This window comes from Entelurus aequoreus, linkage group LG19 (genome assembly GCF_033978785.1).
Source record: "Entelurus aequoreus isolate RoL-2023_Sb linkage group LG19, RoL_Eaeq_v1.1, whole genome shotgun sequence".
NCBI classification, from domain to species: domain Eukaryota; kingdom Metazoa; phylum Chordata; class Actinopteri; order Syngnathiformes; family Syngnathidae; genus Entelurus; species Entelurus aequoreus.
This window is the reverse complement of record NC_084749.1, coordinates 14,175,004-14,299,047: the sequence shown is the minus strand read 5'-3', so window position 1 is coordinate 14,299,047 and position 124,044 is coordinate 14,175,004. Positions and strand designations below refer to the sequence as shown.

The 124,044-nt window shown below is 37.3% G+C and overlaps 6 protein-coding genes across 13 annotated transcripts in view; 3 read left to right on the top strand and 3 right to left on the bottom strand.

Moving 5' to 3' along the window:
• Positions 1-6,246: 6,246 nt before the first annotated feature.
• On the top strand, positions 6,247-39,787 carry rhpn1 (rhophilin, Rho GTPase binding protein 1). Its single transcript, XM_062027952.1, has 16 exons — positions 6,247-6,458; positions 6,725-6,794; positions 17,792-17,907; positions 19,549-19,677; positions 22,121-22,196; positions 22,460-22,537; positions 23,845-23,969; positions 28,760-28,926; positions 30,354-30,541; positions 30,610-30,766; positions 31,022-31,147; positions 33,647-33,841; positions 33,919-33,995; positions 34,062-34,208; positions 36,908-37,060; positions 37,141-39,787. Exons 1-16 carry the CDS (start codon positions 6,439-6,441, stop codon positions 37,348-37,350), a joined length of 2,034 nt encoding a protein of 677 aa, XP_061883936.1. The 5' UTR covers positions 6,247-6,438; the 3' UTR covers positions 37,351-39,787.
• Positions 30,081-58,181, bottom strand: atpaf1 (ATP synthase mitochondrial F1 complex assembly factor 1). 2 transcript variants are annotated; one of them, XR_009822019.1, is made up of 11 exons: positions 57,939-58,181; positions 55,189-55,297; positions 52,696-52,758; positions 52,575-52,637; positions 48,714-48,764; positions 48,223-48,270; positions 45,668-45,763; positions 43,892-43,996; positions 41,597-41,828; positions 30,808-30,939; positions 30,081-30,750 (listed from the first exon to the last, which is right to left on the bottom strand). XR_009822019.1 is itself a non-coding variant. In XM_062027953.1 (10 exons), exons 1-9 carry the CDS (start codon positions 58,154-58,156, stop codon positions 41,646-41,648), a joined length of 936 nt encoding a protein of 311 aa, XP_061883937.1. In that variant the 5' UTR covers positions 58,157-58,181; the 3' UTR covers positions 36,859-37,244; positions 41,597-41,645. The 2 variants fall into 2 exon arrangements, 1 of the variants encoding a protein (XP_061883937.1); XM_062027953.1 differs by lacking the exons at positions 30,081-30,750; positions 30,808-30,939 and adding an exon at positions 36,859-37,244.
• On the top strand, positions 58,089-67,269 carry gpx7 (glutathione peroxidase 7). Its single transcript, XM_062027955.1, has 4 exons — positions 58,089-58,211; positions 60,603-60,806; positions 64,008-64,269; positions 67,000-67,269. The coding sequence occupies exons 2-4, from the start codon at positions 60,672-60,674 to the stop codon at positions 67,161-67,163; spliced, it is 561 nt and encodes a 186-aa protein (XP_061883939.1). The 5' UTR covers positions 58,089-58,211; positions 60,603-60,671; the 3' UTR covers positions 67,164-67,269.
• A 2,708-nt stretch (positions 67,270-69,977) lies between these two features.
• nek1 (NIMA-related kinase 1) lies at positions 69,978-101,011 on the bottom strand. Of its 5 annotated transcripts, XM_062027946.1 has the most exons (37): positions 100,901-100,973; positions 99,809-99,897; positions 99,274-99,421; positions 99,096-99,192; positions 98,884-98,981; positions 98,689-98,772; positions 97,433-97,500; positions 97,272-97,358; positions 95,134-95,188; positions 93,718-93,918; positions 93,579-93,651; positions 93,226-93,374; positions 93,083-93,130; positions 91,770-91,832; positions 91,637-91,684; positions 91,484-91,561; positions 89,818-89,957; positions 89,617-89,739; positions 89,454-89,535; positions 88,383-88,469; positions 87,525-87,608; positions 87,381-87,458; positions 85,878-85,973; positions 85,612-85,791; positions 85,478-85,525; positions 83,180-83,414; positions 82,951-83,079; positions 82,454-82,630; positions 79,234-79,431; positions 79,050-79,152; positions 75,842-75,894; positions 75,528-75,745; positions 74,925-75,079; positions 74,418-74,797; positions 72,689-72,822; positions 72,467-72,599; positions 69,978-70,550 (listed from the first exon to the last, which is right to left on the bottom strand). In XM_062027946.1, exons 3-37 carry the CDS (start codon positions 99,388-99,390, stop codon positions 70,507-70,509), a joined length of 4,143 nt encoding a protein of 1,380 aa, XP_061883930.1. In that variant the 5' UTR covers positions 99,391-99,421; positions 99,809-99,897; positions 100,901-100,973; the 3' UTR covers positions 69,978-70,506. The 5 variants fall into 5 exon arrangements, with proteins under 5 accessions (XP_061883930.1, XP_061883928.1, XP_061883932.1 ...); XM_062027944.1 differs by lacking the exon at positions 99,809-99,897 and having other exon boundaries at positions 100,901-101,011; XM_062027948.1 differs by lacking the exon at positions 99,809-99,897 and having other exon boundaries at positions 82,951-83,076; positions 100,901-101,011.
• A 2,995-nt stretch (positions 101,012-104,006) lies between these two features.
• On the bottom strand, positions 104,007-105,575 carry LOC133635461 (interferon-induced protein with tetratricopeptide repeats 1-like). The gene is made up of 2 exons (XM_062028677.1): positions 105,552-105,575; positions 104,007-105,431 (listed from the first exon to the last, which is right to left on the bottom strand). Exons 1-2 carry the CDS (start codon positions 105,573-105,575, stop codon positions 104,007-104,009), a joined length of 1,449 nt encoding a protein of 482 aa, XP_061884661.1.
• A 7,163-nt stretch (positions 105,576-112,738) lies between these two features.
• pomgnt1 (protein O-linked mannose N-acetylglucosaminyltransferase 1 (beta 1,2-)) overlaps positions 112,739-124,044 on the top strand; it is a 30,335-nt gene continuing 19,029 nt past the window's right edge. For 2 of the 3 annotated variants that reach the window (XM_062027942.1, XM_062027941.1), the window contains exons 1-9: positions 112,740-113,190; positions 115,194-115,296; positions 116,880-116,995; positions 117,092-117,157; positions 117,785-117,898; positions 119,494-119,611; positions 121,313-121,411; positions 121,583-121,710; positions 123,553-123,623. In XM_062027942.1, the coding sequence (XP_061883926.1) occupies positions 113,071-113,190; positions 115,194-115,296; positions 116,880-116,995; positions 117,092-117,157; positions 117,785-117,898; positions 119,494-119,611; positions 121,313-121,411; positions 121,583-121,710; positions 123,553-123,623 (935 nt within the window). In that variant the 5' untranslated portion in view covers positions 112,740-113,070. Of the gene's footprint in view, positions 113,191-115,193; positions 115,297-116,879; positions 116,996-117,091; positions 117,158-117,784; positions 117,899-119,493; positions 119,612-121,312; positions 121,412-121,582; positions 121,711-123,552; positions 123,624-124,044 lie in introns of all 3 variants that reach the window. The other variant, XM_062027943.1, reaches the window with a different exon arrangement.

Here is a 124,044-nt window from a genome sequence, read left to right as displayed (position 1 = left end):
GGCCGCCATCAGAGTCGGCAAGAAACATATATTTCCCCAAAGTTACGTACGTGACATGCACATAGCGACACGCACGTACGGGCAAGCGATCAAATGTTTGGAAGCCAAAGCTGTACTCACGGTAGTGCGTCTGCTATCCAGCTCAAACACAACACAACCTCCTGATTGTGTTGCTGTAGTCCGCCGCTAATACACCGATCGCACCTACAACTTTCTTCTTTGCAGTCTCCATTGTTCATTAAACAAATTGCAAAAGATTCACCAACACAGATGTCCAGAATACTGTGGAATTGTTCGATGAAAACAGAGCAGTTTGTATGGTGACACATTGGGTCCGAATACTTCCGTTGCCGTCGTGACGTCATCATACATAGACGTTTCCAACCGGAAGTTTAGCGGGAAATTTAAAATTGCACTTTATAATTTAACCCGGCCGTATTGGCATGTGTTGCAATGTTAAGATTTCATCATTGATGTATAAACTATCAGACTGCGTGGTCGGTAGTAGTGGCTTTCAGTAGGCCTTTAAACTACTAATACTTTTCAGTATGAATATATCTTTTTGTACACCCTTGTGCCCCTTGTGTTCTTATGTTGCAGGCAGGATAAAGGAAAGAGAAGGCTGACTCTGGACTTTCCCCAACTGGTGTTTCAAGCGCAACATCTACGAACTGGTTTTTGTTGAGACATTGTCTGCAGATAAGCTGATAGACAGGCTACCTCATCCATCAGGTTACAGACACAACTGAGTCAACTGAACTAAGCCAAGGTGAGAGTGACACTGAACACATGGCAAGAACAACAGCTGGTCCACAAACTACTGAGAACACGAGGACACTTTATAGTGCAGCGCTGATATTGAAGCAGCTACTATGTGACTCTCCCGGTATGACGTGCCCCCGGCCACCCACATCAGATGATTTAAATCTGTTATGCCACTTGAACGGTACAATGTTATTACTTGGATTGTAGGTGCAACAGAGGAACCAACGTTAGCCTGCTATGTTGATATTCCAGAAGATGTGAACCTAAAAGTGATATCTGTTTGTCAAGACATTATGTATCTTGCATCTAAAGGTCGGAGGCAGACACCCAAATCATTATGTCTTGGTCTAAGTATTCAGCATTTAACAGGTTCCTCACAAGTTGTGTCACTGTTGAGTGGACTAGGACGTTGTGCTTCATGAGATATTCTCTCAAAGGTATAATGTCTGTCCCTTCACCCAATGGCAATGGATGCACATTGCGGATGGGGAGTTAAAGGCCTACTGAAATGATTTTTTTTTATTTAAACGGGAATAGCAGATCCATTCTATGTGTCATACTTGATCATTTCGTGATATTGCCATATTTTTGCTGAAAGGATTTAATAGAGAAAATCGACGATAAAGTTCGCAACTTTTGCTCGCTGATAAAAAAAAGCCTTGCCTGTACCGGAAGTAGCGTGACGTCACAGGAGCTAGTATTCCTCACAATTCCCCGTTGTTTACAATGGAGCGAGAGAGATTCGGACCGAGAAAGTGATGATTACCCCATTAATTTGAGCGAGGATGAAAGATTCGTAGATGAGGAACGTTACAGTGAAGGACTTGAGAGACAGTGATGGACGTATCTTTTTTCGCTCTGACCGTAACTTAGGTACAAGCTGGCTCATTGGATTCCACACTCTCCTTTTTTTATTGTGGATCACGGATTTGTATTTTAAACCACCTCGGATACTATATCCTCTTGAAAATGAGAGTCGAGAACGCAAAATGGACATTCAGTGCCTTTTATCTCCACGACAATACATCGGCGAAATGCTTTAGCTACGAGCTAACGTGATAGCATCGTGCTTTAACTGCATATAGAAACAAAAAAATAAAGGATAGAAGGAAGGATGGATAGAAAATCAACAATACTATTAAACCGTGGACATGTAAATACACGGTTAATGCTTTCCAGGCTGGCGAAGGTTAACAATGCTGTGCTAACGACGCCATTGAAGCTAACTTAGCAACTTAGCAACGGGACCTCACAGAGCTATGCTAAAAACATTAGCTCTCCACCTACGCCAGCCAGCCCTCATCTACTCATCAACACCCGTGCTCACCTGCGTTCCAGCGATCGGCAGAAGGACGAAGGACTTCACCCGATGCGTTTGGCGGCCCGGAGACGTAGGAAGTCAAGGTGAGGTCGGCGGCTAGCGCGGCTAGCGCGGCTAGCGCGGCTAGCGCGGCTAGCGCGGCTAGCGCTCCAACAAAGTCCTCCTGGTTGTGTTGCTGTAGTCCGCTGCTAATACACCGATCCCACCTACAACTGTCTTCTTTGCAGCCTTCATTGTTCATTAAACAAATTGCAAAAGATGTCCAAAATACTGTGGAATTATGAAATGAAAACAGAGCTTTTTGTATAGGATTCTACGGGTACCATAACTTCCGTTACTCTGACTTCGTCACGCGCATACGTCATCATACCGCGACGTTTCAGCCGGATATTTCCCGGGAAGTTTTAAAAGTCACTTTATAAGTTAACCCGGCCGTATTGGCATGTGTTGCAATGTTAAGATTTCATCATTGATATATAAACTATCAGACTGTGTGGTCGGTAGTAGTAGGTTTCAGTAGGCCTTTAAAAGTGACATGGATGACTACAAATCCTGCCCCTGATAGTGTGTTAAAGGTAGTCCACTGCAGCTGCAAGCAGAGCAATTGTGAGACAGGAAGGTGTTCGTGAATGTCTGCAAGACTGTCCTGTACTGATTTGTGTCGCTGCCAAAATTGTGCCAATATTTCCATGGAAACAAGAGGATAAAAGCACATGGGAAGATGGCTGTGATGATAGTGATAGCTAAGAGATGAACAATGTCTCCCTCCTTCAGAATACGCAAAGTCACACTTAATCAGTTAGTTCTCTAATAAAAATTTGAGTTTTTGCCCCATTTGAGAAAAATCCCTCAGAGTATTTTACTATTTCTTTTTTTTTTTTAGTTACTTCAGTTAAATACTTTAAAAATAGAATGTGAGGTTACAGTGCACTTGACATTAAAACAAATTATAATAATCACAGTTTGTGCCAAATTTGAGGAAAATCTATCAAAGAATTCTTGAGATATGGCTTTAACAATGTGCAAAGTTAAGAAAAAATAATAAAAAAATGTATTAAAAAAAAATACTCAAGACCTGCTGTGACATCAACACATTGTTTTGTTCATGTAAATATTGTTTTATATCATATTGCTGGGGTGTCCAAACTTTTTCCACTGAGGGCCGCACACTGACAAATCAAAGCAAGCGGGGGCCATTTTGATATTTTTCATTTTAAAAACCAATACAATATATGTATGACAAATATACATGTATGCCTCCATTCAGGCTTGATCCCGGGGACCCCAAAGGGTTTTGGTCAAAAAAATATAAAAAATGTGTCATTATTCAGTATTATTATTTTTATCATTATTCAAGTTTTAAATCTCTAGATCAGGGGTCACCAACGCGGTGCCCGCGGGCACCAGGTCGCCCGTAAGGACCATATGAGTCGCCCGCGGGCCTGTTCTAAAAAAAATAAATAAATAAATAAAAAATAAAAAAAAAATTTTATTTATTTATTTTTTTTAAATTAAATCTACATAGAAAAAACACAAGATACACTTTCAATCAGTGCATCAACCCAAACAACCTCCCCCATGCACACTTATCCACACCCACTCACACAAAAGGGGTTATTTCTTTCTGCTACCAATATTCTGGTTCCCACAACATAGACAACACATCTGCAAGGGACACAGTCCCTGAAGCACACATGATTGTATAGGCTGCTGGTCCACCAACATTTTCATTAATTACTATTTTTTATGTAATTATTTTTATATTGTTTTACTTTCTTTTTTATCCAAGAAAATGTTTTTTATTTATTTATCTTATTTTATTTTATTTTTTAAAAAAGGGCCTTATCTTCAACAGACCAGGTTGTCAATGAAATTAGATTTGTTTAAAGGGTTTTTTAAACCAGGCCCAGTCCAGATAATGTCCAAGTCGGACTCAGCAACACACACCTTCATTTATGTACACAGAAAAAAATTAGGGAACACAACAGATTGCATATAAGTTATAAACAAAATTACATTTTCAAAATAAGCATTTATGTACAGTCCAGATTATGTCCAGGTCACTCAAATGAGGGAACACAACAACAGATATCATATAATCTATAAACATAATTATACTTTCAAAATGAGCCTTTGAGGACTTCTCATCTTTTTTTAATGTTTTTTGGCATCATTATCGTTTTCAACCATGTAACTTTCTAAAGTTAGAAAATACTGAATAAATGTTTTAAAGAAAGTAATACTAAGTGAATATCTGTTTTTGGCCTTAAAAATAAACATTTTACCGAGTACTATAATTAAATTGACTAAATCATGATTGTCCATGAACTCTCCTAAAATAACAGAAACCACATTAAGCTTCATAAACAAACCAATCCTTAAACACATTTTTTCAACTTCCACCCAAAACAAAGACAGAATATGACAATACAAAAACAAATGCAGGGTGGATTCAGGCTCCTGACAACAAAATCGGCAATCATCTGACTCTGTCATATTCCATAATTTTAACATTTTCCCTGTGGGTAAGAAGTTATAAATAATTTTTATTTGAAAATAACGATTTTGCACATCGATAGTGGTTTTATAGATTAGTTTGAATATGGCATCCCATGGCAACGGGCAGTCAAAAAAGTCCTCCCATTTTCCATTTGTGTTGTATGAGGCAGCCTTCAAAGATTTCTTTATTAAATAAAAATTATATATTTTTCTATATATTTTAGTTCCTTTTTGCCAACTAGAATTTCTTATTAGAGGTTTACAAACTAATAATTTAGTAGTTCCATAATTAATTATTTGTTTCCATCTTTTCCCAATTACTCCAGTTAGTTGATCAAATGAAAAGCTTGAGCAAGCATCACCATACATAGCTCTAAATTCATCATACTTCATAATTTTACCATTCTCATTGATAATATCATTGACAAAAATGATTCCTCTTTCAAACATATTTTTCCAAAAGAAAGGCTTTCCATCTATTACAATATTAGAGTTCATCCATATTAACTGCTGCAAAATATCGTCTCTTTTTTCTGGCACATAAAATTGAAAATTTTATGTGCCAATATTATAATAATAATCGGAATTTTACTCTGCAAAATTTTGACAAAAGTCATTAAATTTACTCGAAAAATGTCACTATTTTACAAGAACAACAAAAAAATTGGCAATATTGTGATACAAGACATATTTTTTTATGACAAATGTCACCATTTTGCATTAAAACGTAATAACTTTACAAGAAAATATTGCAATGTTACAGAAACGGAAAGAATATGAGAAATTGTTCCCAATTTTAGAAGAAAAAAGTTGACGCTGTGAGAAAAAGGCTGCTTTTAGTTCATTTCTAGTATTTTGTTTGTTTGTAATTGGTTTTTAATTTTCATTATTTACTTCAAGTTATTACAGTATGTCTCCATATACATTTTTTTTTTTTATTAATTTCAGTTTCTCACACACACTTGTTATTTCATATTTGAAAAATCCCTCCTATTTGGGACCACCCTCATTTCACCACCAGGGGGTGCAAATGAGACATTCTCTAATATTAAATGCAATGGTTTTCTGTATTGGGACCATGATTTATGTCCTAACTTGTTCACACCTCCTCATATGGAAGCTACTTTTCCTTGTTGATGTCTCAAGAAGGATATAAATACAAGAACACGTGTGTGTGTGAAAAAATAAAGCGTTTTTATTAGTTTTTTTTGCAGAACTTTCGACTGGGGCGGTATAGCTCGGTTGGTAGAGCGGCCGTGCCAGCAACTTGAGGGTTCCAGGTTCGATCCCCGCTTCCGCCATCCTAGTCACTGCCGTTGTGTCCTTGGGCAAGACACTTTACCCACCTGCTCCCAGTGCTGAATGTAACTTAGATATTGGGTTTCACTATGTAAAGCGCTTTGAGTCACTTGAGAAAAAGCGCTATATAAATGTAATTCACTTCACTTCACTTCACACTTCCGGCCGTCGATAGATAAGCCTATAACCCCGCAGTTGCCATAGAAACGGGCCCGGGCTTTAGGATCCGCCTCTGGCAATTTATGATTGGTCAGTCCATACCGTGTGTCGTATTTACCCTCGGTCCTATTGGCTCGAAGTGCTGTCATTCATAAAAGGTTGACGCTGATTGGCTCCTTGCCTCAATCCCGACCCTCCTTTGTGAGTAAAGCCTTTTAGCTGTAGTGAAGTTATGGAAGAAACAAGAAAGAGTGAAGATTTACAAATAAATGTTTGCTTTTTTACTCGTTTTCACGTCGTGTACTATTAGTTGTAACTTTTATCAGCGGGTAAAAGTCGCGGGAATAGATGAGGAAATGTAGTAAACGTTCGTTCATCGATGTTGTTGCTTCACGATGGAGGAACCTGCGACAAGGCAAGTACCACTTTTCTTATAAACTACCTTCTTTTACCTAACTATTTACTAGTTTGGAATGTTCCGCTAACTACTTAATTGTTTAGTAAACATTACATATTCATTCCAAATACAACAATTGAGTATTCATACTGCTTAGTTAACTATATTAATATGAACTACTTTATTGTTAACACATTTCCGGTTTCTACTTACTTCATTGTTTGTAATAATTATTATTGTTAGTGATATTGTGTATGACAGTATAGATTGTACTTATATTGTAGACAATTTAGCACGTCAGAAGATGATTTCCATCCAGGAGATGACAGCAGTGACAATGGAAGCATCAGAAAGGTAACAACTTTTAACCTATTAAATGATGCATTATTAGTACATTATAATACTGTTTACACATAGAATATGGTATAAAACATGGAAGGATGGATCATTTGTCCCGAAACAGTCTTTATGCCAAGGTTGACAATTGTTCAAATTGTTAACTATCAAAAGGTTTGTCATTTTTGCACTTTTCCTTCATGCTGTTGTTAAAACTATTACTACATTTGGAACATGCATGCAACATGAGACATCACAATTCCCAGTTTCTCTATTCAACATGTTCGAAAAGGAGTAGGAAGAAGCAGAGCTTATTTAATCCTGCCCCTTTTCCTTTACATAGCAGTTGCTAAAACTTTTGTTCACGTCCTGTTCTCAATTTATTCACAATATACTCCATAAGTAATGACAATAAAAATAAATAAATAATAATTGGTGAAGTAAGTTATATTTCATATGGTGAGATGAGTAAGATTATCTTGAAAATGAATGGATGAGTTAAATTCAGAATTGTCATCATGGTTCTTTTTCTTTGTACTTTGTAAACACTTTAAGTTTGAAGAGTTTCTTGAAGTGGATCATATTAGTACATTGTTTGATTGCTTTGCTTAATACATTCCATAATTTAATTCCACACTGCAAAAAGTCAGTGTTCAAAAACAAGAAAAAAAAAATACAAAAATTAGGGGTATTTTATTTGAATTTCGCAAAATTATCTGCCAATAGAACAAGAAAATTCGGCTTGTCAAGACTTTCCAAAACAAGTAAAATTAGCTAACCTCAATGAACCCCAAAATACCTTCAAAGAAGTATATTCTCACTAACAACAAGTGCACTTTTCTTGGTAGAAAAAAAAAGAGACCTTTTTGTTCAATATGTTGAAAAATATTCTTAAATTAAGTAAATGCTAGTGCCATTATCTTGACATAATGATATGCATACATCATGATTATTTTTTTTTCATGCTTTAAGTAAGAAATTATTACTTTAAAAAAGTAGTTTTATACTTGTGAGTGTTGATGACACAGCTTTGCAACAGTTGATATTCTAGTTTCAAGCATGTTTTACTCAATATAGGTCATCAAATCTCATCAACAAGCTGTAATATCTTACTGAGATCATTTAGGACCAAAACCCTTAAAAGAAGTAAAACACTCTAACATAAAATCTGCTTAGTGAGAAGAATTATCTTATCAGACAGAAAATAAGCAAATATTACCCTTATTTGAGATATTTAATCTTACTTAGATTTCAGTTTTTGCAGTGAAAAGTATTCATCCAAAAAACTGTTTATATATTTACTTGCATGACAAAATATGTTACCGTCCTATTTCTGCATGGAGCGTTTCGGGGGCCACTTTTCCAGAATATTCTTATTTTGTATATTCCGGACAACCAGTGTCCTCTACAGTAGACATTTATTTTGTCAAAGTTACAGAGGGTTTTTTTTTAGTGAAAACCTAGTCAAAGATCATCTATATGACAGCACTCTCGTGTTTTTAAGAATCTGCTACAAAAATGTGAGTCTCTTACATGTTTTTTTTTAACTGAACCCGCAGGCCACCAGTTGAATAGCCCACGTAATGAAATAAAGTGGACCTAAAACGGAACCTTGAGGAACACCACTAGTATAACTAAATAAGTTGAACAAAGGACTATATACTGAAGGTTTTAAGTGTTGTATGTACATACAAATGTTTTAAATTCCATTTTTCTCTAAGACTATATTTCTTCTCTTTTGTTGAGAATAATTATTGTACATTCTTGGGTCGCAGATTATAGTTTGCTTTGTGTATAATTTTAGCTGTTTGCACATTCGCTATGTCAGTATTTTTGATTCAATGAATAAAGGGTTTGTATGTTCTCTATATCCAACATTATGTATTATTCTAACTAAACTTTTTTGTAACACCGTTAATGAATGAAGTGTACTTTTGTAGTTATTTCCCCATATTTCTGCACAATAACTCAGATATGTAATATGGAGTGATTTTTGGTCCAGAACATATTTTGCTTTATTCATTATTGACGTGTTTCTTGCTACTTTATGTTGTATATTTTTTTACATGAGATTTCCAGTTCAATTTGTCATCAATCATTATACCTAGAAATTCGGTGTCATTTACTCTTTAAATTTCTATCCCGTATATTTGTATTTGTGTTTGACTTTCTCTTCTACTGTTACCAAATAGCATTGTTTTTACTTTAACTGAGATTCAAAGATAGTCTGTTTTTGTCAAAACTATGAATTAAACATTGTGACAAATCAAAACTGGTGAAATAGATGGCTTTCATTAGAAAGTGGCAACTTGGAAAGACAAAAATCATTCCTGTTTTTGATCATAATTGATGGTCAATAAAGAGTGTTTATATAATGAATACCTTAATTAACAAATTAGAACCATATGGTATCAGAGGGCCAATCTTGAACTGGGTAAGAAGCTACTTAACGAACAAGGAGTAACACGTGAAGCTAGGTGAACACAAGTCTATAACGCTAAATATATCCTGCGGCGTACCCCAGGGATCAATACCGTGACCAAAATTGTTCAAGCTCTTATTAAGGTTCTTCCTATTTGCAGACGACACGACTGTGTTTTCTTCAGGAGAGAACACAGAGAAGATAATACAAATAATAACAGAATAAATTAACTAATTAAGGAGATGGTTTGACAAAAACAGATTATTATTGAATCTCACTAAAAACTAAAATAATGCTATTTGGTAACAGTAAAAGAGAAAATTAAAAATGGATAAAAAATAGACAGAGTAGACATTGAAAAAGTAAAATAAACAATTATTGGGTGTAATAATAGATGATAAAAAGAACTGTCTCATAAAAAAATATATAACATAGAGTAGCAAGAAATATTTCAATAATGAATAAAGCAAAATATGCACTGGACAAAAGTTTACTTCTTATTCTCTACTGCTCGCTAGTGTTACCATATCTGAGTTGTTGTGCAGAAATATGGGGAAATAACTACAAAAGTGCGCTTCATTCACTAACTGTGTTACATTAGTTAGAATAATACATAATGTTGGATATAGAGAACACTCTAACCCTTTCGTTTATAAGATCTACAATATTGAAATTCAATCAATCAATGTTTACTTATATAGCCCTAAATCACGAGTGTCTCAAAGGGCTGCACAAGCCACAACGACATCCTCGGTTCAGATCCCACATCAGGGCAAGGAAAAACTCAACCCAGTGGGATGACAATGAGAAACCTTGGAGAGGACCCCCACCCCCCTCTAGGGCGACCGGTGCAATGGACGTCGAGTGGATCTAGCATAATATTGTAAAAGTCCAGTCCATAGTGGATCTAATATAATAGTGTGAAAGTCCAGTCCATAGTGGATCTAACATAATAGTGTGAAAGTCCAGTCCATAGTGGATCTAACATAATTGTGAGAGTCCAGTCCATAGTGGATCTAACATAATATTGTGAGAGTCCAGTCCATAGTGGATCTAACATAATAGTGAGAGTCCAGTCCATAGTGGATCTAACATCAAATTGAGAGAGTCCAGTCCATAGTGGATCTAACATAATAGTGAGAGTCCAGTCCATAGTGGATCGAACATAATAGTGAGAGTCCAGTCCATAGTGGATCTAACATAATAGTGTGAAAGTCCAGTCCATAGTGGATCGAACATAATAGTGAGAGTCCAGTCCATAGTGGATCTAACATCAAATTGAGAGAGTCCAGTCCATAGTGGATCTAACATAATAGTGAGAGTCCAGTCCATAGTGGATCTAACATAATAGTGTGAAAGTCCAGTCCATAGTGGATCCAACATAATTGTGAGAGTCCAGTCCATAGTGGATCTAACATAATAGTGAGAGTCCAGTCCATAGTGGATCTAACATAATATTGTGAGAGTCCAGTCCATAGTGGATCTAACATAATAGTGAGAGTCCAGTCCATAGTGGATCTAACATCATATTGAGAGAGTCCAGTCCATAGTGGATCTAACATAATAGTGAGAGTCCAGTCCATAGTGGATCTAACATAATATTGTGAGAGTCCAGTCCATAGTGGATCTAACATAATAGTGAGAGTCCAGTCCATAGTGGATCTAACATCATATTGAGAGAGTCCAGTCCATAGTGGATCTAACATAATAGTGAGAGTCCAGTCCATAGTGGATCTAACATAATAGTGAGAGTCCAGTCCATAGTGGATCTAACATAATAGTGATAGTCCAATCCATAGTGGATCTAACATAATAGTGAGAGTCCAGTCCATAGTGGATCTAACATAATAGTGAGAGTCCAGTCCATAGTGGATCTAACATAATAGTGTGAAAGTCCAGTCCATAGTGGATCTAACATAATAGAGAGAGTCCAGTCCATAGTGGATCTAACATAATATTGCGAGAGTCCAGTCCATAGTGGATCTAACATAATATTGCGAGAGTCCAGTCCATAGTGGATCTAACATAATAGTGAGAGTCCAGTCCATAGTGGATCTAACATCATATTGAGAGTCCAGTCCATAGTGGATCTAACATAATAGTGAGAGTCCAGTCCATAGTGGATCTAACATAATAGTGTGAAAGTCCAGTCTATAGTGGATCTAACATAATATTGTGAGAGTCCAGTCCATAGTGGATCTAACATAATAGTGTGAAAGTCCAGTCCATAGTGGATCCAACATAATTGTGAGAGTCCAGTCCATAGTGGATCTAACATAATAGTGAGAGTCCAGTCCATAGTGGATCTAAAATAATAGTGAGAGTCCAGTCCATAGTGGATCTAACATAATAGTGAGAGTCCAGTCCATAGTGGATCTAACATAATATTGTGAGAGTCCAGTCCATAGTGGATCTAACATAATAGTGAGAGTCCAGTCCATAGTGGGGCCAGCAGGAGACCATCCCAATGATTTGGTGCATTGGTCCACTCCTTTTCGAACGGGTCGTAACGAGAAACTGAAAATATGTGATGTGTTATATTGTCACCTGAACCATAAGTGAAAAAAACAGGTCTAGCTCTTACACTTTTTGTATAGCGCTTGTTCTTGTTAGAGTCGGTGGTGAGCTGACTTTGGGGTAAGAGACAAGGTCCAGCCTGGGTAGGGTCAGCTGTCAATCACAGGACACAAACAATTCAAACTTATGGACAATTTTGACCGTGTTGAGTCTTAACAGAGGTCTAGACTTGTATTTGGAGATGTGGGAATATTCACATATCATATTTAGTGTATAAAGTACATTAAAGTCATACTTAAATGAGAGTAAAGATACTTTCCAGGGAAAACAACTTTAGTTTCTTGTTGGGAAACGACGTACGTGAAAAGAATAGTTTTTAATTTGGGTCTGTCCCAGGTGAGTTTAGTCTATCAGATACTGGTCCTCAGACAAGTTGTAGGAAGCTTAAGACATACTGAATGTGAACAGATGTCCAGGACTCTCCCAGTGACCTCCTGACGGTCCAGTTTAGGCAGAGAACTGGGACCAGGAAGCTAATCCGCATTGGAGGATTACTGAACAAGTGTGTGCTTATGTGAAAATAGGCAACAACCCGTTTATGTCTGCAACCCATCTAGGGACCGACTCATCAAAAAAGTGCTTGCTTAAGTCAAAGTGGCTATGTGACAAGCAAAAGGGTCATGTCTCTGTCGACACGTGTTTAAGTATCATTATCAATGGCGTGTTTTTGCAAAAGCATAATTGTAGTTATGTGATAATAGTCAATAAGTCAGAAGAGTGGAAGGGCCAAATTCTACTTACTGTACCTTCAGAGCTTCCACATATCAACCAAATATCCTTTCTTCTGTGGTGGTGACTCCTCAGACGTTCTTTTGTCCTCCTATACCAGGGGTCACCAACGCGGTGCCCGCGGGCACCAGGTAGCCCGTAAGGACCAGATGAGTAGCCCGCTGGCCTGTTCTAAAAATAGCTCAAATAGCAGCACTTACCAGTGAGCTGCCTCTATTTTTTTAATTTTATTTATTTACTGGCAAGCTGGTCTCGCTTTGCTCGACATTTTTAATTCTAAGAGAGACAAAACTCAAATAGAATTTGAAAATCCAAGAAAATATTTTAAAGACTTGGTCTTCACTAACTGACAAAGAAACAGATAACAGATTTGGTGTCCAGTTCAAAGTGAGACATGATTTATTTAAAAATTTGAGAGTTGACTTTTGTATTTTACATGAGTTATTATTTGTAGAAACATGGTGCAAAGTAATTCATGATTTGTTAAAAAATGTTAGTGGCTAGCTAGTTAAAATGGGATATTGTGATTTCACAAGACTGCATTAGAAGTGATCATTTGAAAATGTTCAATTTTAAAAATGTGCACTTAGAGAAAATATAAAAATAAAGTGTTGCATATTGATATTTATCTGTTTCTATATATATTTATTGTGAGAAATCATTAAGATGATCAGTGTTTCCACAAAGATAAATATCATTAATTATTAATAATAACATAGAGTTAAAGGTAAATTGAGCAAATTGGCTATTTCTGGCAATTTATTTAAGTGTGTATCAAACTGGTAGCCCTTCGCATTATTCAGTACCCAAGAAGTAGCTCTTGGTTTCAAAAAGGTTGGTGACCCCTGCCCTATACTAACAAAATGTACTCATTTCAATTCTGTACAGATGGAGGAGAACAATGTCAACAAAAATCCTTTATCGCCACCTACAGTGCATCCGAAAGGTATTCACAGTGCTTCACTTTTTGCCACATTTTGTTATGTTACAGCCTTATTGCAAAATGGAATAAATTCATTTTTTTGTCCTCAAAATTCTACAGACAATACCCATGAGGACAATGTAAAGGTCATGTATTTTTATTTTTAATAAATAAATTGTAATACATTTGCAAAAAATAAAAACATTGCCATTATGGGGTATTTTGAGAATTTTTTTTTCCATTTTGGAGTAAGGCTGTAAATGTGAAGCGCTGTGAATACTTCCCGGATGCCGTGTATAATCATGTCTGTGGACAAAGTGTAGGGATACACGATAAATATCAGACAGATAATCATCGGGCCAATGTGAAGAATTAAGACGATAAAAAGTATCGATAAAGTTAAAAAAAATTGCTCTTATAACCGATAAAAAACAATTTGATAGATAGTCTACAGTAGTGTTTTTCAACCTTTTTTGAGCCAAGGCACATTTTTTGCCTTGAAAAAATCCAGAGGCACACCACCAGCAGAAATCATTAAAAAACTAAACTCAGTTGACAGTAAAAAGTCGTTGTCGCAATTGTTGGATATGACTTTAAACCATAACCAAGCATGCATCACTATAGCTCTTGTCTCAAAGTAGGTGTACTGTCACCACCTGTCACATCACGCCCTGACTTATTTGGAATTTTTTGCTGTTTTCCTGTGTGTAGTGTTTTAGTTCTTGTCTTGCGCTCCTATTTTGGTGGCTTTTTCTCTTTTTTTGGTATTTTCCTGTAGCAGTTTCATGTCTTCCTTTGAGCGATATTTCCCGCATCTACTTTGTTTTAGCAATCAAGAACATTTCAGTTGTTTTTATCCTTCTTTGTGGGGACATTGTTGATTGTCATGTCATGTTCGGATGTACATTGTGGACGCCATCTTTGCTCCACAGTAAGTCTTTGCTGTCGTCCAGCATTCTGTTTTTGTTTACTTTGTAGCCAATTCAGTTTTAGTTTGGTTCTGCATAGCCTTCCCTAAGCTTCAATGCCTTTTCTTAGGGGCACTCACCTTTTCTTATTTTTGGTTTAAGCATTAGGTACCTTTTTACCTGCACACTGCCTCCCGCAGTTTTCGACATCTACAGGGCAATTAGCTACCTGCTGCCACCTACTGATACGGAAGAGTATTACACGGTTACTCTGCCAAGCTCTAGACAGCACAAAAACTCAACAACAACACATCATTTGCAGACTTAATTACTGGTTTTCAAAAAATATTTTTAACCCAAATAGGTTGAAAAACACTGGTCTATATTACCCATACTGGGTTGTAGGTGGGTTAGGGTAAGCAAATCAAGCGCTCCTTTTCTCCTACTTTGTAGGAGTTTGTAAACATCCCCTGAGCTCACTGTAAACAAACGAAGCGTCGATCATGTGGGACTTTTTCACTGTTTCAGAGGAACACTTTCTGCATGCTTTTTGCACAAATTGTTCTGATGACATTCTTTGGCGTTGGGGGGAAAAAAACTAAACATTGTGCTTCAACACATCAAACCTTACCTGAAACGCCAGCATCGCTGAGACAATGTTTTGAAAGCCTATAAACTGCCCGCTGCTAAAAGAAAGGCTGGCTTGTTCAAAAGACTGGCTTGTTATCGGCGCAGTGTTGGAAAAAGTGCAAAAAGACGACCCCAGCGTTAAAAGTGATCTGGGATTTCATCGTGGAAATGATGGCGCTGGATAACCAGCCCTATGGGATTAAAAAGAAAACATCACACTTCAACACATCAAACCGGATCAGCCACGTGTAATGCAAAAAGTCAGTGGTCAAAAACAAGAAAAAAAAATACAAAAATGAGGGGTATTTTATTTGAACTAAGCAAAATGATCTGTCTATAGAACAAGAGAATTTGACTTGTTAAGGCTTTCCAAAACAAGTAAAATTAGCTAACCTCAATGAACCCAAAAATACCTTAAAATAAGTATATTCTCACTAATAACAAGTGCACTTTTCTTGGTAGAAAAAAAAGGAGACCTTTTTGCTCAATATGTTGAAAAATATTCTTAAATGAAGTAAATGCTAGTGCCATTATCTTGACATAATAATATGCGCTCGGCATTACATTTCTTGAAACCAGCAAACTTATACTAAAAACTAGTTTATTGTTCTTAATGGAAAGGCAACAAGGCAACCGCTTGTTACTCTCGGGGTCTCCTAGCCGCTCAGGCAAATCATATGGTCTAAAAATGCCTTTTTCCATCGATAACATGACATCATCGCGCCAAGTGCGTGCTCTTTCAGTCAACTAGTGCGCATATATACAGCCCGGCCCCCGGCCAAATTTTTTTTTTATTGTAATTTTGAAGAATTTATCAGAATGTGCATGAACTATTTCTGTTCAAAATAGTTTGAAATGTCAAATGTTTAAATATTAACGGTCAGTTTACTGTACTGTGCCAACTGTACTACTATATGAGTACGTATTTTCTTTTGTTTCACTGAAAATAAAACAGCAAAATCAATTTGGCTGGCATCTGTTTTAATTATGAGATACAATTGTGTCAAAGTCATGATTTTTTTTTCTGTGCTTTAAATAAGAAATTATTACTTTAAAAAGGTAGTTTTATACTTGTGAGTGTTGATGACACAGCTTTGCAACACTTGATATTCTAGTTTCAAGCATGTTTTACTCAATATCACTCAACGGAAGTAGCGTGACGTAGTCAGTTGAACATATACGCAAAGTTCCCTATTGTTTACAATGATGGCCGCATGAAGTGAGAGAGATTCGGACCGAGAAAGCGACAATTTCCCCATTAATTTGAGCGAGGATGAAAGATTTGTGGATGAGTAAAGTGCAAGTGAAGGACTAGTGGGGAGTGGAAGCGATTCAGATAGGGAAGATGCTGTGAGAGCCGGGGGTGACCTGATATTCAGCTGGGAATGACTACAACAGTAAATAAACACAAGACATATATATACTCTATTAGCCACAACACAAACAGGCTTATATTTAATATGCCACAAATTAATCCCACATAAAACACCTAGGTGTTTGTTATGCTAGCTCCTAGCTACTAGCTACTAGCTCGAGCTAGTTATAGCTCGAGCGGGTAATATGGACGGGATCCCGTATATACAACCCGCCAATACAATTCAAACACCTGCACAACACACACACTCACTCAGCCCAAAGAACCGTTCACCTAACCCAAGGTTAATAAAGCTTATATATTTAACCAAAGTTACGTACATGACACGCACATACGGGCAAGCAATCAAATGTTTGGAAGCGCGCGGGTGGGACCTGATATTCAGCTGGGAATGACTACAACAGTAAATAAACACAAGACATATATATACTCTATTAGCCACAACACAACCAGGCTTATATTTAATATGCCACAAATTAATCCCGCATAACAAACACCTAGGTGTTTGTTATGCTAGCTCCTAGCTCCTAGCTCGAGCTAGTTATAGCAAGCGATCAAATGTTTGGAAGCGTACTCGCGGTATCGCGTCTGCGTCTGTTAACGAAGTCAAAGTCCTCCTGGTAAGAGTCTCTGTTGTCCGAGTTCTTCGATCTTGACTGCATCTTTCGGGAATGTAAACAATGAAACACCGACTGTGTTGTGTTGCTGACTTCCCTCGCAAAATACTCCGCTTCGCACCGACTTTCGTCTTTGCTTGCTTTCTGCATAATGCAATGAACAAATTGCAACAGATTCACCAACACAGATGTCCAGAATACTGTGGAATAATGAGATGAAAACAGCTATTTCGTATTGGCTTCAATGGGGAAGCCATACCTGTGTTCTACTGGCTACGTCACGCGCATACGTCATCCTCAAAGGCGTTTTGAACCGGAAGTTTCGCGGGAAATTTAAAATTGCACTTTATAAGTTAACCCGGCCGTATTGGCATGTGTTGCAATGTTAAGATTTCATCATTGATATATAAACCATCAGACTGCGTGGTCGCTAGTAGTGGCTTTCAGTAGGCCTTTAAAACAAGTAAAACATAAAATCTGCTTAGTGAGAAGAATTATCTTATCAGACAGAAAATAAGCAAATATCACCCTTATTTGATATTTAATATGACTTAGATTTCAGTTTTTGCAGTGTGTCATGTCGACAACTGCTAATGTCGACTTAAACGGGTTCAACTGTAGAGAAAACACAATCGTTGGTTTAATGCGTGCATGTAAGGTTTATTAAATATGGAATCTTCTATGAATACCATTGGTTTTCTATCTTTTTGGTTAATGTATGAACATTTTTCAAAAGTCATGTTTTCAGTCTGCTAATAGAATATGTACTCTACCGTGTGTATGAATACTTCTATGTGTATCTGCTTCCTGGACTGCACTGTGCTCTTCTCTGCAGAGATGCGATCCTCTAGTCCAGTCTCAGCGCAGTAAACTGCAGCACCGGAGAGCTGGCATCAATCAGCAAATAAACAAAGAGATGCGCATGAGAGCTGGCGCGGAAAACCTGTTCAGGTGAGGTCTTGTGTCACATTAATTTGGTTTTGGAATCTGCCAGCAACGTCTTTTCAACTCCTGGGAATTACCAGTTGTGATTGTTGGTTATTTGCACAACACCCCAACCATAATTTTACTAAAGCTCATTAGGAGCCTATGCTAAAGTTTGTATGTACCAACTATAGTACCGGTATGTATAATACTATATACCAGGTGTGGCCAAACCTATTCCACTGAGGGCTACAGACTGATAAATCTAAGGATGTGGGGGCTGTTTTGGTAGTTTTCACCTTCAAAACCAGTACAATATAGAGATTTATTTAAAAAAAACTAGAAATGCAATTTCGGTAGATATTTTGTGTGAATGCTGAAGAGCCAAAGCCAAACTGAAATGCTAACAGTTAGCATGCCGGCCAGATAGCGTCAGGTAACAAAGAATATGAGCAAAATGAGCCGTAAAAGCTAGCATACTAATAGTACTATGCTAATATGTTAACAGTTAGCATTATTGAAATACCAAAATATGACAGTCAACTGTATACCTGCAAAATTATCTAACAAAAAAAAAAAGTTAGCATGCTAAAATGCTAACTGCAACATGCATCAAGTACCAAAATATATGACCTGAAAAATGCATCTAATACGCTATCATGCTAACTGTAACATGCATCAAGTATCAAAATTTATGACCTGAAAAATTCATTTAAAATGCTAGCATGCTAACTTTAGCATTGCATTAAGTTCCAAAATATGACTGGGGTGTATACTTGCAAAAAAGCTAGTGTGCTAACCAGTATCATTCATCAAGTAATACAATATTTGACACTGAGGTGTATACCTGCAAAATTAGCTAAAAAAAAATATAAAAAGCCAGCACGCTAAAATGCTAACTGTAACGTGCATCAAGTACCAAAATATATGACCTGAAAAATTAATTTAAATGCTAGCATGGTAACTTTAGCATTGCATTAAGTTCCATAATATGACTGGGGTGTATACAGGTACTTGCAAAAAAGCTAGTGTGCTAACGGGTATCGTTCATCAAGTAATACAATATTTGACGCTGAGGTGTATACCTGGAAAATTAGCTAAAAAAAAAAGCTAGCATGCTAAAATGCTAACTGTAACATGCATCAAGTATCAAAATATATGACCTGAAAATTTCATTTAAAATGCTAGCATGCTAACTTAAACATTGCATTAAGTTCCATAATATGACTGGGGTGTATACTTACAAAGAAGCTAGCGTGTTAACCGGTATCATTCATCAAGTAATACAATATTTGACGCTGAGGTGCATACCTACAAAATTAGCTAAAAAAAAAAAAAAAAGCTAGCATGCTAAAATGCTAACTGTAACATGCATCAAGTACCAAAATATATGACCTGAAAAATTATTTCAAATGCTAGCATGCTAACTTTAGCGTTGCTTTAAGTTCCATAATATGACTGGGGTGTATACTTGCAAAAAAGCTAGCGTGCTAACCGGTATCATTCATCAAGTAATACAATATTTGACCACCTGCAAAATTAGCAAAAAAGCTAGCATGCTAATAACTGAATGCTAACAAAAAGATATTTCAGGAGTGGTTCTTGTTGAAAAAACAGTGAATTATGTAATGTCCTAAAAAAAAGTAAATGAAGTGTTTTGTTTTGCAGAGCAACAAGGAACAATAAAGTGAAAGAGACGGTGGCTCTGGAGCTCAGTTACGTCAACTCCAACCTGCAACTGCTCAAAGAAGAACTGGAGGATCTTAACAGCAACATGGAGGTCTATCAGACTGACAGGTATACACAAGAACGGCATTGCAGAAAACAAACAATAATAAATACATAATACAAAAACAAACTTTGACTTTGACAGGAAAGGAGACTTGTAGTTAACAAAGTCAGTTATATCATCAAATAGTGATTGAATTGTTTTACCTGCACTTGCTAGGTTATACAAGTCCAAGGTAATGTACACGCCTTATATTGATGTCTGTGTTTATATCTTTCTGAAAGCAGAAAAGCAGATCCTTTGTGAACAATGTAGCAAAATGAATGATTAATTATTGAATTAGGTAAGTAAAATAGTAGTCATGGTTTACTTTTTTATTTATAATGAATCCACTGTAACACTGAACATGTTTACACTACTAATGAAATAAGTCAATATTTTGACAGCATATTCCTGTTGTGTAGAAACATATCTAACTTATTTCAACATTAAAATAAGTAACAACAACATTGATTTGTAGTTAGAGATGCATTTATGGGACTTTGAAGAGGGTCAGATCTTGACAAGTTGTTCCTTTCAAAGAGTCGTTCAAAAGACTGACTCATTATAGTTAGTTTTTTTTTTATCAAGGAAACAATCACTGGTATCAGTTATATGAGATGCAGATCAGAATAATTTAATTTACACAAATAATACTCTATTGTTGGGAATTATTCTGAAAAATTGGATTTAATTTCATTTTTTGTTGCGTTTTTATTGTAAACATTCCACAAGACCGTGCCATATTTCCATGCTTTGGCGGTGGCATCACTTGTTTGACTTTTCCATTACCTAAAAAATGTGTAGCATTTTAACAATATACTGTAGAAAACATACACAAATAATAAATCAGAATAAAATATATAGATATAAAATATAATAGATATAAAAAATATAAATAATACTACATTAAACATTCGGATATAATAAAAATGTGAGAACAAAATTATACTACCATACAATAGGTGGTGTGTGTACGCTAAAAAAAACTACCTTTTTAGAATAATGAACCCAAAAAGTGAATCCAAATAAAAATAAAATAAATATATTTATATATATATATGCATATATATACGGTATATGTATGTATACATATATATATATATATGTTTATATATATATATATATATATGTATATATATATATATATATATATATATATATATATATATATATATATATATATATATATATATATGTGTATATATATATATATATATGTGTGTATATATATATATATATATGTGTATATATATATATATATATATATATATGTATATATATATATATATATATATATATGTATATATATATATATATATATGTATATGTATATATATATATATATATATATATGTATATATATATATATATATATATATATATATATATAAAATAATTAAAATATATATATATATATATATATATATATATATATATATATATATATATATATATATATATATATATATATATATATATATATATATATATATATATATATATATAAAATAAAAAAATAAAAGAAATATATATTTTATATATATACACTACCGTTCAAAAGTTTGGGGTCACCCAAACAATTTTGTGCAATAGCCTTAATTTCAAAGAACAAGAATAGACTGTCGAGTTTCAGATGAAAGTTCTCTTTTTCTGGCCATTTTGAGCGTTTAATTGACCCCACAAATGTGATGCTCCAGAAACTCAATCTGCTCAAAGGAAGGTCAGTTTTGTAGCTTCTGTAACGAGCTAAACTGTTTTCAGATGTGTGAACATGATTGCACAAGGGTTTTCTAATCATCAATTAGCCTTCTGAGCCAATGAGCAAACACACTGTACCATTAGAACACTGGAGTGATAGTTGCTGGAAATGGGCCTCTATACACCTATGTAGATATTGCACCAAAAACCAGACATTTGCAGCTAGAATAGTCATTTACCACATTAGCAATGTATAGAGTGTATTTCTTTAAAGTTAAGACTAGTTTAAAGTTATCTTCATTGAAAAGTACAGTGCTTTTCCTTCAAAAATAAGGACATTTCAATGTGACCCCAAACTTTTGAACGGTAGTGTGTATATATATATATATATATATATATATATATATATATATATATATATATATATATATATATATATATATATATAGAGTGGGCAATTGCGGCGCTAAATTTACTTGTGCATAAAAACAGCTTCTAAAGGAACATTTCACAAACGGGAACCGGTTCTTATGGTTCACTTAAAAGTGCAGATAAAAAAAATTGATTCGTTCACAAATGTTACATCTCTACTTGTACTGGTAATCCATTTAAAAAAAATAGTAAAGTGTGTAATAAAATACTGTGTATATAAATCATAAATCACAAACTATTGAATTGTGAGCTTTAAGGAGCACATGTAAGACATGTAGTAAAGTATGTTTACATTTGATCAGTAACACTTATATAAACATGCTCCTGTTGTTCCCACAGTGATACCGTCAATGTTCCCATGATCCCACTGGGTTTAAAAGAAACCAAGGAAGTCGACTTCACCATCCCTATCCAGGTGAACACACCTTTTTTTTTTTCCATTCACACAACAAATAGTTGAAAGCCAAATAATTACAGAGAAGAATACACAGTTTACTCACTTCTGTTTGAAGGTAACTGTTTGCATCATTTTGGGTACAGATAGGTCATAAAATGTAAAATTGTTTATGACGTGAAGTTTTACAACGTTTCTTTTTAGAAAAGTACAACAGTAAGAGTTTGACGAGTGTTTATTTTAGCCGTACTCTGACAAATGTGTGTTTATGTATGTTCTTGCAGGACTTCATCAGCGAGCACTATGGAGAAGACAGCTTGCTCTATCATGAAGAAATAAAAGAGCTTACGGAGCTCCGACAGGTTGGTATAAGACAGGGGTCACCAACGCGGTGCCCGCGGGCACCAGGTAGCCCGTAAGGACCAGATGAGTCGCCCGCTGGCCTGTTCTAAAAATAGCTCAAATAGCAGCACTTACCAGTGAGCTGCCTCTATTTTTAAAATTTTATTTATTTACTAGCAAGCTGGTCTCGCTTTGCCCGACATTTTTAATTCTAAGAGAGACAAAACTCAAATAGAATTTGAAAATCCAAGAAAATATTTTAAAGACTTGGTCTTCACTTGTTTAAATAAATTCATTTATTTTTTTACTTTGCTTCTTATAACTCTCAGAAAGACAATTTTAGAGAAAAAATACAACCTTAAAAATGATTTTAGGATTTTTAAACACATATACCTTTTTACCTTTTAAATTCCTTCCTCTTCTTTCCTGACAATTTAAATCAATGTTCAAGTAAATTTATTTTTTTTATTGTAAAGAATAATACATTTTAATTTAATTCTTCATTTTAGCTTCTGTTTTTTCGACAAAGAATATTTGTGAAATATTTCTTTAAACTTATTATGATTAAAATTCAAAACAAATATTCTGGCAAATCTAGAAAATCTGTAGGATCACATTTGAATCTTATTTCAAAGTCTTTTGAATTTCTTTTAAAGTTTTTGTTCTGGAAAATCTAGAAGAAATAATGATTTGTCTTTGTTAGAAATATAGCTTGGTCCAATTTGTTATATATTCTAACAAAGTGTAGATTGGATTTTAACCTATTTAAAACATGTCATCAAAATTCTAAAATTAATCTTAAATCAGGAAAAATGACTAATGATGTTCCATAAATTCTTTTTTTAATTTTTTCAAAAAGATTCAAATTAGTTAGTTTTTCTCTTCTTTTTTTCGGTTGAATTTTGAATTTTAAAGACTCGAAATTGAAGATAAACTATGTTTCAAAATTTAATTGTAATTTTTTTCGTGTTTTCTCCTCTTTTAAACCGTTCAATTAAGTGTTAATATCATTAATTATTAATAATAACATAGAGTTAAAGGTAAATTGAGCTAATTGGCTATTTCTGGCAATTTATTTAAGTGTGTATCAAACTGGTAGCCCTTCGCATTAATCAGTACCCAAGAAGTAGCTCTTGGTTTCAAAAAGGTTGGTGACCCCTGGTATAAGATATCATAACATTTATCACATACAGTCACTTCCTACTGGTATTTATGTTGAAATGAAATCAACATCTCATAGGTTTTTGTATATTCATACATTAAGCTAATGAATAAATATTATGACTTATGTGTATAAATCTTATATTGTTTTTGTTGACGTGTTTAGGCCATGCGCACGCCCAGTCGTAACCAGACTGGCTTGGATCTGCTGATGGAATATTATAACCAACTGTACTTCTTGGATCAACGCTTCTTTGCCTGTCATGGCACTCTGGGTGTGCACTTTCACTGGTGAGACACAAACAACTTCACACGCCAACAATTAATCACATTTTGATTTCAATTATGGCTTCTCACCATCATTTAAATATAATCATTGACAAAAATAAAATAATTTTTGGGCCGTGCAACGTCCATGCAAATTCCGGAGCTTGTGACTGTCAAACAAATGAGTAAATAAAAAGTTTATGATCTCATTATGGTTACTACTTTTTATTTGACACAGTGCTGATTAATAATAACTAAACTTAACAAAAAAGATTCCGCAGACGAAGACACATAATTGGCCAATAGAAAGGCACAAATCATATCAGGGAAATTGACATAAATGTGACTGGGAAGAAAGAACATTTGTGTGGGAAAAAATAATGTGTAGAACGCTCATTCAGCCCCGAAACACGTCCTGAACTAAACCAATGTCGAGACGGCCACTTGAAACAGTGACTAAACTACGAAGCTAAAGCTAGCGAGAACAATCCATACACACACACACAACACATCTCATCTGTGTTGTTGTGAACGACATCATCGATAAAACCTCAATGTACAAGCAGGAGGACAGCGGCTGCAACTTGGGAGTCACGGCCGCGCTATTTTATTCTACAGCCTCAAGTCCTTTCTTTGCGCGTCAAGCTGAGAACAGTCCAGCACACTTCCTGCCTTCACAATAACAGCGCGGTGCGCCACATCCGGTCTGACTGAGCTAACAAAATACAATTTCAAAAGAGTACCTAACACAAACATAATGTACTTTTAAAACACTAAAATTGTCCAGAGATGTATCGTACCAATAAATGTGAGGATTTTTGCATTAAGAAAATGTTTATAAAATGTTATTTGACACGAAAAGCACACACACTATGGTGTTAAATAAGTGTAAAACAAAAAAAATTTAATTAAAATTTTTTATATTATTCTATTTTAAATGGCTATTGTTATTTAAATGTATTATTACTATAATTAGTTTAGTTGTTGTGGTTTATTCATTACTAATTTATATCCATTTTTATAACTAAATTTAAAGTAGAGTTTTGGTGGTGCATTAAATACAGTTTTCAAATTAATGAACAACCGTGTAATTAATTGATTACAATATCAATCAAAATAATTATTATTTTTGACAAAAATCGTCCAGCCCTAACGTCATTGTAGTTTCGTTGGAACGTGCATGTCAGGTGTGCAGGAAGGGGAGGAGCTATCTTGTATTCCAGTCTGTCAACTTCAAGTGCTCAGCCAGGGTCTGGAAAGGTCCACGATGCTGGTTGCACCCCAGTAAATAATGATGTTAGTCATATATCACCTTTATTATAATGATGTTAGTCATATATCACCTTTATTATAATGATGTTAGTCATATATCAACTTTATTATAATGATGTTAGTCATATATCACCTTTATTATAATGATGTTAGTCATATATCACCTTTATTATAATGATGTTAGTCATATATCACCTTTATTATAATGATGTTAGTCATATATCAACTTTATTATAATGATGTTAGTCATATATCACCTTTATTATAATGATGTTAGTCATATATCACCTTTATTATAATGATGTTAGTCATATATCACCTTTATTATAATGATGTTAGTCATATATCAACTTTATTATAATGATGTTAGTCATATATCACCTTTATTATAGTGATGTTAGTCATATATCACCTTTATTATAATGATGTTAGTCATATATCACCTTTATTATAATGTTAGTCATATATCACCTTTATTATAATGATGTTAGTCATATATCACCTTTATTATAATGATGTTAGTCATATATCACCTTTATTATAATGATGTTAGTCATATATCACCTTTATTATAGTGATGTTAGTCATATATCACCTTTATTATAGTGATGTTAGTCATATATCACCTTTATTATAATGATGTTAGTCATATATCACCTTTATTATAATGATGTTAGTCATATATCAACTTTATTATAATGATGTTAGTCATATATCACCTTTATTATAATGTTAGTCATATATCAACTTTATTATAATGATGTTAGTCATATATCACCTTTATTATAATGATGTTAGTCATATATCACCTTTATTATAATTATGTTAGTCATATATCACCTTTATTATAATGATGTTAGTCATATATTATGTTTATTGTAATGATGTTAGTCATATATCATGTTTATTGTAATGATGTTAGTCATATATCATGTTTATTGTAATGATGTTAGTCATATATCATGTTTATTATAATGATGTTAGTCATATATCATGTTTATTGTAATGATGTTAGTCATATATCATGTTTATTATAATGACGTTAGTCATATATCATGTTTATTGTAATAACGTTAGTCATATATCATGTTTATTGTAATGACGTTAGTCATATATCATGTTTATTATAATGACGTTAGTCATATATCATGTTTATTATAATGATGTTAGTCATATATCATGTTTATTATAATGATGGTAGTCATATATCACCTTTATTATAATGATGTTAGTCATATATCATGTTTTTGGAATTATGTTAGTCATATATCATGTTTATTATAATGATGTTAGTCATATATCATGTTGATTATGTTAGTCATATATCATGCTCATTATAATGATGTTAGTCATATATCACCTTTATTATAATGATGTTAGTCATATATCACCTTTATTATAATGATGTTAGTAATATATCATGTTTATTATGTTAGTCATATATCATGTTCATTATAATGATGTTAGTCATATATCACCTTTATTATAATGATGTTAGTAATATATCATGTTTATTATAATGATGTTAGTCATATATCATGTTCATTATAATGATGTTAGTCATATATCACCTTTATTATAATGATGTTAGTCATATATCACCTTTATTATAATGATGTTAGTAATATATCATGTTTATTATAATGATGTTAGTCATATATCATGTTCATTATAATGATGTTAGTCATATATCACCTTTATTATAATGTTAGTCATATATCATGTTCATTATAATGATGTTAGTCATATATCACCTTTATTATAATGTTAGTCATATATCATGTTTATTATAATGATGTTAGTAATATATCATGTTTATTATAATGATGTTAGTCATATATCACCTTTATTATAATGATGTTAGTCATATATCACCTTTATTATAATGATGTTAGTCATATATCACCTTTATTATAATGATGTTAGTCATATATCATGTTTATTATAATGATGTTAGTCATATATCACCTTTATTATAATGATGTTAGTCATATATCATGTTTATTATAATGATGTTAGTCATATATCACCTTTATTATAATGATGTTAGTCATATATCACCTTTATTATAATGATGTTAGTCATATATCACCTTTATTATAATGATGTTAGTCATATATCATGTTTATTATAATGTTAGTCATATATCACCTTTATTATAATGATGTTAGTCATATATCATGTTTATTGTAATAATGTTAGTCATATATCATGTTTATTATAATGACGTTAGTCATATATCATGTTTATTATAATGACGTTAGTCATATATCATGTTTATTGTAATGACGTTAGTCATATATCATGTTTATTGTAATGACGTTAGTCATATATCATGTTTATTATAATGACGTTAGTCATATATCATGTTTATTATAATGATGTTAGTCATATATCATGTTTATTATAATGATGTTAGTCATATATCACCTTTATTATAATGATGTTAGTCATATATCATGTTGATTATAATGTTAGTCATATATCATGCTCATTATAATGATGTTAGTCATATATCACCTTTATTATAATGATGTTAGTCATATATCATGTTCATTATATGATGTTAGTCATATATCACCTTTATTATAATGATGTTAGTAATATATCATGTTTATTATAATGTTAGTCATATATCATGTTCATTATAATGATGTTAGTCATATATCACCTTTATTATAATTATGTTAGTCATATATCACCTTTATTATAATGATGTTAGTCATATATCATTTTTATTATAATGATGTTAGTCATATATCATGTTTATTATAATGATGTTAGTCATATATCATGTTTATTGTAATGATGTTAGTCATATATCATGTTTATTGTAATGATGTTAGTCATATATCATGTTTATTATAATGACGTTAGTCATATATCATGTTTATTATAATGACGTTAGTCATATATCATGTTTATTATAATGATGTTAGTCATATATCATGTTTATTATAATGATGTTAGTCATATATCATGTTTATTATAATGATGTTAGTCATATATCATGTTTATTATGATGTTAGTAATATATCATGTTTATTATAATGATGTTAGTCATATATCACCTTTATTATAATGATGTTAGTCATATATCACCTTTATTATAATGATGTTAGTCATATATCATGTTTATTATGATGTTAGTCATATATCATGTTTATTATAATGATGTTAGTCATATATCATGTTTATTATAATGATGTTAGTCATATATCATGTTTATTATAATGATGTTAGTCATATATCACCTTTATTATAATGATGTTAGTCATATATCATGTTTATTATAATGATGTTAGTCATATATCATGTTTATTATAATGATGTTAGTCATATATCATGTTTATTATGATGTTAGTAATATAACATGTTTATTATAATGATGTTAGTCATATATCACCTTTATTATAATGATGTTAGTCATATATCATGTTCATTATAATGATGTTAGTCATATATCACCTTTATTGCTTTATGCTTTCACGTGAAGCCAAATGTGAAATTGTGATTGGTCTTCACTACTATTTGTGTCGCAGGTACGACTCTCTGACGGGCGTTCCATCGTGCCAGCGAGCTTTGGCCTTCGAGAAAGGAAGTGTTGTGTTCAACATCGCTGCTTTGTACACGCAAATTGGTGCGCGGCAAGACCGTTCCACCGTGTCAGGAATAGACCGAGCTATCCAAGCATTTCAGACAGCTGCAGGTACTCACTAACACACACACACACACTGCAACACGCTTATGTCGACAGCCCTCCTATGTGGAAAACTGTCCACACCCGCTTATTTTGCAACCAAGCTAAGTCAACTCCTCGCTTGTGTCCACAACCCACTTGTAAAAATGTTTGTATTTATTTATTGTTGGCAAATGCTCAACACTTGCTCAAAGTTACCATCTCTTTGTTATTGTTAGCATGTTTATACATACTATACCAGACCTGGGCATTCTGCGGCCCGCGGGCCTCATCCGGCCCTTTGTGCGTCCCTGTCCGGCCTGCGTGAGGCCAATTATAAATAACAAAATACATTTTAAAAAGTATCTATGTCGAGTGTGCAATACAACGGTGCTGCTTTTGTTTTGAAAATCGTTATTTGTATTACTTCCGTGTGGACGTGTGCGTGATTGTGAGTGAATGTGAACAGCTGCAATTACAAAATCAAGTTGAAAAAACATCTATGTCGTACGCGCAATACAACTGTGCTGCTTTTATTTTGAAAAGTATTATTTATGGGCGTGTGTCCGTGTGTAACCTGCGAGTGAAGGTGCACATGCAGCGACAAGTGATGCACGGTTTACACCCGAGACGCTAAAAAGAGAAAAGTTGATGAGGAATGGCGTGTTTTCAACAAGACATGAACTGCAAAGCAACGTCCCCTCTAAGGTGCGTCCCTGCGCAATTGCGCACTGCTCAAGCATCCTCTGCGGGCAGCAAGTATATATGCCGCGCACCAAATCAAATCCCATCTGAATTCTAAACAAAATAAACATATTTATTCTATGGAATTTTGCAATGTAACTTTGAGTGACAGTGACAACAAGCGGCCCTAAGTGTGTTCGTCAACACCGTTCAATTGAACACCGTTCAATTATTGTAACGTCTATCGAGATGCTTCGAGGACAGGAATTATATCGATCACTTTATTGAGCAAAACTGTTTATATTCGGACATAACCACACCAAAAACATGAGTAAAACAATTCTATCTCGAAAAACTAGTCATTTTCTGCCGTACAAACCAGGCCAAAACCAACTTGTCATCTGTCACCAACATGCATACCACTAAACCACTGGTGCGTTTATGGCCACACAAAAAGTCGGACAACTCAAACACCACACAAAGTTACACTATGACTCCTCAGTCATACGTGTGCTTATTTTACTGTCATTTATTATTAATGTTAATTTATTTATATTAGTCATGGAATGCTGTTACACACACTATGTTGAAGTATTACTATTATTATTATTATTATTTATCTTACGGTATATATCAAAAATAATATTGAGCAAAATTTAATTGAAATATTGTCGTTGTGGCCCTCCAGCAGTGCTCGGGTAGCTCATGCGGCCCCCGGTAAAAATTAATTGCCCACCCCTGGACTATACTGTACTCTGTATTCATGTGTTCAGGTACTTTTCATTACCTGAAAGAGAACTTCTCCAACGCGCCGAGTCTTGACATGAGCGGACCGTCGCTCTGCATGCTGGTCCGGCTGATGGTGGCCCAGCTGCAGGAGTGCGTGTTTGAGCGCACTGTGCTCACCACGCAGGACGCGCACTTCCTTCCCCTGCTGTGTTTGGCACAGGAGGCGGCACAGGTGAGCCCTCGGGTGACAAGTCTCCACCGGAACGACGACCGGAACCACTTTGCAATTTGCGCCCGCAGGTGTCGGACCGCTACCTGTCCGTGCAGCAGGCCATGTCGCAGCCGCTGATGAAGGACTACGTTCCGTTTTCGTGGGCGTCCGTGGTTCACGTCAAGTCCGAACACTTCCGAGCTCTGGCGCACTACTTTGCTGCCGTGGCGCTGTGTGAACAGATGTGTGAGTAGCACAAGCACACACACACAACACTTTCTACCAACCTCGTCACGTCCGTTGTGTCCTTGGGCAAGACACTTCACCCTTGCTCCTGATGGGTCGTGGTTAGGGCCTTGCATGGCAGCTCCCGCCATCAGTGGGTGAATGTGGAAATTGTGTCAAAGCGCTTTGAGTACCTTGAAGGTAGAAAAGCGCAATACAAGTATAACCCTTTTGCTTTCAAGGGGTGAAATGTGTTTGTATTCTATTTGAATGTAGTGTCTGAAGAAGACGTGAACGCTGAAGAGGAGGCAGAAAAATCATTTCTCCATTTCTACGTCGACATACCTGCAGAACCACCTGTGCCGATGCTTTTAAGAGACCCGCAAAAAAGACGCAAGCTTGGTGAGTTCAATAATTCACAGTGGTATTACGTAATAGTACCGTATTTTCCGGAGCATAGGGCGCACTGCCGATGAATGGTCTATTTTTGATCTTTTTTCATATACCGTATTTTTCAGACTATAAGTCGCAGTTTTTTCATAGGGGTGCGACTTATACTCAGGAGCGACTTATGTGTGAAATGATTAACACATTAGCGTAAAATATCAAATAATATTATTTAGCTCATTCACGTAAGAGACTAGACGTATAAGATTTCATGGGATTTAGCGATTAGGAGTGACAGATTGTTTGGTAAACGTATAGCATGTTCTATATGTTATAGTTATTTGAATGACTCTTACCATAATATGTTACGTTAACATACCAGGCACGTTCTCAGTTGGTTATTTATGCCTCATATAACGTACACTTATTCAGCCTGTTGTTCACTATTCTTTATTTATTTTAAATTGCCTTTCAAATGTCTATTCTTAGTGTTGGCTTTTATCAAATACATTTCCCCCCAAAATGCGACTTATACTCCAGTGCGACTTATATATGTTTTTTTTCCTTCTTTATTATGCATTTTCGGCCGGTGCGACTTATACTCCGAAAAATACGGTACATTGTTTGCATTAAATCAAACGCACCTAGACAATCATTCAGTCAGCCATTTAGTATCTTGTGGACTCACCCTCATCATGGGGAAGAATTGACGAAATGCACAAGACGCAGCACAAAAGCCAAAGACAATCGACTCGGCCATCAAAAAAAGGAAACTTTTTTTTGGCCTTGAAAAGCTGTAGTGTTAACGCACCGACTTCAGGATGAAGACAGCGCTCAATGACTTATACTCTGAAAAATGAGGTATATAAGGCACACCGGATTATAAGGCGCATTAAAGGAGTCATATTATTATTTTTTTCTAAATGTAAAACACTTCCTTGTGGTCTACATAACATGTAATGGTGGTTCTTTGGTCAAAATGTTGCATAGATGATGTTTTACAGATCATCTTCAAGTCGCTTTCAGGATGCATTATTATTGTACATTCTTTAACATGTACAAGACATATAAGAACTGAATTGACATTTTCGGCACAGTCCCACTAAGAGCAGACATACGTTACAGGGAGACAAGAACAGGACCGCCAACGGATCAGCCACTTACGGCGCTCCTTAAAAAAGGTGGGGAATATTGGGAAAGGGGGGGAAGAGTAAAAAATATCTGTCAAAGGCTGGACCCTCGGGAAGAAAAAAAAAAACTGCACACATAAACAAGTTACATATAATCACAACAACTCGCAACAGAGGGGGGAGGGGAGTTGGGACCCTGGAGGTCGACTGCTGCTATAAAGCGCTACTCAGCCGTCGACTGCTGCTATAAAGCGCTACTCAGCCGTCCATCACCCCGAAGGGGAATCAAGCAGTGGTGAAGGCATTGGGTGGGGTGTGTGTTTGTGTATCTGCCCATTGTCTTTGGGTGTAGTGGTGTTGTGTCCATAGGCCCGGGGCCGTTCTGCATGCAATGCAAGCAAAGTCTCTTCAGGATGCGCCGTTTTGTGGGCGGTCTTATTTACGTGGCTCACCTTCGACAGCGTCTTCTCTCCCTGTCATCTTTGTTGTAGCGGTGTAGCGTGCAAGGACGGGAGTGGAAGAAGTGTCAAAAGATGGAGCTAACTGTTTTAATGACATTCAGACTTTACTTCAATCAATAACGGAGCAGCATCTCCTCATCCGGAAATGTGTCCCGAGAAAAAACGTCCAACTGGAACTCTCTAATAACTAAAGTTTCTTGGGTGAATAATGTAAACTCACTATACCGGTAGGTTTTAGCGCTTGCATGGCGAGTTTACTGACAGATATAAGTAAGAACTTTACACTACTTTATATTAGAAATGGCAACAGCGGAGGATGAATGTCACACAACAATAAGTTAGAGAAAAAGAAGAAGCTTATCGACTACGTTGTTGGCATGGACTACAAAGGCGGACACGCGCAATTTTTCAGGATTTATGCAGATCCCAAATACAGATCAGCAGGTACCAGAAGGTAAGAAAAGTTTCTTTTGCATAATATTGTGAGACAAAACGCCAGATAATGTCTTACCTTATATACACACCATAATAATACTCCTATGTTGAAGCACAGTACAATCCATCAAGCGGTGCGGCTTCATAGCTTACCAAAGTCGTACTAAAACATGTTGATAGGTTTTTAAGCGCCGTGTGTAATGTTCTATATTTTCATTGGAACATAAAATGTTGGCGTTGTTTACTTGTCAGATTGCCATCATAGTGCAGTCTACACGTATCGCTTATGTTTGACTGCCATCTACTGGTCACACTTATTACACCATGTACCAAATAAAATTGCTTCGCGGTCGGTATTCCGTACATTAGGTGCATTATCGAGTTTTGAGGGAAAAAAATTAATTTAAGCGCGCCTTATAGTCCGGAAAATAGGGTTTATGATTGACTGGGAAAAGACACCTAACTTGTGTATTTGTGTTTTTTCAAAGGTAAAGCTCACTTGCGCCTCGCAGTGATGCGACACGAGGAAGCGCTGCGAGTCCACGGTTTATGTAAGATCTTAAGAAAGATGGACATCCTACAGGATATTCTATCAGTGGCACACAAACGCTCTTTGGAAAAGTACTCCGAAATGGACCGAGAAGATGACTTTGATGAAACTGCTGAGGCTCCGGAGATACAACGTAAGTGTGAAGTAATAGAATCACAATTATTGATATCGGTCTGTGAATAAGTGATATTTCCTCCATGACGAAATCAGCTGCAAGTCGTCTCAAACCCGACATCATCCCAGCCAACTTTTCTACCGTCCAAGTTAAAGACATCTTCCAAAGATTGGTGAGTGATTAAAAGCTGCAGCATTTCTTCCGGATATTAATGTTTGAGCATTTCTTTGTGCTTCAGGGGCCCTTGCCAGTGTTCTGTGCTCGGGCTCGCTGGGTTCCCGCTCGTCCCATCTGTCTCCCGAGGACAGAAGGTGGATTGGGACTGACACTCAGAGGAGACTCCCCTGTGTTGGTGGCGGGGGTGGTCCCTGGGGGCTGTGCAGCCGTAAGAGCAAACCTTTTCTTTGTTGCTGCGTCTGAAGATCTCTAATAGCTGTGGAGAGAAATCTGTCTTTTTAGGCAACCAGAAAAAAGATGTGCAACCAAAAAAAAAAATTGTAAACATTGGATGTGAAATTTAAAATAAATTCGAACAAAGGTTTTTGTTGCAAATAATTGTTTTGGTTACAAATCTTAGTTTGCAAATCTTTTTTGTGGTTGCACATAGTTTTTTTTAAGTTACAAATCTTTTTTGGTTGCAAATCAATGTGGTAGTTTCACATTAAGTTTTATTGGTTTTTGTGGTTGCAAAACCTGTTTTGGGGTTGCAGATTTTGTTGCAAATCATTCTTTATGTTACAAATATATTTTTTGTGGTTGCAAATAGGTTTTTTTGCTTGCAAATCACTGTGGTAGTTGCACATCAAGTTTTTTGGTTGCAATTTTTGTTGTTGTTGCAAATCTTATTTCTTTTTGGTTGCAAATATTTTTTGTGGTTGCAAAACCTTTTTATGATTGCAAATCAATGTGGTAGTTGTATTGTTGCAAATCACTTTTTGGTTGAAAATATTTTTTGTTGTGGTTGCAAATCTTTTTTCTTTGTGGTTGCAAAACCTGTTTTGGGGTTGCAATTTTTTTGCAAATCATTTTTTAGGTTACAAATATTTTTTTGTAGTTGCAAAAAGGTTTTTTTGGTTGCAAATCACTGTGGTAGTTGCACATCAAGTTTTTTTGGTTGCAATTTAATTTTTTGTTGCAAATCTTATTTCTTTTTTGTGGATGCAAAACCTTTTTATGGTTGCAAATCAATGTGGTAGTTGCACATCAAGTTTTATTGTTGCAATTTTTTTTGGTAGTTGCAAATCACTTTTTGGTTGAAAATATTTTTTGTTGTGATTGCAAATCTTTTTGATAGTTACAAATTGTGGTTTTTTGGTTGTTGCAATTATTTGGGGGGTTGCAAATCTTTTTTCTTTTTGGTTACAAATCTTTTTTGTGGTTGCAAAACCTGTTTTAGGGTTGGAATTTTTTGTGCAAATCATTCTTTAGGTTACAAATATTTGTTTGTAGCTGCAAATATGTTTTTTTGGTTGCAAATCACTGTGGTAGTTGCACATCAAGTTTTTTTGTTGCAAATCTTTTTTGTGGTTGCAAAACCTTTTTATGGTTGCAAATCAATGTGGTAGTTGCACATCAAGTTCAATTGTTGCACATTTTTTTGGTAGTTGCAAATCACTTTTTGGTTGAAAATATTTTTTGTTGTGGTTGCAAATCTTTTTGGTAGTTGCAAATTGTTGTTTTTGGTTGTTGCCATTTTTTGGGGGTTGCAAATCTTTATTCTTTTTGGTCTCAAAACCTGTTTTGGGGTTGCAGATTTTGTTGCAAATCATTCTTTAGGTTACAAATATTTTTTTGTAGTTGCAAATAGGTTTTTTTGGTTGCAAATCACTGTGATAGTTGCACATCAAGTTTTTTTGGATGCAATTTTTTTGTTGTTGCAAATCACTTTTTGCTTGAAAATATTTTTTGTTGTGGTTGCAAATCTTTTTTGTGGTTGCAAAATCTTTTTTGTGGTTGCAAAACCTTTTTATGGTTGCAAATCAATGTGGTAGTTGCACGTCAAGTTTTATTGTTGCAAATTTTTTTGGTAGTTGCAAATCACTGTTTGCTTGAAAATATTTTTTGTTGTGGTTGCAAATCTTTTTGGTAGTTGCAAATTGTTATTGGTTGTTGCAATTTTTGGGGGGGTTGCAAATCATTTTTTATTTCGGTTACAAATCTTTTTTGTGGTTGCAAAACCTGTTTTGGGGTTGCAATTTTTTTGCAAATCATTCTTTAGGTTACAAATATTTTTTTGTAGTTGCAAATAGTTTTTTTTGGTTGCAAATCACTATGGTAGTTGCACATCAAGTTTTTTTGGTTGCAATTTTTTTTTGTTGCAAATCATACTTCTTTTTGGCTGCAAATCTTTTTTGTGGTTGCAAAACTTTTTTATGGTTGCAAATCAATGTGGTAGTTGCACATCAGGTTTTATTGTTGCAAATTTTTTTGGTAGTTGCAAATCACTTTTTGCTTGAAAATATTTTTTGTTGTGGTTGCAAATCTTTTTGGTAGTTGCAAATTGTTGATTTTGGTTGTTGCAATTTTTTGGGGGTTGCAAATGTTTTTTCCTTTTGGTTACACATCTTTTTTGTGGTTGCAAAACTTGTTTTGGGGTTGGAATTTTTTTGCAAATCATTCTTTAGGTTACACTCTTTTTTTTGGGTTGCAAATCTTTTTGGTTGTTGCAAATAATTGCGGTTGTTACGACTCAACTTCAATCTTGAGGGCGGAGCTTCCTCTAAACAATATGTTCGAACCCTTTTTAATTGGTCGGTCTGTGAGGATGGCGTGACCATACGGGCTTGCCTGCTGACTACTTCTGCCCTCACACATTTGGAGCGGAACTCTGAAGCCTAGGACTGGGCGGTACTGAACAATAAAAAGGCTACAAACATATTGTTCAGAGGAAATTAATCGTAAACAAAAAAAGGATTTTTACTCCAAAAAGATAATTTTACATGTTCTGATTAGTTGCATAAAAACCCCAAATTCTCTCCATATCAAGTTACATAGATATAACCGTTTATTATTCTTCCTTACTCTAGAAAATGGCATTTATTTATTTTTTTTAAATGAAAAAATGTATTTACTTGCTCCTAAAAGGAGGCAGGACTGAGGGAAGGAGACTACATCGTGGCGGTGGATGGACAGGACTGTAAGTGGGCCAAACACGCCGAAGTGGTGAACATGCTGAAGAACTGCAGCGACAAAGGGGTGGAGCTTAGCGTGATTACGTTGCATTCGCACGATGCTCAGGTACCTTCTCCTGTAGTTCATCTTGTATACGTTTATTATCCTTGGACAGTCACATGACAGCCCCTCCTAAATGTGAACAGGTTGCAAAAAGAGCCTTCATGGTGTCTCACGGCGGCAATAAAGAGAACTCCCTGCAGAGGGTTCTGGGCGTGGCTAAAGGAAAGAGCTCCGCCTCCCTACTAAACTGGAACAGGAAGAAGAAAAGGGAAGGCAACGCGACATCTAAGAGACCGGGAAGCACTTTCAGTTTGTCTTTTGGGAGCCTCAGAGACACAGAAGGCATGTATTGACATTTGGAAAGAACTTTCAAAACTAAACAAGTAGCAACAAATATAAGTTTTCATTATTAGCACTGCTGAGCAAAATATTGTACATCTCGGATCTTACAAAAAACTGTGTCTCAACTGGAGCACTTGCATACTTACTTAGTCTTTAAGTGCATAAGTGTGTTAAATAAGCATACTTACACTTAAAGTCTTTAAATTGCATAGGTGCAGTACACTATTAGTACATGAATGTTGTACTCAAAATTAGAGATGTCCGATAATATCGGATTGCCGATATTATCGGCCGATAAATGCTTTAAAATGTAATATCAGAAATGATCGGTATCGCTTTCAAAAAGTTAAATTCATGACTTTTAAAAACGCCGCTGTGTACACGGACGGACGTAGAGAGAAGTACAGAGCGCCAATAAACCTTAAAGGCACTGCCTTTGCGTGCCGGCCCAGTCACATAATATCTACGGCTTTTCACACACACAAGTGAATGCAAGGCATACTTGGTCAACAGCCATACAGGTCACACTGAGGGTGGCCGTATAAACAACTTTAACACTGTTACAAATATGCGCCACACTGTGAACCCACACCAAACAAGAATGACAAACACATTTCAAATACCCAGAACTCCTTGCAGCACTAACTCTTCCGGGACGCTACAATATACCCCCCCTCTTTCCCACCTCAACCTCCTTATGCTCTCTCAGGGAGAGCATGACCCAAATTCCAAGCTGCTGTTTTGAGGCATGTTAAAAAAATAATGCACTTTGTGACTTCAATAATAAATATGGCAGTGCCATGTTGGCATTTTTTTCCATAACTTGAGTTGATTTATTGTGGAAAACCTTGTTACATTGTTTAATGCATCCGGCGGGGCATCACAACAAAATTAGCCATAATAATGTGTTAATTCCACGACTGTATTTATCTGTATCGGTTGATATCGGTATCGGTAATTAAGAGTTGGACAATATCGGAATCACGGATATCGGCAAAAAAAGCCATTATCGGACATCTCTACTCAAAATGGTGAATGTCACCATCTTGGCTGGAAGGAAAAGGCGGGACTAATTTGAGTAGTTGCCATTCACAATTATAAAGGAGGGAAAAAAGAAGGTAAATATTGTGATGTCATTTTACACTTACCTGAAATGATTTGGGGCAGTAACACTTGTGCACTCAGGAACTAAGCACACTGTACACAGTATACTTGCTGAAGTTGTACTGATGCAAGTATTCCATTCGAGACACAGTTATCGAATTTGAAATGCATTGAGCTTAGGGATGGGTACTGAATTTGGTACTTTAGTAGGCATCAAACGGTACCACATTTGGATAGCTTTGCTGGACATGACGTCACGTCTGCTTGCAGGAAATAATCAGTCAAGCAGCACTCAGCCAAACTCCCTCTAAATAATGTTGCAACTTACAGACACCAACAAAGCAAGTACTTGGAAGAAAACGTTTAAACGTAAAGTAAGGCTCCACTCTAGCTTGATGCTAGCTTACATTGGATTTGCCAGAGACAAGCTACAACTAGCATTAGCGATTTTACATTGTGGTGTCAACACCTCCAAATTTAGTAATGACAACTACAACTAAGATAGATGTCACATTTAAAATGCTGGTGTGTAATAAGCACAATACTTACAGTATAACACAACAACGCATTCAGCCTAATGGAAAAAGCGACTTACATTATAGTTAGCCTATGCAGTTCTGCCATCTAATGTCTGGGAAGTGCAACTGCATTGCAAATGGAGCTCAAATGTGAATCAGAAAACAAGATATAACACCTGGACTGCACATTTATGATCAGCTCATTTTACATGTGAAATTAAAACATATAATTTAAATAACAAACAATATTGATTAATACACCAACGGTACCAAAAACTGGTACTGTTGAGTACCTGTATCAATTCCCAGGTACCGGGAATTGGTACCATGTCGGTTCAAATGTGAATGGTACCCATCCCTATGTGGTGCATAGTAAGGAAGACATAATAATAACAATAATTAGGTCAACATTCTTATAAACACTATCATGTTCTGGGAACTGGAAAGCGCGATTCAGCTTTGTTATACTTTTTCTTTAGCAGTGTTTTTAATGTCATTTTGTTAAAACAAATCTTTCCACTGAACTAATTTTTTTTCTTTACAGCCAACAAATAATAACTTTTAGAACATGTTATATTTGAACATAAACTAAAATGCATAGCTTCAGTTGAAGTCAAGTCTAGTATTAGTGCTCGTACACAAAACCAGTGTTGTTGTTTTTTTACTGTGAAATCTTCATGTTTATTCTGAATGTTTTTTTAATAAAAATCTTTATAATTATGTTGTACCTTTTTAAGTGTATGAAAACTGGAACCAGCAGGCATTTATCTTTGCAACAGAAATGATCCAAACTGACAGCTTGTGAGTCAGCAAATGTTGGATGAACTTTTACACGACATTCTTTTCAGTAAAATACTTCAATAAGTACACTGGGTTGTACACTGTGCCGTGTAGTACTCTATCAAATCATTACTCCCTCCCTGCAGATGATTGCAATATTTACTTTTCCCCTCTATTTTCTACTAATGAATTGCAACCACTCAAGTTAGTCCCTCCCATGGCGACTGACTATTGAGGGTGGAAAGTAGTAATCACTGCACACTCAACATTTTGAGTGTGTTGAGAAGGACATCCAAGTACTGGGAGTACTGCATTTTGACAGTGTTTTGAGGGGAAAAGTGTGTTCTCACACAAGAGTAGCACACCTATGCACTTAAAAGACTAGGTGTAAGTACACAAGAGTAGCACACCTATGCACTTAAAAGACGAGGTGTAAGTACACAAGAGTAGCACACCTATTCACTTAGACTATGTGCAAGTACACAAGAGTAGCACACTTATGCACTTAAAAGACTAGGTGTAAGTACACAAGAGTAGCACACCTATGTACTTAAAAGACTAGGTGTAAGTACACAAGAGTAGCACACCTATTCACTTAAAAGACTGTGCAAGTACACAAGAGTAACACACTTATGCACTTAAAAGACTAGGTGTAAGTACACAAGAGTAGCACACCTATGCACTTAAAAGACTGTGCAAGTACACAAGAGTAACACACTTATGCACTTAAAAGACTAGGTGTAAGTACACAAGAGTAGCACACCTATGCACTTAAAAGACTAGGTTTAAGTACACAAGAGTAGCACACTATGCACTTAAAAGACTAGGTGCAAGTACACAAGAGTAGCACACATATGCACTTAAAAGACTAGGTGCAAGTACACAAGAGTAGCACACCAAGTACTACTCTTTATAATTAAAAGACTAGGTGCAAGTACACAAGGGTAGCACACTTATGCACTTAAAAGACTAGGTGCAATTACACAAGAGTAGCACACATATGCACTTAAAAGACTATGTGCAAGTACACGAGTAGCACACCTATTCATTTAAAAGACTAGGTGCAAGTACACGAGAGTAGCACACCTATGCACTTAAAAGACTAGGTGCAAGTACACAAGAGTAGCACACCTATGCACTTAAAAGACTAGGTGTAAGTACACAAGAGTAGCACACCTATGCACTTAAAAGACTAGGTGTAAGTACACAAGAGTAGCACACCTATGCACTTAAAAGACTAGGTGTAAGTACACAAGAGTAGCACACCTAGCCACTTAAAAGACGAGGTGTAAGTACACAAGAGTAGCACACATATGCACTTAAAAGACTAGGTATAAGTACACAAGTGTAGCACACTTATTGACACAGCCTGTGGTGTACTATTGTGATTTAAACATGCACTGTTGACTGACTTATATACTCTTGCTTTTAAGAGTATTACATTTTTTAGAGAACATCTCCATTTATTACAATCTAAAGCTTCTACTGGTAATATTTTAAAACAATATTATGATTAAAAGTAAAACACAGTAAACTATTACTTTACATTAAGAAGGTATTCCCAGCGCTTTACTTGTTTTACATATTGTGTTTCAGCCATATTTCAAAAATGTATACAATTCTTTCTTTCCCTCAAACTTCTACATGCAACATAACATAATGACAACATGAACATGTAATAACTTAGACGTACATGAGTACTTACAGCCACAAAGCTAAAAATGTAGCTGAGCTGGATCCGGTTGCTGCTCATAATTCTTCTGTTTCCGCTCATATTCCTTCTGTTTCCACTCATAATTTCCAGTTTATTTGCTTAAATAAGCCTTTGACAAAAAAGGTGGTTTTCCTGTAGTACCTGTAGTTGGTGATGCCGTACTTGATCTCGGCTCAGTCCTTGTCCTTCTCTATTTGGAGCCGGACGCGAGTGCAGACCCGAGCCCGCTCTGTTCTAGCTCGGCTATGACCGCCATGTGTTTGAAATCGGCAGGGTGGTGGTTAAACGTCTCCACCAATCGGTGCGTCTCCTGCCTCTGTGTGCCATAAAAGAGCTGCACCTGATTGGCCAAGCACTGAGCTTGGTGGACAGTCTGAAAGGAGAGTTTGGCTTTAGACTTTTTCCAAAATATCATTCATATCTAACAGTCAAATGGTTATGGTTCTTTGCACATGCATACAATTACAAAATGATACGTCACATTTCCAGTTTCTGATTACAACACGTCCAAAAAGGAGTAAGAAAAAAGCATAGCTTATTTAATCCTACCCCTTTTTGGTTCATAGCAATTCCTACCACATTTGTTTGTACTCAATCTGTAACACAACAGTGAATAAATAGATTTAATGAGTAATTAAATAAATAATAAATCCATAAACAATAAATGAATAAGTTATGATTCACATAATGAGATGAATAAGATTATCTCATGTTTCAATAAGGGTCAAGAAGTTTATCAGGATTCTTCTTCTTTGTAAACACTGAGTTTGAACAGGTTCTCAAACTGTGGTTTAGGGTTTAATAATTATTTCCATGATTTAATGCCAGATAATGTACTAAAAGGTCTTAAAATATTTGAATGCATGCACAACATTTAAGTTACATTTTCCCGAATGTTGAGAATAATTGTTGTACATTTATGGGTTGTAGTTTATAGTTTGCTTTCTTGTACATCATTTTGGCTGTTTGCAAATGCACCAAATAATTGGATTTCAGTATTTTTATACAATAAATAAAGGGTTTGAATGTTATCTGTATCCAACATTATGTATTGTCCCAATTGATCTTTACTGTAAAAATTCACATTTTTTAAAATGTGTTAGCTCCATGCTAATTCACATTGGATAAGCCATATACATGCTAGTGATTAGCATTAGCGATTTTGCATGGCAGGTTTACACCTTGGTAATGAAAACTACAACTAAGGTGCACATTACAAACATACAGCTAGCACGTAATAAGTACAATACTTACAGTACGGTTGTCCCGATACCAATATTTTGGTACCAGTACCAAAATTATTTCGGTACTTTGATACTTTTCTAAATAAAGGGGACCACGAAAATTGCGTTATTGGCTTTATTTTAACAAAACAAATCTTACGGTACATTAAACATATGTTTCTTATTGCAAGTTTGTCCTTAAATAAATGAACATACAAGACAACTTGTCTTTTAATAGTAAGTAAGCAAACAAAGGCTCCTAATTTAGCTGCTGACATATGCAGTAACATATTGTGGCCTTAATTTAATTATTAAGGACAAGTGGTAAAAAACGAATTATTAATCTACTTGTTCATTTACTGTTAATATCTGCTTATTTTCTCTTTTAACATGTTCTATCAACTCTTCTGTTAAAATGTAATAATCACTTATTCTGCTGTTGTTAGATACTTTTCATTAGTTTCGGATGATACCACAAATGTGGGTATCAGTCTGATACCAAGTCGTTACATTGGTCATAATTTAGGTTCTCATGTGTCCAGGGGCGTATTTCCTGAGTTTATAAACATAATATACATTTTTTAAAAACGAAAGAAGATGTGATGCCAAAAAATATTGAAGTAATCATAGTAGTATCGACGAGCTACGCTCCTGTACTTGGTATCATTACAGTGGATGACAGGTGTGGATCCACCAATGGCGTTTGTTTACATTTTGACGCCGGCGAGCTACGGTGTGTAGTGAAGCATGTTTAGCTATTCCTCGTCCTGCAGGGATGATACTTGTAAGAAACATACTTTATTTGTCACCATGGAGGAGAGGATTAGTGATTCAGAAGTAGTACATTTCAGAGGCGGTATAGTACAGAATATGATTAATTAGTATCGCGGTACTATACTAACACCAGTATACCGTACAACCCTAACTTACAGTATGAACACTTTGTAGGACTCAACAAAAGACAAGACTGGCACATTCAACTTAATGGCTAAACTTTAGTAGACAGCAAAAATGCGAGCACATTGCAGTTACAAAATAGTAAATGAGTCTAAAAAAATACAACTGACCAGTACAATTACCGTATCATTAGTTCACTGTTGAATGTTAAATACAACATTTGCATGCAATGTTATTGTTAACAACGTAACATTACCCATGGTACAGTTAAAAACAGGCATGGATTCAAATGTAAAAAATACCCATCTGTACTTACAATAAACTTGGGATCCAATTCTGCTGTCATGAGCACAACACCCTTCTCCTTCAAGTCAGGGTAGTGGTAGAGGATCAGCTGACTGGGAGCGTGCTCACCCATCGTCTGTCAAACACGATCATAAATGTGACCCGTGCTGGCAAAATGAGTCGGAATACGCACAGGCTAATTTTGACCTACAGGCAAATAAGTGAAAAAAATGTATCTTGGTTGAAATTGAGATTTTCACAAAAATGAGTCCATAAAGCCACAATCTAGCGATCCTAATCATCGAAATAGCAAGAAAACATCTTAAATCACCTTTATTTGAAGGTTTTGTACGAGATATGTCTTCAGAAATTAGTCCATCCATCCATCCATCCATCCATTTTCTACCACTTATTCCCTTCGGGGTCGCGGGGGGCGCTGGAGCCTATCTCAGCTACAATCAGGCGGAAGGCGGGGTACACCCTGGACAAGTCGCCACCTCATCGCAGGGCCAACACAGACAGACAACATTCACACTCACATTCACACAGTAGGGCCAATTTTAGTGTTGCCAATCAACTTATCCCCAGGTGCATGTCTTTGGAGGAAGTCCTTTGTGTTAAAATTCCTTGAGAAAATCAAGTGTTTTCAACGCTCACTCACGGCAATAATGGGGAATCCCCCTAGCCATATTTGGTATCATTGTGACGCCAAGTTGACCTACTTTCTAAAAATGAGCATGGAATTCCTGATGACGCCATTCTGAACCAATAGAATTTGAGTTTTTAAACCTGTCCCGACGTAAACAAATCCGGCTTGTTGCTAAGCGGTCGCTGTGAGGCGTACCCTCATTGGTTGAATCACCCCGCGCGGTGCATTGTGGTATCATGGCAGCGCCCTGATGAAAAACAACACACAGTAATTCCAGCGGAATATTTGGTGAAAAAAGGTGATTTTCGAACATTTAATTATTATTTTTGTGGATAAGTTAGACTGTTTTACATTCCGTAATGGATTTAGAAGGCGGAGAGGGTACACAGGCGGTTGCAAGTGCGCTAAATTCACTGCAGTCGGCGAATCTTCTTAGTGCTGCTGGTCAGGAATATTACGGACAGCTGACCAGCTGACAAACTGACCAGTGAACAAAAAAACTGTGACATAACAGTGTTGACATTTTTGTACATAACCGTTTTCAATAGAGTTGAATATATATTTTTCCTTTAGACATGGGATTTGACTTTAATTGTACCAATTTTGGTGTTGCTACAAGGACTTTTAAGGTATGGTTGCTATGGAGTTTTGTTTTGGAACATTCTGTTCTGGAACAGTAAACTTTAAGCTGTTTTTTCTCAAAACGGACCCTCAAACTTGGTCGACTTCAATCGGATGTAACTCTGTCATTTTCTGTCCGATTCCACCAAACCATATATCATTTTGAAGGTCTTTAGATGGAGAATGTGTAAATAACAATAACTCAGTTTTTAAAATTTCCTCATTGTGACTCATTTTGCCAGCACAGGTCACAAATCATACCAATGTCTTCCTGCAAACACTTGAACTCATCAAAAGAATTCAGAACAAAAACATGAAATACATATTTTTATGTGTACTACAGCAGGAGATCAAATACTTATAGTCCACACACACATTTACACATGTAGAGTTCAAGGTATTTGGGATGTTAAGCGGAGAAAAGCTAGCAATGCACAAACTAATTGGATAATATCCGGCCTGCGAGGCAGACATGATCACCGCGGGGCCGCCGTGCGGAAAAGACAAACTGCAGGAAGTACAGGTGTGTTGACTCACCTGGATGTTGATGAGTGAGGTGAAATGGAGCTCATGGCCGGACCACTGACCCACAAAGAACTCGTAACCTTCCATCTGTGGCAACGCAAACAGGAACTGCAGACAAAGAGTTAAAAAAATAAATAAAAAGGTTACAATGATCACTTTTCTTACTGAACCTATTTGTTCTTTCAATTTGGACATTAAAAATGTGCATGTATTGATTACAATTGCATGGGTTTTAAACTTGAGAAAGATCATTACATTGACACAAGGGTGTCCAAAGTGCGGCCCGCAGCTCCGGTTTTGTTAGCCTAACGCGTATTAATGGATAAAAAAATTACAGTAAAAATGTTTTAAAAAAAAAAAAAGAACAAAAATGTGTGATGTAATATGAAAAATAGCAAAAAAAATTTACACAAATAACTCGTGTCCCAAGACGTGTCCCAAGGATCTCATGAAAAGTCAAAGTATGCGGAGGGCATACTTTGAAAGAAAAAAAGGACATTACATATTCAGTATTTAAAAACAAAACCTACGGTTAGTTTTGTGTTTTTAGGGACAGTGTATTATTATTAGTATCTACATTTCAACTTTTTCCTCATTTCATTCCTTTTGTCTGCTCTTTTCATTTTTACTGTTGCTTTAACCTATGTAACAGTTGACAATAGTACACGTTGTCACTTATAACACAAAGCTGACATTAAGTTGTATGTTTATCTGTTAGTAGCATTTCCCCCCAAATTAAAACATTTCAAAATGGCCCCCAGGTACTTGGACTTTTTGGTATGTAGCTCTTGTTTGAAAAAGTTGTGATATCCCTGCTTTATTGACATAATCAAACATTTTTTGTTACAATAAATTTATTGTCCCTCTTTCTTAAGATTTCAAAAGCAAGAACGTTATCCATCAATTTGTACGTAAAAAATAATTGATGAGGCCATTATATATTACGATGCTTATAACAAGTGGCCCTCTTAAAGCAGCCATGTGGCCCTCAATGAAAAGGAGTTTGACACCCATATTTTACACAAATGTTACAGTAAGTGAGGATTTTATTCGAAAAACTATTTAACGGGAAAGCGATTGGTACCTTAAAGTATACGTCCTGCCATTTCATTGTTATGTATTTGTAAATAAGCTCACTGTAGTGCTGCACAGAAAAGAGCAAAGTGAAAGTGTGCAGTAATTAAGTGAAATTGTGCAGTAATTAAGTGAAAGTGTGCAGTCATTAGGTGAAAGTGTGCAGTCATTAGGTGAAAGTGTGCAGTAATTAAATGAAAGTGTGCAGTCATTAGGTGAAAGTGTGCAGTCATTAGGTGAAAGTGTGCAGTCATTAGGTGAAAGTGTGCAGTCATTAAATGTAAGTGTGCAGTCATTAGGTGAAAGTGTGCAGTCATTAGGTGAAAGTGTGCAGTCATTAGGTGAAAGTGTGCAGTCATTAGGTGAAAGTGTGCAGTCATTAGGTGAAAGTGTGCAGTCATTAGGTGAAAGTGTGCAGTCATTAGGTGAAAGCGTGCAGTCATTAGGTGAAAGCGTGCAGTCATTAGGTGAAAGTCTGCAGTCATTAGGTGAAAGTGTGCAGTCATTAAATGTAAGTGTGCAGTCATTAAATGTAAGTGTGCAGTCATTAAATGTAAGTGTGCAGTCATTAGGTGAAAGTGTGCAGTCATTAGGTGAAAGTGTGCAGTCATTAAATGAAAGTGTGCAGTCATTAGGTGAAAGTGTGCAGTCATTAGGTGAAAGTGTGCAGTCATTAGGTGAAAGTGTGCAGTCATTAAATGTAAGTGTGCAGTCCTTAGGTGAAAGCGTGCAGTCATTAGGTGAAAGCGTGCAGTCATTAGGTGAAAGTCTGCAGTCATTAGGTGAAAGTGTGCAGTCATTAAATGTAAGTGTGCAGTCATTAGGTGAAAGTGTGCAGTCATTAGGTGAAAGTGTGCAGTCATTAGGGGAAAGTGTGCAGTCATTAGGTGAAAGTGTGCAGTCATTAGGTGAAAGTGTGCAGTAATTAGGTGAAAGCGTGCAGTCATTAGGTGAAAGTGTGCAGTCATTAGGTGAAAGTGTGCAGTCATTAGGTGAAAGTGTGCAGTCATTAGGTGAAAGTGTGCAGTCATTAGGTGAAAGTGTGCAGTCATTAGGTGAAAGTGTGCAGTCATTAGGGGAAAGTGTGCAGTCATTAGGTGAAAGTGTGCAGTCATTAGGTGAAAGTGTGCAGTCATTAGGTGAAAGTGTGCAGTCATTAGGTGAAAGCGTGCAGTCATTAGGTGAAAGTGTGCAGTCATTAGGAGAAAGTGTGCAGTCATTAGGTGAAAGTGTGCAGTCATTAGGTGAAAGTGTGCAGTAATTAGGTGAAAGTGTGCAGTCATTAGGGGAAAGTGTGCAGTCATTAGGTGAAAGTGTGCAGTCATTAGGAGAAAGTGTGCAGTCATTAGGTGAAAGTGTGCAGTCATTAGGTGAAAGTGTGCAGTAATTAGGTGAAAGTGTGCAGTCATTAGGGGAAAGTGTGCAGTCATTAGGTGAAAGTGTGCAGTCATTAAGAGGACAGACAATGTGGTGTAAAAGAGTAATTACGTCACCATGGGACAAGAAGTGGCGCGGGTGTGAATAACGTTGTACGTCTCAGTCTGTAAAAAAAAGACACCATGATTACAACATGATATTTATAACAAGTTACAACATGATAAAACAAGTTACAACATGATATTTATGACAAGTTACAACATGATATAACAAGTTACAACATGATATTTATAACAAGTTACAACATGATATTTATAACAAGTTACAACATGATATTTATAACAAGTTACAACATGATATTTATGACAAGTTACAACATGATATAACAAGTTACAACATGATATTTATAACAAGTTACAACATGATATAACAAGTTACAACATGATATTTATAACAAGTTACAACATGATATTTATGACAAGTTACAACATTGCCATCAGCAATATTTTTCCGGAAGATGATTTTCCCACTGACACAGGAATAATGAAGAGTGTGCATGTAATGCATTGTGAAAGTCAAATGAGTGAAGTATAACACATCAACTCACTGAGATGACAGCGCTGATTGTGTCCTTGGTGGCAAAATATTTCTTCCAGATCTGAGAAAAGTAGACAAGAAATACAATTAATAGACAACAATATTATGTTTGAACATAATCATGTGGACAACTGACTTTCCAAACATGCAGTCAGAAGTTCACATGAACTCATTAAGAGTTTATATATTTCATTGAATTCTTTGTGATTTATTTGAAGCACTCTTTTTGCAGCGTGGAATGATTACGCAACATCCAGATTGGTATTTTCTTGAAACCAAGAAAAGTTAAGTTTCATTTAGGATTTTAAGGTGAAAATTGCTAAGGGATATTTAACGGGGATGTACAGTATTTACATGTTTGAGAATGTACCGTAATTTCCGGACTATAAGCCGCTACTTTTTCCCCTCGTTCTGGTCCCTGCGGCTTATACAACGGTGCGGCTTATTTACGGCCTGTTCTTCTCCGACACCGACAAAGAGGATTTCGGTGGTTTTAGTACGCAGGAGGAAGACGATGACACAATGATTAAAGACTGACTTTTCATATACCGGTAGGCTGGTTATTTTGATAACGTCCAGGCGAGCACTTTATATTACTTTGCACCGTTGTATTATTTGTATTCTGCACGAATGCTGTTCGCCATGTCAAAGATGTGAAAGTTTGATTGAATGATTGAAAGATTTATTGTTAATATGATTGAATGATTGAAAGATTTATTGTTAATATGATTGAATGATTGAATGATTGAAAGATTTATTGTTAATAAATGGGACGCTTTGCGTTCCCAAACAGTCATCTCTGTCCCGACAATCCCCTCCGTAGTAGCAGGAACCCCTATATACTACGGTAATTACACATCAAAACCCTGCGGCTTATAGTCGGGTGCGGCTTATGTATGGAGCAATCTGTCTTTTCCCCTAAATTTAGCTGGTGCGGCTTATAGTCAGGTGCGGCTTATAGTCCGGAAATTACGGTATGTATCATTTTGACCATATCATTTTGATCCATTTTCAACCACTTGTCCCTCAAAGGTCCAAAATGAATTTTAAATCATTATTAACGAATACCAGGCCCCTGATAAGTATGTCAACTCGGTTGTGTCTATACTGTAATTCAGGGATGCCCAAAGTAGGGGCCAAATTTGGCCCGCTATAGGTAGACTTCCCAAACCTAACACATATTCACACTGACCTTTTAAGCTCACTAGGAGTGTCCTGATCCGAGATTGATATCACATATCAGCATAAAAAAACAAGTATTGGATTATATTGATTTGTATCTGAACTTTCCAATATTAGTTTCACTAAAAGCATGTTTACTTGTGCTAAGCTGGACATCCAGTTAACATCTAAATGTCCTCCAATTTCTTCTGTTTTAGTGAAGTCATTTACAAAAAGGTAAACATGCTAGGCTACAGGCTACTAGTAGCTACACAACAGCTAAGCACACAAGTTAGACACACGTGATAATAATTGAACAATATTGCAAAGTAAAATATCACATTTGTCAATATAAACAAGTATCAAATAATTAGTTGCATATTATTTACACATACAAAGTCTCCAAGGCGGAAGTGTATTAGAAAGTATCCAGTAACAAACGTGTTTGCATGATTCAACTTACTGTGTCATGATTAATTAGCTTAATTAAGAAGAAGTCATTGAAAATAACTACCACTCCACTTCAACTTAAAGACAGCATAAGTCCATTTCAGACATTTTATAATAAATAGTTTAGTGTTTTTCCATCCCGACCGTAGTTCTGTTTAAATCATTTCACTTGATCAAACACTTCCCAACATTCCACACTACAAAATAATACAAGTACGTATAATTTCGGCTGATATTGTACCGCATTAATATCAGTATCGTATTGGAAGTGAAAAAGTTTGGGTCACCCTTAAAGCTCACACCATCATTGATGGCATGTTTGCAAGGCTCACTAGTTGCCATCTACCATTGTTATTGGTACTAAATAGAGGTGTCCGATAATATCGGGCTGCCGATATTATCGGCCAAGAAATGCTTTAAAATGTAATATCATAAATTATCGGTATCGGTTTAAAAAAAGTACAATTTATGACTTTTTAGAACGCCGCTGTACTGAGCGGTACACGGACGTAGGGAGAAGTACAGAGCGCCAATAAACCTTAAAGGCACTGCCTTTGCGTGCCGGCCCAATCACATAATATCTACGGCTTTTCACACACACAAGTGAATGGAAGGCATACTTGGTCAACAGCCATACAGGTCACACTGAGGGTGGGCGTATAAACAACTTTAACACTGTTACAAATATGCGCCACACTGTGAACCCACACCAAACAAGAATGACAAACATATTTCGGGAGAACATCCGCACCGTAACACAGCATAAACACAACAGAACAAATACCCAGAACCCCTTGCAGCACTAACTCTTCCCGGACGCTACAATATACACCCCCGCTACCCCCTCCTCAACCCTGCCCACCTCAACCTCCTCATGCTCTCTCAGGGAGAGCATGTCCCAAATTCCAAGCTGCTGTTTTGAGGCATGTTAAAAAAAAATAATGCACTTTGTGACTTCAATAATAAATATGGCAGTGCCATGTTGGCATTTTTTTCCATAACTTGAGTTGATTTATTTTGGAAAACCTTGTTACATTGTTTAATGCATCCAGCGGGGCATCACAACAAAATTAGGCATAATAATGTGTTAATTCCACGACTGTATATATCGGTTGATATCGGAATCTGTAATTAAGAGTTGGACAATATCGGAATATCGGCAAAAAAGCCATTATCGGACAGCTCTAGTATTTTTCCATCCCTACCGTAGTTCTGTTTGACTGGTTTCACTTGATCAAACATTCTCTAACATTTCACACAAAAAAATATCACAAGTACCGTATTTTTCAGACTACAAGTCGCAGTTTTTTTCCATAGTTTGGCCGGGGGGGCGACTTATACTCAGGAGCGACTTATGTGTGAAATTATTAACACATTACCGTAAAATATCAAAATAATATTATTAAGCTCATTCACGTAAGAGACTAGACGTATAAGATTTCATGGGATTTAGCGATTAGGCGTGACAGATTGTTTGGTAAACGTATAGCATGTTCTATATGTTATAGTTATTTGAATGACTCTTACCATAATATGTTACGTTAACAGACCAGGCACGTTCTCAGTTGGTTATTTATGCCTCATATAACGTACACTTATTCAGCCTGTTGTTCACTATTCTTTATTTATTTTAAATTGCCTTTCAAATGTCTATTCTTGGTGTTGGCTTTTATCAAATACATTTCCCCAAAAAATGCGACTTATACTCCAGTACGACTTATATATGTTTTTTTCCTTCTTTATTATGCATTTTCGGCCGGTGCGACTTATACTCCGGAGCGACTTATAGTCCGAAAAATACGGTATGTATAATTTCGGCTGATATTTTACCGGATCAATAACAGTATCGTATTGGAAGTGAAAAAGTTTGGGTCACCCTCAAAGCTCACACCATCATTGATGGCATGTTTGCAAGGCTAACTAGTTGCCATCTACCATAGTTATTGGTACTAAATATTGGAACTGTTTGGCTATTTGTGTGTCACGCTTAAAATTGCTGTGTTTGACCCGCGGCCAGTTGGCACATTTTCACTTCGGCCCTTGGTGCCAAAAGGTTTGTGTACCCCTGATGAACTCTGCTAATTTAGCTAATTGTATTCTTTTTAACCTAATAATCATGGATTCAGTTACTTAGCGCCACTGTATATGCTGGGTTTTTAAATACAGTTCACGTTTAATCTTCTATTAATATTTTCCACCTAATGCATTTCAATTCTACCATAATTACTGCAAGTCTAGTGTTGCTACCTTTTCACCTCACCTCTGCAATCTCCTCACCCGTCTTGTCCTGGATCAGCTCCAGGTTGAGGATGGAGCTCAGCATCTGAAGGACATGTCACCGTCATCCTCAGCCTCATCTTGCAGAAAAGCACAAGACTCACCTTGTTTTTGGTGAAACTGGCTGATGTTCCATCGCCGGCTGCAAGCTTGTTTCGCTTCTCCAACTGCAAAAAGTCCCACAAAAGAAAAAAAAACAAGGTCTACTTTTGCATTTCCAAACAATAATCTTGTCACCTAGAAATGAACTCAATCAACATAATTGTGTGAATGCTCCAAAGCATACACACATGTGGTTGTTTTTCTTCTTCTTCTTCTCCACATTTTGGCGTGCTCTACCTTCCACATTTTTCACCCGATTCAAACTGTTCCAACTTCAAACTGTTCAGCCTATTCGGGAATCGCGGGCTTTCCCTTGATAAATTCCAAAAATTCCCAAGATTTTCTGGGACATTTTTACCATTTAAAATGAATTGGCCAACTTTTCACCATTTCCACATCTTTCAACCGCTTCAAACCATTACACCTTCAACATATTGCACCATCCTGGAAATTCAAGTTAAAAACAAATCCAGGATTTTTCAGAATTCCTGGTTTTCCAAAGTCCTATTTCCACCCTTATAATCCTTCCATATTTTTAAACCCACTTCAACCGTTCCACCGTCAAAACATTCCTCTTAATCAGGACAAAAAACTAAGTTGTTTTTTGAACTGGAAAAATTCCTTCTGTAATAACATCTGTCAATTCAACATGTTACTACCGTAATTTCCGGACTATAAGCCGCTACTTTTTCCCCTTGTTTTGGTCCCTGCGGCTTTTACGACGGTGCGGCTTTTTTACGGCTTACGGTAACCAGGGGCGCGCACTACCGAGGATGCGCGAGACCGAGGCAGACATCTGGCGCCAGGTAACGAGAGCAAAACAAAGAGTAGGAGAGCGTCAGCGACAGTTTGCGCGAAGGAAGTGTTCATGCAAACACCCTCAATATGGAAAACAAACGGAGAAGTGCATATGATGCCGCTTTTTAGTTAAAGGCAATCGATCTGGCTGTCAAAGAAGGAAATGGAGCTGCTGCACGTACCCTTGACATCAATGAATCAATGGTGAGACGTTGGAGACGGCAGCATGAAGAACTGATTCAATGCAAAAAGACAAAAAAATCCTTCAGAGGTAATAAAAGCAGATGGCCGGAGCCGTTGATTCCACTGACGAAGAGGAAGGTTTTGAGAGCGAGAACAAAGGAGAGAGAGTGGCTGACGACGCCATTATGGACCTGTTCTTCTCCGACACCGACGAAGAGGATTTCGGTGGTTTTAGTACTTAGACTTAGACAAACTTTAATGATCCACAAGGGAAATTGTTCAACACTGTAGCTCAGTTACAATGATGGAAAGTGTAAGGATGGAAAGGACAATGCAGGTATAAATAGACTAAAAAAATCTATAAAAAAAATCTAACATATATACGAATATATACATAGTATGTGTACAGAATATTTTATATACAGATATATTATATTATGTCTATAACATATGTACAATATAAACCAATGACCATGTACAATATTACAGTATATACAGTATATATGACAGCAGCAGCATAAAATATAGAGTAGGTCCAGCAGGAGGAAGACGATGACACAATGATTAAAGACTGACTACCAGTAATACCGTTGTATTATTTGTACTCTGCACGAATGCTGTTCGCCATGTCAAAGATGTGAAAGTTTGATTGAATGATTGAAAGATTTATTGTTAATAAATGGGACGCTTTGCGTTCCCAAACAGTCATCTCTGTCCCGACAATCCCCTCCGTGGTAGCAGGAACCCCTATATACTACGGTAATTACACATCAAAACGCCTGCGGCTTATAGTCGGGTGCGGCTTATATATGGAGCAATCTGTATTTTCCCCTAAATTTAGCTGGTGCGGCTTATAGTCAGGTGCGGCTTATAGTCCGGAAATTACGGTACTTCAACATTTCTCGACCGATTTGAAAAATTCCAACACCAAATATTTCAACTCATTCAAGTTTTTTTTTGCCAATTTCAAATTCCCGCTTTTTCCGAAATTTCCACATCTTTTGGAAATTCCCATTGAAATGAATGAGACATTCTTCAAAGTTCATCTGATTCAAACGGTTCCAACTTCAAAATATTCAACCTGTTTGGGAATTGTGTGCTCTACTTCAACAATTCTAAAAAAAAAAAATCCCTGATTTTCCATAATTCCTTTTTTTTTTTTTTTTTTTTTTCATTTTCCCCATTCAAAATGAATGAGCCATTTTTCAAACTTCCACAATTTCCACAATTTTCAACCTATTCAAACCATTCCACCTTCAACACATTCCACTCATCCTGGACATTCAAACTAACACTTTCTCAAGTTCCAAACCAAATTCCAGTTTTCCTGGAAATTCTAACTCTTTAACATTCAAACTATTCTTACATTCATACTACATTCTATCAGCATTTCAGTTCAACTTCAGCATTTGGAGCATTCACACGCTATTTCTTCAGGAATTGCCTCATCTAGTTTCATTATTGTTGTAAGTCTGCGACACATTTATGCTTGATTTTATTCAAATTGACTCCACCTCCTGCTCCATGAACTTCACAAACTCTGCTTGCTTGGAATGTCCCAGCACTTCCTTCTTTGCATCTTGACGTTTTTCCATCCGTGCCTTCATCTCCTCAGGCTTGGAACTGAAAACCAAAAAAAAACAACACAAAATCGATCACTCAATCTAATTTGATCTGTAGAGCCCTTAATCACCAACGCCTACACAAACTCACAACGACATCCTCTTGATCTAAACCCACATCCGGGCAAGGAAATACTCAAAAAACCCCAGGTGGGGAAAAGTAGGAAACTTTTAGAAGGGATCACAGATGTAGGGACCCCTCTTCCAGGGTGGTCCGCTGCAAGCAATGGATGTCAAGTGGGTACAGTTATTGAAGTGTTCAATTAATTAGCTATCTGCATTTCTCAACATGCATATTGTTATGATTTATACATTTTCAGGTGCATCCTTTACACACAAGGGTGTCCAAAGTGCAGCCCGGGGGCCATTTGCGGCCCGCAGGTAATTTTTTAACGGCCCCACGGCACATTCTAAAAATACGATGAAAAAAAAACAAACAAACATGTAAAGTGGTATAAAAGAGCAAACAGGTGAAATGTAACAAGAAAATGTTGCATTATTTACTCTAATAACACAAAGCTGCCATGCAGGCTGTTTCTTTCTTTAAAAAATAATAATGAATCAAAATCAATGTCATTATGAATTATTGACCTATTCAAGGCTCCAATTACATCACATTAAATATTCCACTTTGAGATATTTTGGGGGGAAAATGTTGCATATTTTTTGGTTGCCATTTAAAAAACGTTTTTTTAAAGAAGGGCCTAAAACTAACAAACAAAAAACAAAAACAACAATAAAACTTATAATTGACGGATAGATCTGAAGTTGATCTTGAGACTATTGTGGTAAAAGTTAAAAAAAATTTTGGATTTATTTTTTTAAACTTTACTGAGCAGTACCCTTTTGGATCCCCAATCATTTTAGTGGGCCTTTTTTTTTTTTTAAGTGTCATTGCTCAAAAGAATTATGAATTAAAATCAATGTTGTTATGAGTTATTGACCTTTTTAAGACTCAAATTATTATATAATCTCAAATATTCCACTTTAAAGTTTTATTGGGGGAAAATATTGCATATTTTTTATTTTTTTCCATAAAAAAACTCGGTTTTCCTTGACAAAAATGGCATACAACTTAAATCTTTAAAAGCGTTATATTGACAGATAGACCTAATGTTGATCTAGAGATTTAAACCTTGAATAATAATAATAATAATAATAATACTAAATAATGACACATTTGTAATATTTTTTTGACCAAAACCTTTTGGGGTCCACGGGATCAAGTCTGAGTGGAGGCCTAAATGTATCTTTTTTATACATATATTGTATTGGTTTTTAAAATAAAAAATATCAAAATGGCCCCCGCTTGCTTTGATTTGTCAGTGTGCGGCCCTCAGTGGAAAAAGTTTGGACACCCCTGGTTTACACAAGTAAAGTGTTACATTTGAAGTGTTACATTTGAAGTGTGCTAGTGGAAGTGTTACATTTGAAGTGTACTAGTGGAAGTGTTACATTTGAAGTGTGCCAGTGGAAGTGTTACATTTGAAGTGTACTAGTGGAAGTGTTACATTTGAAGTGTACTAGGGGAAGTGTTACATTTGAAGTGTACTTGGGGAAGTGTTACATTTGAAGTGTGCTAGTGGAAGTGTTACATTTGAAGTGTGCTAGTGGAAGTGTTACATTTGAAGTGTACTAGTGGAAGTGTTACATTTGAAGTGTGCCAGTGGAAGTGTTACATTTGAAGTGTACTAGTGGAAGTGTTACATTTGAAGTGAACTAGGGGAAGTGTTACATTTGAAGTGTACCAGTGGAAGTGTTACATTTGAAGTGTACTAGTGGAAGTGTTACATTTGAAGTGTACTAGGGGAACTGTTACATTTGAAATGTACCAGTGGAAGTGTTACATTTGAAGTGTACTAGGGGAAGTGTTACATTTGAAGTTTACTAGGGGAAGTGTTACATTTGAAGTGTACTAGGGGAAGTGTTACATTTGAAGTGTGCTAGTGGAAGTGTTACATTTGAAGTGTACTAGGGGAAGTGTTACATTTGAAGTGTGCTAGTGGAAGTGTTACATTTGAAGTGTACTAGGGGAAGTGTTACATTTGAAGTGTACTAGTGGAAGTGTTACATTTGAAGTGTGCCAGTGGAAGTGTTACATTTGAAGTGTACTAGTGGAAGTGTTACATTTGAAGTGAACTAGGGGAAGTGTTACATTTGAAGTGTACCAGTGGAAGTGTTACATTTGAAGTGTACTAGTGGAAGTGTTACATTTGAAATGTACCAGTGGAAGTGTTACATTTGAAGTGTACTAGGGGAAGTGTTACATTTGAAGTGTACTAGGGGAAGTGTTACATTTGAAGTGTACTATGGTAAGTGTTACATTTGAAGTGTGCTAGTGGAAGTGTTACATTTGAAGTGTACTAGGGGAAGTGTTACATTTGAAGTGTACCAGTGGAAGTGTTACATTTGAAGTGTACCAGTGGAAGTGTTACATTTGAAGTGTACTAGGGGAAGTGTTACATTTGAAGTGTACTAGGGGAAGTGTTACATTTGAAGTGTGCTAGTGGAAGTGTTACATTTGAAGTGTACAAGTGGAAGTGTTACATTTGAAGTGTACTAGTCCTTTGGCGTTTAAAAATTATTTTAAAACCAAAAAGTTTATCTCTGACATTGTTATGTGGCAAACGACGCTAGCTGACCTGCGGATGTTGTTGATCTTGTCCTGGTACTTCCCGTAGTAAGGATTCTTCTCCAAGTCTTCTTCCTCTTTCCGCACCGAGAAGGCCCGGAACCGAGCCGGGACCAGCCCAGGAATGAGTGGCCTGATACCAGCCGCCTTCACGGCAATCATTCCTCGGTACAAACATGTCATCTGGACCAAGGCTGCCGCCATCTTCCCGTCACTACTGTCCGACATCTAGAACAGTCCGAGGAGGAACTGCTGTTGATATATTGGTTCCTCCAAAAGGAAGGTGAGACAACATCGAATAAGTGAACATTCATTTCCTTCATTCTCATGAAAAGTAATACATTACAGTTAATACAAATATTAACGGCACAATAAAACAAATCACAACAGCAATAAGTAACTTCCGGTTCAGCTGTTTTTTTTTGTTTCTGTTGACTCGTGATTTTGTTGTTATATTAAATGTAGAATGTAAAAATAACCGTTTTTAGAATTATGTAATTATTGTTTTTTGATACGAAAAAGAAGAACGTATTGTTTATTTCCATTTCATTTTGAGATACACAAAAAAGTAACAAACAAATCCGTTTTTTTCTTCATAATCAAATTCATGAAAAAAATAATTTTCAAGATCAATGAAATGATTTTGCTTTTAATTTGTTGATCGTGATTATACAGTAGGTCCGCCCTATTCTTGAGTTTGAGTTGGTTTGGAACATGCATGCATACATGATGCATCACAATTTCCAGTTTCTCTATTCAACATGTTCGAAAAGGAGTAGGAAAAAGCAGAGCTTATTTAATCCTACCCCTTTTCCTTTACATAGCAGTTGCTAAAACTTTTGTTCACTTCCTCTTCTCAATTTATTCACAATATACTCCATAAGTAATAACAATAAAAAATAAACAAATAAATAAATAATAATTGGTGAAGTAAGTTATATTTAATGTGGTGATATGAGTAAGATTATCTTGAAAATGAATGGATGGATGAAATAAATTCAGAATATTTATCATCGTTCTTCTTTTTTGTACTTATATTATTATAAGTACAAAGTATTGCTCTTATAAATACAATGTGTATTTATAATATGTTGTGAAAAGGAAATTTCATATTTTTTTTGGAAGCTCATCTCGTACTTGACTTTTTTTTATAGGGTTACGCGCAATAAGTGTTCAACTTCAGCCTAAACCCTTGCGGTCTGCAACATTTAATTTTTTTAATTTATGAATGTACGACGGTTTGTTTATGAACGTACATCGGTTTGTTTATGTAAAACTGTTTGTTTATTTTGTTGACCATTGACCGAAGAAATAATAAACTAAACTAAACTACTTTGTAAACACTTTAAGTTTGAAGAGTTGGGGGTAGTGTTCTAAAACGAAAAACAAATGGACACAAAAGCCATAAAATGCGTATTTTTTTTTTACTAATATTCCAACTCTATAATAAACATTTTATTATACAACTAAACTACCTTGTAAACACTTTTAAGTTTGAAGAGTTGGGGGTAGTGTTATAAAACGAAAAACAAATGGACACAAAAGCCATAAAATGCGTATTTTTTTTTACTAATATTCCAACTCTATAATAAACATTTTATTATACAACTAAACTACCTTGTAAACACTTTTAAGTTTGAAGAGTTGGGGGTAGTGTTATAAAACGAAAAACAAATGGACACAAAAGCCATAGAATGCGTTTTTTTTTTAACTAATATTTAAACTCTATAATAAACATTTTATTATACAACTAAACTACTTTGTAAACACTTTAAGTTTGAAGAGTTGGGGTAGTGTTCTAAAACGAGAAAAAAATGGACACAAAAGCCATAAAATGCGTTTTTAAAAAAAATAATATTTAAACTCTATAATAAACATTTTATTATACAACTAAACTACCTTGTAAACACTTTAAGTTTGAAGAGTTGGGGGTAGTGTTCTAAAACGGAAAAAAATGGACACAAAAGCCATAAAATGCGTTTTTTTTTAAACTAATATTTAAACTCTATAATAAACATTTTATCATACAACTAAACTACCTTGTAAACACTTTAAGTTTGAAGAGTTGGGGGTAGTGTTCTAAAACGAAAAAAAAATGGACACAAAAGCCATAAAATGCGTATTTTTTTACTAATATTTAATTTCTATAATAAACATTTTATTATACAAGGGAATAAGCAGTAGAAATGGATGGATGGATGGACGTTAAACTAAGTTACATTACATGTTAACACAGCTGGAGAACGTTGAGTGAATTGACTTGTAAGGCGGCGCCCTCTGCTGGATTAATAGCTGCACTACTCTTTTCCGCTTGTATATAAATAAAAATATATAATACAAAATAAAATAAATGAAACCACTTTCTATTTAAGTTAGGGTATAGAAAAATATTAGTATCAATTTTAAGTTATGCTACCAATAGTAACACATCTAATCCGAATAAAACACAGGGCAAATATTTTAGGCGAATATTAAAAAAACAGCATGTTTTTGTCAATTTAATAATAAAGAACAGTTGTAAATATTAGTTAAAAAATAACAGCAAAAAAATAAAAATAAACAGAAACACGACTGGAATATCGATCCCAAATCATCATGTCACCCTGGTATTGACCCCATTCTGATATCACCCATGGTGTCGACAGTTGTATCGGCCCTCGTCCCTACGTTGCAGAGCTGCTGGAGCTCCTTCAGCAGTAAAGCAGTGAAGTACCAAAGTAGCGAGAATCAATCAGCGCTGAAGATGCTCTCCTTGACCGTGACGACGATGTTGCTGACTGCACTCAGCGTGGCAGGGAGCAAACAGAAAGACTTTTATTCCTTCAAAGTTGTCAACAGCAGAGGGAAGTTGGTATCACTGGACAAATACCGGGGTTCGGTAAGTCTTTTTTTAAAATTTTTTTTAACTCATATTTCTGGAATGTTGCATCATAAATAACATGTGTTGGTGCTACTTTTACACTCTTTGTGTAAAGTTGCTACTGTGACGTCACCTTCCGAACATGAACGCGTCGTACGTGGCAACTTAATGGTTGACTTGAACAACTTTCCCACTTTACTTTGAGCATCGTACTTTTCGTCTTACAACTTGGTTAATAAACATAAACGTGATTGTAATAGTGATTGTTACTGCAGTAATACTGTAAAATAGCATAATTAGTGGGTTTACTTATAAAATAATTACATGTTTTAATTGTGTCATTTCTTTGGATATTTAATCAATCATGCACTATATTAATTTATATTATTATGTGTTGTCAATTTGTACTTCTTTATGTCATTGCCTGAAATAAATAAATAAATAAAAATACATATGATATACTTTTTTCTCTCAGACTTTATTAATCACAGCTAGTTTGTTAACATACAGTCGTGGTCAAAAGTTGACATACACTTGTAAAGAACATAATGTCATGGCTGTCTTGAGTTTCCAATAATTTCTACAACTCTTATTTTTTGTGATAGAGTGATTGGAGCACATACTTGTTGGTCACAAAAAAACATTCATGAAGTTTGGTTCTTTTATGAATGTATTATTGGTCTACTGAAAATGTGACCAAATGTGCTGGTTCAAAAGTATCCATACAGCAATGTTAATATTTGCTTACATGTCCCTTGGCAAGTTTCACTGCAATAAGGCACTTTTGGTAGCCATCCACAAGCTTCTGGTTGAATTTTTGACCACTCCTCTGGACAAAATTGGTGCAGTTCAGCTACATTTGTTGGTTTTCTGACATGGACTTGTTTCTTCAGCATTGTCCACATGTTTAAGTCAGGACTTTGGGAAGGCAATTCTAAAACCTTAATTCTAGCCTGATTTAGCCATCCCTTTACCACTTTTGACGTGTGTTTGGGGTCATTGTCCTGTTGGAACACCCAACTGCGCCCAGGACCTGATGATTTTAGGTTGTCCTGAAGAATTTGGAGGTAATCCTCCTTTTTCATTGTCCCATTTACTCTCTGTAAAGCACCAGTTCCATTGGCAGCAAAACAGGCCCAGAGCATAATACTACCACCACTGTTTTTGACGGTAGGAATGGTGTTCCTGGGATTAAAGGCCTCACCTTTTCTCCTCCAAACATATTGCTGGGTATTGTGGGCAAACAGCTCCATTTTTGTTTCATCTGACCACAGAACTTTCCTCCTGAAGGTCTTATCGTTGTCCATGTGATGTCAGATTTTAGAATGGCCTTCCCAAAGTCCTGACTTAAACGTGTGGACAATGCTGAAGAAACAAGTCCATGTCAGAAAACCAACAAATGTAGCTGAACTGCACCAATTTTGTCCAGAGGAGTGGTCAAAAATTCCACCAGAAGCTTGTGGATGGCTACCAAAAGCGCCTTATTGCAGTGAAACTTGCCAAGGGACATGTAAGCAAATATTAACATTGCTGTATGTATACTTTTGACCCAGCAGATTTGCTCACATTTTCAGTAGACCCATAATAAATTCATAAAAGAACCAAACTTCATGAATGTTTTTTGTGACCATCTAGTATGTGCTCCAATAACTCTATCACAAAAAAAATAAGAGTTGTAGAAATTATTGGAAACTCAAGACAGCCATGACATTATGTTCTTTACAAGTGTATGTCAACTTTTGACCACGACCGTATATTAGACGCAGTGTTAAATCCAACAAAAAAATGCATGTTTGATTCCCCATAATTCATCACAAGTAGAATAAATACTGGGTAAATAAATACAAAAATATTGGGTTTAAATAAGAGCTGTGCAAACTGTTACGCTAAGCATTCAGAAATATGATTATCTAGACCAGTGTTTTTCAACCTTTTTTGAGGCAAGGCACATTTTTTTCATTTAAAGATCCGGAGGCACACCACTAGCAGAAAACGTTAAAAAATGAAACTCCACCAGGGCCTCCTCGTGCCTTATTTTGAGTTTGTTGGTGTTTTCCTGTGTGTAGTGCTTTAGTTCTTGTCTTGTGCTGTTATTTTGGTGTTTTCCTGTAGCAGTTTCATGTCTTCCTTTGAGCGCTATTCCCCGCACCTGCTTTGTGTTAGCAAGCAAGACTATTGAAGTTGTTGCTATTCTTCTTTGTGTAGACATTGTTGCTTGCCATGTCATGCACGGATGTACTTTGTTTACGCCGTCTCTGCTCCACATGCTGCAAGTTTTTGCTGTCGTCCAGCATTCTGTTCAGTTTTACTGTCATTTTGCATAGCCATCCCTATGCTTCATTGCCTTTTCCTTTTGTTCATTTTTGGCTTAAGCGTTACATACCTTTTTACCTGCACGCTGTGGTCTGCATATTGGGATCACAGTTCTACAGCCGAGTTCTGCACAGCACGGACACTAAGGAACGGCACAGTATTTGGAGATTATAATTATTGATTTGCAAAAAAATATTTTTTGGACCAATTAGGTGAAGTTGCATAATTTCCCACGGCACACCAGACAATATCTCACGGCACACTAGTGTGCCACGGCACAGTGGTTGAATATCCCTGGTCTAGACCCATACCAACATATAAGGTGACGGAAATCATCATATCCGATAGATTGCGGACATGCCATCAATGATTGTGTGAGCTTGAAAAAGGCCTGTATGAATATATATTACATTTAGCAAACTACCAATTGGTGGACCAAACAAAATGACTTAGAATGGCCTTCCCAAAGTCCTGACTTAAACGTGTGGACAATGCTGAAGAAACAAGTCCATGTCAGAAAACCAACAAATTTAGCTGAACTGCACCAATTTTGTCCAGAGGAGTGGTCAAATTTGGCCCTCGTCTAGTTACACAGAATTACCACACGTACACAGAGACTTCCGTTTTGGTGCAAAGTAAGCTTCAAAATAAAAGCATGGCAGAATTGAACCTGGAAGCACAGCAGCTAACAAAATGCAAAAAACATTTTTATTTAGGTTGTTAGTACTGTGGACAATCCAGACATGGCCATATTTTTGTCATATTTTTATTAATGCTATTTTTTGGTACATGAGGGGTGGATGATACATGATTTCCTTGGACTCCTACAGTCGTGTATTTGTGAAGATTTGAAAAGACGAAAACGGGATGGATGAAGTAAGCTGGGTTATTTTTGCGTTACTTCAGGTGTCGTTGGTGGTAAACGTGGCCAGTGAATGTGGCCACACCGAGGAACACTACAAAGGCCTGCAGAAGCTCCAGCGGGACTTTGGGCCGTATCACTTCAACGTGCTGGCGTTCCCCTGCAACCAGTTTGGGCAGCAGGAGCCCGGCAGCGACAAGGAGATCGACAGCTTTGTGCGTCGCGTCTACGGCGCGTCCTTCCCCTTGTTCAGTAAAATCGCCACTGTCGGAATCGGAGCCAACAACGTCTACAAGTACCTGCTTGGTAGGTTGCATGCGCACCGTCATGCCTCCCTTTTACTTTGATACGAACTAGGGATGTAACGATATGACAATGTTATATCACGGTTATCGTTATTATCGCGGTACTGTTGAATGTGCTCAAAAAGTACTTATACACACAGTGAAACATTTTGACCTAGTAATTAAAAAGAAACACTAAACCTGTTGAAAACCCACCATTTGGAAGGTTTTTGTTTCTTATGCTTCACTGATAGTGTTTAGTTTTTTATCTGTTTTATTGGCTAAGCTTTTATTGATTTAAATATTGGTTTGTACTGTAGCACTCAAAGATGGACTTTAATGAAAAGTGAGTAACAAATAAAATGTATTATTATTATTTATTATTTCTGGCGGGCGTTGTGGCATCCGACTCTGTTCAGCGGTCATTGAACGCACCATAAAAAGACCTGTGTCTCGTATTCCAGGGTATAGAACAATCGCTCTGTTCTAAGAGTGAATATCGTAGTTAGTCCGACAGTAATATGTTCAAATAAGTTAAGATTGGGGTATGCCTTTTTCTTTTTTAACGGGGAACGACATTAATGTCTCTTGTTTTCATGTTATCATTTAAGATTCTTTTGCCAGCCGTTTTTCAAAAATAGTTAAAACCTTATATGTTTGAAAAACTGCCATCAAGTAGGACAGGGGTTCCTAACCTTTTTGACCTCAGGGCCCAACTTTTCCACTACAGAGGGGCCCAGGACCCACTTAAATAGTATTAATACTGAATTAGTAATGTTATTCTTGATTTTTTTTATTAATATGAAAACATGTGTAAATCACACAGATTATTCATTTAACACATAAGCTTTAGGCTGATTAGAAAAACAAGTACTAATCAAATATATTGCATAAAAAGGGACTCAAATAACTGACAACAATACATTTACATATAATAATGTTGCGTTAAAATAAACTAAATTAAGAATGAAAATGTTTTTAACTTAGCTGTCAATAAAATTAAAGTGCAAATTAAAATACAGCTTCACCACTTTAGTCATAATTCTTTCACTTAAATGCAAACAAACAGACTTCTTCTGTTTGTTTAATATTGTTATTACTGCCACAAGTGGTGTAAGAGAGTATTACAACGGGAGTACCGCTGCGGCCCATACGGACCACAGCCGAGAAAGATATTTTCTTTAGGCCCAACAATTAAGAAACACTGAAGTAGGGAACGTAAGTTGCTTAATCAGCAAATCGGGCAGTAACAACCACCACTATTAGATAGCCGGCAGATAGCGCCGTTAATTGCCAGCTAGCTTAAGTGCTAACAAGAATACAAGACACATTTAATATATCTCAATCTAAATTTGCTGTCATAGCAACTAAAGTATTTAATTGTGCACATCAGAGCGGTAAATATAAATATACACTACCGTTCAAAAGTTTGGGGTCACCCAAACAATTTTGTGGAATAGCCTTCATTTCTAAGAACAAGAATAGACTGTCGAGTTTCAGATGAAAGTTCTCTTTTTCTGGCCATTTTGAGCGTTTAATTGACCCCACAAATGTGATGCTCCAGAAACTCAATCTGTTCAAAGGAAGGTCAGTTTTGTAGCTTCTGTAACGAGCTAAACTGTTTTCAGATGTGTGAACATGATTGCACAAGGGTTTTCTAATCATCAATTAGCCTTCTGAGCCAATGAGCAAACACATTGTACCATTAGAACACTGGAGTGATAGTTGCTGGAAATGGGCCGCTATACACCTATGTAGATATTGCACCAAAAACCAGACATTTGCAGCTAGAATAGTCATTTACCACATTAGCAATGTATAGAGTGTATTTCTTTAAAGTTAAGACTAGTTTAAAGTTATCTTCATTGAAAAGTACAGTGCTTTTCCTTCAAAAATAAGGACATTTCAATGTGACCCCAAACTTTTGAACGGTAGTGTACATGTGCGTTATTTGTTTTTAAATAAAGCTTGGTTAAAAGATTTCAGGTGCACGAAAAATAAAATTACATCCAAATCACGATTTTTATTCATCCCAATTCTAAATTGATTCATAATTTAAAAAAATTGAAGAATCCAATTTAAAAAATATGTTCCAAGGCCATCTTCATGTAATAAGGCAGAGCTTTTCTAGCCTGTTTTGAAAAATGTGTAGTATAATTTTTGTACCAAGTACATTGTGAGAATCGGTTTGAATCGAGAATTGATTCGATAAAATCGTCATTCCAGGAATAGGAATAAATGGTTAGATGCCCAAAGATTTACACCCGTAGTGTATAAATACTTTTTGAGCACATTCCCTGATAATGACCATGCTATAAAATGTTTATATCGCACACTAAAATATGATTGATGTCATTTTCTGGCAAAATGCTCTGAGGTTTTTAAAACTTCCAATAACTTTAGGTCATCCTAAGACTCACAACCAATAAGAACATTTCAAATGTTGCTCATAGTCAAGTAAAGCCACCCACATGCTCTTGCTCTTAACTTCATGTGAGATTATGATTGACTTCTCTGAGCCCATTTAAATAGGGCTCATGTGATGCAGTCATTAGACTCGGTTACAAACGCGACAATGGGAAAGTCAAAGGAACTCAGCACAGATCTGAAAAAACGAATCATTGACTTGAACAAGTCAGGAAAGTCACTTGGAGCCATTTCCAAAAAGCTTAAAGGTCCCAAGAGCAACTGTGCAGACAATTGTTCGGAAGTATAAAGTGCATGCTTACGTGGATTTTCTTCTTGCTTCCAGAGGTGTCTGGCAAGGAGCCCGACTGGAATTTCTGGAAGTATCTCATTGATGTGAATGGGAAAGTGGTGGATGCATGGGGACCAAGGGTCTCCGTGGAAGAAATCCGTCCTAAAGTAGCTGAAATGGTGCGGGAGATCATTCTGAAGAAGAAAGAAGAGCTGTGATGTCGCACGGGGAAATTTCGATGGATGAAACAAATGGAACATCTTCAGTCCACGAGAAAGCATTTTCTAAGCACTGATAAAACATTTTCCAATTAAATCAACACGTTTTTCTACAAACAAACTTGAGTGTTGCTGTTATTAGTGTCGAATCTGTTGAAGAATCGGGAGTAAACAAAACCAGTTCTAATTTATCTGAGAATATTCTCAATCATCCATATTCATGTATTCTCAGGTTATTAAGAGATCACAAGTGCACTGTTTTAGAATACATTCTGTCATAAAAATGACGTACAGCAGGAATTCTTAACTTTTTTGACCGGGGCCCAACTTTTCCACTACAGAGGGGCCGGAGGCCCACTCAAATATTAAGTAAGTAAGTCCATTTTATTTATAAAGCGCTTTTCACAGATAAAATCACAAAGCGCTGTACAAAACATAAGTGAAGTAAAACAACAATTCAATTAAATCATCAGGGGCAACATCATAAAAATTATACAAAGTGTATTAAAATTGATAATTAAAAGGTGCATTAATTAAAAGCTTTACTAAAAAGAGAAGTTTTAAAATGTTTCTTAAAAGTGTCAACACAGTCGAGATCACGGAGGGACTGGTGTGAGTTGTTCCAGAGTCTGGGAGCTATAGCCTGTAATGCCAGGTCTCCACGGATTTTAAAGCGAGTTTTTGGGATTTTTAGAAGACCCTGGCCTGAAGACCGGAGGCTGCGCCCTGAAGAGTAGGGGCATAGCAAGTCAGTGATGTACTGAGGGGCCCCACCATGCAATGCACGGAATGTCAGGACTAAAATTTTAAACTCAATGCGGAGTTTAACTGGAAGCCAATGAAGACTGGATAAAATGGGAGTGATATGGGCTGTTCTGGGTGCACCGGTCAAAGGTCTGGCAGCTGCATTTTGTAAAGTCTGAAGTCTCTTTAGCGTTGACTTGTTGAAAAGAGAATTGCAATAGTCAATACGAGACGAAATGAACGCGTGAATGATCATTTCGAGATCCAATTTTGACAACAAATTTCTCACTTTAGAAATATTTCTTAGATGATAACAGTTTTTGGTCAGTTGACGGCAGTTACCCTCCAAAGACTGAGTGATCAAACACAACCCCAAGGTTTCTGAGGCTGCTTTTAACAGATGCACCCAGAGCACCAAGGGAGTTCTTGATCAGGAGGATCTTTTAACATTCAGTTAGTACATCTTACTCTTGATATTAATCATACTGAATAATTATGTGAATGCTCCAAAGCATTCACACATATGATTTTCTACCCCAAAATTAATCTATTTATTAAACTTCTTGAACTTCTTCTTCTTCTCCAGATTTTGGCGCATTCTACCTTCCAAATTTTTCAACCAATTCAAACCGTTCCAACTTTAAACTGTTCAGCTTATTCGGGATTCGCGGGCTTTCCCTTGACAAATTCCAAAAGTTCCCAGATTTCCCAGAATTCCAGGTTTTCCCATTCAAAATGAATTGGCCATTTTTCAAACTTCCACCATTTCCACATTTTTCAACCGATTCAAACCATTTCACCTTCAACACATTCCACCATCCTGGAAATTTAAACTACTTTTTTCCAAGTTCAAAAAAATTCCAGGATTTTCCAGAATTCCTTTCTTTCCAAAGCCCTATGTCCACTCTTTTTTCTGGCGACTACTCCTTCCACATTTTTCAACGCATTCCAACCGTTCTACCGTCAAAACATTCCTCGTAATCAGGACAAAAAACTTTCCAGGAATTCCGTAATACCATTTCTCAATTCAACATGTTACCACTTCTACGTTTCTCGACCAATTTGAAAAATTCCAACACCAACCATTTCAACTCATTCAGACCATTCAAGTTTTTTACCATTTTAAAAAAAAAATCCCGCTTTTCCTGAAATTCCCAAATTTTTGGGAAATTCCCATCAAAGTTCCACAACTCCCACATTTTTCATCTGATTCAAACTGTTCCAACTTCAAAATATTCAGCCTGTTTGGGAATTGTGTGCTCTACTTCAACAATTCTAAAAAAAAATATTCCAGGATTTCAGTTCAACTTCAGCATTGGAGCATTCACACGCAATTCCTTCAGGAATTGCCTCATCTAGTTATATCTAACCTACTTACAGTTTGAGCTTAATCCTTGTCAGATGATATGAAAGCACGTGTTAATCACAAATAATATTATCAAGACTTAGGTCAGGCTGATTACAAAAATAAGTTCTAATCAAATATACTGCAAAAGAAAGGACTGATAAAAACTAATAAATGATACATCCACATACAATTACTTAGTGAAAAAATAAATACATTCTAAATAAATTAATAAATATATATTTTTAAATAAACTGTCAATAAAAATTAAAGTGCAAATGAAAATACAGCTTCAACACTTTAGCCATATTTTTTGCGTTTAAGAAACTTTTCGATGACTTCAGCTCCAGACTACATTTGTTTGAGATTGTCATTTCTGCCCTGCGATGAGGTGGCGACTTGTCCAGGGTGTACCCCGCCTTCCGCCCGATTGTAGCTGAGATAGGCTCCAGCGCCCCCCGCGACCCCGAAGGGAATAAGCGGTAGAAAATGGATGGATGTCATTTCTGCCACATGTGGTGGAAAAGTGTATTACAACCGAAACACTTTTTTTTTTTTGGCAGCCCTCTAGGGGTCGATTGTACAGTACTCTTCTTTTTCAAGGGTAAACTTACTAAATTAGCAGGGATCAAATACTTGCCTGGTCTTCTTAACAACAAAAAGTTATTTCCCGGGTCGCGATTTCTGTCAGAATGAATCCACAGACACAATCTAAACAACAAACAGAAATTAAACAGTCATTTATTTCACATAAACATTTACATGATTGATTGGCATACTGTTAATTATAAGACAATCTCAGTCAGATAAAAAAAACACATGACATAGAACAGTGCCGCCAGTCTATGTAATTGGTACCAAAAGGCCGCCAAATTGTATCAAGAGTTGCAGTGTGATTAAAAAGAGGAGTAAGAAAAATGCTACATTGATGCTGAAGGTGTGCTGGCAGAGTGGAACATGGATCAAACCCGACTAAACCCACGGTTGAATGAAAAACACCTGAGAGAGCACATGTTTTACCCAGAAAAAGAACAAGTCAGACAAGTTGAAGAGGATTTATGAGACACCTGCTGATATACGTATGTATTAACTAGATGTAGTTTTTTATTAGGAAAAACATTTTGGTAAAGAACATTTAAATCAACAATTTCAACAGTTGATGAAAGCTAAAAAGGATACTTTCGTTATTTATCAAGCAAGCTTTATTTTGAAATGTCGTGGGTCCCAGGAAGACGTCGGAAAGGAAGCAGATTGTCATTGCTGCCAGTGGCTCCACTGCGATAAACACTTATCATTGCCTAAAAGACAAGAGAGATGTGTTTTTATGTCCATATTTACTATTCAGGTTTCACATACGGTGGGCAATATAAAAAGACCTCCGTCTTGTATTCCTGAGTATAGAACAATCGCTCTGTTTTAAGAGTGAATATCTTAGTTAGTCCGACAGTAATGTGTTAAGATTGGGGTAAGTCATTTTTTAATGGGGAAATACATTAATGTATCTTGTTTTCATGTTAGCATTAAAGCTAGCCCAGCGAGCTGGCACCAGTCAGTCTGTGGCCAGCTTGCTAATCATGTTTTTTTCCCAAAAATTGTATTTAAAGCGGTAGAAACACAATTTGATAAACTCATGGACTGGAAATGCTGCTCATTTTCTAAAATGCGCAAACATTCCGCAGAAATCAATGGTAAACTTTTACAACTGTGCCATCTGCAGTGCCCTCACTTACGGCTTTTTCGTGTGGTTTGCTAGCTGCACTAAAGCGAACCAACAGGCCCTCCAGCGAGTGGTTAAAGCGGCGGGGAAAATTACAAGGACGATACTCCCAGAGATGAGTGCCATGTACACAACTCGCTGCCTAAAGCGAGTACATTACATCCTGAAGGACAGATACCACCCAGCACATGGCCTCTTCAACCTGCTACCCTCTGGAAGGAGGTATAGATTGATTCGCGCCAGGACCACCAGAATGTCTCACAGTCTGTATCCCCAGGCTGTGAGACTGCTAAATGAACAACCTGCCCCTTTGCTGCCCCGGACCATCTTATTACCTCACTCTTCACCTCAATAATTGTGCTGCGGACATTGCATTGCTGCAACATCAACGTAACACCCATCAGACATCTGACTGTTCCCACCCCCACGCTCCTCTATTCGCAATCTTCTTGACAATGCTAAACTGTAAACTATGGTCAACCTGCACTTCAATGCAGTTTCTATGCCGCTAGACAAAGCTCAAACTAAATCTCGTTGACATGTATGACTTAAGTGTTATTATGACAATGACAATAAAGGAATTGATTGATTGAGAAGTAAGCTAGTGCCGCTAATCGCCAACTGGCCCCTGATGCCGCTAATGGCTAGTCGGCAGCGGGTGCCATCACCGCCCAATTAACTGAGCTGTAAGATATAGAGTATAAATGTACAAGGAGTAACAAGATGGGCTGCATTGGCTGATTTGTCAAATTTCAACAGAGCTGTACCTCGGAATACGAGTTGAAGTCGTGATTTGACGCAGCTCGTACCTCAAAAAACTGGTATAGTAAAACACTGTTGAAAAAATAATGAATGAATATACATTTAAATTGGTGTTTGCCACCACCCAAAATTTTTAAATTTTACCATGTAACATGCCTTTTAAACATTCCATCGACTAATAATTTGTCTTAGTTATCGTCAACAACCTATTTTCCCCTGACGAAAATAAGACGGTAACTAATCAAAACAAAATTATTGAAATTATTCTCTGCATTTGACCCATCACCCTTGATCACCCCCCCGGTGGCCGCGCCCGGGAATCATTTTTTGTGATTTAACCCCCAATTCCAAACCTTGATGCTGAGTGCCAAGCAGGTAGGTAAAGGGTCCCATTTTTAATAGTCTTTGGTATGACTCGGCCGGGGTATTTTCGCTATGCCAAGTAGCAGCAGGGAGGCTCTTAACCCTAATTTTTTGCTCGCAACCTTAAGCATAACAATGAACCTGGAGACAGATCGTATCCTGAAAAACACATAAGTCGAGGTACCACTGTACAAGTGTCCAACCCATCTGCTCAGTTTGAGATACTCTTTAGGGTTTTTCCCCAATCATGAATTAAAATTTTCTTGAGGAAGCACATATGCAGGGAAATTTTGAATAGATATGAAACTTTTCACTTACTATACAACTTTATTGCTACCGTAATTTAAAGAAAAGCTCACTCTTGTTACTGACCTTCTTGGTATGCACCATCTGCCATCACCAGGTGAAGGATGTTGGGATACAAATGCTGGTGCTCAGTCCCCAGGATGCTAAACGCCAAACTGGAGCCCAGGTCAATATTATCATCTTCATCATCCCGTATTGCCTGAAAAGTGAGGGGACATGTACCTGCACATGAGTACGAGGCCGAACGGATGAGTTTTAGGTTTTAAAAAAGGGGCAAACATGGCAGACCTTTATTTTATTGTAGGCCTCAATGAACTTTTCAAAGCCCATCTGCTGCTCCAAGTTGAAGCGATGCTCCTCCAAGCGACTGAAGATGCTATCATAAAGCTCAGCCTCTCCATCCTGCTCCTCTTCACTGCTATCTATATATCAACACATATACTGTATATTTATATATGCACAGCAGGACCACACGTTGCATCATTTAAGAATACAGATCCATTTAAAGTAAAACAATGGTGGATATACATGCAAATCATACCAAGTGATGTGAAATGTGTGGCGTTAAAAAAATTATTATTTTAGTACAAATGTACTTTGAATTGAAGACCAAATAATCTTGTAAAATCATTGAAATAGTGACATTTATCGTGTAATTCCCATTTTTTCAATTGTAGACAAATACGTTACGTCAGAATTTCAGAGCAATTTTAAGGCCTAAAGATAGCGATATTTTCTTAGCTTGTTTAATATGAATTTATTGAAAAAATATTGGAAGAAGTAATATTTGACACCGTCTTAAAGCAAAAATGTTAAATTAACTTTGATGGCAAAATGTAAGCTTTTGGAAATGCGCTAAGTCCTTCACTCCTTCGAATTATTGTTCCAATATGACAAATTATGACAGCATACCAAAATAAAAAAATAGTTTCGCTAACTGATAAAAAAAAAAAGTACACACCAATGAGGCAAGATTACCCGTACTGTGGGTGGGCAAAGGTGGGTAAATCAAGCGCTCCTTTTCTCTTACGTGATAGTAGGAGGTCGTAAACTTCCTCTGAGCTCATTCGTCAATCGTGTGGGACTTCTTCCCGGTTTCAGGGGAAGACATTTTGTGTGCCGATTGCGCTAAATGTTCAGCAAGCGTTCCGTGAGGAGGGAAAAAACATTGTGCTTCAACACATCAAACATCCCCTCCCTGAAGGACTTACACAACTCCCGTTGCCCTCAATAGAGCAAAAAACATTACCAAGGACAGCACACACCCTGGCTTCCACCTGTTCGACCTGCTACCATCGGGAAGGCGCTACAGGTGCATCAGAGCCAGAACAAACAGGCTCAGAGACAGCTTCTTTCCCGCAGCTGTCACCATCCTGAACTCAAACTTATAATAAATGATTCACTCCTATACAATATCCTACCCAAATACCCTACTGTGCAATATTACCCTTCGAGTGCAATACGTTCGACACTGATTGTCATTACTTTATTACTCCAGTATTCTTGTTTTGTTCTGTATATTGTACAGTTTTTTGTATATTGTACAGGATTGCTTATTGTTTTTATTGGATAGTAGTCTGTTTATTTCAATTCTTATTATTCATCTTTATTACTTATGTGATTTATTTTGATTTCATATTTGTTTCCACTACCGCACCTTAAATTGGAGTCCTTAATCTCGTTACATGCAAATATAATGACAATAAAGTCCATTCTATTCTATTCTTATCAGCCACCTGGAACGCCAGCATCGCTACAACCGTGTTTTGAAAGCCTGCAGAGACGACTGTGGTGCTAAAGGAGCTGACCCAAAGCCAGCCGCAAAGAAACTACAATTAAATCCTAATGAAAAAAATACCCATTTTTAAGTTATCAGTATCGAAGTTATCAGTATCGACCTTGAGAAGCAGGACGCTGTATCAGTTTGGAAAAAAAACATTGTGCATCCCTATTATTATTTTTTAACCAATCCTAATCTTTGATTATTCTTATGAATCCAAAACATGTGCTGTCCTACCTGAATGCCATTCTTCATTCAGTTGGCTATTGAGGTCTTCCCCGACACCACTGCTGAGTAACTCTCCTGCTTCCTCATCACCCGGACTACCGTTTGAGTGATCTTCATCCTCCTCGCCCTCTTCATCTTCCTCCTCGCCCTCTTCATCATCATCATCATCATCATCAGCGTCCGCCTCGTTGTCATCATCACCTGCAGCCATGTTGTTGTTGTCCTGTTCAACCTCTGCCGCCATCCTGTTGAAAATGTCTTCATCTTCAGCCTTTCCATTGAAGTCCCCTCTTCCATCCTGTGCTGGGTTCCTCATGAGTTCACTCTCCTCGTGCAGTAGTCGCTCCATGGATGCCCGGATATCCCGGAGGTCTTCATCCTCGTAAGCGCTAAGAGACAAGGAGTTTTCCAAGAAAAGATAGGATTACACAGGATTGCACCGTGATGGCTACTGTGTTTATGATTTTCTGACCACTGTTGCAAAAAGCATGCTTCTTTTTCGTGTGATTGTCTTACTCCTCTGTCTCAGAAAGGTCCTCATCTTTGGCTTCATCCCGGTCCTCGTTTTCCACGATGTTGTCTGGGGCAATGTGGTCCTCGGTGGTCATGGCAGAATCCCGCTGAGAGATGAAGACTTGACTGAGGTCTGGAAGGGAGCATGTCCGCAGCATCTGAAAGTATCATGCAGATTACTGCTACAAAACCACTCGAATGCTGCCACGTTTACAAGTTCCTTAACAAGCAAGACATACCAGGTAAAATAATGTTATGTCTTGAAAACATGCATCTTTGCCTGGGTGTCCGGATATAATACTTTATTTATCCCACAATAGGGAAATTAAGTGGTGGCAGTGCAGAAACAAAGGACACAAAAATAAGTTAAAAACACATAAAAACAAGAGGGAAACACAAACATTGAAAATGTGGCTTATCAACGCTTACAGTTGCTAGCAGTAAAAGATGACCCTGTTTTGATGCTACGGTAAATGTTATGTTGTGTTGTGGCCAAAATTTTGTGGGCACAATCGGCAGAGGGTCGCCAACACACATTTAACTATATTTATTATTTTGTCATTTCTTGTCCAGTTAAAAAAAAAAAAAAAATCTGCAGTTTTGTACCTTGGGGTTGTTGGAATCAAACATGCCTGTAGAGAGCCCAATGAGCAGGGCATTGTGCTGCTTGGAGCGCAGCGGCGACACGGAGCGTGAGCGAGACGCTAGAGAGGAGGAGGATTCATCCACTGAGGACTGAGCGGAGAGCAAGGCTAGCGCAGATGTGCGCCTGTGAGCTGGAGAGCGCAACCTAATAAACAAGGGCTCCTCGCCCTGTGATGCACCTGCAGCAGGGATGGATAAGCGTGTATTTCAGCATGTATATAATAAAAACGTTTAGCATTAATCCCACTGTATGGATATCACAACTTTTAACTTGCCGTCCAACTTCCCAGCAACTGTTTCTCCCTGGCTTGCAGTGCTCTCTGGTGGCCTGGAAGAAAACATTGCTGTCAAACAAACAATGCTTTTGCTGTATTTTTTTCATTTACCATCTCAACTTCAAAATAAAACCAAGAGTGGAACTGTAAAAATCGGAGTATTTTCCAATACAGTCAGTCGCCCCTCGCTACTTCGGGCTTCTAATTTTGCGACTCCACGGTTAATGGATAATCGCTGTTTCATGTTTCACTACGGCATATCTAAGCAAATTTTACATATTTTTGGACTAAATTAATCATTCAGTGTTTCCCACACATTCATTTATTTGTGGCGGCCCGCCACGAAAGAATTACGTCCGCCACAAATAAAATAAAAAAATAAAAATTTTTTTTTTTTTTTTTTGTCCTGTCCAGCTTCTCAGGCAAATCATATAGTTGATGTAGATGCCCATATAGGCTGTTCAGATTTACTTTACAAAAGAGAAGTGTAGGATACTTCTCTTGTTGCCTTATTTATATTTGACCACTACTGTTTTCTGTTTATTTGTTACTGACTGTGGCAGGACACCTCTGCCTCTGTTTCACTTTATGATGCTGGTAAATAATATGGTTGTAGTAGTAGGCTAAAGTTAAATTATTTAGTATGCACTAATTAAAGGGGCAGAGCTTTAAGAGACATTTTAGCTTTTATATTTTATAAGATATATTTTTTGTAAGAACCACAATTAATAAATATATTTCAGTGAATAACTTATTGTTCAAATCTGTATATAAATATGTACATAAAGTGTTGTAATTATATTGTAAAATGGATGGATGGATGGATGGCTGGATGGATGGATGGACGTTTAAAACAAAACTTATATTATTAATTAGTAAGTATACATTTTTTGAGCCTTTTAGAGAAAATCATATCATTGTAGTAAATTATGCAAATCACTTGATGATGTCATGGTGACCACGCCCATAGCCACGCCCCACAGGTATCTTGGCAGTTTATGGGAAACACTGTCATTTAAGGCTAAATTATTTTTAAAATAATACATATAAGGTAGTGTATTGCACAGCAAATTATCATCACTGAACATGTTGCAGTATTTTCACAGGTTAGGGGTTGTATGATGACGGTTCATTTGACCTACTGATAACACATTTTTATAAGCAAGGTTCGTCTATTAAAGCCTGAATAGTAAAATTGTTTGTACCCAAGTTGACGCTTCACAGTCCTGCAGGGCCGTACCTGGCTGTCCGACAAACAATCGGCCCCCACAACCCATATACTCTTTACACACAACAACAACACGTGACACCTCTGATGAAGGCTGCAGAGGCAAGGTAGCCAAAACTTGTCAGGTACAAACAATTTTACTATTCAGGCTTTTATAGACAAACCTTGCTTAAAGAAGGTTAGTGGTTGTGTTCAAGAACTGTGTGTGTATGTGTCTATATTACTGTACAGCAGCCCAACTGCTACAAAAGGTGCCCAGGACCCACTCAAACATTGCATAAGAAGGGACTCATAAATAACGGATGCAAAATAAATTTACATACAATTATGTAGTTCTAAAATATATTAACTAAATTAATGATTAAAATGTTTTCTAACTAAACTGTCAAGTGCAAATTAAAACAAAGCTTCACCAATTTAGTCATCATTTTTGCGCTTAAGAAACTTCTCTATGATTTTAGCTCCAGACGTCTTCTCTTTGATATTGTCATTACTGTCACAAGTGGTGAAAACATGTTTTACAACTGCGTACCACTGCAGTCCATATAGACCACAGCAGAAAAACAGATATTTTTTGGCGGCCTTCTAGAGCAGTGTTTTTCAACCTTTTTTGAGCCAAGGCACATTTTTTGCGTTGAAAAAAATCCGGAGGCACACCACCAGCAGAAATCATTAAAAAACAAAACTCAGTTGACAGTAAAAAGTCGTTGTCGCAATTGTTGGATATGACTTCAAACCATAACCAAGCATGCGTCAATATACTTGTCTCAAAGTAGGTGTACTGTCACCACCTGTCACATCACGCCCTGACTTATTTTGAGTTTTTTGCTGTTTTCCTGTGTAGTGTTTTAGTTCTTGTCTTGCGCTCCTATTTTGGTGGCTTTTTCTCTTTTTTTGGTATTTTCCTGTAGCAGTTTCATGTCTTCCTTTGAGCGATATTTCCCGCATCTACTTTGTTTTAGCAATCAACAATATTTCAGTTGTTTTTATCCTTCTTTGTGGGGACATTGTTGATTGTCATGTCATGTTCGGTTGTACATTGTGGACGCCGTCTTTGCTCCACAGTAAGTCTTTGCTGTCGTCCAGCATTCTGTTTTTGTTTACTTTGTAGCCAGTTCAGTTTTAAATTCGTTCTGCATAGCCTTCCCTAAGCTTCAATGCCTTTTCTTTGGGGCACTCACCTTTTGTTTATTTTTGGTTTAAGCAATAGACACAATTTTACCTTCACGCTGCCTCCCGCTGTTTCCGACATCTACAAAGCAATTAGCTACCGGCTGCCACCTACTGATATGGAAGAGTATTACACGGTTACTCTGCAGAGCTCTAGACAGCACCGACACTCAACTACAACACATAATTTGCAGATTATAATTACTGGTTTGCAAAAAATATTTTTAACCCAAATAGGTGAAATTAGATCATCTCCCACGGCACACCTATCTCACGGCACACTAGTGGCACAGTGGTTGAAAAACACTGTTCTAGAAGGACACTCGCGGCCCAACATTGGGCCCGGGCCCTATGGTTAAGAAACACTGCTGTAAAGTATTTCTTATATGCATTACAGTAGAGTACATGTTTTATTTGACATTATTATGTATGTCTACCATATTGGGTAAAACAAGTGTAAAGGTGATTATATGGGTGTTATTTCATGTCTAGGAGGGATCTAACAATGTTAAAAACATATTTAAGTTATAAACAGGTTTTTTAAGCTCAATCTAAGACATTATTTAATATATAAATTAGAATTTCTAATTTGTGGAAATTCACTTCAGGTCTGGGTCCAATTAACCGCGATAAACAAGGAACGACTGTATTGTAAATCAGGATAATTCAGGTTTTTTTAGATTTCCTCGTTCATTTGGTGTGTGTCATGGATTAATGGAATGTTAATAAATAATCAAATTTCCCCCCTCCCTGATGTTACCAGTGAAAAGGGAAGATTAGAAATATTATCAATATAGGATGGATAGTTACATTGGCTGTGGAACCTCCTCCTCCCATGCATGATGCAGGTGTATTGAAGACTGTGGTGCTTTAGGGGCTTCTTCCAAAACCATTGATTCCACATCTGCTGGCTCTAACGACAAACAGACTGTATTTTAACCGACATTCTACTATGAATGAGAAGCTGGGATGTTTTATTAAGTTAATTACTTACCCTGGATCTCGTCTGCACTGTGTGGCTCAGTGTGTCCTTCCATCGCACTTGCATGTTCTGGATGTGATGCTTCTGTTGCAGCAGCGCTTTCCAATGGAACCTTTGGGCTCTGAACAATGGCAGCTGTCCTGCACTCTGAGCTCACGTCCTTTTCACATGTCCTCGCCACCTCTACTTCTAAGGTCTGCTTCTCCTTATCTGAGAACATCAACAAGCAAATTGAACGCTCATACATTACAGTACATTCTTACAAGCATTCATTATCATTCATTGCCATTCATTTAATGTCAACAGAGTCTACCCCAGAATCTTAATGACACTTTGCATCCAGGGTTTCGCATTTGTGCCAATTCATGCAAATTCAATCAATCACCGCAAATTATGGACGCAACTTTGTCCATTCCCCACAATTTCCCTGCACATTTAGGTCAATCAACATTTTCACCAATCAAATGTTTTGACATTTTCTTGCAGAATTACACAATGCACTTAGCTGTAGCTTAAAGGGGCTGTTTGCAACATTTACACAGAGTTCTAGAAGGCGCTAACTTTCCAATGGCATATCCCTCTACGGCTTTTAGTACGTAATGACTTAACTACGTACACACATGCAAGCGCATTTGCTTTGGGTGTTAGCTAACGATACCAATTTGGATAGTGCGCTGTCATTGAATGTACAGTATATTCTATCATAACAACAACACGACTGCAAATTGTTTGTTGCTTCTCTTGACCTGCTTTTGTATGCGTGCACGTGCTCCCTGCGTGTACGTGTTGGCGAGACAGGGTGAGTAACCGCCATAAACACCAATTATTTTATTCGGGCCGGTAAAAATGTTTCTTACACAAACTTAAAATATAGACAGTTTTAAAACCAGTATGTTCTGTGAAACCACTAATGATAACATAAGGTAGCCAATGTTGTTCTTGTTATATTTTTTGCTTAGAAAAATGTAACTGTGAGGAAGTTGCAAACAGCACCTTTAATCACTATAATAATAATATTTTGCAAATTTTTTGTGCCATGTTGGTTATACGCTTTTCTCCGTCTTTGTTTGTATTTGTTTATTAATTACTTTTTCTTCAGAAAATTTTCCTATTATAACTACATAGGGAAAATGACAACAATTTAATGCAACTTTCTCTGTCTCTTGCAATTTTATTGCAACAAACACAAAAAATTTGCACTTTCCACTGCAATTTTTGTGAAGAACTTATACAAAATCAGGGATCTCAAAAAAGACCCGCAAGATCCTTGGGCGACTAAAAAATTGCTGTCAATTTAAAAAATGTTTAATATGAAAATAAAGCATATTTTGTAGGGCTTTCAAAATTAACAAGTTAACATGTGATTAATCACAAAAAATATTGCATTATTAATGTACACACTTACATTAATCATGCAATTTATTTTGACCATGCATAGTCATTGACCTTAAGCGCTATACGGTCCAAAATGAGTGAGAAGACTGCGATTGGTGTGCTCACTGGCGAATTTCACTCCAAAATGCAGCTTAAAAGAACTTAAGATAAAACTGTTACCAAGTTTTGTGCAAATAAATGACATACATTCAAGGAAAACGTTTAAAAGCGTTCCCGGATGACATTTTGACAATGAAATTTCATTTGTGTCCAAATAAAAAGGCTCTTTTCTTAAGCAAATTTTAATCATGCAAGCGAGTAAACATCTGTGATTAATCATGATTAATCTAAAGTTCTAAATGTGATTCATCTGATTTAAAATTAATTATTTGACAGCCCTAATATTTTGCTAGAGCTGTTGAAATCCTCTGCTTTTTGGGGTTAGGGTTACAAAAAACACTTAAAACACTGATTACAAATTCATAAAAAAAGGGAATGTCATGTTTTAGGAAAAATAAGCCTCAAAACATCAAAATTTAAGCCGCTTTTTAAAAATGCTGCTGTGAAATCAGGCATTTTAGGTCGCATCACTCACAAAAAGGCTTCAAAATCCTGGAGGGACTGATTTTCCAACTGTAAATAAGCCATTCCACAGACTTATTTTCGCTTTTTTTTAAACCAGTGCTAAGTGCTATTTTACTTAATTAAAGTTATAAGTAAGCCAGGCTGTAATAGATGAATATAAGTTTATATTGGAAAGCCATGACAAGTTAGAATTACGTTTTGATTGATTGATTGAAACTATTATTAGTAGATTGCACAGCACAGTACATATTCCGTACAATTGACCACTAAATGGTAACACCCGAATAAGTTTTTCAACTTGTTTAAGTCGGGGTCCACGTTAATCAATTAATTCACGTGTGTTCAATATTCATTAAGGCAGTGTTTTTCAACCACTGTGTCCCGGCACACTAGTGTGCCGTGAGATATTGTCTGTTGTGCCGTGGGAAATGATGCAACTTCACCTAATTGGTCCAAAAAATATTATTTGCAAATCAATAATTATAATCTGCAAATAATGTGCTGTTGTCTAGTGTCTGTGCTGTATAGAGCTCGGCAGGGTAACCATGTAATACTCCATATCAGTGGGTAGCAGCAAGTAGTTCATTGCTTAGTAGAAGTCGGAACGCGTCAAGGATTGTTTGTCGTAACCCCCAATATGCAGAGCACAGCGGGAGACAGTGTGCAGGTAAAAAAGTATGTTACGCTTAAACCAAAACTGAACAAAAGGCACGTCCCGCTAGGAAAAGGCACTGAAGCATAGGATGGCTATGCAAAACGAAAGTAAAACTGAACTGGCTACAAAGTAAACAAAAACAGAATGCTGGACAACAGCAAAGACTTACAGTGTGTGTCCCTAAATGACATGACAATCAACAATGTCCCCACAAAGAAGGATAGCGTCCGCACAACTGAAATAGTCTTGTTTGCCAATACAAAGCAGGTCAGGCAATAACACTCAAAGGAAGGCGTGAAGCTGCTACAGGAAAACACCCAACAAAACAGGAAGAGCCACCAAAATAACAGCGCAAGACTGGAACTAAAGCACTACACACAGGAAAACAACAACGAACTCAAAAAAAGACAACCTGGTGAAATTTCATTTTTTAACGTTTCTGCTGGTGGTGTGCCTCCGTATTTTGTCAATGAAAAAAATGTGCCTTGGCTCAAAAAAGGTTGAAAAACACTGCATTAAGATACTATTTGCGACAGTGTTGTACTACCTGTTGAAAACCCTGGAAAAAAAGTCTGTATAAAGTTTTTGGTGATTTTCTAAGAATGAAAAAACACTAACCAGGACTACAGAAGGCCTCTTCACAGATGCTGGCGGTCTCCAACAGCTGTGTGAGTGGTTGAACTTCTGCCTCCTGAAGTACTTTTAGTATCTGCGAGTCAGGACTCGGACTCCATACCTTCCTTTGAGCTTCTTCTGAGAGTACAGCCAGCCGTATTACCTCACCCACTGTTTGCTCTGAAAAACATACACATACGTAGATACATTCCTAAAATAATGATTTATACATCTCTTCATCTATACTGCAGGTGGCAATGCTCAATTCTAACCGAGTGCCTACACAGAACAAATAAACAACTTAAGCGGCAACATGAGACAGAAAGTTACATGTTTTGTCATAACCTCTGTTTCTTGCTGAACTACAAAAGCCAGAAATGTGTCTTTTTTTCTTTGTGTTCGTCTAGTTTGCTTCAAGATGTGTGTGCATACATTATTGATTGATCTCGTATTATAATAAAGGAACATCCAATCTGGGCAGCTGGGTCATATTAACTCACCTATAGTTGGTAAGCATGTCTCTTCTAGAGTTTGCTGGGCGGTAGGGAGGACAAATGGAGCTCCTGCCTCCCACTTTTTCCTGTCTCCACCAGAAAGTGGACGATCTTCTGGAGACACTGACGCAGCTGCTGAGACGATGTTAAGGGAACAAAAAAACAAAACATACTTTTGAACTTTCAATAAACCGAATTGCCTTTGCGTCACATATTCTATCGAGAATTTACTTACTGGTTGTATTCACGCATAAGTCCTTCAATGTTGGCACAGTAGCAGGAAGTACAGAAGGTTTTACTGGATCACAATTTTTCTTTTGATCTTCACTGGTAAGGAGGTTCTCGGCATTAGGCTGGTTGTGTTGGGAGGCAGGACCTTTTTCTTCAGGGCTGGTTGCTGACTCCTCTACTTCATCCACGGTGCTCTGGAGATTCAGATTAAGTCTGCTCAGGATCTGCTTCTTCTCACTCTAATAGAAAAAAGTGTCAGGCACTGTTAAGAAATACAAACTGTGTTTTATGTTAAATGCATGGAGTAGGGATGCACAATATTATTTTTCGAGCCGACGCCAATAACTTCTGGCTTCTCAAAACAGATACACTATTTTTTTATATCTATATTTTTTCACATGTGGATTTAACAGTAGTTTGTGCACTCTTGGGGCTATGAAAGAGTCAAACAAAGGTGGACTTGACAAATTGTACCTGTAGATTTGTCCTGACAAAAGCCATTACGGTGAGCCTCAATTTACGAACCCCTTTAATTGGGAACTTTTTGATTTACGAATTTTTTGATAAAACCAAATTTTCCTGTGTATTGAAGAGATCGTACCACAGCACGTTTTACGTTTTAAAATGTTTATCGTTGTAGCAAAATGGTTGTTAAAGTTAAGGATTTTTGTGATTTCTGATCATTTGTGAGGGCACCAAAGGGACTTCTGAGAGCAGAGCAGCGAATACAGGACAATTCAGGTGGTGTTGTTGTTGTTTTAGCTTTTTACTCAATAGATAGTTGATTTATCACCTCCTTGTTAAGTTTGTTGGATTTACAGTACTGTATAGCACTTTATATTTGGTTCAAAGAGTACAAACTTTCACTAAAATAGGGACTTTTGCATTATTCATATTTGCATTGTTTCTTATAGATACATTCGCTTCACAATACAAAGTTTTCGATTTACGAACCCTGTTCAAGATTTAAGTTTGTAAATCGAGATTCCACTGTACAGTTTCTTCAATGACGGTAAAAGGCTGGTAGTCCAGCGCCATTATTTCCATGATGAAATTACAGATCGCTTTAGCCCTCACGTTGTCAGTGGGAAACTCTTTGCACTTTTCAGACGCCGCAGCAATAAGAACAAGCTTTTTGCGGCTGGCATTGGGGCAACAGGCATCTTCGAAGGCTTTCAAAACACCATAGATACAGTATATAGATAGATACTTTATTGATCCCGAGGGAAAGAGCATAGCAAAAATCATACCGATGTGGGCTTTTCAGATGACAGAAAAGGTTTGATGCACTATGTTTGCCTCCTCGAGGAATGTTTGCAGGACATTTGGCGCAAATATCACTGTACGAAAGCCTATTGTGTGCCGTTAAACAGTTCTGTAATGTTCCTGTGCCTTTAAGTTGTTAAGTCAATCTGTGACGTAATTTCCCCTTTTAAGCAGGTCTTTGTCAGAATAGCCCGTTTCGATCAATGGTGGCAGCCAGCTTTGTGTGCGTTGACGACTAAATACCACGCACGCACGCACGCACGCACGCACGCACGCACGCACGCACGCACGCACGCACGCACGCACGCACGCACGCACACACACACACACACACACACACACACACACACACACACACACACACACACACACACACACACACACACACACACACACACACACACACACACACACACACACACACACACACACACACACACACACACACACACACACACACACACACACACACACACACACACACACACACACACACACACACACACACACACACACACACACACACACACACACACACACACACACACACACGTTTAAATCTACCTTTCAGCAATAAAGATAATTAAAGGATTTTCTGGCCGGAATCTGTCCATTGTGTCCCAACTCTAAAAGAACGACTATCCCTTCCTTACAATCACACAAAAAGTCTTGCTCTGACACAATCAAGAAGTCCCACACGACGACACCACATTTGCTTACAATGAGCTCAGGTAAAGGTTATGACGGCATGTAAAAACAGAAAGAAGCACTTGATTTGCTCACTCTAATCCACCAACAGTACGGTACGGATAATCTTACCCAATTAGAGCGTTTTATTTTTTTAAATCAGTTATCTGAAATATTTTTTTAGGGTTAACGGATTTAACAGTGTGACTGAGATAGGCTCCAGCGCCCCCCGCGACCCCAAAGGGAATAAGCGGTAAAAAATGGATGGATGGATGGACGTCATAATTTGTTAGTTATCGGTCCGATATTTGTCGTGCACCTCTCGCATGGAGCATTAATACCAACACACCTGAGTGACTTCAACAGCCTCTGTGGCAGGCTCTTTCACCGGCGTAATCTGAAAAACAAATTGCAAAGAGAAAACAAATCAAGAAATGCATTCTCAAGCTACAGTACGCTGTGTAGTGTCATGCATATACTAACAGCTCCAACAATCTTCAGAGCAGTAGTCATTGATATAACTGGATTGGAGGGTTCAGACTCTGGCAGGGCTGAAGCTTTGGCAGCCGCGCTGGGCATGGAGGGTTCAGGGGTTGTAGAATCTGCTCCAGCAGAAGCCATGTCTCCTGCGGCCATGCTAACATCCCCTTCCCGAGCTGCAATCTTTCACCATGCAATAGAACGGGTGCCTTTACTAGATGCACTGATACCACCAAGCTAGGCACATATAGTAATAAGGAAAGGCTTACATGCTCATCCCACGCCTTTTTCTCTCTCTCATGCGCCTCCCTCCGTTTCTTCTCTAGTTGCTCTTTGAGTAGCGCAGCACGGACATTAGCTTGAGCCTGAAATTACATTTTATTACACAATTTAAGATAATACAAAATTAGAGATGTCCGATAATATCGGACTGCTGATATTATCGGCCGATAAATGCTTTAAAATGTAATATCGGAAATTATCGGTATCGGTTTCAAAATGATCGGTATCGATTTCAAAAAGTAAAATGTATGACTTTTTAAAATGCCGCTGTGTACACGGACGTAGGGAGAAGTAGAGAGCACCAATAAACCTTAAAGGCATTGCTTTTGCATGCCGGTCCAATCACATAATATCTACAGCTTTTCACACACACAAGTGAATGCAAGGCATACTTGGTCAACAGCCATACAGGTCACACTGAGGGTGACCGTATAAACAACTTTAATATTGTTACAAATATGCGCCACACTGTGAACCCACACCAAACAAGAATGAAAAACACATTTCGGGAGAACATCCGCACCGTAACACAACATAAACACAACAGAACAAATACCCAGAACCCGTTGCAGCACTAACTCTTCCGGGACGCTACAATATACACCCCCCGCTACCCCCATCACCCCCCACACCTCAACCCCGCCCCCCAACCCCGCCCACCTCAACCTCCTCAAGCTGCTGTTTTGAGGCATGTTAAAAAAAAAAATCCACTTTATGACTTCAATAATAAATATGGCATTGCCATGTTGGCACTTTTTTCCATAACTTGAGTTGATTTATTTTGGAAAACCCTGTTACATTGTTTAATGCATCCGGCGGGGCATTACAACAAAATTAGGTATAATAATGTGTTAATTCAGGGCAGCACGGTGGGAGAGGGGTTAGTGCGTCTGCCTCACAATACGAAGGTCCTGAGTAGTCGTGAGTTCAATCCCGGCCTCGGGATCTTTCTGTGTGGAGTTTGCATGTCCTCCCCGTGACTGCGTGGGTTCCCTCCGGGTACTCCGGCTTCGTCCCACCTCCAAAGACATGCACCTGGGGATAGGTTGATTGGTAACACTAAATTGGCCCTAGTGTGTGAATGTTGTCTGTCTATCTGTGTTGGCCCTGCGATGAGGTGGCGACTTGTCCAGGGTGTACCCCGCCTTCTGCCCGATTGTAGCTGAGATAGGCTCCAGCGCCCCCCGCGACCCCGAAGGGAATAAGCGGTAGAAAATGGATGGATGGAATGTGTTAATTCCACGACTGTATATATCGGTATCGGTTGATATCGGAATCGGTAATTAAGAGTTGGACAATATCGGAATATCGGATAGCGGCAAAAAAGCCATTATCGGACATCTCTATACAAAATGTATTGTCGTTTTTAAGGTTGGTGCTGCAATATCTGATGATTAGTATATTCTAACTTCTGACATAGGAAGTTTCACAGGAAATGCTACAACAAGAAAATGTATTTTTCTGTGTCAACCGTGCTGGAGCAGACTTACTTTCAAAGCCGCTATCTTCTTCCTCCTGAGTTCAGCCTCATCGCTCGACTCCTGACTGTCTGAGCCGTCGCTGTCGTACTAGAACCCAGGAAAGTAAATCATTTTCCATGTTTAAAATAAAATATATGTTAAGAAATGACAAACCTTTTCTCCTCTAAGTCGAGCTTTAATCTGCTGGCGCTCATTGAAGTTCTGCAAGCGGATTTGCTTGAGTCTTGTTAAATATTCCTAACACATGTGGAAATGTCACAAATACAGTAACTGCATAGGCATACACATACAAGGAACCATTAAAAGGGGATATTTGCAACCCTGAGAGAGCTGACTTGCGAAAATGATAAAAGTTATGTGTGTTGTCGGCTAATGAAAGGGATTTGGCAAAGTTTGGCTATTATTAAATGTAAAGCCTATTATACAACAACAAGTGCACATTGTTAGTTGCTTCTCTGAGAATGCTTTTGTGTATGTGCACGCGCTCCAGATGTGTACGCTTTTACGAGACAGCCGTGAGCAACAAGCCTGAACCAGACTTTTTCATCAAGCCGACAAGCAATTTTTATTCAATATAAATAGTAATCGTGAAAAATATACCTTTTTTTTGTGCCGTTATACAACAATGGCATCATAAGCTAGCCAGTGGTCATTTTTGCTAAATTTTTTGGTTGGAAAAATGTAACTTTGAGCAAGTTGCAAAAGGCCCATTTCACTTGTGAATGCAAAAAAAATAATAATAATTACACAGTACTCCAAAGGAAATTTGATTAGCTCTCACAATAAAAAGTGTGCATTTGTGAATTACATTCAAAGCAAAACAAAAAAAAGCATGTAAGTGACAGAAAGATGGTTATAAAAACAAATACAATGGAACATAAAACCAGTTGCAGTGCAATAATAGTGCATATGAGCTCTTGGCGAGTCCCAAGCATGATTGTGAGGATGTGAGGATGAAAGACGGGCAGTGGCAGCTGTGCTGTGAGGTACAATGAGCATCCATGCTCCTACCTCCTCCTCTTTGTTGACTTTGGGTCTTATGAACCGAGCTGAACCAATTTGGCCTCCATAGATTGCTGCCAGGTTTTGCCGAGTCCCCTGTTTACCATTCAAGTCAACCACAATTTAGGCTGACATAGCCTTTTAGCAAGTGCCACATTGATTGTTTTCTTTTTAAAAGTAAATGAACGGAAAATTTGACCTGTAGAGCTGTACATTTGCCATCTACAAACAATAGAAACATTTTTTGGAGGTCTGTGTATTGCTGTGTAATTTTGCTTGTTTTCTACGAATGTGATAGCTGCTGGGCTCACAATGACCAGCCGGATTCTACGGTAATCCTTTCACAGTACACAGAACCATACAAATTACTGGTATGTTAATATTTCAAACTAAAAAAAGCACTCGGAGAGCGCAGATTTCCACCAGGCCTTATCTGCTACGGAATTAAATAAATAAAGTGAACCCTTTGTCAGCCATCCACTGTCTTTGTGTCTGTAAGTGGAGGCGTGGGTACTAGCATACACACACAAACAAAGAAAATGAGCCTCATAACGAAAATGTAAGACAAAGTACTGTGGTACAAATGATCTGGATCGCCCCCAAAATGTTCCTTATTCTGTTTCTGACATTTCCAGAAAGTTTGTATCTAAATCCAGCTATAACTTTTTGAGCTGTGTTGCTAAAGAACAGACAGACACAACCCACTGAATACATAACCCCCTGACAGAATTTTGTTTATGGGGTGACATTATTAGTGAATAACCAACAAATGGTGTTAAGCAACAGTGTCCAAACTTTTTCCAATGAGGATAGCGTACATTACAATTAAAGAGTGGGGGCCATTTTGATACATTTTGCACATAAAATATGCTAAACTCAATCCAATGAAGGTGAATACAATATATGCTAAGCTATATGAACAAAACACAAAAAGCCGACAAAGCTAATTTGTGTCATATCTGATGTATCCTCATTCATATATAATACATTTTATTTTTACTATGTACACCAAAATGACCCCTGGGCAGCACTTTGGACAATCCTGGTGTAAAGTCGGAAAGTAAATAAATACTGACATACCAGCTGTCCTTCAGCCCGGACTTTGTTAAGCATTGCTTCTTTTTTACGCTGTAAAAACTCCTCAACATGAAAGTGCCGCTGCCTGCAAACAGAATAAGGTAAGCATAAGGACCACATTTTAATATCTGTGAATGTCATTGATGAATGAGGCTGCGTATGCTACCTGCTGACATGGCTTTGTTTTGAAAAGTGCTGCAACCTCTGGAGTTGTCTTTTAACCGCTTCAGGGTTTACGGGTTGGGCACGACCGTTAGACAGCACTGGGCCAGCAGCAGCTGGTACTTTACTTTACACAAACAGGCCACACTGTAAATACTTCTTCAATACAACTGCACAACAAAGATAGGCGACGTCAAGAAATTACCGAATAGGAGCGCTCGGTCCTCCCAATCTTTCCTTGGAGATCCCTTTGTCGACTGATTGTTTAGACATTTGGTCAAGAGCACTGTGGTAGCTTTCCGCTTCGGGATCACCGGCAGCCCTTTTTCCACCACCTAAATAAGACTGAGTTGGGAGGACGCAAGCTCACAATGACCAAATATAATTGTGATATGTAGGGGGCTGTCTTCAAATAGTCGAAGATTCGATTCGGAGAAGCCTGATTGAATCGCCTCGAAGTGCCACCTCGCCTGGGAAGTGTAGTGCTCTTTCGGCAAAAGTAATCATCCTTCAGCAGGTTGACATCCGTAAACTTTGTATTTGGTCAAGTTTAATGTCTTGTCGGCGCAGCGCCAGAGGTAAAGTCCTCATTAAAGAATCCAATATCGACCGTGTATATTTGTTTTGAGTGTCTAGAAAAGCACTATATAAATCTAATCCATTACTATTATTATTATTATTATTATTATAATAATTATCATCAGAGTGGTTAAGACTTTTTTGAGGTGGGAAATGTTAGAAAACTTTGATCTCTGCTTTCTTTGCTTTAATGAAAGACTGTATTCCAAAGCATCTAAAAAAATCACCTCATGCAGCTAAATTTACAAATCATGCAAGGTTATAATTAGAGATGTCCGATAATGGCTTTTTTGCCGATATCCGATATTGTCTTAATTACCAATTCCGATAACAACAGATACCGATATATACAGTTGTGGAATTAACACATTATTATGCCTAATTTTGTTGTAATGCCCCGCCAGATGCATTAAACAATGTAACAAGGTTTTCCCAAAATAAATCGACTCAAGTTATGGGAAGAAAATGCCAACATGGCACTGCCATATTTATTATTGAAGTCACAAAGTGCATTATTTTTTTAACATGCCTCAAAACAGCAGCTTGGAATTTGGGACATGCTCTCCCTGAGAGAGCATGAGGAGGTTGAGGTGGGGAGGCGGGGGGTATATATTGTAGTGTCCCGGAAGAGTTAGTGCTACAAAGGGTTCTGGGTGTTTGTTCTGTTGTGTTACGGTGCGGATGTTCTCCCGAAATGTGTTTGTCATTCTTGTTTGGTGTGGGTTCACAGTGTGGCGCATATTTGTAACAGTGTTAAAGTTGTTTATACGGCCACCCTCAGTGTGACCTGTATGGCCGTTGACCAAGTATGCCTTGCATCCACTTGTGTGTGTGAAAAGCTGTAGATATTATGTGACTGGGCCGGCACGCAAAGGCAGTGCCTTTAAGGTTTGTTGCGCTCTGTACTTCTCCTTACGTCCGTGTACCACTCCGTACAGCGGCCTTTTAAAAAGTCATACATTTTACTTTTTGAAACCGATACCGATAATTTTGAAACCGATATCGATAATTTACGATATTACATTTTAAAGCATTTATCGGCAGATAATATCGGCAGTCCGATATTATCGGACATCTCTAGTTATAATGACACCTAGTGTACACTACAATCACAATCTATTTATCGCTTTTGAAAAAACAACCTTAGATTCGACTGATAGACTACGGGCAAAATCTAACCAATCAGATTAGACTATTAAAATCCTTACTTGAAGACAACCCCAGATATGTAATGCATGACGCTACAAAAACAAATATTTTCTATTGTGAAAAAGAAAGAAGATGAAGAATACCTTCCTCTCTGGGCTGCCAACACTTGATATTAAGACATTCTTCCAGCCTTGCTCTCTGGCGTGGTTTATGCGACTAATCTGTTACATATTACAAGTTCACATATCAATTTGTTAATATTTGGTGAGAAAAAAAAAGATGCATTTGCCACCCACCTTTTCCTTTTCATAGCGCCTCATTTGTTCTGCTTTTAATAGCAACATCTGAAACACACACAGTATGCATGTAAATGCCTGTGAGTGTGATGGTATTTTTTACAGTACCGGTAATATCATACAATTTGCTCACCTGTTCTTTCTGTTTCTTTTCTTTCTCCATTAGCTCCATATGTCTTTTTTTGATATTCTCCTGCTATTTGAGAACAAAATATTTTCATCAAATAGTTTGGCTACCTAAAACTTTTACTTAAAGACAAATTTTGGTGCCAACAAGAAGAAAAACTATTGTTTCATCATGAATGTGCTAACCTTAACCCTAATGCTTTCATATCAATTCATTTTTAAATGCAATATTATTTGTTTTAAATTTTTTTATTTAAGGTCGCTCTGTGTTTCACACAGGACTGCAATCTGTTTGATACGATTGTGTTTTTTTAAGAAGTATTTGTCAAATTTGCATAAAATTGTCTGATGCATTTGCAGAAAGTGAGTAAAAAAAACAAAAAAATCTAACAAATACGTTTACAACTACAAACCTACTTTCTTCGATCGCCTCTTTTCGTCATTTTTATAAAGAAATATCACAAGGTAGCGTCAAACCTACTTGAATGTCTGGAAAAGACGAACTTTAGGCCAGGGAATCGCAAACTGAGGTCCAAGGACCTCCCGGGATCCGCAAAAATTTACTTGTTTTAGTATTACATTGAAATGTTGCTTTGCAGAAAACTACAAGAAGGATAAATAAAATGATCATAAAATAATCCTAATTTAACTTACAATCATAATATCATAAAAACCAACACATTCAAATTCAAATCAAATAGTGTAGATAAAATACAATCGGTAGTCATATGCGCAAATAAATAAGAGTGCTTTCAGCGTGGATTTGAACATTGCCAACGTTGACGCCTGTCTCACATCTTTTCGAGGACTATTCCAGATTTTAGTAGAAAAAAACTAACAGAGATTTACTATGTTTGGTCCTGACTCTGGGCACCAGCAGAAGACCACTCCCTGTGGTTCTCAGAGCGAGATGGTTCATTTAGTTGTAACATGTCAGAGATGTACTTTGGCACAAGACCATGAAAAAGACACAAGCGGAGCTGTTTTAAAGTCTACTTTCTGAGCAACAGGAAGCCAGTGCAGTGACCTAATATGGTCGGATTTCCTGGTTCTAGTCGGGACTCAAGCAGCAGCATTCTGGATGAACTGCAGCTGCTTTACAGCTTGTTTAGAGAGCCCAGTAAAAAGGCCATTACAGTAGTCTGACCTGGTAAAAACAAGGGGTGGAAGTGGACCCAAAAAGTTTGAGAACCCCTACTTTAGGCCATTTATATATTTGGTATTAATATTAGTGAATACAATGACTTTACATTCATGTGTGCACCTTGGTGCATGTTTGTTGAACGGATATATACAAATACAGCATTCTCAGCAGTGTACCTGTTTTCTCCTCTCTTCTTCGCCTTGGCCTACTCTTCGAAGAGGGACCTGAACATATCACATAATTAAAGTTAAAGTACCACAGGATTACACAGGCTACAGCAAAAGATACATTGTCGTCAAGACATTTAATGCTTACTAACCGCTTTATGTTTAACAGTAGGTTTCCTGTCTGCTACTTTTTTGGTTAGGTCGGACACCTTTCTTCCGGTCAAAGGCACTCCGTATTTGCATGCTGGTTTGGTGATCTTGGCGGCGCAAGATGGTATGGAACCATGGGCAGGACGCTTAGCTAGTCAAAAAGTTAGTACGATAATGACTTTGGAAGCAATCCAGTCACATCAAATATCCAGTTTGATGAATTTATCACGTTTGGTCTTTCTCCATTACAATAAGAACGACTACCGTAAAAATTATGGACTGGTTATATCTTGGTAACGTTACAAAATCAGCAAGGATCAAATACTTATTTTCCACACTGTGGCAGTTAGCTTACCTGGTGAGCCCTGATGTGCACCCATTTTTTGGTGCTTGTGAATAACCGTCTGATGAAATTCCTGAGCAATGACCTGAAATGAAGGAAGAAATATAATTAGTATGAACAGCCTATCCACGGTACCAGCTGTGCTTTGTACCTGTGGAGTGAGGAACCTTTGGATCCGGCAAGAGAGGAAAGGTTTGTCCAGTATGCTGCTGACTGAAGGCCTTTCTCTTGGGTTGTGTTTAAAAAGTTGCGCCAAAAGGAAACGCAGTTCTTGGGAGTAGTGAACGGACACGGGAGGATATGAGCCACGGATGATCTTCAGGACTAGGTTCTTCATATTTCCAGCTTCAAACTAAGTGGACACAAATTGGTAAAACTGTTAGAATTGGTCCTCAATCACACACAGCTTTTGTGTGTGGGGTATCAAATAGGGGAGTCCTGATACAACCTTTTCCACTTCTGATATGGGAGCTTGGAGTATTGGCCGATACAAATATTGATCCAATATGACATCAGCATGAATCATACATGCTTTTATTTTGTAGAGTGGAATGTTGGAAAAGGCTTGATCAAGTGAAATGAGTCTAACAGAGAACGTTGGTAGGTGTGGAAAAACACTAACCTATTTATTAACCGTCTGGAATGGATTTATGCTGTCTTTAAGTTGAACTGGGGTGCAATTACTCTACCTACTCAGTGACCTAGTGGTTAGAGTGTCCGCCCTGAGATCGGTAGGTTGTGAGTTCAAACCCCGGCCGAGTCATACCAAAGACTATAAAAATGGGAGCCATTGCCTCCCTGCTTGGCACTCAGCATCAAGGGTTGGAATTGGGGGTTAAATCACCAAAAATGATTCCCGGGCGTGGCCACCGCTGCTGCCCACTGCTCCCCTCACCTCCCAGGGGGTGATCAAGGGTGATGGGTCAAATGCAGAGAATAATTTTGCCACACCTAGTGTGTGTGTGTGTGACAATCATTGGTACTTTAACTTTAATTACCGGTAGTTTTTTTGCCAACACTCAGTGGTCACAATAATAAGTTAAGATCATGACGGACTAAGTTGAATGATGCAGACACATTTGCTACTGGATATTTTCTAATACACTTCTGCCTATCTGTAAGTAATACGCAAGAATAATTATTTGCTACTTGTTTATATTGACAAATGTGTTTTATACTGCAATATTGTTAAAGTAAGGACATATATGTCTAGCTTGTGCACTTAGCTGATTACATTTGTAAATGACTTCACTAAAAAAGAAATAGAAAATACAAGACCAACCTGTTTATTGGTCGATCTTTGAACAAACACGATGCAGAGATTTTAGCTGTAAACTGATATAATCTAAAATTTGTTTATTTGCTGATATTGGACCGGGACACGCCCTAATATCAACACGGGCACACACGCTGCTTATCCAACTGTCGTTAAATCGCTCCTTGACAATTACTGTGCAGCTGTGGTGCAACACATGGTGCCCCCCTAATATAATGGCAGGGGAAACACTGCCTTTAGGTACATTAAAGCTCCATGAATTAGTAAACAACTCACACAAAGAACACTTACTGCGTGTTTCAGGGTGCACATTTCATAAAGGACACATCCTAGAGCCCAAATATCACTGCAGGAGGAGGAAAGGGGAGAGAAAAGAAGACACATTGAAAGGCAGGATAATGACACATACATTTAATAATGTCACAAATAGAGGTGGGAATCTTTGAGCACGTCATGATTCGATTCCGATTCTTGGGGTGACGATTCGATTCAACACAATTATTGTAATTTATTATTTGGTATATAAATTATAATAAAACCTTTTCAAAACAATTTATAGGTTACAAAAGCCGTAAGATTTATAAGCTCAGATCTGCCCAAAAAATGTTTTTTTTTAACTACATTTTACAAAAATTTACAAAAATCACAGAATGTTAATCAATCTAATAGAATAAGTTAGAGCAACCCCAACCCAATCCGAGCTTTACACTACTTAGGATAGACATTTACAAAGCAATTAAGGCATCAATTTTCTACCGCTTGTCCTTCTTGGGGTTGCTGGAGCCTATCTTAGATGCATTCAGACGGAAGGCTGAATGCATCTAAGATATTTTATTTTCATTTCTTGTTTCTTTTTATTATTTCTATTATTATTATTGTTATTGTTTTTGTTATTCATTCTTGAAAGACTTTTTTGTTGTTTTTTGCAAAATTTGTTTGTTTTTGTTTTGTCTACATATTCGAAATAAATATGAAAGAAAAAATTAATAATAATAAAAAGGCGGGGTACACCCTGGACAAGTCGCCACCTCATCGCAGGGCCAACACAGATAGACAACATTCACACTCACATTCACACACTAGGGCCAATTTAATGTTGCCAATCAACTTATCCCCAGGTGCATGTCTTTGGAGGTGGGAGGAATCCAGAGTACCCGGAGGGAACCCACGCAGTCACGAGGAGAACATGCAAACTCCACACAGAAAGACCCTGAGCCCGGCAAGCAAACCCAGGACCTTCTTATTGTGAGGCACATGCACTAACCCCTGTTCTACCGTGCGGCCATACAAATATAATACTAATTAAATACAAAACTAAAAAAATGTAAAACAAAATATTAATAAAAGCAACAGTATAAATAATGATACTAATAATAGTTGTTTGTTTCCAAAGATGTATTCTTAAAAAAAGAAAAAAAGTTTGCAAAAAAAAAAAGGTTACATTTTAGTTAATTTTATTTTTAAATACATTCTCGAAAATTATGAATCAATTTAAAATCGGACTAAATAAACATTGGATGTGAAACAATTTTTTGAGGACCCCTAGTCACAATACAGCTTCAGCAGATTTTACTCTTTCATACCAAAAGAAAAAATCTCTTCAGAAAATGCACACTCCGCTTTATTTTGTTGCATTTACTGTACATCCATCCATCTTCCACCGCTTGTCCCTCCAGGGGTTGCGGGATGACTGGAGCCCATCCCAGCTGCACAGTGCAGGGCAAAAGTCTCAGACCACAAATAGCTTTACAGTTAACCCTTAAAAGACTACAATAGTCACTAATTAGAATGCCAACAATAGTTTTGTGAACAAAGCGGGGGAAAACCCTGCATTTTAGTGTGTTTCTGTTAGTTGATGACCAGATTACTTCCTGTATGAAAAAAGGCAGACCTTGCAATTATGAGTGGACAATGTAATCAATTTCATAAGACGCCATGTATCCATATCCTCACAAAAATATAAGGTGTTTTTTTTTTCTTGGACAATTTTCCAACCTTGTATGCAAGTTTTGTCAAACTATTTTCCTGGCAAAACATTATCTGGCCGACCATTTGCTGTTTTTTTTTCTTAAATATGCTCAGCGCTCCCAAACATTGCGGCCTGCCACTAATATGTTTGGACTGCCAAAACCTACGCCACAATTGAGATTTATTGTAGTTCTCTAAAAATCTAAATATTTATTTAATATTATTATCTTCAGCATACATGTCATTAAAACACTGAGCCAACCGTGGCCTAAGACTTTGCACATATTGTATGTAGGATGTTTTACACCACACAATCAATATTAGCGCTTTCTTTTCAGTAGCTTCCTTTAGATCAAAACATATGAATCTATCAAAAGTCAAAACTTTAGTTCTGTACGGGAAGTATTCGACGACTCCTGAAGACAAGAAAAACACCCCAACCCGCAGTAGTGATTCATTACCTTTTGTTGTTGTAAGGTTTATTTTCACAGATCTCGGGTGAAAGGTAGTAAGGGGTTCCAATGCAGGTTCTTGCAAGTTCTACAGTACTGACAAACAGAAGAGACATCCTTTGTTATAATTATCCCAATGATGACTTCCATTTCTGTTGACATTTACATACCTGTTTAGAACCCTTGCGATCCCAAAGTCCCCTAGTTGCACGGTCCCATCTTTTGTCAAAAATATGTTCTGAAAGATAGCATTATTATTAGAGATGTCCAATAATGGCTTTTTTGCCGATATCCGATATTCCGATACTGTCCAACTCTTAATTACCGATTCCGATATCAACCGATACAGATATATACAGTCGTGGAATTAACACATTATTATGCCTAATTTTGTTGTTATGCCCCGCTGGATGCATTAAACAATGTAATAAGGTTTTCCAAAATAAATCAATTCAAGTTATGGAAAAAAATGTCAACATGGCACTGCCATATTTATTATTGAAGTCACAAAGTGCATTATTTTTTTTAACATGCCTCAAAACAATAACAGTGCAATACTTTTTCATAACATGGTCACTACTGCCTAGTTTCTCTTGTTATATTCTTATTTTACTGTTATATTTTTATTCTCATTGTTGCTTTTTATTTTTATTCTTATTGTAATATTTTTCTATTCTGTTTCCATTTATACCCCCATTATTTACTTTTTACTTTTTAAATTTGATCTCAATTCTGTACACTGCTGCTGGAATTTTAATTTTCCTGAGGGAACTCTCCTGAAGGAATCAATAAAGTACTATCTATCTATCTATCCAAACAGCAGCTTGGAATTTTGGACATGCTCTCCCTGAGAGAGACTATGAGGTTGAGGTGGGCGGGGTTGGGGTGGGTGGGGGTAGGGGGTAGCGGGGGGTTTATATTGTAGCATCCCGGAAGAGTTAGTACTGCAAGGGATTCTGGGTATTTTTTCTGTTGTGTTTATGTTGTGTTACGGTGCGGATGTTGTCCCGAAATGTGTTTGTCATTCTTGTTTGGTGTGGGTTCACAGTGTGGCGCATATTTGTAACAGTGTTAAAGTTGTTTATACGGTCACCCTCAGTGTGACCTGTATGGCTGTTGACCAAGTATGCCTTGCATTAATTCGTGATAAGAACAGCCGGTAGATATTATGTGACTTGGACGGCACGCACGCAAAGGAAATGCCTTTAAGGTTTATTGGCACTCTGTACGTCTCCCTAAGTCTGTGTACACAGCGGCGTTTTAAAACGTCATACATTTTACTTTTAGAAACTGATACCGATAATTTCCGATATTACATTTTAAAGCATTTATCGGCCGATAATATCAGCAGCCCGATATTATCGGACATCCCTAATTATTATTTATAGAAGCAATGCAGAACAACAAACATAGCATGGGGGAGCACCTGTGATTTGATGTCCCTGTGAAGGATTTTTCTGTCATGGATGTGTTTTATTGCCAAGCAGATCTGCACAAACCAATCCATGATCTAGAAGGGAGACATGTTTGAGGTGAAACGCTCAAACGCAAAAGGGTGTGGTCACATGTTTCACGCTCCATTCCATCCGTGGCAGGTCGCATTAAAAATGTAGTAGCTTACTTGCTCTTCGGAGAAAAGCGTTCCTCTCTGAGAGTTGATCTTCTTGAAGAGGTCGCCGCCTTCACAATAGTCCATCACAATATACAAACAGCCCCCTTCTACCGGTTATATGAGAGCAGAAACATTTTTTTTTTTAAAAGAGAAAGATACGATTTGTAATGGTGTTGTGTAATTCTTTCACAATTGCAGCCAACATCTCCAATAAAGCATACCTTCAAAAGACTCCCTGTACAGGACAATGTTTGGATGACTCATGTTCGCGAGAACCGCGACTTCTTTACGAGATTCTCGCCTCTCTTTTTCTGACATCTATTTATTATGAATGAAAAGTGCCAAACAGATATGACATGTAAATATACAAATAATCCAGCATGTATGAAGAAGCCTCACCCCAGATATGCTGATCTCTTTGATGACATACTGGTGGCCATCCTCTTTGGATTTGACCAGGGCAGCCTTTCCAAACGAACCTTCCCCAATTTTCTTCACCTTTTCATACTTGTCCATGTTAGCGGGTTGAGGTGCAGCTCATGCTCTTCTGTAAATGAAAGTTTTTTAAAAAAATGTTGCCAAAGAAAACAAATAAATCTAAGGGGTTGATCCAGAGTGGGTTGCTGTCATCATCTGATAATAATATCTAGAAAAGTTACCTTAAAGGGGAACTGCACTTTTTGGGATTTTTCTTTTTTTAATGCATTCTAAGTCATAAAATATGGCAAGTGGCTAACAATGTAGCTAATGTAAGTTCACTATTCCGCCCATAAGGATAGTATAGGATAGGATAGACTTTTATTTATCCCACAATGGGGAAATTAAGTTTTTATATACGGTAACAGAAGTAAAGCGTAATGAAAAACAAAACATTTTTTAATAAATACTACAAGTTGGTAAAAGTTAATTCTAAATTTTAAATATTGCCTCTTACCTGGATAGTAGAAGGATGTGGACATACATCAAGAAGTTGGTCAACTTTGACATCCAACGTAAACACGAAAAGATGCTCGTTTGCAGCAACTTTTTAAAAAAAAACCTTTGTGAGGATTATGATTAATTATTTTATTTTTTTATTATTTCTTCAGTCAATGGTCAACAAAATAAACAAACCGTTTTACATAAACAAACAGTTGTACATTCATAAATTAAAATGTTTTCATCTAAACGGGAAGATATGAACATCCCTTTAGTGGGAATCGCAGTGAGACCAGACATTGTACAGTAAGTGATTGTTTAAATTATGTTCGTAGTGTGTATTTCTTGTTTAGCCCTTTGCAATACTGCTGCATGATGCTTATAGTGTTTCATTAAAGCTGCCTCTGTTTAGCACACATCTCCCAAAACCTGTTGCTCATTCTCCTTATATTCGTCCCAAAGTAGTCTTTGTTGTCTTTGACGAAGTATGCCGAGAGCAATAGCGTTGCTGTTGTTGCAGGGAAAAGCGAGCGTTGTGATGCGTCTGTGAAATGAATGCGCCTTAGTCGTATGCTTAAAATGGGCAAAATGAGAATATTTTACGTACATGTTACTACATTACATATATGCTTACAAGATGGATGGATGGATGGATGGTGTATAGATGTGTTTAGAGCGCTGAATAGGCAGAATACAGCGACTCCTATTACCTACATTGTTAGCTGACTTTTGCTAGCGTTTATTTACGATTTAGAATTCATTTATAAAAAAGGATAAACACATGTGTACTTGTCTTACATAGGGATTGTGAATGACAGGCAAAATTCCAAGAAAAAGTGCAGTTTCTCCTTAACTTAACCTAAACTTCAGTGACTGCAAGGCAACTGAAAATGTAAATTATTGCGAAATTAAACTACAGTTAAAGTAATTTTCTAGCTAATGTAAAGCTTACAGGTTAGCTTCCCGAGGATGGAGGAAAAGACGCCCAAATACTCAACTCCTTGCCCTTGCACGCAAACTGTAACAACCGCCGCGCCACGACAATTTTGAAAGTAAAATGTGTTTATGTTATCAAACAAGAGTTATAAAAGTAACATGTTTGGCTTACCATTAGCTATTCTATCGAGCTGTTGACTCACATCCGCTCTTCCGTTCCAAATTAACACCGCGGCACCACTTGACTTCTCTACCAACCTACCAGGCTGTCACTCGTTTCATTCTGATTGGCTGTAGTCAACATTGGCCTTTTTCAATTGGTCAATACAACTGCTCGTCATCTTGAAAATGGCCAATTAGCATACTGGTACCCGCCCTCATCACGACGGTGTCTGTGGACACAGCAACCAGTCCATAGCAACCAAGCCGACTAAAGACTGAGCTAAATGATCACATTATTATGAAACATAAAAAAGAGCCAGGATTTCAACTTTATTCATAAAAGTATTTTAAAAGCAATATTTTATTACAACTTCAAACCAAAGAGCTTTACTTGAATAAAAAAAATATCCATGTGACATTTATCTGTCATTGTTTTTAATTTAAAATAATATTGAACAAGTAATAAAATAATATTCTTGGATGATGGTATGTGATTAATTGAAGTTTGGTGGTACAATTTAAAACGTTCATTTTTAAGGACTATTAGAGGCTTTTTAAATATATTTTTTTGTGAGTTTGCAGAGTTTTTAAATAGAGGATCAATGAGGACAGTAAACAATGTTTTATATTGCATGATGGGCAATTGCTAAAAGTCTTCTGAAATAAAAAAAATATTAGTACAGGTAACGAGAAAAAGGAATACACTCAACGTCACAGCTACCATGAATTGATTTACGTGGACCCCGAGGTGTTACCATTTAGTGGTCAATTGTACGGAATATGCACTGAACTGTGCATTCAATCGATCAATCAAAACAGTATTTACACTAGCAGAATACACACTGTAAATTTTACTGTAAAAAAACTTTTGCTCAGTCATCAGAATTTTACTGTAAAATGTATGCTGGATTTTACACTGAATTACTGTACTGTAAATCAACAAATTGTACCACTGTTGTTTTTAAAAAAAAAAAACAATTCTGGCAAATGAGCTGCCAGTTTGTTTTTTTCTATTATATTTTTTTATGGCATATTTTTACAGTGCATTAAGTAGATGGAAAAACGATGCCACTGTTATTTTTACTGTAAAATTCAAGCGACGACCACACAGTTTTTTTTGTTTACCGTAAAATCTTTGGCAGTAGTTTTCACAGTCCATTACTGTAAAGGGGAAAAACGTTTACACTGTTATTTTTATGGTGAAATTCTGATGGCTCCTGCCAGTTTTATTACTGTAAAATCTATGATTTTTGTTTTTATGGTGCATTACTGTAAATACTAGTGTTTTTTTTTTTAACATAAAAATCTACAATCATTGTTTTTACAGTGCATTACTGTAAATACCAGTTTGTTTGTTCTTTTGTGTAAAATCTATGATCTTTTTTTTTACGGTTCATTATAGTAAATGGGAAAAACTGTACAACTGTACATCGTAAAAATTCTTCCAAATGAGATGTACAATTTTTTACTGTAAAATTTACTGCTGTTGTTATTACAGTGCATTACTGTAAATGGAAAAAACTTTTATTTTTACAATTAAATTCTAGCGATTAAGCTTCCAGTTTTCTTTGCCGTAGTTTTTACAGTGACTTTGAATTAAAAAAACAGTAACACTGTTATTTTTACAATACAATTGTACAAAACAATGCAATTTTTAAACGAAAATCTACTATTGTTGTTCTTACGGTGCATTTCTTTAAATAACGGGGTTTTTTTTAACGCAAAATCTACGATTGTTGTTCTTACGGTGCATTTCTTTAAATAATAGGGTTGTTGTTTTTACGTAAAATCTACGATTGTTGTTTTTACGGTGCATTACTGTAAATGGAAAAACGGTACAAATGTATTTTTACGGAAAAACTCTGGCGACTGAGATGTCATTTTTTTTACTGTAAAATCTACTGCTGTCATTATCACAGTGCATCACTGGAAATGGAAAGAACTTTAAAATTCTGGCGACTGAGCTGCCAGTTTTTTTTGTCGTAAAATCTACAGTCTTAGTTTTTACAGTGACTGAGAATATAAAAACAGTAACACTGTTATTTTTACTGTAAATTCTGATGACTAACCGGCCAGTTCTATTACCGTAAAATCTATGATTTTTGTTTTCACTGTGCATTTCTGTAAATACCAGTAGTTGTTTTTTTTACGTGAAATTTACAATAACTGTTTTTATGGTGCATTACGGTAAATGGAAAAACTGTACAACTGTTATTTTTAGGATGAAATTCTAGGGACTGAGATTTTTTTACTGTAAAATCTACTGCCATTGTTTTTACAGTGCATTGACATAAATGGAAATAACTTTTAAGCCGCCAGTTTTTTATTTGAAATCTACAATTGTTGTCCCTACTGTTTATTCCTGCAAATACCAGGGTTTTTCTCTTTTCTGTAAAATCTACGATATTTTTACAGTAAAATTCTGGCAACTAAGCCGTTACTGTTTTTAATGGAAAATCTACAGTTGTTGTTTTTACTGTGCATCAAATCTTTGATCGTTGTTTTTATGGTGCATTACTATAAAAACCTGTATTGTTTTTTTTAAAACGTAACATCTTCAATCTTTGGTGTGGAGGGGGGCGTGGCCTGCAGACCTGCAGCGAAGCACGGTGTGCCAGGACTGGCTGCGAGATCAGCGACAGGTGCGTATATGGCCCACCTGGGCCTGCTTATCCAATAACCTGTAGCTCTGTTAAAAGGCAGCAGCCGGGGAGGAGAGAGGTGGTGGAGCTGGAGCGAGAGACAAACAGAGAAAGACTCGCTGAAAAGCACAACGAAGAGACATTATTGATAAATAAAACAGTGTCTAAAACCCTGAAAAGGAGCTGTCATGTCGGTGATTGGTGGTCCGAGGAACCCGGAGGAAAGAAACCTCCACAGTTGGTTTTACGGTGGATTGCGGTAAATGGAAAAAACCATACCATTGTTATTTTTACAATAAAATACTGTCAACTGAGGTGCCATTTTTTACTATAATATCTACTGACCTTTTTTTACATTGCAGAACAGTTGCAACATTATTACTGCGGTGTATAATATGAAATGATGAATCGTGTTAAAAAAACATGCTGTATGTGAGCAAAGATCTTAACCTCCTAATCCTGAAGCCAAAGTTTTCAGTCTCGTAGGTTGGCCAGAAGCTCATCGATTTCTCCACACATTCTGTTTCTATTCCTGGCCTTAATTTTCTCCAGAATCTGAATGCTTTTTGTCCGATACACCGACGGATGCTGAATAGCGGCCGCCCTCATGTAATATTCTATGGACTTGTAGCTCTGCCTCTTTGTCAGGTGTAAATATTTAGCGTAGGAGCTGTACAGCATCTGTCTGTCTGCAGCTTCCTGACTCTCCTCCAGCAGGTCCTCAAATATCTGGTCGGCTTTAGCTCGGCCGTGCACGGACTTGGCGCAAATGTTAGCCAGTGTTATTTTCCTTCTCAGTGAAGATTGAGGGTAGAGGGAAATGACTTCCTCGTGCAAGCTGATGGCTCTGTCTATCATGTTTTGCTCCGGCGGAATGTCTTTGTAGAAAAGTATTCTCTTTTTGTAGCAGATTGCGGCACACCTCTTCAGGTAACGATGGCCCGGATGTCTTTCAACAGCTTCCTCCGCCAGGTCGAGAGCTTCCTGCATTGACAGATGGACTCTGTAGAGTTTAAGTAAGGGTTTGATGCCGCTGTAGCTGCTGGCGGGCTTTCTCAAAACCTTCTTTGCCAGCCGGCACGCCTCGCTTTCGATTCTTTGGCCTTTAGCAGCACAAGCTGCGAGGTGAAGCGTCGCCAGATACAAGTTGTCCGGGTCATGTTTGACGGCAATGTCCATTTTCTCCAAAACGTCAACTTGCAGCCGCGCGTTGTAGCGTTTGGAAGTCCTGGCTAAAGCTACGACGTGGCTGGAGTGCCACTCCACCACGTCGGGCTGCATCCTGATGGCTCTCTGGAAATATTCCACTGCCAGAGGGGTCTTGTCTTTTCCAAACGTCATCAAGGTCCAGGCCTTTTCGGCACAGATTTCTGGATGGAGTTCCTCAAGGCACGGAGAAGGGTGGTCAATCAGAAGGGTGTGGACCTTGGACAGATACTTTTGACTTTCCGCCTGTTCTCCCATGAGGTGGTGCAGCCAAGCCAGGTTCCCGTAGTTTATGACAAGCCAGGGACCTTCTTCTGAGACGGTGTTCCTCACCTGACGCAGAGCCTCGGCAGCCCTGCTGAAGTAACGCAAGGCCTCCGGCGTGAGGCCCAGCTGGTGGTGTACGAAACCCTGCAAGTTGTACATGTGACCCAGCCAGTTGTATCCCTCCACGGTGCCGATGTCTTCCACTTTGTCCTTGAGCAAGAACAGTCTGGATCTGCTGGCGTGCAGCTTCCACGTGAAGTGACACTGCAGGGCCTCCAGGCGGGCTTCCGGTGTCGTTTGTGTCCCAGCGACGCTGAAAATGTGCAATATTGGAAAGCATAAGAAGATTTTAAGAAATGGACAGAAAATAAGGTCAGTAAAAAGACAATTTTTGGGGGCAATAAGGAATAGTGATAGTAATAATAACTAGAATTTGTGTGAATGCCCAGATACTGAAGCTGAACTGAAATGCTGATTGGAGGTAGAATGACTGTTGGAATCATTTAAATGTTGACAGTGTTGGAATGTTGAAGAGCTGACGCTGACCTGAAACTGAGTATCAGAAACCATGAATAAAACACACAGGTCAATCCCAAGTTCTTTTGGATGACATATACACTACATTGCCAAAAGTATTTGGTCACTTGCCTTGACTCACATATGAACTTGAAGTGCCATCCCATTCCTAACCCATAGGGTTCAATATGATGTCGGTCCACCTTTTGCAGCTATTACAGCTTCAACTCGTCTGGGAAGGCTGTCCACAAGGTTGTGGAGTGTGTTTATAGGAATTTTCCACCATTTTTCCAAAAGCGCACTGGTGAGGTCACACACTGATGTTGGTCGAGAAGACCTGGCTCTCAGTCTCTGTTCTAATTCAGACCAGTCAAGTTCATCTACACCATACTCTGTCATCCATGTCTTTATGGACCTTGCTTTGTGCACTGGTGCACAGTCATGTTGGAAGAGGAAGGGGCCCGCTCCAAACTGTTCCCGCAAGGTTGGGAGCATGGAATTGTCCAAAATATTTTGGTATCTTGGAGCATTCAAAGTTCCTTTCACTGGAACTAAGGGGCCAAGTCCAACTCCTGAAAAACAACCCCACACCATAATTCCTCCACTGACCCCTCTCTGTCAGTTTACATGGCCTACCACTTGGTGGTTGAGTTGCTTTTGTTCCCAAACTCTTCCATTTTGTTATAATAAAGCCAACAGTTAACTTTGGAATATTTAGGAGCGAAGAAATTTCACGACTGGATTTATTGCACAGGTGGCATCCTATGACAGTTCCATGCTGGAAATCACTGAGAGCGGCCCATTCTATCACAAATGTTTGTAGAAACAGTCTCCATGCCTAAGTGCTTGAGTTTATACACCTGTGGCCGGGCCAAGTGATTAGGACACCTGATTCTCATCATTTGAATGGGTGGCCAAATACTTTTGGCAATATAGTGTATGTTGAGTAAGAAGGACCATCTTGGCCAAGAATAGTACTTGGCCAAGTTTTACTTAAGCTTTAGGAGACCAGCCCTTACAACGCGACAATAGCATCAGCAAGAAGAGGTCTAAATCCAAACAAAAAGAGTCAGCTTATGTAGCGTGAAAAGTGCCCCTCTCGCCCAGAAAGGAGCATTCTCTCTCTCTCTCTCTCTCTCTCTCTCTCTCTCTCTCTCTCTCTCTCTCTCTCTCTCTCTCTCTCTCTCTCTCTCTCTCTCTCTCTCTCTCTCTCTCTCTCTTATATATATAAATATATATATTTTTTTCAGATTTCTACATTTTTTTATAATTTTATTTGACCTAATTTTTAGTTTCATACACAGTGGTTAACTTATGTGTACACTCCTCCCTCTCTATCTATCTATCTATCTATCTATCTATCTATCTATCTATCTATCTATCTATCTATCTATCTATCTATCTATCTATCTATCTATCTATCTATCTATCTATCTATCTATCTATCTATCTATCTATCTATCTATCTATCTATCTATCTATCTATCTATCTATCTATCTATCTATCTATCTATCTATATATATATATACACTACCGTTCAAAAGTTTGGGGTCACCCAAACAATTTTGTGGAATAGCCTTCCTTTCTAAGAATAACAATAGACTGTCGGGTTTCAGATGAAAGTTCTCTTTTTCTGGCCATTTTGAGCGTTTAATTGACCCCACAAATGTGATGCTCCAGAAACTCAATCTGCTCAAAGGAAGGTCAGTTTTGTAGCTTCTGTAACGAGCTAAACTGTTTTCAGATGTGTGAACATGATTGCACAAGGGTTTTCTAATCACCAATTAGCCTTCTGAGCCAATGAGCAAACACATTGTACCATTAGAACACTGGAGTGATAGTTGCTGGAAATGGGCCTCTATACACCTATGTAGATATTGTACCAAAAACCAGACATTTGCACCTAGAATAGTCATTTACCACATTAGCAATGTATAGAGTGTATTTCTTTCAAGTTAAGACTAGTTTAAAGTTATCTTCATTGAAAAGTACAGTGCTTTTCCTTCAAAAATAAGGACATTTCAATGTGACCCCAAACTTTTGAACGGTAGTGTACATATATATATATATATATATATATATATATATATATATATATATATATATATATATATATATATATATATATATATATATATATATATATATATAGTGTGTGTGTGACAATCATTGGTACTTGAATCTTTAATCTTAATATATATATATATATATATATATATATATATATATATATATATATATATATATATATATATATATATATATATATATATATATATATATATATATACATATATATATATATATATATATATATATATATATATATATATATATATATATATATATATATATATATATATACATATATATATATATATATATTGTTTATTTTTAAATGTTTTCAATATTTTTATTTGACCTAATTTTACTTTCATTACACCGTGGTCAACTTATTTTTACACTTTTGTCTCTCTCTCTCTTTCTCTCTGTTTATTTTTTCATATTTGTATCTTAGTTTCATTATAAAGTAGTTAACTTATTCAGGGTGACCCAAAAATCAGAACCTATAGGTAATCTATTAAATCCTACCAAGGTCCAGCAAATTTCTTGAAATTTGTACAAGAAATAAAACAATATCGATCCAAGTATTGATAGTATAAATAATACCAGGTACAATGTGTTTGCTCATTGGCTCAGAAGGCTAATTGATGATTAGAAAACCCTTGTGCAATCATGTTCACACATCTGAAAACAGTTTAGCTTGTTACAGGAGCTACAAAACTGACCTTCCTTTGAGCAGATTGAGTTTCTGGAGCATCACATTTGTGGGGTCAATTAAACGCTCAAAATGGCCAGAAAAAAAAAACTTTCATCTGAAACTCGACAGTCTATTCTTGTTCTTAGAAATGAAGGCTATTCCACAAAATTGTTTGGGTGACCCCAAACTTTTGAACGGTAGTGTATATCGATTTTTGTTGTTGAGTTGTTTGTATTGTTCCATTGTTGATATGTTTATATTCGGTGGCAAAAAAGCCATTGGCAAAGAGCCGTATTTTATTTTGAAAAACAGGAAGCAGTGCTGTTTCAATTTGATGCCTCGCTTGCTTATGTTAAAATTCAGATGAATCACTTTTTCGTCCTTTCAATAAAAGTCCTACATTCTGTTCTGGCAAAAATTTGAACACTTGCAAACTTTTTAGAAAATATTTGTATATACTGTATATAAATATATATATACACCTATATATATATGTACCTGTATATGATAGTTGTAGTAAAGGTTACACATCTAAATACAATGTAAAATACACCAGCACAAATACACTCACCTCATTATGTTGCTGTGTGTAGAAATATTTGCAACCTGCTGCTTGAGGTGTGGTAGATGAACTTTTACGGTGCTGTAAAATATTAAACATGAAGATTGTTCTTGGACTCCGTGGACTTATTTAGCAGCGTGGCGACGTATGCAGCCACGTATTGTTATTCTATGTCATCAACTCAAAAACATGCTGTCATCGTCATCCATCAAGAAATAACACGCCAAATAAATAAATCCATTAATGTCCTTGTGCACTTACCTGAAATGAAGAACACAATATTTACCTTCTTCTTTTTCTTCTTCTCTCCTTTTTAATGGTGATTTGCAACGACTCAAGTTAGTTCCTCCTCTTCCCTATGTGTGTGGTATGAAAATTCTTATAATAACATTTATAAGTCATATGTTATTATTCTGAAACATCAAAATATGTATATATAAATCACTAATAATGACAGAGTAAAATTAAAAAGGTCATAAAACAATTTAAAGGAAAAACAATCAAATGTTTTTATTTTTATAACATGATTTATTGAGCATCAACAGTGTAATACCACACAGAACATAGAGCAAAAGTTAAAATGCTCAGATTTTTAATGTATTTTTTATTGTGTAACCTTCCTTCCTCACTTACTCCTCTCCTTCTAAAAAAAAAATCAGAAACCCCCCAAATAAAAAAAATAAAAAAATAAAAATAATAATTATAATTATAATCAAATAAAATGATTATAAATAATAATAAAAAAAAGTATATAAAATGTATGCAACAGAAACAAAAATATGAAAGTAGCAAAGAGATATTACATTTCGATGAAATCTGATAAAATTAGTCCATCCATCCATCCATTTTCTACCACTTGTCGCTCTCAGGGTGGGGCCTTGGTGATTTACACAACACAACACAAAGTAACAATATGTGAAGTTGCTACAATAGCAAAGTGGAAGTGGACATACATATTATACACTCGCAAGTTTAATATGACAATCCAGAATTCTCATACATCTGACTCCTCTGGCCTGCTGTTCAATACACCTATAATTGACATCTGGGTATTCCAAATTTCATCAAACGTTTTTAGTGACATTTTTAAATTACACATTTCCCTTAGCCAATGAAAAATAAAAAAGTCATGTACAGTATTTTATGTGTTTTGTTGCATGCTCTTTAAAGTGTTGCACGTTTCTTTTTCTTTTTTTATTTCCTATATTTTATAGTAGTTTTGTTTTGATATCTTGGATTATAGTCTGAAAAGTCTGTCGACTCCTGAAGTTATTTTAAATCCCCCCATTTACGTGTACACAACCTAAAACCAGTGAAGTTGGCACGTTGTGTAAATGGTAAATAAAAACAGAATACAATGATTTGCAAATCATCTTCAACCTACATTCAATTGAATAGACTGCAAAGACAAGATACTAAACGTTCCAACTGGTAAACTTTGTTAAGTTTTGCAAATATTAGCTCATTTGTAATTTGATGCCTGCAACATGTTTCAAAAAAGCTGGTACAAGCGGCAAAAAAGACTGAGAAAGTTGAGGAATGCTCATCAAACACTTATTTGGAACATACCACAGGTGAACAGGCTATTTGGGAACAGGTGGGTGCCATGATTGGGTAAAAAAGCAGCTTCCATGAAATGCTCAGTCATTCACAAACAAGGATGGGGCGAGGGTCACCACTTTGTCAACAAATGCGTGAGCAAATTGTTGAACAGTTTAAGAACAACATTTCTCAACCAACTATTGCAAGGAATTTAGGGATTTCACCATCTACGGTCCGTAATACCATCAAAAGGTTCAGAGAATCTGGAGAAATCATTGCACGTAAGCGGCACTGCCTGTGATTTTCGATCTCTGTGGCGGTATTGCATCAAAAAGCGACATCAGTGTGTAAAGGATATCACCACACGGGCTCAGGAACACTTCAGAAAACCACTGTCAGTAACTACAGTTGGTCGCTACATCTGTAAGTGCAAGTTACAACTCTACTACGCAAAGCGAAAGCCATTTATCAACAACACCCAGAAACGGTGCCGGCTTCGCTGGGCACGAGCTCATACAAGATGGACTGATGCAAAGTGAAAAAGTGTTCTGTTGTCTGACGAGTCCACATTTCAAATTGTTTTTGGAAACTGTGGACGTCGTGTCCTCCGAACCAAAGAGGAAAAGAACCATCCGGACTGTTATAGGCGCAAAGTTAAAAAAACAGCATCTGTGACGGTATGGGGGTGTATTAGTGCCCAAGGCGTGGGTAAATTACACATCGGACCTGTCTCCCATTGAAAATGTGTGGTGCATTATGAAGCGTAAAATACCACAACTGTTGAACAACTTAAGCTGTACATCAAGCAAGAATGGGAAAGATTTCCACCTGAAAAGATTCAAAAATTGGTCTCCTCAGTTCCCAAACGTTTACTGAGTGTTGTTAAAAGGAAAGGCCATGTATCACAGTGGTAAGAATTCCCCTGTGCCAACTTTTTTGTAATGTGTTGCTGCCATTAAATTCTAAGTTAATGCCCATCCATCCATTTCCTACCGCTTGTCCCACGGAGTCACGGGGAGAACATGCAAACTCCACACAGAAAGATCCCGAGCGCAGGATCGAACCCAGGACCTTCGTATTGTGAGGCAGACGCAATAACCCCTGTTCCACCATGCTGCCCTCTAAGTTAATGATTATTTAAAAAAAAAAAAAGTTTCTCAGTTCGAACATTGAATATATAACATTGAATATAAACAAAGCAAAACTATACCTCAATGAAAATGCACTCTATACTGCACCTTGGTACTCCCATACCTTACATACTGTGTTGAAGTATGGGGGAATACTTACCACAACACAATTCATCCTCTGATCATATTACAGAAAAGAGCAGTACGGATCATTCACAACATTGGTTATTTAGAACATACTCATAATCTGTTTATGCAATCAAAGTTGCTCATATTTGATGACCTTGTTAAATATAATACATTAATAATCTTATATAAAGCATTTAACAAATTATTGCCGCTTAATCTACAACGTTTTTTTATAAGACGAGTGCAGGCTCATAACTTGAGAGGCTTTGGATATTTCTTATTGCCGAGAGCTCAAACCACTCGTAGACGTTTTTGTGTGTCTGTATGCGGAGTAAAACTATGAAACAAACTGGACTTACAACACAAGCAATGCCAAACTATTAATCGATTTAAACTATTATACAAACATGGGGTCTGGTTTAAATATAAAGATGAGGATCTTTAATTTGACCTGCTGCTATACTCTGTCTCAAAGTGTTAACATGTGCTCAATGTTTCCCTACCATTATTGCTATGATGTCTATTACCATTGTTGGTATATTCATTATTCCTACATTGTTGATACAAATTATTGTTACAGTGTAATAATTATTGTTACCTGTGGTAATGCCATTATGATACAACATCTGTATTATAATTCTTGAACAAAGTAAGAGTGAAACTCATGTGAATAATCACTAAATGAAGAACTGGGGGTGGGATTAAATAAATTATCTTCTTCCCACTCCCTTTCAGGCAAAACTGGACAATCATGCATTACATACTATACATTACCTTTTGCACTATATTAATTTATAATATTATGTGTCGTCAACTTTGTACTTCTTTATGTCATTGCCTGAAATAAATAAATAAATGAAAAAAAAAAGAATGATTATATGAGTATTAAATTGAATATGAGTTTAAAAGGATTTGCAAATCATTGTACTCTGTTTTTATTTACGATTTACAAAACGTGCCAACTTCACTGGTTTTGGGTTTTGTATTATGCTGTGGAAACTTATTTTGTAGTCCTGTATTTAAATATATTAATGGCCAATAGGAGGCAGTATAAACCTACAACATGTTGCGTTGCGCCGTTAAACAGGAGAAGAAGCCCGTGACGTCATCCAACCTGCGACGGGGGTACGTCGCATGTAACATTTTGTTGCAAATAATGCCCGTTTTTCACTTTATTGGCTAATTCTACTGACCACGGCCACAGCGGTCAAGTTAAGCTTTGTGTCGTTTTCGGGTTGAGACGTACACGGTGTTTCTAATGTAGGTTTTGTGGGAAGGAGTTGGCGAAACTTTAGTGTGCCGCTCATCGATGAGAAGCATCCTCGGTGTTGTGTTGCTTGGCAGAAGAAGAGGATGTGATTTAGTGTTGGGAATTGTGCGGGACAAGGAGGAGGACAGACGGAAGGTCTGACTTTTGCAGCGGGATGGAAACTTGGACTCCAAACCCCCGCGCTAAGCCTTTCATTCCCCGCCAGCAAAGAAGCCTTTACCTCACCTGGAAATACAAACTGACCAATAGGAGGACGATTCGCCGCTGTTGCCAGGTGAGATAAGGTTGCCTCTGGATACACAGAATTGCTTTAAATATGCATACTTCCTGTTGTGATAAAACTATCTAGTCCAGTGTTTTTCAACCTTTTTTGAGCCAAGGCACATTTTTTTCATTGAAAAAATGCGAAGCCACACCACCAGCAGAAATCATTAAAAACTGAAACTCAGCAGCCGATATTGACAATAAAAAGTCGTTGTCGCAATTGTTGGATATGACTTTAAACCATAACCAAGCATGCATCACTACAGCTCTTGTCTCAAAGTAGGTGTACTTCACCACCTGTCACATCAGGCCCTGACATCGTCGATTGTCATGTCATGTTCGGATGTACTTTGTGGACGCCGTCTTTGCTCCACAGTAACTCTTTGCTGTCGTCCAACATTCTGTTTTCGTTTACTTTGTAGCCAGTTCGGTTTTAGTTTCGTTCTGCATAGCCATCCCTAAGCTTCAATGCCTTTTCTTAGGGGCACTCACCTTTTGTTTATTTTTGGTTTAAGCATTAGACACCTTTTTACCTGCACGCTGCCTCTAAGAAGCAATTAGCTACCTGCTGACAACTAATGATATGGAAGAGTATAACGTGGTAAGTCTGCCGATCTCCAGACAGTACAGACACTCAACAACAGCACATTATTTGCGGATTATAATTAGTGGTTTGCAAAAAATATTTTTAACCCAAATAGGTGAAATTAGATAATCTCCCACGGCACACCAGACTGTATCTCACGGCACACTAGTGTGCCGCGGCACAGTGGTTGAAAAACACTGATCTAGTCATCCTACTTGGTATGTTTTATCAACCCAGGTAATGGTTCATTGTGTCTTAATTGGAATCACATTCACTTTTACCATCATATTTGTACATATCGCATTTGCTGATGTTGGTCTATTGTTGTTGTTGTTATTGTTTTGTTGGCTGTTGTTGTTTTTGTCTCTCTGTCATAATTATCCCACTCTTGTCCCTACAATTTCCCCCTCTGTCTTTTTTTTCCTCTTTCTATCCCCTCCTGCTCTGGCTCGGCTGCACCAAATGATAATATCAACCTTAAGAAAGTCAGTGACTTCACTATTAAAGTGGGTGACATTGTTATCACCAGGAAAGATGAGGTCGCCTACCTAGGTTCCATTCTAGAGGCTAATCTTTCCTGTGATAAAATGGCAACCCAGGTAATCAAAAATGTCAACCAACGAACAAGATTTCTCTACAGAATCTCCTCTCTGGTCAACAAAAGTACCATGAAGATTTTAGCGGGAACTCTCATTCAACCCTTTTTCGATTATGCATGCACCTCCAAAACCCTCAAATCAAGACTCCAAACATCCCAGAACAAGCTAGTCAGGTTACTTCTAGACCTCCACCCCAGACCACACCTCACTCCTACCCACTTCTCCAAAGTGGGCTGGCTCAGGGTGGAGGACAGAGTAAAACAACTTGCACTGAGCCTAGTCTATAAAATTCGCTACACCTCCCTGATACAGAAGTACATGACAAACTACTTCCAGAACGTAAATGACCGCCATAACCACAACACCAGGGGGAGCTACACAAACCACATCAAACCCAGATTCCGATCTAACAAAGGTCTTAACTCATTCTCCTTCTATGCCACATCAATATGGAATGCACTCCCACAGGTGTAAAAGAAAGTGCATCTCTACCCTCCTTCAAAACCGCACTAAAAGAACACCTCCAGGCAGCTACAACCGTAGCCTAACCCCCTCCCCCCACCACATCCCACCTCCCCGGATTGTAAATAATCAAATGTAAATAATCAAATGTATATACTTGTTCTTATGCTTTCTGAGCTCACTATGTTCACTGCTCGCTGTACATATCCTACCAAGTCAGACCTACACTGTTACAATGTCCATTTCTCAGATTATATAATTGTTGATGACTGAAAAATGCTTCAAATAAATATTTTTTTAAAAATTGGAATCACATTTGAATGTACCATATTTATGAATACAACATGTAGTTTTTTCCTTCCACAGGCTGGAGCTGTGCTGTTTCTCCTGGTAACTGTCTTAGTCAACATTAAACTCATCCTGGACACCAGAAGAGTTGTTAGTGAAGATGTTGCAGCTCAAGAATATGGTAAGAAGTGGTCATCCAGTACACTTACAGTCGTGGTCAAAAGTTGACATACACTTGTAAAGAACATAACGTCATGGCTGTCTTGAGTTTCCAATAATTTCTACAACTCTTATTTTTTTGTGATAGAGTGATTGGAGCACATACTTGTTGGTCACAAAAAACATTCATGAAGTTTGGTTCTTTTATGAATTTATTATGGGTCTACTGAAAATGTGACCAAATCTGCTGGGTCAAAAGTATACATACAGCAATATTAATATTTGGTTACATGTCCCTTGGCAAGTTTCACTGCAATAAGGCGCTTTTGGTAACCATCCACAAGCTTCTGGCAAGCTTCTGGTTGATTTTTTGACCACTCCTCTTGACAAAATTGGTGCAGTTCAGCTAAATTTGTTGGTTTTCTGACATGGACTTGTTTCTCCAGCATTGTCCACACGTTTAAGTCAGGACTTTGGGAAGGCCATTCTAAAACCTTAATCCTAGCCTGATTTAGCCATTCCTTTACCACTTTTGACGTGTGTTTGGGGTCTTTGTCCTGTTGGAACACCCAACTGCGCCCAAGACCCAACCTCCGGGCTGATGATTTTAGGTTGTCCTGAAGAATTTGGAGGTAATCCTCCTTTTTCATGGTCCCATTTACTCTCTGTAAAGCACCAGTTCCATTGGCATCAAAGCAGGCCCAGAGCATAATACTACAACCACCATGCTTGACGGTAGGGATGGTGTTCCTGGGATTAAAGTACTCAACATTTCTCCTCCAAACATATGGCTGGGTATTGTGGCCAAACAGCTCAATTTTTGTTTCATTTGACCACAGAACTTTCCTCCAGAAGGGCTTATCTTTGTCCATGTGATTCCAGGTGAAACAAAAATTGAGCTGTTTGGCCACAATACCCAGCAATATGTTCGGAAGAGAAAAGGTGAGGCCTTTAATCCCAGGAACACAAGGTCTACCGTCAAGCATGGTGGTGGTAGTATTATGCTCTGGGCCTGTTTTGCTGCCAAAGGAACTGGTGCTTTACAGAGAGTAAATGGGACAATGAAAAAGGAGGATTACTACAAAGGATTGGCTAAATCTGGCAAGAATTAAGGTTTTAGAATGGCCTTCCCAAAGTCCTGACTTAAACGTGTGGACAATGCTGAAGAAACAAGTCCATGTCAGAAAACCAACAAATTTAGCTGAACTGCACCAATTTTGTCAAGAGGAGTGGTCAACAATTCAACCAGAAGCTTGTGGATGGCTACCAAAAGCGCCTTATTGCAGTGAAACTTGCCAATGGACATGTAAGCAAATATTAACATTGCTATATGTATACTTTTGAACCAGCAGATTTGTTCACATTTTCAGTAGACCCATAATAAATTCCTAAAAGAACCAAACTTCATGAATATTTTTTGTGACCAACAAGTATGTGCTCCAATCACTCTATCACAAAAAAATAAGAGTTGTAGAAATGATTGGAAACTCAAGACAGCCATGACATTATGTTTTTTACAAGTGTATGTCAACTTTTGACCACGACTGTATGTTTACAACTTGTGATTAAAGACCCAATGTACGCTTTGTGTAATGCTGCTTTTAGAGGATGTGTTGCCAAACGTGGCGACTCCTCGCAGACCGGCGAATGGACACAAGGTTCTGGACATTGAGGCGTACTCCAGTCGCTCCAAAGTGTACGTGGCTGTGGATGGAACCACGGTGAGTTTAAACACATGGAGTGATCAAAATATTTACTATACAGTATGTAGAATGAATAAAAAGCGGCTTCTTTTGTGTTTGGCTGCTTTTCTGCAGGTGTTGGAGGATGATATGCGCGAGCAAGGCAGAGGCATTCATGTAATTGTCCTCAACCAGGCTACAGTAAGTATCTTCTTTATGCTGACATTGTTTGTTTTTCCTGTTCACTTAAAAGGTGCAAAGTTTCCCCAGGGTTCTGTAAATGTGATAATGTGAATTAACAGGATTTACCCCTGATTGCACACACCTATGGCGATTGGGGGGTGGTAAATATGACATCTTCTTAATAAGCATTATCTGATACAACCTTTTTTTTTTTTTAAAAAAAGGCTAAAACATGTTATACATACATTTAAAAACAAGCTGTGTAATTTTAATTTTTAAGTGGTATTACCATATATTTTTTCTTACATCGTTTTGCTCTATTTGTCAATTGTTGCTGCATATTGTACAATGTACTTAACAATCTTTAAAAAAATGTTTACTATGGATGCAGAGCAAAATATAGCTGAGCTTATGTCAATATTCATTGGTACCATTGTATGATCACCATTTTCAAAATCAGTCCATTTGTATCGTAATGTAACTATATTTCGCCATGGTTTAACAGGTTTATGGTGTTGATGCATTGTACAGTCCACAACTTTGCTGAAAGTCTTGTAGTTTTCGGTTAATACTGACAACTGATTGATTGATGGAGATACACAAAGCTATCCAGAGCAAGTGAACAAATACATTTCCCTGTTTTAGGGTCATGTGATGGCCAAGAGGATATTTGACACCTACTCGCCTCACGAGGATGAAGCCATGATCCTCTTCCTCAACATGGTGACCCGAGGTCGAGTTCTCATCTTTACTATCAAGGTCAGTTTGCTCTCATTAACTAATTAGGAATGGAAGCCAAATAGAAGGGATTGAAACTTATTGTCATTTGTTTTTAGTACAACCCCGTCCAGGAACAGACATATAGTAGACAGGGTAGACAGAATGGGAAGACTGATGGGTCGCCAAAAGGGCGGCGCCATGTAAAAAGGTAGAAAAAAAGGTAAACGTGGGGGTGGAGTGAAAAAAGTAAATCCCTAACTAAGCTCCTGGGGAAGAAGGGCTCAGTTTGAGACCAGAAAAAAATCTTGCGCACAGCACATATGAACATAGTACAACACACAAAATTTGAGACTTGCGCTGCTCCGTTATTCATCATTTCGTGGGGCTGAAGCGGTAAAGGCGTGGCATGGATTTTCCATGGATGCGTGTGTGTACGTATGCCTGAAGAGTCGCTCGTCTTTCGACCGACTATCCTCTGGGGGTGACTCATAGCAACAACCTTGCCAAGTTGTTCCGGAAGGGGGAGGACAATTCAGATCAGAATGTTTGTGTTTCAGCGAGCGTAAACAATTTTAAACGTTTCACTTTAATTGTCCATTCCTGGCCCTCAAATATATCATCATTTCAACTTGCAGTGCAGACAGCTTCTCCAAGATGTTATCCAGTTTGCAATTTAGTTCAGAAACCACACAAGTCTGAGTGCCCACAGCGCTGCCCATCCTTTAATAATTTGTGGCAGATTTCGGGTACCTTGAATGACTGCCAGCACCTTCCGAACTTGTCAATACACCAGGGCAACGTTTACTCCAATCAGCAGATGTGCTGGTATCATGACTCCGAATAGGTACATGTCTTCAACGTCCGCGACTGAAACAATTGCCAGACATGACACTCCACTTCTCCCAGGAGTCCATCATGTGTCCAGCAACAAACATTCCGTTAGGACAGGCACGTTCCCCCGAACCTCTTGTCGGGAATATCTTGTCCATTTTGTTGAGAGGCCAGTTGATCAATTCCATTGTTTAGATTTTGGAGAGCAGCGCAAAAAGAGGCTCCAAGAAAGTTAAGACAAGACAATACAAAGAATCAAAAGCAGGAGACAGAAGGGACGTGTCCGCCCTCGTTGAAAGCCGGGCAGAAAAATCCTAACGCTAAAGTGGTACAAGTGCAGAATGAGTAGTTTTCTCTCTTGGTTGATGCCCAGGATATTTCATATATTAAGTTGTAATATAATAACGGGAGATTGAAAGCTTCTCGGTGTTAGGAAAGTTTAATCACTATTGAGTCACTAATAGATGGAAAGTGATGCTGTTAGTAATAAAAGATGAGTTTGCTGGCGGACCGTGTCTCTAAATAAGCCTGGCTACTAAAGGTGTAACAGTACATGAATTCATAATGTTTTGGAACAGAGGCATACAATTTCCCTTAGTACACATTAAGTGAGGGACAGGAGTCGTAACCAAGGAAGTGTAAACAAATGCAGTGCAATCCAGCACTGTCACCAAATGACTTGGTGTCAAACTCCACTGCAACATCACAGACAGCCATTGCTAATGGTATCTTAGCTAAACGAGCTAACAATATACAGGTTTCATGCTCCTTTTTTATTTATCGATATGTTTTTTTCCATGTAGGACGAGGGTACGTTCCACCTGAAGGATGCTGCTAAAAACCTGCTGAAAGGTCTGGGCAGTCAGGTGTCTCTCAACCTCAGCTGGAGGGACATGTGGACTCTGGTGGTGAAGAAAGGAGGTAGTCTGCTCTCCCAACTGGAGATGTCCGATAATGGCTTTTTTGCAGATATTCCGATATTGTCCAACTCTTAATTACCGATTCCGATATCAACCGTTACCGATATCGACAGTTGTCGAATCAACACATTATTATGCCTAATTTTGTTGTGATGCCCCGCTGGATGCATTAAACAATGTAACTTTACCATGAAATGATTAACGTGGACCCCGACTTAAACAAGTTGAAAAACTTATTCGGGTGTTACCATTTAGTGGTCAATTGTACGGAATATGTACTGTACTGTGCAATCTACTAATACAAGTTTCAATCAATCAATCAAAAACAAGGTTTTCCAAAATAAGAGAACAACTTCAACTCCAGTTATGGAAAAAAGTGCCAACATGGCACTGCCATATTTATTATTGAAGTCACAAAGTGCATAATTTTTTTTAACATGCCTCAAAACAGCAGCTTGGAATTTGGGACATGCTCTCCCTGAGATAATCCTGATACCCACTACAACTATGGGAAATACTATACTTTGACTTTCACAAAGTGCATTATTTTTGATTTTTTTTTAAACATGCCTCCAAACAACAGCTACAAAAACAATGAAGGCACACAGCTTCAGTCCAGAGTATACTAGAGCATACTTGCCAACCTTGAGACCTCCGAATTCAGGAGATGGAGGGGTGGTTTGGTGGTAGCGGGGGGTGTATATTGTAGCGTCCCGGAAGAGTTAGTGCTATAAGGGATTTTGGGTATTTGTTCTGTTGTGTTTATGTTGTGTTATGGTGCGGATGTTCTCCCGAAATGTGTTTGTAATTCTTGTTTGGTGTGGGTTCACAGTGTGGCACATATTTGTAACAGTGTTACAGTTGTTTATATGGCAACCCTCAGCGTGACCTGGATGGCTGTTGATCAAGTATGCCTTGCATTCACCTATGCGTGTGTAAAAGCCGCATAAATTATGTGACTGGGCCGGCATGCTGTTTGTATGGAGAAAAAGCGGACGTGACGGCAGGTTGTAGAGGACGCTAAAGGCAGTGCCTTTAAGGCACGCCCCTAATAATGTTGTCTGGGGGGAAATCGGGAGAATGGTTGCCCTGGGAGATTTTCGGGAGGGGCACTGAAATTCGGGAGTCTCCCGGGAAAATCGGGAGGTTGAAACCGATACCGATAATTTCCGATATTACATTTTAAAGCATTTATCGGCCGGTAATATCGGCCATCTATACTCCCAACAAATACAAACATGCACCAAAGGCCTTGGTCGCACACCACGATAAAGTTCAACCCTCATGTCGTCCCTGATCAATAACTTGCTTGGTTGAAAAGTATCCACACATGAGGCCAGCATTCACGTTTTTGACGACACTAGTATTACAGGTGTGTTTCTTAGTGACGGATCAATTGATACTAAAGCCTTATATAAACACAAGGGGTGATACCGCGTCCCTCGATGTGTGTGTCACTTTAAATAAAAAAACGTGACTGATTTTAGCGCAACTATTTGTTAAAAAAAATGCAGTGACTTTTTTAATGGTGTATGACTGTTATAAAAACACCAACACAGTTAAAAGTGCAATGTCAATACAGCTAGTGAATGTGCCATTCATTCACTGAGGCGTCTTTTACCCATCACTGGTGGTTCCCTGTTGAGTGACATTTTTTTTGTCTTGACTCTCTACTGACGAGCCTTGCGTTTTGAATCTGTAGGTCAGGTGTACGGCGAAAAGCATTCAAAGTCTCCTGCTCTCTCCACCTGGGGTGATCCAGTACTTCTTAAAACGGAGGTGCAGCTCACTGCCTCTGAAGGTAACACGCCACTCTGATTATTACGTACCTGTCTGATGTGACTGTAAATTACTAGATCACATTAAGTAGACATTCTAATGCCATCTTTGATATATGCTGAAGAGTAAACTTTTTTAATTTTATTTATTTGTGAACTACGACCAACTCTGGATTTGATGGTCTTTTCTGTAGAGGCAGAGTGCCACTGGGCAGATACGGAGTGGAACAGGCGGAGGAAGCTCTTCTGCAGCAAAGTAGAAGGATACGGAAGTATCTGCAGTTGCAAAGACCCAGCACCGATTGAATTTAACCCAGAACCTGTAAGATACACTTTATTTGTGTATATTACCATAGGGGAGAAGGCTAAGAGCTGAGGGCCACACTTTGGGTTTAATTTTAGTTAGGTACAAGGGCGCAGACAAGTACATCAGTAAGAATTTGTAGAAAGGATGTGCCAATTGGTTGTCCACCGATCAGTATTGGCGGATTTCCGTGACAAAGTATGTGATCGGCCACTGCCAATTAATGCCTTTCAAAGCCGATCACACCTGGCTGATACTGTATCAATCTTTGGTCCCCCAGCTGACATAGGCGCCTTGTAGCAAACTGCATATGCACATAAACAGTGCAGAACCACTCCAATAAGTTAATAATAATCGCCTCCTTTGCGGAAAAATAAACTACATTTCTTACGGGTATCATTATCACTGGAGGCTGAAGATGTCACACATTGGTTAAGAGCAAACAAAAGAAGGCATGCTAAGCTAGCTTGAAACGGCACAAAAAACAAGTGTTTTGTGTAGATGCAAGTGCGTTGCAGCGGAAAACAGGTAGATGTTAACAAGTAGATAAATAAAAGTCTAGAGAGGATCATATAAAGGTGCTCTATTGATGTGTAGCAGCCAGTAAGGGGAGGGCGGATAGATCAATACAGCGGTAGTGTTGATAATAGGGTTAGTATCAGTATATCAGCGATACTAGAGTGTTCAATATTTTTATTTTACACATTTTTTTTGGCGTTTTTATCAATGTCGACAAACTCAGGGAATAACTCCCTGGACACATGAAGCCTTTGAGGGCAAAAAGCCAAAGGATTTCAAAGCTTAGTAGATGTTTTGGTTTAGTTAATCTTTATTTTGAGCAAATAAATGAATAAATACAAGTAAATAATGAAATTGTTTAAATATTTTTATACTGCATTCCTAAGTTTTGTTTTCCTGATTATATTGCGATCAGCATAATACTTGATCGATATCGGGCGATCTCACTAATGGATGACGGGGTATAGGGATGGACAGCATAAAACCCCTGATTGGAACATCCCTAGTTTGTAGTGTGGAGAATGCATATATTTTTAAGAGTTCTTTCTTTATTCATAGTCATGTTTAAAGCAGCTAAAATTTTCTAATTTGTACTCTTTTTGCTTGTATCTTATGTCCGCAAGTAAACTCTGTGCTTTACCTTGAAGGGTTGGAATGTGGGAGTATAGCATACTCCCTTTTTACCTTATCAGTATTAGAACAAAGAGGTTGTATTCCTTTCTGGGCAGGGTGGGGGCTGTTTTCGTATTCAATAAGTTGTCTCTTCCCGTTTGATTTTTAGACCTTTTCTAGATGCTGGTATTAGCGCACTGTAGGACTGGTCTCCTAAAGCTTTAGTTAAACTTGATAATATTCCTATTCTGTTTTGATGGTCTTATTTACTCAACATATATGTCATCTGAAAGAATTTGGGATTGACCAGTGACTTTAGTTCCCTGAGAGGAAGACTGGTCAGACGCAACAGAAGTCAATGACATTTATTGCAGTTGTCTGCATTAACCTCGTGCACTATGTCGAATACGTCATGTAGTCTGTCATTAGAGAGGTCTAAAAGGAGGAACGTTTTGCTACTTTTTTTCTGCTTATACCGTATATTTGTCCAAATCTTGCTACTGTACTGCTTATAGTTAGATTTAGATTTGCGTGGTACATTTTTTGTTTGATTATCCACACCACCTTGTTTTTGTTTTGGTATCTTGAGGATGAAATCAAATGCTGATAGAAATTAAGCAATAGGCCCCAAAAAAATTATAAAATGAAATCTTTGGAAAGTATAGCTTGATTATTTATTGCTAAGAAACCTACATGTTTTAATTCCTGGCTTCATTTTCTTGCCCTTAGCTGCCCACTAACCACGTCTTTAATGTACCAGTAGCAGTCATCGCTGGTAACCGACCCAACTATCTCTACCGGTAAGTTGTTTTCATTGATGCACAACTTTGTTTTACCACAAAACATTGCTGCTACAGAGCTCGGCGGTTATGTAGCATAGACTCCTTTGCCACGTATCAATATACTAAGTGCAGTTTTGGAATATGATTTCTTAACGTTGTTTTTGTGCAGAAAATGGACTCAAAATCTAACACGAAACGGTCCCTACAGGATTTCGCGGCCTAAAATGCCAGAATTTGCGGTCGCTTTTTCAGAAAGTAGAAGCACGCTGTTGTTCCTACTTTGTCTACAGAATAAACAAATGTTTGAGACAAATTCCAAAGGCAAAAATGGCGGGCATTGGAAAAAGTTGCGAGGCCGTGCAAGCAAGGAAAATACAGCAGCCTGTATTTGAACATACTGTAGTTGTACAATAATATAAATAGAAGGAAGTTAGGAACA

Bases quoted from the DNA above. Each gene is read 5' to 3' on its own strand.
- rhpn1 (XM_062027952.1), top strand. From the start codon at position 6,439: ATGGAGGAACCTGCGACAAG. The intron at 17,908-19,548 runs GTGAGGTCTTGT...TTTGTTTTGCAG, and splicing joins GGCGCGGAAAACCTGTTCAG to AGCAACAAGGAACAATAAAG. The intron at 33,842-33,918 runs GTAAGTGTGAAG...TGACGAAATCAG, and splicing joins TGAGGCTCCGGAGATACAAC to CTGCAAGTCGTCTCAAACCC.
- atpaf1 (XM_062027953.1), bottom strand. From the start codon at position 58,156: ATGTCGGACAGTAGTGACGGGAAGATGGCGGCAGCCTTGGTCCAGATG. The intron at 52,638-52,695 runs GTGAGTCTTGTG...CATGTCCTTCAG, and splicing joins CCAGTTTCACCAAAAACAAG to ATGCTGAGCTCCATCCTCAA. The intron at 43,997-45,667 runs GTGAGTCAACAC...CGTGTTTGACAG, and splicing joins CCTCACTCATCAACATCCAG to ACGATGGGTGAGCACGCTCC.
- gpx7 (XM_062027955.1), top strand. From the start codon at position 60,672: ATGCTCTCCTTGACCGTGACGACGATGTTGCTGACTGCACTCAGCGTG. The intron at 60,807-64,007 runs GTAAGTCTTTTT...GCGTTACTTCAG, and splicing joins TGGACAAATACCGGGGTTCG to GTGTCGTTGGTGGTAAACGT. The intron at 64,270-66,999 runs GTAGGTTGCATG...TCTTGCTTCCAG, and splicing joins CGTCTACAAGTACCTGCTTG to AGGTGTCTGGCAAGGAGCCC.
- nek1 (XM_062027944.1), bottom strand. From the start codon at position 99,390: ATGGACAAGTATGAAAAGGTGAAGAAAATTGGGGAAGGTTCGTTTGGA. The intron at 98,982-99,095 runs GTATGCTTTATT...TATAACCGGTAG, and splicing joins GTACAGGGAGTCTTTTGAAG to AAGGGGGCTGTTTGTATATT. The intron at 75,746-75,841 runs GCAAGTTAAAAG...TCCCTGCTGCAG, and splicing joins AGTTGCTGGGAAGTTGGACG to GTGCATCACAGGGCGAGGAG.
- LOC133635461 (XM_062028677.1), bottom strand. From the start codon at position 105,575: ATGGTTTCTGATACTCAGTTTCAG. The intron at 105,432-105,551 runs GTCAGCGTCAGC...CACAAATTCTAG, and splicing joins TTTCTGATACTCAGTTTCAG to TTATTATTACTATCACTATT.